This window comes from Cryptomeria japonica, chromosome 5 (assembly GCF_030272615.1).
Source record: "Cryptomeria japonica chromosome 5, Sugi_1.0, whole genome shotgun sequence".
NCBI classification, from domain to species: Eukaryota; Viridiplantae; Streptophyta; class Pinopsida; order Cupressales; family Cupressaceae; genus Cryptomeria; species Cryptomeria japonica.
Genome location: NC_081409.1, coordinates 238,109,502 through 238,253,680, shown reverse-complemented (window position 1 = coordinate 238,253,680; position 144,179 = coordinate 238,109,502). Strand labels below are relative to the sequence as shown.

The window sequence follows — 144,179 nt, the reverse complement described above, 5'->3', positions numbered from 1 at the left end:
TGTTTATCTGTGACTTTAATAATGCATAAGTAGCCACATAAGAAGCCATATTGTTTAGCTCTTTCACTGTACATATTATACTAAATCTGACTGCTTGTTTTTCTATTGCATGAATCCTCCCTAAAATTATAAGCAGTGAAATTTATGGGTTTCTCTATCATAGCATATGAACCATTTTTATGAAGTCCAACATGACCCAGATTTTGATTTCAAGAAACAATACAATTCTGTGTATTTATCTATGACTTTAATAGCAATTCAAATTCTTATTATTATTATAAGCAGTGAAATTTATGGGTTTCTCTATCATAGCAGATAAACCATTTTTCATGAAGTCAAACATGACCCAGATTTTGATTTCAAGAATGTTGCACATTGTTTCATACAGAATTAAAACCAGCCAGTGAGGAAAGCGAAAGTGCTATATTAAAAACCAAACCAAAAATAAACCCTGATTTTGATTTCAATGAGTTCAAATTGTAGATATTGTTATGCGCACCGCCGCTGAACTAAACCTTGGCAGAGCTGTTGTCGTTCTGCTTGATGACGAAACAATTGTTTCTCTTCACGATCTTCGCCTTGCAAAGAAAACCCAAAAACAACATAATTACTTCAAGGTGTGTGCCCAATAGATCTCTCACAATAAAAATGCCACAGAAACGTAAGAACGAGGGTAAAAACTTTAAATAAAAAAACCTGAAAACTTCAATGCGCTCAACTTGCAGATATTGTTGTGCTCGCCGTTGAAATAAACCTTGGCAGATATTGTTATCGTCACTGCTGAACTAAACCTTGGCAGATGCAGATATTGTTGTGCTCACCGTTGAAATAAACCTTGGCAGATATTGTTATCGTGGCTACTGAACTAAACCTTGGCAGATTGGTATTATCTCAAACATTAAAAGTACCAAACACGAACGTTAATGCTATTAAAGCACATTAACTATCCTCTACCTCCACCGTATGCCATCGCATGCAAGTTGCAACGCGTGTTTTCAACCGCCTTTTTTCCTGATTTAATGCTATTAAAGCATATGAAAGATTCGACACAAGGAGGTTCTGCTTTTTTGGTTTGCATCCTTGCTTGATCCTTGTCCTATTGCAGTCATTTTGGTCATTTTATGTCAAGTGTAGATCTGCCTTGCCCACTACTGCGTTCGCATATGCGTGTGTATGTAGTTGACATATACAGCCATCTACTTATTCGATAGAAGTTGCTATGTAGTTCATCATAGTTGCTCATATGCATATACATATGCCTACATATGTATATTATAGTTGCTCATATACATATGGTGGTATACATATATTTGTGTATGTATATGTATATGTATATGAATTTCCTTGATGTTTGCTATACAGTCATATGTATATTCAGTTGCCATATGCAGATATATACATTTGCACATACATTTACATAGTTGTGTGTGCTTGAAATTCAAACATTTATTTCATTCGATATAAAAAACTTCATAAATTAAAACAGCTTACCTTTGATTAAACGAGGAGGTGCTGCATTTTTATTTTGCACCCTTGCTTGTTAATGTCAATTTATTGCTAGCGTTGCATCAGACGAGGAGGTTCTGGTTTTTTCGTTTGCATCCTTTCTTGATCCTTGCCCTCTTGCAGTCATTTTGGTCATTTTATCTGAAGTGTAGATCTGCCTTGCCCACTACTGCGTACACATATGCGTGTGTATGTAGTTGACCTATACAGCCATCTACTTATTCGATCGAAGTTGCTATGTAGTTCATCATAGTTGCTCATATGCATATACATATGCCTGCATATGTATATTATTGTTGCTCATATACATATATGTATATTATAGTTGCTCATATACATATGGCGGTATACATATATCTATGTATGTATATGTATATGTATATGAAGTTCCTTGATGTTTGCTATATTGCCATATGTATATTCACTTGCCATATGCAGATATATACATTTACACATACATTTACATGGTTGTGTGTGCTTGAAATTCAAAACGCTGTAAAAAACTTGTCTCGAACTCAAGAATCTAGTAGCAAAGTGTCAACCATCTCGAAAAAAGAATCAGAAAGAAAAGCGGTTGAAAACTGGGCAATGGCGTTTGTTTCCCCGGCCATACATTTATTATTGCCAATTGGAAAGATTACTTCACATGTTGCAAATTCAAAGGGTGGAAATTCGAAGGGACATATGAATTGTAGTAAACTTAGCTCACATCTATTCAACATTTGTTTTCATTCAATGTAAAAAAACAAAAAATAATTAAAATAGCTTGCCTTTGATTGAACGCAGACGTACTGCTTTTTTTGTTTGCATCCTTGCTTTTTAATGTCAATTTATTGCTAGCATTACATTAAACGAGGAGGTGTTGCTTTCTTTGTTTGCGTCCTTGCTTGATCCTTGCCCTTTTCTAGCCATTTTGGTCATTTTATGTAATGTGTAGATCTACCTTGTCCACTATTGCGTTCATTTACTCTTGTTGGAGATTTCTTTGAAATTTGCAGGTGAATGAGGTGTTTTGCTTTGTGGGTTCTAATGTTGTTTATATATTCTGTTGTTCCCTTTAGTTTTCTGTTCTCAGTTAAGGCATGCTGACCTGTTCTCAATTTGGAGCCACTTTAGTAAGCGTCTTGGCAATTTAGTCAATAGTCATACACATTGTGTCAGCAACCAGTCAAAAAAATGCATACACAACCGTATACACTCAACAACAGTTCAGTCAACTTAGATGTATATGTATATGAATGTAGTTGACATATACAACCACATACATGTTCAATGGAATTCGCTATGTTGTTTGTTATAGTTGCTCAAAGACATATGGCGGTATACATATATGTGTGTATGTCTATGTATATGTATATGAAGTTCCTTGGTATTTTCTATACAACCATATGTATATTCAGTTGGCATATGTAGATATATACATATGCACATACATTTACATGGTTGTGTGTGTTTGGAATTTAAAACGCTGCAAAAAACTTTTCTCAACCTCAAGAATCTAGTAGCTCTTCAAACTGCACTGTTTTTACATCTGCCTTCCATTTTTTGTACAAGGATTGATCCACAAGCTTAGGGAGACTGGTTTTCGTTTGTCTCATTTTTAAGAAAATTCTGCTTTGGCGGGGTTCGATTGCATTTATCATGCAAATTGCGCCTGTTTTTCCTCATTGCCATTGTTGACAGCGTGGCACAATTTTGTGCAGCATGTTTAAATAAGTCATTCACCATGATTTTTGTGAATTCTTTTGGGAACCCGTGCATACCCAGATCACTTTTTGTTGTGTTTTATTTCATTCTAAAACAAATATGTTGTTATCTGTTAAATGAAAGCATTGGTTCTATGGGTTTATATGTTGTTGTTTTCATATATGTTGTTATTGCAATACTTAGTGTTAGATGCTTATTTGTTTCTTCACCACAAGATATTTTGAACTATGAAATGAATCTTATGCTCGTTGCTCTTGAGGTTATTTTTGTGACAATTCGCTTGACAGAAATATTTAGGATAGAATGTTTACCAACCCCCTTTGATGCAGATGCTTGCATCTACTTAATGGTATACTAACATATTTTGAATTTGAAGCCACTTTAGCAAGCGTCTTGGCAATTTAGTCAATAGTCATATGCATTGCATCAACACCCAACCAAAAAAACACATATACAACCATATACAATCAACAACAGTTCAGTCAACTTATATGTATATGCATATGGATGTAGCTGACATATACAACCATATTCATATTCAATAGAATACGCTATGGTGTTCATTATAGTTGCTCATCTTCATATGCAAATCGATGCATATGTATATTGCAATTGCTCATAAACATATGGTTGTATACATATATATCTATATGTTTACGCATATATGTATACGTATCTGCTAAATTTATAAAGACGCTCAGAGTTCAGAGCACACATTACCCCTTTATAACATAGCTTACAGGAACCGACTCTGCACATACCCACCCAGTTTAGCATCTAAACTAAGAACTGACAACTGAATCAGTATCACGAAGTGAAGCACAAGTTTCACATCAACCCCCAATGATTAGTGTGTCATTGGACCAAAAAAACCATATCATTAAATCATTGACTTTCCCCATTGCCATGTCTGCAGAGTTTCTAAATTTCACCGCGTAAACTACAAATTGTATTTGACCAATTATTTTGTTGTGGTGGAGATGATATTCTGCAATATTTGTTCAAATCGATCCCATCAAATGGCCCTGTCTCTCTTCTAATGCACTGCCTTATATTTCTTTTCCTGTTTTGCAATTGAGGGAATTATCTGATTTAACCCCTTCAAATCCTGCAATCTTTTTCACTTTAACCCTTGCAAAACTTGAACTATGTGAATGGTTGTCAGAAATATAGACAAATGCCAGATTTAATTTGTACAGTTTCCCGTGATTAGAAAATTACTTGACTATGGCAAGCATTTGTTGCATCTATGTGGTAATTGTTTATGGTCAATTACAGTAAGAGAGCCAAACCAGATTCATTGCTCCAATAGTTGTACCTGCATATTATATACAACTGAACGTAAATATTGAACATTTGTGCATATATAAGTAATTAGAAATTTACTTGAGTCTAAAAGGCATTTATTGTATCTATGCAACACTTGTTTTATCGTTGATTAGAGCGTTTTCTATTTTTCCTTTACTAAAACTCTTTGAATGCAAAGGAGGATATTCCAAGTGTTCTTGATAAGTGCTTGTCTTCTAACTATACATATACATTGTTGATTGTAACTTTCAGTTTTCATTGCGATCTCGTTGGACTGAAGATTTGCTCTTGATCCCAAGTGCAATATGAGTTGTGCTTACCGTTAAAATATATTCACTTATTTTAATTGTCGTGACATAGACTCACTATTTCACCATTCAAAACCCCATTCCTCATCTCTCAAGCACAGTGGCCACTATGTCATCTTTGATGGCCTCTCCTGCTGCCTCACAACAGCGTTCTACAGAAACTTCGGTGAGCTTGTTTATACATATGTTTTCTCTTATTCATGTTATTTACAAAGATTATATCTCTATTTGTTCTTTAGTTTTGCATAGAATTCTCATCCATCAATGCAAGTGCATATACCAACATATGTCACTGTTTCAAGTGTTTTTTTGCATTTGTTTATGTATTTATATATATAAATAAATTGATAGAGATGTTCTCTGCATTGTCCTTGTGCATTTGCATGCTTCAATACATCAATCTATAATCTATCCATGCACACAAAAATAACACCTGTAAACAAAAACACACATAGATAGTAATACAAATTGGAAGCTCCAAAAAAAAAAGGGTTGTCATGCCCATGCCTATGCATATGAATGTACATGACCTTGTGTGTCTATTTGGTTGTCTTCTATTATCCTTGTAGGAAGTAGAACCACACCTACAATTGACCCCACATGCACTCCTCTGCATCAACGTTGGGGATGATGTCCCCTCTCCAGTGCTTCAGCTTTTGTCTTTTGACAAATTGACAGATGATGAAAATGACAATGCCCGGTATAAGGTTGTTTTGTCTGATGCCACGCACATGCAATTGGCAATCCTCCCACCTAAGTATAGTGATTTGCTGCTTTCAAAGACATTAAAGATTGGCACTATCCTATCGTTGATAGCTTATGCTTGTAGAAATGTTTGGAACTCGAGGTATGGCCCTCTATATATTTTTGTTGGTTTGTTCTTGGCTTTTCAAATCTCCCTTTCCACACTATCCAGATTATTCAACCTCTTATTTTGTTCATTTTACAAGACTATAGTAATATTCAGCCTTGCTGTCAAATTTACCAATTCTCCATTGCTTGGGAAACCTAGATATCTGTTTAAAGAGCAAGAACAACAAATGTTGGGTCGAGACACACCTACCACAACTAAACGATCCCTTAAATTTGGAATTCACCTCCCACCTGTGCAGCATGAATCTTCTGTTAATATCAGCCTGATTAAAGCCTTGAACCCCTTTCAAAATAAATGGACGATAAAGGGGCATGTGACAAACAAGAGGAAGATGCATTAGTACAGTACACCAAAGTCCACTGGCCAAGTATTTAGCTTTGACATGATAGATGATGAAGGTACTGAAATTAGAATAACTTGCTTTGGCAATGTAGCAGAGATGCATTATCATAGGGTTGAACCAGGAACATATTATACTGTGTCAAAAGGTTGCGTTAAAGAAGCTAACACTAAATGGAATAAGCTTAACAGCCATCTTGAGATAACTTTGGACAATAATTCAATATTGAAGCGTTGTGATGTTGTTGTTGAAAGTGAAGCAAATAATTCTCAATTCACACCAATCAATGAAATTACATATTGCACCAATAACACTTTAGTTGATGTTATTGGTATTGTAGTTACTATTGGAAAACCCTCATTAATTCACAGGAAGGATGGAAGCGAAGTAACGAAGAGAACTGTAAAAATAAATGATGTCTCAACTTTTACTATCGATGTTAACTTATGGGGAGCGACATGGCAAGGGCTAGGTGAAGATTTGAAGAACATGCACACAACCCAAACAGTTGTTGTCCTTGCAGTCAGAAATGCTCGTGTTGGTTATTTCAATGGAAAGGTGATCAACACAACCACAGCAACAACTCTAAATATAAACCCTTCTATCCCTGAAACAGAGACACTTATGTCAAGAGGAAAGATTCCAGATGCCCTTTTACCGTTGTCATGTGTTGTTGGACAGCTTAACTCACAATACAGTAGGATGACAATCACAGCTGTTTTAGAGTGTACAAGTGTTCTCTCTGAAATAGTTGAAACTACTATTAGGGTTGTTGTGAGAATCATTAAAATTTATTCTTTTTGTTATCCAGCTTGCCCTTTGAAATTTAATGGAAAAGAGTGTAAAAAGAAATGCGTCCAGCAAAATGATAATCAATGGTTTTGTTCAAGATGTCAAACTCATGTGCCAGAATGCAATTACAAATACTTATTGCAGATGAAGCTCCAAGATCATACAGGCACTCTTTGGGCTACTGCCTTTGATGAGGTTGGCACAAATATACTGCAAATATCTGCCAAGGAGCTTTACATGCTGCAATACAATTTGACTACACAAAAAACACCTCAGTCCATTATCAAGCGTGTGCTTTTGTCTTCCTTTGTTTTCACACTCTCTATTACAATAGACATGTACAATTCAGAGCCCAGGCTCAAAGCAATGATTACCAAAGTTGCCAAAATTGATTACCAGGCTGAAAGTGCTCTTCTGCTTGCAGAGATTGCTCGGATGACTACAACTGCAGAGTTCCAGACCAATTAGATAGTGATGCTTTTCATGGGCCTTTTGATCTTCATACAATAGATATCTTGTTCCTAGTTTTTAGTGGTCATCGACAAACAGAACTAAATTATTGGCCGTTGTGTATATCAACACTATCTAAACTCATGTTTTTTTGGCTGTCTACGACTTTTGGTTTTTGACATTGCTTTTGTTCTGCCATGCTTCCATTCATCAAAAAAAAATCAAATGCAGTTTTGCTTCTTTGCAACTTGTTATCTTAGATCCTTTTGTGCCTTTTTATGTTATGTAATTATTGAACAACCATGTTTTCCAAAAATTCTTATTTTTTATATCTATATTTATACTATGTTGTACAAATATAATAAGAAACAAACCATACAGATTACACATTGACGCAAATATTAAAACAAGAACCAATAGCTTCAACCTATGTTGTTTTAACAAATTTCCTGACCTCAAAATCATGATTTCTATATTATACTATTCCACCACGCTTTCCCTGCCCATTTCAAATTATAATTTGCAATGTCAATATCTTGTACAATGTTCTTTATGTTTATTGTTATTAAATATTCAAAGCATTTTGTTGACCTGTCTCTTTCTTTTATTGTAATATTTTGAATCCTTTTAGATACGTTCTGATGCTTGGTCCAGACACACTTCTGCTTCTCATTAATGTTGAACTATAAATTGAAATGGAAGTTTTGAGCATCCAACAACTTTCATATTCTTCTTTGTATTCATTCAATTTATGTAAATGTAGGTTGCCTTATATGTTCTCTCTAGTATTTACCGCTATGCATAAAGATAAATATCTCCATTTATGTATCACAATATACAAATATACCTATAGATTTCTATGTGCATTTACATATATTTCCATACACGTACATGCATACATATGGTCCTCCATAGTTGCATACTCGCATACATACAACCATATATGCACCTCTATACATGTACATACAAAGGAAGGCATTCACAACAGATATATATACACATGAACAATCTTATATATCTTGAAAGTTGTGTGCCTGCATATGTAAGTAAATCCATGTGCAACATTTTTTTTATGTGCATGTATGTATGTGTTTGTGCTTCTGTATAGAAATGCGTACACATGTATGTGTATATCATGGAGATTGGTATATACATTTATAAAGAAAAACCATACACGTACATTTTAACATAGTTGCAAAGTACCGCGCACCTATAAACATGTTCACACAAAGGCAACCACTCATGGTGCATAAATATGAACATGCACAACATTGTGTCTCTTGAAAGTTGTGTCCCTACATATGTAAGTAACCTTATCTCTAGCCATATTCTTTTATGTGCATACATGTCTCAATGCATGTATAGTTATATGTATGGATATGTGCTTAATCTTTGTGCAAAAGTATTTAACATGTGCAATTCAAAGATTGCATCAAACAGAAGTTTCAAATGCAACTATATAGATTAGAACATAGACACTATCTTTACCAGTTGTTTCTTGCACACTCAACATCTTATATGCTCTGTTCATTTAAATTGTCTAAAATATTAATGCAAACCACACCACAAGAATGCAATCTTAGGAAAGCGAAAAAAAGAGAACAAAATTGTCGCTATTATGCACAACATAGAGAAGAAATCTCTAAAAAGCGTCGCCTGGAGCGAATGAAACACAAAATGCTCTTGCCTACGCCTGCACCATGCGACACCCCACAGATGATGGATTCAGATTCGCTTATTTTGAATCAGAGCCTTCCTTTCTCATGTGGCCAGAACAGTATTGTATCGCAACAAATACAACAACCTTCATTGCATAGTAGCAAACTACAACAGAAACATGCAGCACAAAACAGGCAACCTCTATACCATCAGACAATATTGCAGCCTACAACAACACAACAATGCACAACAAATTGTTTCTCTTCTGTATAGTACATTCAAACATTGCAAGCCTTCCGCCATCGCATTGATTCATTGTCCATGCTTCAAACATGTAGTATTTGTAAGGAAAGATATATTGGAATGCTGCTACACAGGAACCAACAGCATATTATCTGTTCAAGATGCTTTTCTGAAAATGGTGTTCATCGTTTCTCCTTAGCAAATAACTTAGACCCAGGCAAGCAACTTGTTGTGTTAAAAAAACTTACCCAAGTAGAGGAGATGCTTATAGCTAGGGTTGCTCCTGTTTTGCAAGTCAGACATGGAAGAGGTGGCCAATACAAATATTCTGGTCACACAATAAGTTCTCCCCAAGATATTTCAGAAATTGCAAAGCTTTTGCCACAAAAACTAAAAGACCTTGAAGTTCTTATTGTCCACCAAAGTAATATACAAGGCACAAAATATGATTGTTATGTGAATAAATTCCATGTTATGGATGCATTGAGCTATAAAATACAACATGACCAGTACTATAATGATGTTGTCATAGACTTTGATGCTGTCAACCTGCTTCCTAATACTACAACAGATATATCAAATATGTTGCGCTCTTTAGAAGAACTTACTGATGTAACAGGTATTCCACCAACAGAAGACCTTCTTCACAATTGCAATGAATATGATGTTGATATTACATCGTCTTTTATTCCAAAACTGCCTACTCCAACCCGTGAACTAGATACAGTTAAGAGAACCTTGCAGTTAGATGCTGATACTGATAATAATATGCCTTGGCCTGAAATAAACTTATCTCCGATAAATGAATATAATACAATAGGCTTGTTAAGAATGGTATTCCCAACCCTTTTCCCATCTGGAGTTGTACTTCCACTGCAACCACGTATCAAACATGTTCATTTGCATGAATATGCTCTCCACTTACTGAGATATGTTGATCAAAGATTTAGGTAGCATGTTAGATTCTGGTATTATATTTACAATCTAATTATGAGACATCGTTCGCAGCAATCTGCAGCTATCTTCATTAGAACTAATTTGGGAGAGTCTGTCCCAACCACTATGGAAGCGCTTCATGAACGATTGCAAAACACTCCTGATGATCAGCTGCCTAATCAATTATTGCGTTTTGGTGCAACACTTTGAGGCACCCATGCATATTGGTGTAAATCTAGAAAAGAGCTTACTGCAATGATCTTCCAATTGGGGACCCCAACATTGTTCTTTACGTTGAGCTCAGCTGATACCAAATGGCCTGATTTGCATAGGCTTTTCTCTGAAAATGATGGCCAAACCACACAGTTTACAAGAAAACAACTTATAGACCATGTGATCTGCAATCCACATATAACAGCATTATACCTTCACAACAGATTTACAATATTTCGTGAAGAAGTTATTCAAAAGTTGTTCCAAGCAAAGGATCATTGGTATAGGTATGAATGGCAACACCAAGGCTCAGAACATATCATGGCTTCTTATGGCTCCCTAGAGCACCAAATATGGAGACCATTGATTGGACAGACGATAATGAGGTCCAAATGGCAAAAACTTTCTTTGACCAATATGTTTCTTCTTGGAATCCTCACAATGTAGCAGACCGGATGAATGCAATGCACTACACTGCAATGGATGACCCTTGCCTAGCTGATACAAAAAAAATCTTCACCATGGACGTTGCATTGGATTATGAAGCATTGCTTAATACTTTACAGAGACACACAAAATGCACAGAACATACATGCCTCAAGAAAAAAGGTCCCACATTTGAATGTCGTTACAAAGCTCCATGGGTCCAACAAGAGATGTCTACATTGACAATTGACAATGACAACAACCCATGCTATAAACCTGCAAGGAATGATGATCGTTTGAATATTCATAATCCTTGGATGCTTTCACTATGGAGAGCTAATATTGATTCAACCAGTCACTTCAAAAAAAGTTGTCCTCCAATACATTTCAAAGTATGCTTCCAAATCAGAAAACAAATCGCAATCCTATATTGAAATGTTGAAAACAATACTAAATACAAGTAAATCTGAAGATAGCATCTTATTAACATATCAGAAATTTATGATGGGAATAGTAGCAGACCGTGATATCAGTGCACAAGAAACTTGCCATATGTTACAGAAATTGCCTCTTCTAAATTGTAGCCGACAATTTGTCTCTCTAAATGTTGGCAGAGAAATACTGCACCGTGTCATAAAATCAGATAATGGAGCTTACCTTTCCACAACTTATATCCATGCTTATATGCAGTGCCCTTTTGAATTAAATGCAACAAATTTGCTACAATCAGCACAAGGGTTTTCATATAATTCTCAATGCAAAAAAACAAAATGGCACATCAGGGATAAAAAAGCAATTGTGATTGTATATCCTCAGTTTAGAGAGCCTCCAGATGAAGATACCAATCAGTTTGAGATTTTTTGTTTGTCTGAACTGCTGCTATACAAACCGTTCCGTGACATCCCAACTGAAATAAGAGCTTCAAAGGAACAAATTATAGAAAATTGGAAAAACTTTAAAAAGACAAATTACAGCCGTTTGGGAAATCAACAAATTATAGATGATTGCAGCCTTCCAAATGAAGATGATAGTGACAATAATGGTTCCCAACATCAAGATGATACAAATCTATATGAGTGGGAGCTGCTCTCACAAATGGGAGCTACAAATAACTTTGTCCATAATGATCTGCAAATGCTAGGCCGTTGTGATTACGATATTAACCACTTTTGGGGAGCAACTGTTGTGGATGATCAACTAGACTGCACTGCCCTTCAGTTCATAACTGCAAGCAAGCTACAATTCCAACACGCTAGCATGCAAATCTCCACCCAAGACACAAAAAAAAACCAGCTATCGCCTAAGCAAAAAGTTGCGCTCAACATTATTCTACAGCATCATAATAATCAATCTACAACAACACGTCTACGAATGATTGTTCAAGGCACTACTGGCACTGGTAAATCATTTTTAATAGATTGTATTAGGAAAGAATTAAACATATATCCACCTGTGACGACAAACCCATTGCTTGTTTTAGCACCAACAGGTGTTGCTGCATTTAATATACAAGTGACAACAATCCATGCAGGGTTGCGCATACCTATAAGAGAAATGCATCCTTTGATAGGGCAGTCATTAATGACATTGCAAGAGCAATTGAAACATATCAAATATATTCTGATAGACGAAATGAGCTTTTTGGGCCCGAAACTACTACTTAAGATAGATAGCCGCTTACGCCAAGCATTCCCTAACAATCAACATGATAGCTTTGGTGGGGTGTCCATGATTCTTGTTGGTGATCTTGCTCAACTTCCCCCTGTAATGGATAAACCTATATATGCTTCGCACTCTACAGCCCTTAGTTTATGGCATTCTTTTACTATTGTCATAACATTGGACACTATTTTCCGCCAGCAAGGTGCATCTATAAGACAACAACAATTCAAAGCACTCCTTCACAACTTAAGAAATGCTCAAGCACTGCAACATGATTGGCAGTTTCTAATGTGCTAGACAAATGCAATATTAACTATTCAACAAAAGAAAGATTTTAACTCTTCGATCCACCTATTTGCAACAAATGAATCTGCACGATTGCATAACAGGAAAATGCTCAAAGAATTAAATTTGCCTGTCACTCTAAGTTTAGCTAAAATTGGTAAGCAAACAAATACTGAATATGACAACAATGAACAGCTACCATTGGAAGTATTACTTTCTATTAATCAGCAAGTGATGTTAATAGCTAACTTGTGGATCCAAGTTGGTATTGTCAATGGCGCTATTGGTCTCATAAAAATAATTGTATATGAAAACAATACAAAACCGCCAAACTTGCCAAAATATGTGGTCGTCCAATTCAAGGATTATAATGGACCTCCATGGGATATAGCGCATCCAAAAGACATACCCATTTTGCCAATAACGCGAGGCAGGCGTACGCAAGTGCCTTTAACAATGTCTTGGCCCATCACTATTCACAAATCCCAAGGTCTTACATTGGACAGAGCTACCATTGACATAGGTAATACTGAAAAGCAAGGGCTCACATTCACAGCTATTTCAAGAGTGAAGACAATTGATGGGATATGGATTGAACCACCATTCTCTTTTGAAAGGTTTTCCAAACTACAAAATAATGCTTATACAACCATTAGAAAGAAAGAAGAAACTCGTTTGCAGCTGCTCTCTGCCCAAACAGATATCTATTCACCTTAAAATATTTTACTTCAAAACCATCTTTGTTACATTCCTCTGCTTTCAACAAGGTAATTACAATTTTACATGCTCTTACCTCTTCACAACATGTACATTCTTAATCATCCCTGGTACTAACTCTTTTTCCCTCAATGTTCATTTTAGATTGCATTCATTCTAAGACATCCTCCATGTTGCATTGAACACCACACACAAGTCTTCCTATCTATACAGACTGCAATGATTGTCTAAAGATATATCAGGTATAACACGGCTGCAACGCATTGCGCATTCACATCGCTCACTACTCCAACATAAACAACTATCTCAGGTATGATATGTTACTTTTATTGCTTCAAATATACTCTGTTAACAAACTTTTATGCTCCAACATTGCTTGATGTCACTTTTATCTAACTTGCCTCTTTCTAATACAACTACAACACATTGCCTCTCCACTTCACTTATTATCAAACAACTATTCAATGTAGTTTTCTCCTGCACAATGCAGGTATACATACCTATCAAACATACAAAGTTTACATTCTCTTCTTTTTATGTGGCCATAGAATTCTTTGAAGAAATCACATATGGCCAGTTTGATGTTCCCATTCTCACTTTTCAAGTTAGCACTGGTTGTAGCTGAAATGTCTTGTCAATGTCAATTCTACAAAGTTATACACAAAAAAAACAGTGCTATGCTTACTCGGTTCTTTTTCTCAGCAAAACATTTGTTGCTCAACCCTCAATTAACTTTCTAACTCTTTTCACACTAAAATGACTATATTTCTAATCAGTTTTAAACTTTATACAAATCGAACATTTGTAATAGCTTTTATTAATCTCATTGTTAGAGGAACTGTGTATTATACCTCTGATAAGTTTTGTTACAAAAGTGTCTGTTGCATTCAACAGTCCCTGCTGCAACATAACCAACTCTTCCTGGTATGATATTTACTTTTTTGGCTTCGAACATACTCTGTTGACACTTTTTACTGCTCTAACTTTGCTTTCCCTCACTTTTAACTAACTTGCCTCTTTGTACGCCAACTACAATACATTGCCTCTCCAGTGCAAACCTTCTCAATCAACTGTTCAATCCAGTTTTCCAACTACAAATTGAAGGTATGCATACCTACCCAACATACATAGTTTACATTCTCTTCTTTTTATGTGGCCATGTAATTCTTTCAAGGCATATTCTAACAAATCTTCGAATAAAATCAATTAATAAACAAACTTCTCTTTGCCACGTCACTTCAGTTGTTTTAGCACATGAATTTTATATATGTTGAATTTAATAAACTAAACATATTTCTTCTTTTTGTTGTAGAGATACATATTAACACGGAACAACATACCCATGCTTGCACTCTTCTCACTTTTCAAGTTAGCACTGGTTGTAGCTGAAATCTCTTATCAATTTCAATTATACAAAGTTATACACAATAAAAACAATGCTATGCTTAGTCTGTTCTTTTTTACTGCAAAACATGTGTTGCTCACCCCACAATTAACTTTCTAACTCTTTTAACACTAAAATGAGTATATTTCTAATCAATTCAAAACTTTATACAACTCGAACATTTCTAACAGCTTTTATGAATCTCATTGTTAGAGGAACTGTGTATTATTCCTCTGAAAAGTTTTGTTACAAAAGTGTCTGTTGCATTCAAAAGTCACTGCTGCAACATAAACAACTCTCCCAGGTATGATATTTACTTTTTTTGCTTTGAACATACTCTATTGACACATTTTACTGCTCTAACATTGCTTTCCATCACTTTTAACTAACTTCCCTCTTTGTACGCCAGCTACAATACATTGCCTCTCCAGTGCAAACCTTCTCAATCAACCGTTTAGTTCAGTTTTCCTACTGCAAATTGAAGGTATGCATACCTACCCAACACATATAGTTTACATTCTCTTCTTTTTATGTGGCCATGTAATTCTTTCAAGGCATATTCTAACAAATCTTCGAATAAAATCAATTAATAAACAAACTTCTCTTTGCCACGCCACTTCAGTTGTTTTGGCACATGAATTGTATATATGTTGAATTTAAGAAACTAAACATATTTCTTCTTTTTGTTGTAGAGATACATATTAACAGAGAACAACATACCCATGCTTGCACTCTTCTCACTTTTCAAGTTAGCACTGGTTGTAGCTAAAAAGTCTTGTCAATGTCAATTATACAAAGTTATACACAAAAAAAACAATGCTATGCTTAGTCTGTTCTTTTTCTCTGTAAAACATGGGTTACTCAACCCACAATTAACTTTCTAACTCTTTTAACACTAAAATGAATATATTTCTAATCAGTTTTAAACTTTACACTACTCAAACATTTCTAACAACTTTTATTAATCTCATTGTTAGAGCATCTGTGTATTATCTTCTGATAACTTTTGTTACAAAAGTGTTTGTTCCATTCAAAAGTCACTACTGCAACATAAACAACTCACCCAGGTATGACATAACAATGCTATGCTTAGTCTGTTCTTTTTCTTTGTTTTTTATTTATATGCATAGATAGAAAATAGGGAAATAATAGTATCTAGGTTTCTGGATATGCTATGCAAAATTTGTTTCAATGTATACCAATATTAAGCTGCATCTCGCAGTATCTGAAATATTTATCTGTACAGTTTGACAGTTGAATAGAAGATGACATAAAACCTGTGGATGACTACATCTTTCCCTCTCATGTGAAAATTTTGTTTTACAAATACTTTCCAGGTGTGATTTCAAAGGAAGGATGCAAGGCCTGCAACACACCAGGCAACTTGAGCCAATCTCAAAGCCTCCAATTTCCATGTGCCGGTTTTGAGGATCGAGGCATGGGAGGTAAGGGCTTATAATATAAAACCATAGCCCAATTTTCTATTTGCAATGCAAATGCATTATTGTAACTTGTTAATTATTAAAAGCTTCTCGTACGTTATTTCATTAGAATTTATGTTTCATAGTGTACATTGGTACTTTTTGAGTGATAAAAGATTCTTTTCCTGCCAACGCATATCAAGATATGAAGTAATTATTAAAAGATTCTCATATGTTATTTTATTAGAATTTATGTTTCATAGTGTACATTGGTACTTTTTGAGTAATAAAAGATTATTTTTCTGCCAGCGCATATCAAGATATGAAGGTGACTTGGTAGCAAAATGCTACTTTGCAAAGCACAAGTTAGTATGGGATACATTGGATGGGGCCCTGAAGAGAAAGATAGAGATACAATTAACTTTCTAACTCTTTTAACACTAAAATGAATATATTTCTAATCAGTTTTAAACTTTACACTACTCAAACATTTCTAACAGCTTTTATTATTCTCATTGTTACAGCACCTGTGTATTATCCTCTGGTAACTTTTGTTACAAAAGTGTCTGTTCCATTCAAAAGTCACTGTTGCAACATAAACAACTCACCTAGGTATGACATTTACTTCCCTTTGCCACGCCACTTCAGTTGTTTTAGCACATGAATTGTATATATGTTGAATTTAAGAAACTAACCATATTTCTTCTTTTTGTTGTAGAGATACATATTAATAGACAACAACATACCCATGATTGTGCTCCGTGCCGATTACAAACAAACATTTTCAGGTCATTTCCAAATTCATACTTTATATCTACTTTCCAACTTTACCAAATTAATCCTTCTGATGTCGCTTCCTTCAATGCAGGCAAAACCTTTGACCAACCAAACTAAATCAGCTTTCCTATTTCACCAATATCAGTTCATTTTGTTCCACATATTTCTGGTCGTATTCCTTTTGCTTTCTTAAAATAATTTAAATTTGACCAGTATAGCTATTGGCCACTTTTACCATTCTTTATTCTAATGTTTTATCTCCCCATTACAAACAGATTTAAATTTTGTTTTCCTTCAACATTTTCTTTATTCTACAGTGTTCCTATTCCGCCCTCTACACTTTATTTTATCCCTTCCATTTACAGTATTCAATTCTTTATCAAATTCAAAAGCATTACATGCCGACACACAATTCTAAAAGTCTCCTATTCTCCAGCCCTCTACACCTCTAAGTATAAAACTATCTCAGCTATAACACAGTTAAAGAACATTACCTGTCCACTTCACTCTTATTTGCAACTATATTGCGTACACCTTTTCGTAAATCATTACATTTCTAAACTCTTTGCCTCCAACATGTACTTCATCCATCCATATCACAAATCTATGACTGTGTTGCCCTTGCAAACATTGCAAACAACAACAACAAAAAATTTAGGGTGTTTTGAAACTTCGCTGCATTCCAGATTTATGACACTAATTAGGTCAGTTACAAATTTCAATTAAATATTTTGCATTGCTCGATTTTTCTTTCTTGCTATTATTCAATTTCACTTGAATAATTCATTGCTTTCCAATACCTTTCTTCCATTTTAAATGCTATCATTTGTTTAATCTTGCTTCTCACTACAGGAACAATTATCCTTGCAAAATTTTGTTGATACGCCCTCCACGATAATCCTTTCCTACATTCAATACATTCTGCAAACTTTCTAAGGTTCATCTTTTCCTGTCTTTTGCACTTTTTTACTTGCCTTTTGCTCTTTTTCTACCGACTGATCTCTGCATTTAGCATTTCTTACAGCTCCATGTTTTTGGCACCTTCTCATCTTACATACTCCTCTCTACAGGATTGCACTTCATTCACATTGCAATAGTTACAAATTGCCAAATCTATGAAGGTTGATCTACTTGATAGGCATGACCTTCCTCGCCATGATCTGCAAAATGTATATTGCCTACTCCTCTTTCTTGTTAGATATTACTTGTTACTCTGATTTTCACATGCCAAATTTTTTTTGTATTTATTAAATTATTTAATAAATTATAGCATTATACTATTCGATAAAAGTAACACTTGAAAATATTTCAAGTTGCAAGCTTTAAAACTCTTTCTATAGTGCAGTTTTAATCTGTATTTATTCTACTTTAGCAGGTCATTTGCTCGCTCCATACTAGTGAACATGAGGTAAATAATACATTTAACTCTTCATTCATTTAAATATTTGTGCTGAATTTTGTTCATCCATATATTATGGATTTTGCACGATTCTACAATTTCAATGGCTGTCATTTCCCCACGTAACACTTTTCACAAACACCTCTATACATTTCACCAAATAAATAATTTGACTTGAACAAGTTTTATTTAATGTTCCCAGACGACAAAGAAATAGCCAAATTTAAAAAAGTGAATCTTTTGTGACATTCTATCAAGATACTACATACTTGACTTCTTTTTGTTATAAAGTTTTTGCCCACAATCGTTTTCCTGCACGTTGTGTTAGGTATGAATCCTATGTTGCTGATTTAAATCTCCATGTCAATTCTAAAGTTATTAAATTTCAGATTTGCAAGATATTCAGATTCCCATATTTCAGTACTTTATATTCATTTTCTGCCACTCAGAAACACAAAATTGCTATTTTTTCAATTAAGTACCACAAAGACATTCTATTCACGTAGAAGCCATACTTGATGTCATGTCCACTATACTTCACTTTTAAATGTACCTAACACTTTGATACACAACTTCAAAATTTACCGTATTCCAAAATTTGCAAGCTTTAAAACTCAGCAGGCGTTGTAATTTAAAATAAGTTGATCGCATTGCCTTCATGCTGTTGCTCATCAAGAAGTAAGTTGTTCTAATTTAGGTTTAAACCTTGCATATTTCGTTCACTATAACACTTTCTATTGCTGACAAATGTATTTGCTTGATTTCCTTGCAATGCAGGTCAATCCGTCATGAGCCATTACACATCTTATAGCTTTCAACAGCTTTCAAATTATTTGATTCTTTAAAAGCTACTTTTTTACATCTCAGAACCCTATGTTCTCAAATATGAACATGTTCAAAATGACCAGGCCGTTACCGTATCATTTTTTTTAGAGTCGTTAAGATCCAGACTCACACAACGACTGCTTACACTTATTAACGTTGTAACATTCACGTTTTCTTACTTCTGTTACTCTCTTCCATCATTGCTACATTTAATTCAATGTTCTCCTTTGCTGAACTCCACTATGTTTAACAACTGAATTCAATGAATGACCATAACTTGCTGCTTTCTCCTCACCCTTGCGCAAATTTCTCACTCAAATTTTAATATTTTGTATACATACTTTTTATTTCTACTACGATGCATTTTTTTTTGGCTATTTTGGTAAAATAGAGGTAAAATAAATTTGGAAAATTCACGCTGCCAAATGCTTATTAAATTTTAACAGCTCAATTTAATTGTCCATGCTTGAAAAATTACTACACATATTTCTGCTTTCTTAACCAAACTAGTTCACAGAACCATTTTGCCTATTGGCTTCCCGTTGTGCACATAATAGCGTGCAACTGCTAGTATATTTTAGTTTTATTTTTATTATTAACGAATAGGCTTAACCAAATTCTCATTACTTCCGTGTTGGAAAAATTTCGTCTTACTGTCAAGAGTGGAAACATTTGTTTGCCTCATGAATAGTTGCATTTCGAATGTGAGGATAATTTTTTTTAATTTAAATTTAGTTAGATTTTTTGTTGAAATGGTTTTAATATTATATCTTCATTACAATTAAATTTTAATTTCTTTAATGTTTAATTATTTTTAAAGAAATAATATAAATTTTTAAATTTCTATTTCAATTTTATTTGATTTTATAATTAATATGATTATTTTAAATTATTTTTAATATTTATATTTTTATTATAATTAATAAATAAAATTTATTTAATTTTATGTTTAATGAGTTTTAAATTTTAAATTATATTTTGAATGATATTTCTTTTTATAATTAATATCATTATTTTAAAAAATATGAATATTATATAAGCAAAATGGTTCTGCAAGCGAAAAACTGTTGTAATGTCTATGCGACATCTAATTTGCTATCGAGGTCTCTGTATGGCAACTTTCTGGGCTTCAGGAATAGATTTTTTGTTCTTGCTAGCAGCCATCGGGAAGATGGCCTTATCTCTGCAGCAACGAAAACTCAGGAACAACAGACCTTCTTCGCGAAAACCAAATATTCAATGATAGAGATGGGAAGGGCTCCCCCTCCTCCTCCATGCATTGACGACCAAAAGTGGCAGAAGGCTGGACGCAATCAACCCAAATGCCCAGCTAGTGGGCCGAATCGTTAGTCAATATGCCATGGTCGCCGTCCTCTGTATTATTCAGAGGAGGGTTTTTTAAAACCTACCCATAAAGACAGAACCTTTACCCGGGGAGGCACTCGCCAACGGAAATTCACAGCAAAGATTTTGAGGGGCATGGAAACCCATGCTAGTCATTCACTACAATATCATCAGAATTCAGTGGTGGACAAACATTTTAAGGGTGTCCAATCGAAGCATCCATCAGCCAGAGAGGATAGTTCTGTGTTAGAAATCAACAATCAAACCCTAACCAAGTATCACAATTTAAAGGAGGCTAAGCATCCTAAGCCGAATTCACCTTCAAATCCTCCAGCTAATCCTAATGGGTTGGTCATTGAAATTGATACCCATACTAAGATCAGGTATCAAATGCATTGCAATGACCGAATGCTCTTTGCTCGGTGGAAAGGTTGGGGGATCCCGTCTGATCAAATTACTAATTCGGTGTCGGCTTCTCTCAATAACCAAGTAAAAATTGACATCCTTCCTGATAATTTCTTAGCTATTGAATGTGGTAATCAGAATTTGAGAAACTCTTTGCTAAACGGGGACATATTAACATTCAAGGGTCTAGGGTTTGATTGTTGGGAATGGCAACCCCTCTTTCTTCCATCTCAATTCAACTCTTGCATGGTTAATAGAGAAATTTCACTTGAGAAATTTCTTGTAGAATTGCGAAATAATGATTTTTAAAGAATAATAGGCAACAAAATAGGTAAATTTGTAGAAGTTAGGAAATCAACCCTAAGCTTCTTTAACTAGCTTTTGATCGTTAACATGAATATTAACATTAAATCTTTAAATCCCATAACAATGATGTGCGATAATTCATGTTTAACCCTAGAATTACCCTTTTATAATGGTTCTTTCGAAGATACTATGCCAAGGAAGATCCCCTCTGAGAAACCTTCCCCTGAATCATTTCTCAAGTCTAATGGCGCCCCATTCAGATTTGTGGAAGGAGGGGTTTTTACCTTTGAGGGCTTTAAGAATAATATTAACACCAATCATCTCACCGTGGACCTATGTCCTCATAGCTCCCCTGTTCAGACCTCTCGCTTCCCTCTACCTCCATTACCAAACCTTCCCCTGAATCATTTCTCAAGTCTAATGGCGCCCCATTCAGATTTGTGGAAGGAGGGGGTTTTACCTTTGAGGGCTTTAAGAATAATATTAACACCAATCATCTCACTGCAGACCTATGTCCTCATAGCTCCCCTGTTCAGACCTCTTGCTCCCCTCTACCTCCATTACCAACTATTAATCCACCTATAGTTGACTCTTTTCTTAGGGATCGAGACCTGGAAGAGGGTGAAATCAGTGAGTGGCCCCCTCAGATAGAACAACTTGGACTGACACCATCATCTAGCTCTCTCATCCCACCAGAGAAGGTGAGTCCCTTGAGGTCTCCCCCTTTAATGGAACTAACCTCCTCTGTGCAATTAGCGGAGAAGGATAATCTTTCCCCGGATCCAGGAATGGCATCCTTGCAAGGTCAACCAATCTCTCAAGTCTCATGTATGGAGGCCGCTAAGGAGGCAGATGTTCGCCCTCCATCTCTGATGGTTGTTTATGATATAATTGAAGAATCTGAAAGTGACCATGTGGCCAGGGAAGTTAACATCATTGCCAATTTTGTAGGGGAAGAAGTAGTAAATGACCTTATGGATCAACTGGTTGATGAAATCTATGATGATGAGGAATTGGAAAGACAAAGGGATCTCCTTGTCAAAAATCTAGTAGATATTGCCAGAGTCGACTTAGAATCAGATGAACTCTTTATAGTTTTAGATAACTTAGAAAATGATAATCCAAACACCCTAGGCATTCTCAGCTCTGATAAAAGCAAAGGCTCTCCCGACTGTGCTAAACTCGATGAGAGAAGAGGTAGGAGATCCCTTGCTGAACTAAGATCTAAGGATGGAGAAGCAAGGGGTCAGTCTAAAATATCTACTCTTTTTAATGCAGGGGAGGGGAAGTTCCTCCCCACAGAGCCATGAAAATCATAACATGGAATGTTAGGGGTCTGAATACCCCTAACAAACAACGCATCTTAAAGCATTGCATCTTTGATTCTAAACCTGACATAATTTTAATCTAAGAAACTAAAATGAACACCTCTGAGATTGTCCTTTTTGAGAAAAAACTAGGCGTTAGACAGCTAAAACATTCCCCTGCCACAGGGGCCTCAAGGGGCTTAGCTATCATTTGGGACTCTAGATTCATCTCGTTTAAACCTTTAGAGATTAAACAAAATTGGATAGGAGGAGAAGTAGTAAGCTATAAAAATAACCTAAGATTCAAATTGATTAACATTTATGGCACTACCCAGAATAGGGATAAGGCTAGGGTGTGGATGGAACTTGAGTCTTTCCTTAGAAGTTTCCCAAATGATGTATGCATCATTGGTGGAGATTTCAACGCTATCACCAAGGTAGCTGACAAAAAAGGAGGTAGCAACAAACTCCCTCTAGCAGCTATAGAATTCAATCATTGGATCAATAGGAATTCCTTGTTGAAAATCCAGACGACAGAGAATGCCTTCACCTGGAACAATAAAAGGACTGGTTTCTGTAACATCGTTGAGAAACTTGATAGGTTCTTTATCCATGGGGGGCTCTCAGAGCTTAATTACTCCCTAAAGTCAGAGCCTCTCCCTTTATCAGGATCTGACCATTTCCCACTCTAATTAAACTTAATATCTGACCACCCCCTTAAAAAATGCCCCTTCAAATTTGAGAGCATGTGGTTTAGAGATGATAACTCTTTAAACCTTATTGATAACTGGTGGAGAAGCTTTGTCTTCTCTGGTTCGAAGATGTTTATTATCACAAGCAAGTTAAAGCTTATCAAAAGGAAGCTCTTAGAATGGAATAGGACTAATTTTGGAAATATTTTTGATAAAAAACTCCTAATAGAAAATGATCTTAAGAATGTTAACATTGAGGTTCTTGAGATGGGGATGGATGAACATCTCTTCCTCAAAGAAAAGGCTCTCCTCTCTGAATATGAAAAGACACTCTCAAATGAAGAGATCTTTTGGAAACAAAAATCGAGGGAGACTTGGTTGATTGATGGGGACAAAAATACTAAGTTTTTCCATAATAGTACTAAGTAGAGGCGATGGGTCAATCGAATTTCTAAAATTAAGAATTGCCAGGGTTCCATCCTGTCTGAACCAGATGATGTTGCCTCTTAGGCAGCAAGGTTTTTTGAGAAAATCTTAAACAATATTGAAGGCTCCAACCTCAGAGGCCAACTCAATATTATCAAGAATCTTTCAAAACTCATTAATGATGATCACAACAAAATCTTGTCAAAGAAATTCTCTGAGGAGGAGATTAAAACTGTCCTTATGAAGATGAATCTCAACAAGGCCCCGGGTCCGGATGGCTTCCCCACTAGCTTTTTCCAAAAATGTTGGGGTTTTATGGGGACAGAGATCATGGACACCTTAGAAGGTATTAGGAACTTTGGTAATATTCTCAAAGAAATCAACAATGCCTTCTTAGCTCTCATCCCCAAAAAAGAGAATCTTGAAAGCTTTAATGACTTCAGACCAATAGCCCTTTGCAACACTCTGTACAAACTCTTAACCAAAACCCTAGCAGCCAAACTCTAGAATCTTCTCCCCATTATTATTAGTGAAGAACAGACCGACTTCGTAGCAGATAGATCAATCTATTATGGGGTTATTATAGCCCAAGAGGCCATTCATTCGGTCCAGCTCAACCGGGCCCCAAGTATGCTATTCAAATTAGACATAAGCAAAGCTTACGATAAAGTTGATTGGCGCTTCCTATGCAAATGCTTGGAGGCCTTTGGATTTTCCAAATCCTGGATCAACCTAATCTTTGAATGTATATCCACCCCCAAATTCTCGTTCATGGTTAATGGTTCCTTGGAAGGTTTCTTCAGCAACTCAAGAGGGCTCAGGCAGGGAGATCCTATGTCCCCCTTCCTCTTCACCATCATGGTTGAAGCCCTAGGTAGGTCCATCTCTAAGGCCAAAGAGGAAGGTGGGATCCAAGGAATCCCCATTACCAGTGGCCTCCCTTCCTTTACCCACCAGCAATTTGTCGACAATACGATGCTTTTTGGGCAGGGAAATGTAAGGGAAGTGAGCACCTTCAAAGGCATCCTTAATTCCTATATGCTAGCCTCGAGTCAAGAGGTGAATCTGGCCAAGTCTGTAGTATTTATGTTCAACATAGACCCCTCCTTAGGAAAAGTGATCAGCAATATCTTGGAGATTAGTGAAGGAACTCTTCCTTGCAAATACCTAGGCATTCCCCTTGACAAGGGGAGAAGACCCTCAAAATTATGGGACAACTTGGTGGATAAAATCAAGTCCAGGATTAACACTTGGAAAGTAAAATGGCTCTTATCTACAGGTAGAGCAACCTTGGTTAGATCGGTCTTGTCAGCTATGCCCATTTACCAGCTCTCCTGTCAACATTTATCTTCTTCTAAACTTGCAGAGCTCAATAAGCATCTCAGGACTTTCTTTTGGCAAGGTGCTAATGACAATCATAAAATATCACTCATATCCTGGGACAAGATATGCAAACCTAAAGAAGAAGGAGGAGTTGGCATTAAAAACCTTTGTAATCAAGGCAAAGCCTTGGGTGCCAAGTTGGTCTGGAGGATGTTCAGAACCCCCCACCTCAAATGGGCTCGCTTGCTGCACTACAAATACCTTAATGGAGGGAATCCTATCCAAATCTTTAGAGAAACCAACCCTCTCAGAGGGTCCTACCTATGGAATTTTATGTTAGACTATAGGAGGATTATCTCTGACAGACTTACTTGGAACCTAGGGTCCGGGGATACAACTCTTTTCTAGTCGGATTCTTGGGGTGGATATAAGGCTATTGATAATATCCATGACTTTGGTACTACTCGTATCCTTCTTGAATCTCATAGAGGACCCCTATTAAACAACTATATCTCCCCCTCAGAAGATGGGGCCGATTGGCCGTGGATCGAGAAGGAAGATGAGGATATCCCGGTAAGGGATAAACAAAAACTTATGGCAATTCTTAAATCAAGGAATATTTCCTTAGGTCATAATGAGGACAATCTCATCTGGGATGGCTCCCTAAGAGGAGAATACAACTCCAAGGATGGGTACTCTCTCATCTCCAAATTGTTTATAAGACCTATGACGGAGCTTCCTTTGAAACTTTGCTGGGATAAATACTGTATTCCTAAGGCAAGTATCTTCTCTTGGCTTGCGGTTCAGAACAAGCTCTTAATTGCAAACAAATTTAGAAGAATGGGGTATGAGGGCCCTAGTAGATGTCCTCTTTGCAAGGCAGACAAGGAAGACACTAATCATATCCTCCTTAACTGCCCCTTTGCTCACAAATTTTGGATCTGGTTCACCAACAAACTTGAATGGTCTGCACCCTTCCCCCACACCATCTTTGGAATGCTCAAGGCATGGCTCCTCCTCAAACATGGTTGTCTCTTTGAAGATTTATGGACAACTCTTCCTTCTTCCATAATGTGAGAACTATGGAAGGAGAGAAATAGACGTCTCTTTAAGAATGAAAAGCTAGAGGCTCCCAAAATCATTAACAGGATAGAGTCAGCTATCACTGAGCTCATGAACAATCGACTGTCATTAGGCACATTAAAGAATGCATCTATCACTTATTGGGATGAAAAAATGAAAAAAATGATGGGAAGGCTTATCCTTTCCTCCCTATGTAGGAGTTGGTCCCATTGGAAGTCTTCGATCAAGGGATGCATGCAGATGGCAGCCCCCAGGCAAAGGTTGGATGAAGCTAAACTTTGATGGGGCATCCCGTGGCAACCCAGGGCAAGTAGGGATAGGATGTGTTGTTCATAATTGGGAAGGCAAGGAACTAGCAACCCTTGCCTCTCCGATTGGCATCAACACCAACAATTGGGCAGAACTTATGGCCCTGGTTGAGGGTCTACATTTATGCAGGAAACTAGGAGTTAAGAACTTGGAAATTGAAGGAGATTCGACTATAATTGTCAATGCTCTGAGGAAAGGTAGTATGCCTAATTGGAGACTAAATACTTTGTTGTCAAAAGCTCTTGACCTATGCAGAGATTTTGATAGGTTCACAATCAATCATATTTATAGGGAGGGCAATAAAAGAGCGGATGAGTTGGCCAACTTGGGAGCCTATGGCATAATCTCCTATCTGTGCCACCTCAAGGCAACCCCCTATTTTGTTTTCATGTCCTAAGTTATCATTAGCAGGTTCCTCCTTTCATCCCCTTATGTTTCTCTTGCCCAGACTCTGTTTTAACCCCCTTATTTATTCCTCTTCCTACCCCTTGTATTTTCGTATAGATACTCAGATAAACATTCAGTTTAAATATTGGCTTCTCAACATAAACTGTTAACTAACACCTTTGTTTTGAATATCACTTCGATCACGTATTTCCTTGATTCAACGATATACTATTTTCGGTCGTGAGGGCTATCTCCTCACCGCTTCCTATCTGATATCCATCGGGTTTTTTGTCGATGAAACCTTGGGCTTCAGTGACCTCCTTCCTTTTTCCACCGAAATACTTCTTCCATCGATATCAATGCCTCGTCGATGAACGGATCTATTGTCTCACCGAATACTTCTTCCACCAATAAAGTTGTATCGGCGAAACAACGCATATCGGAGACATGCCTTTTAGCCTCCTCGAAACATATTTCCTCATCGATATCTTTTATCGATGAAACTGCCTTTTGTCTGATCGACCTAATTCTTTTGTTGTGAACGTTTCTATCGGTGAGTCCCTTTGCACCGATGGTATTATCTCCTCAAATACCTTTTCCCATTGATGAAAACCATCTCCACTTTCCTCGATATATTTTATCGATGGAATTACTATCTCCGATGAGTCCTTTTTGAAGTTCATCAACGTTTCCTTTCTTTCAATACCCTTTTATACCAATGAGACATCATTGGGTCTCATGTCGAAGAAACCTTGGGCTTCGGTATTTCCTTTATCCTTCCATCGAAATACTATTTCTATCGACATCACTACACTTCGTCGATGAATGGGTCTATTGTTTCATCGAGACCATCTTTCTTTTGATGATTTGCTTCACTATCATCTTCCATCGATGAGCTCATTAGTAATCTTCCTTGATAAAGTTGCATCGGTAAAACCGCACTCATCAGTAACATGTTTTTTATCTTCCTCAAAAATCATATTCTTATCGATATCTTTTATCGATGTAGCCTCCTTTTGTTTGATCGTGATCATTCATTCGATAAGAACGCTTCATTCGGTAAGCTTCCTTCATATTGCGCCGATGGTTATTTCCTCGAAAGCCTTTTCCCGTCGATGGAAACAGTCTTTGCTTTCTTCAATATCCTCTTTCGTTGGAATCAATGCTTTCGATGAGTCCCTCTTAGGTTCATCAGTGTTCCCTTTCCTTTGCCACCCTCTTTATATCGATGAAACTCTATTATGTTTCATCGACCTTTTACCTTTCGATGAAAATGTCGCTATTGGCCAATAACTTTAGTATCTCTTCGACATCCTTCTTTTCTCGAATAGTCCTACTAATTCATCATTTCAGTAGAACTATCTTATTTGTTGTATTCATTATCGATACTGAATTTTATTCGGTAGCCCTGCTTCATCGATGGAACCTCCTCTGGTTTCATCGATATACCTTCTATCGATGAAAATAATGCTTTTGATAAGTCCCTTTTGAAGTTCATCGAGGCCCAAGTCTATTCGATAAATCATCTTATCGATGAAACATCGATAGGTTTCTTCGATACCCTTTTTATATCGATGAGACATCGCTGGGTCTTATGTTGAAGAATCCTTGGGCTTCGGTAACTTCCTTTATCCTTCCATCGAAACACTTTTTCTATCGACATCACTACACTCTGTCGATGAATGGGTCTATTGTTTCATTGAGGCCATCTGTCTTTTGTTGATTTGCATCCACTATCATCTTTCATCGATGAGCTCATTAGTAATCTTCCTCGATAAAGTTGCATCGGTAAAACCACACTCATTGGTAACACACCTTCTAGCCTCCTCAAAACTCATATTATTATTGATATCTTTTTGTTTGATTGTTATCACTCTTTCGATGAGAACGCTTCTTTCGGTAAGTTTCCTTCATGTTGAGCCAATGACATTATTTCCTTGGAAGCCTTTTCCCGTCGATGAAAACCGTCTCTGCTTTCTTCGATATCCTCTTTCGGTGGAATCTATGCTTTCGGTGAGTCCCTCTTAGGTTCATCAGTGTCCCCTTTCCTTCGATACCCTTTTCATATCGATGAAACTCTCTTATGTTGTATTGACCTTTTATCTTTCGATGAAACTATCTCTGTCGGCCAATAACTTTAGTATCTCTTCGACACCCTTCTTCTCGCGAATTGTCCTATCGATGAAACCTTCCCCAGTTTATTCGATCTCATCTTTTTGGAAGATCTATCTTCTTCGGTGAATTCATTACATGTCCTACTGATACTGCAGTTTCTTCGGTAGCCTTGCTTCATCGACCAAACCTCATTTGGTTTCTTCGATAACCTTCTATCGATGAAAAATAACACTTGCAATAAGTCCCTTTTGAAGTTCATTGATGCCCAAGTCTATTCGATAAATCATCTTATCGATGAAACATCGATAGGTTTCTTCGATTCAACAGGTGTACCATTTCGATAAAATTAAAGCCCTCATTTTCTGCATGCGTTGGCCTATAGGAACTAAGAAAATCATTTGTAACCCCCAAGTGCCCTGCCATATACTCATTTGATACTTGCTGTTGAGCTTTCTATAATTGATTGGTTACCTGACACTCTACAGATTGCGGGTAATATGTGGCTTGCATGCAAAATATTTTTAGTAAAGAACGTAGGTTAAATTTTGCCATAAAACGCATCTACCACTATTAACCTCAGCTGGACTTAGGCAAGACAGAAGTCCCATTTACCCCCTTTTGTTATTGTATCTTGGATATCATCCATTTTCAAGGATAGCATCCGGGTACATAAGCAAAAAGTGGCAAACAGGTGATTCATAACTATGGATGATCAGTTCTCAAAATGGAAATCATCTAGATACTTTGTTTAAGGATGTCAAATCTCGTTGGAACACTACATGTGACTAACAATCTGGGCATGTGTTTTGAAAACTAACCATGCAGGAGGTGCAGGGCCATCTTGAACAAATGATAGGATGTAAGCTACTAAAATGACAAAAGACTACATGCAATCAAGGCTCAAACTCTTAAACAACACAAGGAGAATAGTGAGAATTGAAAATTAGTAATATGGGCCTGTAAGGGAAAGGAAATATCTTCCCACTTGCTCACCCTAGCCCGGGGTGTTATTGTATTATTCTGGATCTATGCTTATTGTAATTAGATGTAGAAACTATCTAGACTACGGTCCCAGGTAAGGTTGGAGGTTTTCTCGCCTCCACTCTTTCCTATCGGCGCCCGCACGAGTGGAGTGATGTAAAAAATTAATTTTGATTAATTATTTTTTTTTTGGCTACGACCTCTTACCGATCAAAAAAAAATAAATATGAATATTATTTTTATATTAAATTTATTTTTAATTATTTTAAATTTATATTATATTTAATATTTAAAGAAAATGTATTTAATATTTAGTCTTTTCAATAAATTATAAATCTTTTTTTAATAATTTTTTCAATTTAGCAACAATTCTTTTTAACTTTTTTTTTTTTTTTTTAAAATTCCTAAAGTAAGGAATTAGTATGAGAATTGCTAATATAAATATGTTAAATATTTTATTTGAAATATAGATAATAAGTATTAATTATATAATTAATAATTTTATTTTAGTATGTAGTAGATATGTCATAATTGAATGAATTTTTCCAGTGTCATAAATTATAGTATTTGTACAAGTTTTTTCACATGTAAAGAAAAAATAAATAATAAATTGATAATTATTGACAAAGTAGTTGTTATTGTTTAACTTAACCCTAATCAGATTATCATATAAGTTTTGATTTTAAGGTTAGAGTTATTGAAATTCAAAGCAAATGAAATTATTTAATAATTCAATTCAAAATATAATAAAAAATTAATTTACTAGATCATAAAAGTGAGTGTAAGAGTTGTTTGGAAATTTTTATTATAAAAAAAAATCAAATTGATGTCTTTTTTGGAAAAATTATTTTAAATTTAGTCCCAATTTAATTAGATAATCGCTACTTTTACAATTGCAATGAATCTTATGTAAGTGTTATGGTTTAATTAATATACCAATTAAATTAGGGTTAGGGTTATACAAAAAAAAAAATTGAGTAGAGTAATGATTATGGTTGAATTGGAGTCTATTTTAGATTAGGGTGCAATTAGATATAAAAATAATATAATATTTAATATTATAATAATAATACTAAACTTTAAATATAATATATATGTACAATTATTTAAAAATATAACTTTCATCCCTTCCCAATTGGTTGTTTACTAGATAGTGGCCTCATAGGAAGACAATATTATCATATGCCTAAAAATGCAACTACAAGATGATAAATGGTATTTCATGGTCCCATTATTTATTTCTAGCTTTACTCTTAAAAGTTTGTTAGGATACTTTCATTGGTTTCTATCAAGCACAAAGTTAACAAGACATATAGGTAAATAAGATTATAGGTTGTCTATGTTACAAGCACGGGAAAATACCTTATCATATCAGTAGGGATCAACTAATTTTGAACCAATGATTTTTTTTTACAAATTAGGAGACAAACAACTTAGGTATTCTTACCCTTTTGCATCTTTGTATTTCTATGTGAATAGGTGAATTGCAACACAAAGTATTTTCTATCATCTCTACAACTAGGTGTTGTGCATGTTACTAAATGAAATTTCACCTTTATCTTTCAATAAATTTGTAACATTATGAAGAAGGTATATGTAATCGCATCCTAATTTTTCAATACATGGTGTTCAAGAGAAAACAAAAACATGCCATTGATCTTTAGTGTATCAAAGTTAATGAGGAATTTCTAGTCTTGAAGAGTGATCTACCTGAATTCCCATAGTCAATTTTTTCCTCCTTAAGGCAAAATGATTCATAATCAGTGGATTTATACATCAAACACAGATTCTACATGGTTACACCATTTTAAAGGCTAATTAACATATAATGAAATAAATATTTGAGTTACCAAATAACATAGAGCATCCAAAATACAAAACTTGAGATACATAATTTCAATTGGAGAAAACCGATGAGTGAAAAAATCTAGAAAGGGTACATGCAACCAGCATTACGTGACCAAAAAATAGTGTCAAAAAATGGTGGGAGAGAAAACAGTGACATGTCTTTTATCTTTAGTGTATCAAAGTTGATGAGTACTAACTAGTCATCAGAGAGTGATCTACCCCAAAACCTATAAAGGCTAATCAATATGTAGTTGCATTATTAAAGTAAGGTCAGATTTTGATTCAACTCCAATCCACAAAATGACTATTTCCCTACATAGCAATCAACTATTTTCCTATATTACTAAAATATTTTGAACATAGAATAAATATTCTATTTTTGGCAAAAGGCAGGGACTCTAGCTCTGCATCATAGCTCTTGTTAACTTAATGTATTTGTTAATTTTCCAAATTTGCGATTCACATTTATAATTGCATTGACAATGATTTGCGAGTTCCCTTTCAAATGCAAAATGGAGATCGATAATTTTCTCATAAATTTTATGGTGATTAATGCCACTTCGACCTCTAGTTCATTGTTATTTCCGTTCTCAAGCATCTAAGCTCCAATGGCCAAAATATTCCGCACATAATCTCAAGCCACACAGCTGAAGACCTCAAATTGTCTTTTGATGCTCCATCAAAATTAATCTTAGTCCATCCCTCCTCTGGTTGACTCAATTCTACATTCCTATCCTTATTGGAGGATGGATTAACCCATGTTAATAGGTGGAAGAGTTGGACAATATTATGAGCACATTTGAGAAGATGTTTTAGATCAAAAAGTTCACATAGTGCCTTCCATTTTTTAAGAGATTGGGAGGTTGGTGCATACAAATTATTTCAATGAATATTTAATTTTGTTGAGGTTGGATTTGGATAGTAATCTAAGCTATTTGTCATGATTTTCTACTGAAAGGGTTTCCACATAAAATCTTGTGTCTCTTACTTGTGTGGGTGCTTTCAATTATTTCATTATAGTTGCCAAAGTGTTAAAGAAGGGAAAAGTTGGTCTTATATTGATTTAACCCCCTCTTAATACAAGTGCGTGTGTATGTGTGTGTGTGTGTTTCTTCCATTTATGAATGCTAAACTTTCTTGATTTTTGTCTCTATCAATCTTGCTATTAATATTGATCTATTCAAGCAATTGTCTCTACCTTTGAGTGATGTGTGGAAGAATTTTGTGGAACCATGGTTGACATGTTATCAAGTGTTGATCCTAGTCTTTTATTTTGAATTAAAATTATTGAGTCAACTTAGGTAGCTCCATGCTAAATAATGTATCGTGTTTCTTAAAACATGTCTTTAGATAATGAGACCCACTTTTGTAAGATGTCAACAAAGGGGGTATGAGAATCATTCTACATAAAGTTGAATTCTTCAATCTCTATTTGTCACAAGGACACCAATATTTCAAAAGGTGGAAAAATAATCAATTTAAAACTAGATAAAATCTAATAATATATATTAAGTGTTCAAGATATTCTTGTTAATAGGACCAATGAGGAAATTATAAATCAATAGCGATTTCTCTTAAAGACCAAGATTAGCTAGCTTGTGTCTAAACTATCCACTTTCCTATTATGATAGCTTGGAATTTTTTCAAAGTATAGTGAAGAAATACATATCTTTTCTCTTTATCCCTTTTATTATTCAAGCACTGAGAATATATAAATGGTATAAACAAGTCAAGAGTTTCTATCCTTTTATCAAGTCAATCACAACTATAAGTTGTCTCGTCAATATTTTATACCCATGAATTCATGATTCTCTCTCTCTCTCTCTCTATTCATTTATTTTATTCTTATTATAATGATTAAGACCACCTCGAACAACTATCATGTAGATGTGTATAATAGTTAGTAGCTCCCAAGACCATGAATATGTAATCATGTATCCTCATGTCGGATAGCATGACTCAAACATTTATAGTCTCCTCTCAAGAGCTTGGATGTCGTTATTTGACCCAAAAAACACTTCGTTGGTGTTATAAGGAGGTTTTTAAGAAATACATCCACTCCTTGATGTCATTTGGGATTCAACACCTTAATGATGAGCCTCACACCCTTAGATAGATCAAGAAATAAGAATATAACAAAAAAATATCTCAAAGGGAAATGATTTTCATCAACCTGTCGTTGGCTACTTTATTGGTTTTCCCTTAGTGGGATTTGTCTTGTATCCTTGTTCCCTTCATGTAATATTTTGTGGTGCTTGTATTCACAAATTATTGCTTGCAAATATATCAAAATTCATCATATAGTCCATGACACCTCTCTGAACACAAGTTTGGAAAGATCAAAACTCACTCCTACTTGAAAGGACTACTTGGTGACAATCAATTTTCTTAAAAGGTGCCGAAATGGATAAGGATTTCTCATAAAAGTCTTTCACATGACCCTTATCTAGCTAGGTTCTTTAAATTGAGTTTCAAATTAAGAAGCAAAACATTGCAACATTTTTCTCATAAAAGTCTTTCACATACCCATAATTAACATAGTATCTGAACATGAATCACCAAAAACGTAGTGCTTTCTACACACTCCCTTTGTAGATTCCTTGGATACCTTCCAAAAAATCCCTTTTGGTTCTATAAGGTTTTCCTTATTTTATTCATTGCTCATTTCGTACAATCTTTCTCACTCGATGCTTGAGATATATGTGTCATGGTATCTATATAAGCTTTTTATTAGCTTTTGCTTCCTTGGTACCACCCATGACCCAATGTTTATAATTTTTTCTAAGTCCTTAGCCTCTTTGGGAAGGATCCCTATGAATGGTCATAGGGGAACAATGGAGGATCATGAAGTGCTTTCACAAATCTTTGCAAGGATAGTCTATAGCTCTTTGAGAGGTAGGGATACCTTTGCCTGGAGCTCCAATCCCAAGGGGTAATATTCAGTGTCCTCTAGATATCAAGAATTGCATAAGAGGAAGTATGAAGGGAAGAAGTCTTGTTGTGGAAAAATACATGAAACAAGTTTGCTTAGCCTAAATGTAATTTCTTTCTTCGGCTAGATACACATAATAGATGCCTCACTTGGGACAATTTGCATAAGCAAGGGTTTCAAGGACCATCAAGATATGTCCTTTGTGGTAACAATAAATAATGTTCTTCCCATTTATTTTTACAATGTTTTTATTCTAGAGACATTTGACACCTTTATTGGTGTGTCTAGAAGCATGCCCTTATATCTATGCTTCTTCTTTTATTGATTTCTAGAGAATTTTTTGGAGGACTCCAACTAAGGTTTTCTTTCTTCGGGTGGATTGGTCTATTGGTCCCTCATCTATCATTTGGCGTTTTTGGCTTGAGTAAAATCATAGGGTCTTTTAGGGTAGGAATTTGGAGGAGCAATAGCTATGGAGCAATATTTATGGTATGTTTCAAGAATTTATTCTTGCTAAGTGTGAGGAGTCTATCCCCTTAGAAACTGGAGAAGTTGAAATGATGTAGGTACTAGGATTATTAGGGAATGGTTTGGGGCCTTCTTGGATTCAACGAAGGGGTAGTCCCATAAAGAAATCCTAGAGACATGGAAAGTGGTATCCACCTCTTGACAAAGTTTTCAAGATTAATGTCAATGGGTCTTCTAGAGGAAATCCCAGACATGTTGGGATTGAAGGGGTTGGAAGAGATATTTCTAGTGCGACAATTTTTTTCTTCTCCATATATAAGGGGGAGCAAACCAATAATCTTATGGAGGCCATTGATTTCCTTTATACCTTGGAAAGGGGATGTCCGCTTGGCTAGTGTAACACAATTGTGAGCAAGAATCTTAGATTTTTTTTTTTTGTTGATCAGTAATTTTGTAGTATATTGATTCAGAAAAAAGTGTACAACCATCCAAGGCCACGCTAAAAGATGTAAACATCGGCCCAAAATATTCACAGTCCTAACCTACTCTTAAACCATTCCAATTTAAAACAAAGAAGGAAACCAGTTTTGTGCATCTATGCACCAAAACATTATAGACATTACTAAAAGTCTATTCAAAACAATATAGTGGAAGAAAGCATAAAAAACAATGGCCCCATGGCCACTCACTTACTCTCGCTCTGTTTCACCTTCTCCTCGTCCGCAATATCTACCAAAGCTTTGCCCTTTGCAACTTCACTCTTCATCTTCGGGATGCATTCCAAGCATCCAAAATCAGGGTCTCCTTCCAGACTTGCTAGCAATTGGACCGCCCGCCCTTCCTCGAATCTATCTCCCAGATCTCTCCCGACCTCCATTCATGCCACCACCTTTAGAACCTTCAATACTTCATCAATCCTAATGAGTTTTACACAGAGCTTCATGGCTTCCCAACCAATGTGAGCTCGTTCATGACATTGTTCCTTAATGCGATTTTCCGAACCTCGAATAAAAGGCAGCAACTCCTCCTTCTCGTCTCCCTCCCTAATGCAAAATCCTGTCTAAGGCACTACCCACTCCAGAATGGAGTCAAGGTTGATTAGGTACTCCCCATCTATCAATTTTGTCAGAGTGAGTATGATTTTCTCCACCTCCGGCTCAAACTCGCATGCCCATGCCAAAATCGAGGAATACACCTCCATGTTCGTCCGGTAGCAAAAATAGATGTGCGACACCTCCTCTCCCAGCATCAGGCGCGTTGCACTCCACAATTTCTCCTCTTTCTATCTGAAAAGTCCCTGCATTCTCTTCTCCGATACTATCCCCAGGAATGGCACCAACTTCTTCTCAGTTTGCAAAGTGAAGTTTGCTTCCATTAGACCTGCACAAATTATTAACTCCAGCCTCTACAATGCAAATGACATAATACCATTTATTAATCAAACTAAATACAAACTCAGTAACCAACTCACAAACCAAAGGAATTAAATTCCTCCTCCATCGTTTGAGACATGCCATAAATGCAAGCGCAATGACATAAAGTGAATGAAATTTCACAACAGATTTGCTGCACTTCGCCATCATCTCTAAAAGGTACTATCTGCCCTTGGCAATTGCCACTTTAATTGCAAAGTTTGTGAATAAGGCATACTTGTCATTTCGGGCTTCCTTGTGTGCATGTTGTTTACTCATGTTTCTAGGACCGCATTTAAGACCACTTCCATAAATTGCCATCTCCCTTCCACCACTTGGCCATTTGGCTAGTCATGTCACATCCAATGTTGGAGAGTAGATCAGCCACTGCATTTGCACCTCTCCTGACATGGGATACCTGAAAAACCTCAAAATATTTGAGTTTCTCTCGGATGATCGCCACCCAACGAGATAATTTCCAGGATGGGGTGTTGCCTTTAGTGATTGCATTGATGACCACCTGGAAGTCTCCTTCCAAATGCAACCGTTGGACTTTCATGTTTAAGGCCAAATCAGTTGCCAGAAGTGCCGCCTGAGCCTCTTCTTTGTTGTTCGTTCCATCCTGTAGACGACGTGCTCCTTTGAAGAGGATATAGCCTTTGTCATTTCTCGCCACTACCCCCACACCTGAGGTTCTCGGGTTTCCTCTAGATGCCCCATCGAAATTTATTTTTATCCATTCCTTGCTAGGTGGCTCCCATGTGACCTCCTCTTTTTCTAATGTGGGATTAGCCCTCAAGAACCCATTAATAGGTGTCTTAGATTTTATTTAATCTGTTGAACAAGAAGAATTTTGATAGTGTTATTTGGCAGTTGGCTTCAATGGCTTGAAAAATTCTTAGGCTAGGTAATTCTTTGGACTTTATTTCTTTCATCCATATCTCATGGGAGTGGAATGGTATGGTCGATTGATTGGCTAGATGAATTTTAAGTAGTTAGGGCATTGACACATTAGTGGTTGGGATAATCTTCCTGTGGAGTGCTCTACTAAGTTACCAAAGTTGATTGGCAAGGACAATCATGGATAATGGGGTTGTTTTTTCAAGATATCCTTTGAGGTCTTATTTCTTAGTCATGCCAGTGATCGTGGGTGGTTTGTTGAGGCCCTAGATTCATTGGGATTTTATCCTTTAGATATATTGGTGTTTTTTTTTCATTTGAATATATTTTTATCCCTTTGATTTTATATATATATATATATATATATATATATATATATATATATATATATATATATATATATATATATATAGTAATTATGCATAAATAAAGACAAATAGACATGGATGAAAGAAAGATCATGCATTAACAATCTAAACTCTAATTAGCTAAATCAATATTAAAAAAAGGTGGATTCAAATCTAAATTAATTATGAAAGAAAGATGTAGTAGTTAGAAATATCTAATTTGAAACCCTAAATAAAAGAAAGACAAACTCTATGACAAAGTCTTAAAGGGTATAGGAGATGTTATGTTTCTAATCCAAATAATAATATACTCTCATTTTTAATATATAATTGTATGGGAATGCCTCTACTTATAAGACATCCACTTTATATTTATTGGATATTATATAATATTGAAATGAATGGTCATATGGTAGTTTCATGAAGAAAATTTATAAAGGCCTTTTGAAAAAGAGTGTGATTATCATTCCAACATAATATAATTGTGTTGTTTGTAATGCATTTTTAATCCAAATAATAATATACTCTCATTTTTAATATATAATTGTATGGGAATGCCTCTACTTATAAGACATCCACTTTATATTTATTGGATATTATATAATATTGAAATGAGTGGTCATATGGTAGTTTCATGAAGAAAATTTATAAAGGCCTTTTGAAAAACAGTGTGATTATCATTCCAACATAATATAATTGTGTTGTTTGTAATGCATTTTCAATCTAATGTACTAGTATCAAATATAAATATTTGGTTGCTTCAATAATGAGAAGAAAAAATTGAATAGGTAGAAGAATGACATCTTATGAAGGATAAGAAGTGAATATGAGAGGTAACCAAACTTTGTTAATTATAAATGCTTGCTATTTGTTTTTAATTTTTGTTTATCTACACTCACAATCATGTAAATTATAAATAATTGATCCATAGTCAAGAAGTGCATTGATAAAAGTCTCAATGATCCTACTCTTTTAAGGGATTCAACACATTATTAACTTCACAAATTGATCCTCAATTTCAGGTGTGAGTTCTAGTGACAATGTATGTATGAAAGAAAGATTTTATTTTATTTTATTTTTGAAGGGGAGAGAATTAACTATTGTATAGAATGGTGGAATGCATTTTGAAAGTGGTTGGAATCTGTAGAGGGATGTTAAACCAAATAGAAACAAATGTGATTTTGGTAAAAATATTATAATTTTACTAGTTATTTTATATGAGATGATATACATTTAATTCTATTTTTTTTTTAATGAATTTAAATTTTAAATAGCTAGAAATTTTGAAAGTTGTTAGGATGGTAGTTTGTACATCATGAGGGAGTAGGGCAATGTCGTGTCTTGTGTCATAAATTTTTATTGGTATATTATTTGTTTTTTTCTACGTGTTTCTACTAAAAATTGTAGAAGATTGCTGAAAATTATCTTAAAAAAAATTGTTATGTCATCACAAAACAAGGCTTTCTCTTTTCTATTCTATTATTAACTCGCATATCACATGCAAATGAATTGCAACATTTAGACATGCTAGATTGAGTAATTAGAGAGAATTGTAGAGGTAATACTCGATTTGAAAAATTATATCATATGATATTGTATACCTTTGTTAATAGAAAATAAATAAGATATTATATTTTAAAATATTAACCAAGTGTTTAATTCTAATTAATGATAGCATATAGATAGCTTAGGTTTATATTGTTTTTTGAGAGGATGCTTGATTAATGAGTTAAGAATTGGTCTTGATAAGAAAGTTAAATGCTAAAAGATAGGTGTAGATCATTTTGTTTTGAAACTCGAAGCACATAGTTTCAATTTGTTAGTGTGAATGAGATTATTTCCTAACCAGTCATTAGTAGAGTCTATTACATGTTAAGTTTACTTATATCCTAGGTGTCATTTCTAAAAGTTAGTTATATTGGGGACATGTTCACCTCATTTACTTTTAGCCACTTATGCATTTAATATTTTCTTTCAGCATTTAATATTTGCATCATGCATTTAATCTTTTCAACAAGGGTATTTTTAATGCCCCATCACACCTTGCATATATAAGCAAGGTCTCTCATTGTACATTTCATATTCAACCATATTCAATTAATGCATTATAATGCAAGTTATCTTGTCATTCTCTTTTGTGGAAGCTATTTTCGTCTAATAAGGATTCTAAGGGTGTTGAGGAGTCACCTATCCACTCCTACACAATTTAATGATTAGTGGTAATAAGAGTGTCTTGTGAAATAGTGTGTATGAACGTGCAAGATGTTTATAATACATAACAAGTGCAATTAAAAATAGAAAATGTTTATGAGAACATGATGAATGAAACATTGCAATTGCATTCTCCACTGCAATACCATAAGTAAAAAACTTACATCACTATGATCTAACAATAATGTGTCCCACTTTTAAGTGGAACAATTGAAATCAACTTTTCAAAATTTCACCTTTTATCACCCATAGTAATTAAACTATTAAGAATTTGAAGATAAAGTAAACTAGTTATTTTTTATATTTTGTGTGTAGATTATAAATATATTTTTTAAAATTTGAAAAAATGAGGTGAAATTTTTCATACAAGTTTTAACATTTTTAACATAGTTTATAATTGTTTTAAAATGTGACATTTATTCCATATTGCACAATTTTTTAACAAAAAACGTAAAATTATAATTTTTTAAAAAATTATAAATTCTAAAACATAGATTGATAACATCAATATTTAGTGCATAAATTTTTGTTACATATTTTAATTTTTATTAATTTTCAAAGTGATATTAATTAATTTATATAGGTTTATTTCATATTGCATGACATTTTTGTATACACTCTTGAAATTAACTTTTTCTAATGAATTGAGGACATAAATTTTCATAGTGAACATATATTTTTTTATTTTTAATTATATAATTTTTATTTTTTCTATGTGTGTCAGATAAAGACCTTGATATTTGATAAAACCTATATTCATTGGAAAATAGAAAATAAAATAATAATTAAATTAAATATATTAATCTAGTTTTTGTATAGTATGATGGTTATATTGTGGTCTTGTGGTTCTTGCCAACAAGTTTCAAATTCCATTGTGATATTATTGTTGACAGTTTATATTAGAGATCAAGTCTATACTTTTTAGAAAGCTTACTTTGAGTATTACGATCCTGTAAAAACCTCATATCATGTTAATTCTATTTTCTAGTCCAACCCAAGGTTTGAAAATAATTTTGTTGAGGAAAATATAAGAACCAAGGTAAAAAGCTAATTCAAAAGCTTTTAATAAAGGTTCCCTACATGTTTAATTTTTTTTTTTAAATAAAAAAAATCCACATGACCTTTAAATGAAGGTGTTTATCACCTTTTTGTCTTCAACCATACAAAATTCTAGTGTCCCACTAGTGGGAAACACTATTGTGGGTATATCTAATATATTGTGGCCTATAGGTCCACACGGTGAACCTAACTGATAGAATATAAGGGTCAAAATACAGGTTGGAGGACATATCAAGAGGATAAAAAATAATTCCCTTCTCTAGTTAGCTATTTGCTCAGAGTTTGAGTAAAACCATTTGAACAACACTTTTGGTTGAAGTAGCATGCTTCTCAATTATAATTTGGTGTTTAGCGTGTCGTTTTAAATTGTTCAATTTTGGTTTCATTTTGTTAAGCATTGATGAGGAGAAAACCAAATTGTTTGAATTTGTTATCCTACAAGGGCTTCTCATCTCTCACTTGATAGATTTAGAAGCAATTGCATTGGCACTTGACCATTCATCAATGATTAAATGAGTGAACAAGGGTTACTAACATTGAGAATGTTGAGCAAAGTGAGGTCTACAATGTTGGGAATTAGGTTGGATGCATAAGACTTAGTATTAAATAGTCATTAATATGGTTCTATGAGGTGCTTAATGAGCTGATGTATTTCAATAAATTATGATTGTGCTTGCATTGTAGTACATGTACATGTTGGTTGAAAGGGGTGAATATGCCAATAGATTATTCATCATTCATGTCACAACTCATTAGGTGTTGGGATTTTTACAAAGCAAAAAATATAGCTATTAGAACATTTTTGTGTAAAACTTAATGGGTTGAAGTAGTTGAGAAAACCATGATTATGATTATACTATAGTACATGTACAAAATAGTTGTAGGGATTCAAGCATGCCATTCGTATGTTTATTGTTTGTGTCACAAATTGAGGGGTAGTAGGATTTTGTGTGAAGCAACATTAAATGATTAGTATTGGGATGTAAATTATGCCAACTTATAGGTGAGATAAATACTATTGTTGAATTCATGATCATATGCTCTAGATTATCATCTAGACCCATTTGGATCAATAGGGATTGTTTGTTGGGTTTGTGATCAAAACAATAAGAGTATTTTTTTTTACTTAATAATTGTATACATACATCTCCTTGAGAGACACCCCCTTCAAAGTTAATAAATATTTGTTTATTAATATGCTAATTAATATTACTATATATTGTTGGGTAGTTTAATGATAAATTTCCTATATGATAGTTTTATGGAGAGCCTTTATAGAGGCCTTTTAGAAAATAATGTGATTATCATTCTCATCATAATATAATTTTGTGTATTCATTTTATATTGTTTGTAATGTAGTTTTCAATCCATTTGGATTTCTAATATGAAAGTTGGATTCACAAAAATGTAAATAAATTTTACATAACCTTTATATAAATTACCATAACACAATTAATTAAATTACAATGAATATGAATTTTAGAGCAAAGAGATGGATTGATAATTGAAATCACTAAAATTAAATGTGTTACTTAGCTCAAAATTGCCATTGAGAATGTGCTACAACAAAGGTTGAAAATCAATTCACTAAGGTGTTATAATTTTAGGGCTTGCATAAATGAAGATCTTAGATTTTGTAAGTTGACATTTTCTCTCTCAAGTTCACCTATGTGAGTGTAGACTTGATCTCCATGAGTTTAGACATGAACCTATGTGTAGACGTAAATCATGACTCATTGATTTATATTGATAAAAGGTAGACCACTGAAATTTACTCACCATGACTTTGAATTTCTAGATGTGCATAAAGACAAACAATGTTGAAAAACAACTTTGATGAATTTGCTAAATTGCAAGGGGCAAGTTCTTCTTAGTTAGACCCTTAATATACCAGCCTTACAACTTTGAGAGTAAGATTGTAAATCATCAAACAAGTGCACAATTGACTTAGGATTAAGTGTGTTGATATATTCCTTTGATATTTTATTATAATGCTCTCAATAAATGCTCTATGACAAGTACTTGCATAGCTCTTAGATGATCTCTAACATGATCTCATAATGAATACGTGGAAATTCTTGAATACAACATAAACCTTAAATTAATACAAAGCATGTGTTAGGTCGACTCACAATAGCAAATAAGAAAGAATTAGTGAGATTCATTTTTACAAGTTTAAGGTTTTGTTTTGCGACTACAAAAGTGATATGAGTTAATTCTACACCTCTATATTTGATCTAAAATGATGATAAATAAATCTATAGATAAAAAAATAAGATTTTAGAAATCAATAATAATGAAATCAAAATTAATCACTTTGTTGCTTTTGGATTTAACTGTGTCTCTTTTTTTCATCAATGTTTCGGTTCACACTTTGTGATCCATCATCAAGATGAAAAAAATATTTGAAAATGAGGTTTTAGGAAGAAACACAAAAAACCAGAAGGATAATAAATATATGCATCCAATTTATAAATGATATCATTTATAAAACAATTATCATATTAAAACACATAAATAAATTATTAAAAAAGAGAAAGGGCAAAAACACAAGTGAAAAGGGTATACGTTATCTCAATTAGTTTAAACATGAGGCCTGCTTTTTGCTTTGTAGACACCCCGGAAAAGCGTATCCTCCTTACAATTAGAATATCTTAAATCCCAAATGCACATTAATTTCTAGGCCAATTTGGCTGAGCGGAAGATCACAAAATGGAGTGTCTGCAGAAAAGCCATATACTGTCATGGGCTAATAATTACTGTGCAACTACAGTTCTTTTGATGGCCACAAGCAGGTTAAATTATAGAAGCTGTCAAGCCAAGCTTCACACCTTTAGAACAATTCCTCAAGCATTTCCAGGCTAGTTAATTTTTTTCTCTTCATGGTTTTGACTGCAACAATTTTAAGCTTTCGAGAACAAAATATATTATGGGGAAACCCCAGCTTTCATGATAAAATTTCCCATTAAATAATAGCAATACGCTATTCAGATGTACATACATACAATACTTTTTCTTGCTTGAATCATGTCTATTCTGTAGAAGAAATAGATTACTCAGAAACTTTGATGTCGTGATTTTTTTAATGAAAATGACAAATTTCATGGAAGTAATGACAATAGGACGTTCAGATACATACGCAGACTGTAATTTTCATTCGATATTCGCTTCGAATGAATTTCAAACTTATCCTAGACTTGGTGAAAAATTAAATTAAACTAATGAAACTTTCAATATCTACTTTAAACGAAGTAGAAGCTTACTCTAAAAATTTCGTTAAAATAATGACAATGTATTTAAGACGCACATGGACACAAGATTTTTCCGACAAATATTCGCTTGCAAGAAATTTAAAGCTTCACAGTACAGACAAATTATTCAGAAACCCTAGTTCACATGAAAACCTGTAAACGTCATCAACTAATGTCAATGCATGGCTTAGATTGCACGCACAGACAAAAAAATTTCCTTTGAAATTTTCACACAACAAATTTCCTTTGAAATTTTCACACAACAAATTTCAGTATTTCAAAGTAAATAAATTACATAGAAACGGTAGGCATCATCAAAAATGCCATCAAACAAATGGCGACGAGCTGTTTAGAATATTCAGATAATTGCTTACTACACACTTAAGCTTTTCATACCAAGTCAATCATGCAAAACCCTAATTGATGTGATAAATTTCGTTTATGTCATTGCAGCTTTGCATATTTAATTAATCTTGCAAAAACCCTAGTTGATGTTATCAATTTGCGTATTGGAAACAGGCCATTCAGATGCATGCAAGGACAATGATTTTCCTTAGTATTTTGTTGCAACAAATTTTTTTTGTAGAAGAAATAAGTAATGCAGAAACCTTGATAACATGAAAAATTTCTTCTCAATAATGGCAATGGGCCAGCCGTTCAGAGCATATACAGACAATAATTTTCCTCTTTCTATTTTCTTGAATCAAATTTCTTGATAGAAGAAACAAATCAATGAATTTTGCAGAGACCTTGGGAACATTAAAACTTTTATCTAAAATGTAATGTCCCCTTGTTGGAATTAAACCAAAATAATGTGCATTGAGTGAGAAAACTCTTTTCATCGTTGACCTCCACCACACATGACCGAATTGTGGAATCAACCAATGCTGTTGGGATTAGTTTGTTTTAAGAAATAGAGAGAGATGGGCAGATAATGCAGTGAATGAGAATGGCAATGGAAACAGCCTGAAGGAGAATTTGTTGGAACGTAGTAAATGGTATTGCTACTAGACATAGGCATGGTGCAAGAATTATTTCTAATTTCCGTGCTGGGAATCTACAGAAGCTTCCTTGTAGATCTGAGTTCAAGTCTATTAAAGAGGATGGGCAGCGATGGGAATGGAGGGATAGACAATTGCTTAATGGTGGATGTCATGCTATTTTTGATTGCATGCTCCTCCTCCTTGCCAGGTCATGATGAGTATAGTGAAGAACAAGATAACATGGATTATTTCATTCAGACAGCAAATGCAATCATCAATACAAGGAAAGATGTGATGTCTAGTCTTAAGGAAGGATTATTAATATTGTAAAATTAAATTATAAGTAAAGTTTATAATATCAATCAAGGGGTTTTTGAAGACTTATGATTGTTGGAGGAGGACTCTATTTAAGAGAGGCCAAGCAAGGAGAAATCACCATTGTACAGATTTGATTAAATTTCAGTTTGTAATTAAAGAAATATTTCTTTGGGGATATTACATAAAAAAGGTCAAGGGGCTGTTCAAGTACATATACATACAATAATTTTCCTTAAAATATTTTTTTGAAACAAATTTGTTTTGCAGAGGAATAAATTATGCAGAAAGCCTAGATGTTGTGGAAATTTCATTTAAATTATGGTGATAGACAAGTTGGATTCGCTTACAGACTAAATTTTTTGTTAGAATAGTTGATTGATTTGTGTTTCGGGTTTGTTCAACAAATCTATTGGACAAAAATCCTTGATGAGATGAACTTTTCCATCTAAACCATGCCAAAAGACAATTGAGATTTATTCATTGACAAGAATTTTCCCTTAAATATTTGTTTGAAATAAATATCAGGTGTTGCTGAATAAACAAATTATGCAGTCAGTCAATAAGTAATGAGGAGAGCACAACTTCCTAGAAGATGTTAACCCTAATTTATTGCGTGGGACTTGGCCTGTTCGCTCTTGCCACATCCCTTGTGTGATTGTCCCTATATGTTGACTCAACAATCATATCTGACATGTGTTACTTCTTGCACATCGTCATCATTGTGGTGTGCCATGTCAGCACTATGCATGCAAGTGCCATGCCAGCACTTGCTCAACCCCGCTGGACTTCTTTGTGCGTGAAGGTGTAAAACATTGAAGGCTCATAACTTTCAAACTGTAGTTGGATTTGAGTGCCTTTTTTTTTGAAAGCGTGAAAATTTTCACACAAAACCCATTAGTTCAATCAGATTTTAGCTAAGATCTACAAGAAATCATTTTAGTCCTATAAGGGGACAGTTGAGTTCGTTTTAAATGCATGTACATGTTGGGGGGTTCTTTCATGAAGTAATAATGAGAGGTGTACTTGTGTGGTTGCTTGCCTTTTGCGTTCTATTTTTTCACTTCTGCATTATGGAACAACAAATACCAACCTTAACAATATACAACTACTTAGAACGGAAAAATAGGATGACAATGTTGCTAAGGGCTAAAGAATTGTTCATAATAACACAAGGAACTGGAAAAGATCTCAATATAGAGGCTAATAAGGTAAAATAGCTAAATGAGTGTGATGAAGCTTATTGTTTCCTTTATCTTGTTGTGTCTCCTAAGTCTTTATTTGCCATTTCATGTTTAAACACCAGAAACCCCTAAGGACATATGAGATACATTACAAAAGTTGTTTGGCTAGACATGGGGGTTATTAGCTAGAGAATGAAGTAATCAATCTTAACCCATGCAACTTTCATAATATCTGGGACTTTATGACACAGTTCAAATCTCTAAGATCACAACTAGAAGTTATAAAATTGAGGACTCATAGTTACTGTTAAGTGTGTGATCTAAGCTTGAACCCAATTACCTAGTGTTTGTTTCTATCTTTCATGATACCAAGGCTGCCATAGGAGCAGAGCTCACAATGCCCTTTTTTGATGCATTTGTTGAGGCACTTGCTAGACAATAGGATAAACTAATCTAGATTGGCACCTTGAAGCCTTCAAAGATTCACGCTTTAGTTGCCAACCAAAACACCAAACACGAGAAGGCTCCTTGTAGCAAAGAAAAGAACAAAAAATAAGTTGAACAACATAAAAACAACACTGAGAAACAATAGAAGTCCTCCATTACAATAGTAAGTAAAATCATAGACCTCTTCAAAGAGTGATACTCAGAAGAAAGAGGAGGTCAAACATGCCCACTAGAAGAAAGTGGGATTGGCCAACCAACATTGTTTAGAAGAATAACATCAACATTGTAGATTCCTTCTCCAAGGGTTCATCTTCATCCATGTCTTTTAAGTTAGAGTAAGGTAAGAGCAAGGCCCTAGTGGTAATTGCATGTTTGTCCTCTAGGAGACGGATATAGGAATTTGATGCTTTGCACCACATGGTATCATCACAAGATGAGCTCTCATCTTTGTAGCCATGCTTGATGCCTCAAATTTTGATGGGTAATGACTCTTTAGTTGTTGCATGTTGAGGAGGGCATATTGACACTAGCGAGGGAATATTTCATAATGGTATATATATGCTCTCTTTGTTAATTATTTTTCGCTTCATATATCATATCACCCACATTGGTATATGTAAGAGGGTTTTGTTGTCTCCAAATTTAGTGGTGATATGGGAATTGCATATTGATGCCTCAGTGGAAATTGGGAAGGTAGATGATCGACATAGACTTTATGCCTTCTTCATTTTGCATGCAATAGCCTATCTGGAACACTTCTTACTCACATAAACGATGTGAGCAGATAATGGCATGAGTAGTTTTGTCACCTTAACTACCACAGTTACCACTACCTATGACAATTGAGTCAACATGGCATGGTCATATGTTTGCTTGAGATTTGTTTTTGTGATGAAGTTCGTTAAGGTTATATTGTGGGCAATTATCTTGAGGATGAGTTTGACAAAGGCAAAGTATGATGGCCCGCCCATACCATCATGCCATATTTTTCATCATTTTTGTACATGAAACCACATCGAATCATGCCTCTACGTACTCATAAGGCATGGGGAACCATCCTTCTTTTGTCTATATCACACTTGGCAATTAATGGCACTTAGGAATGGAGAGAGAGTAGGTGGATGAGAAGATATGGGTAGTTGGGTGAGTAAAAGCACATCACCATTTCATTTGGAACTTAAATGCCTTCTAAAAATCTTTAAAATATGATATATGTGTCCTTTTGCACATGTCTTGCCTGCACACTTAAATGCATTGAGTGCCTATGGACAGGATGGACAAGGATCAAAACTCAAACTAGCTCCTCAATGGATGCTACAAGCTTCCCTTGTGGTGCCTTGGCTTTTCTTTGTATGTTGACACCTGGGCAAGGGTTTTGAACTTACCCATAGTGTTACATGCACTATACCTTTTCCTTTTTCCACTATTTTGGACCTTTGGTAAGAAAAAAATACCTTGTTTGCATTTGGGAATGGTTATAAAACCACCCCAAACCTTTGACAACCAAAACATGACCCTTCGTCCCCAGCTTGTCAATGCTCGGTGTCGATGACCAAAGTTGAATCGACAACCTGGGTGGTTCTAGAAGCACCCTAATTGTCGCCAAAACACTTCCTCACTTTCTCTTTTACATGTTTTCTGAATCGACAACCTGGGTGGTTCTAGAAGCACCCTAATTGTCGCCAAAACACTTCTTCACTTTCTCGTTTACTTGTTTTCTCCATCACACATCCCTTCTCTTTACATGTTAGCAAAATCATTAGAAAACAAACCTGTTTCAAGAACTTCTGGTGGTTCTGGAACCACCACAAAGTTCTGACAAACACTATGCTTATAGCTTTCTTCAAAAGTTATAAAAAACTCATTGGGCTTCGACAAGGTTAAGGAAACCTTGTTGAAAGCCGATAGAGGTTTCAAAACCTCCTCGCTTTATCGATGCCCACTTTGTAAATCACATTTCTTCATTATAAAAAAGGCACTAAAAACATTGTGGTCTTTGGAAAAGTTAGAAAAACCTTGTTGACAGCTGACATAGGTTTTAGAACCTGCTCCAATTGCTGATACACAAAGACTTATCATTTTTCTATACAATTGCTCTCAGTGAAATCCGTTGGAATTCAAACTTGTTTCAACAACTATAGATGATTATAAAACCATCTCAATCCTTTATCAAACTAAGAGAACACATGCCTCCCTTTTCATTTCAAAAGTTACAAAACAGTTCATGCAAACTAAGCTGTAACAAAGGGTGCTTAAATAGTGGACAAAATGCAGATGTACAAAGGCATTTGCCCAAGAGAACAACATAAGCCATAGCCAAACATGGGATGCTAGAATGAAAAGGAAGAACTCATGGAGTAGAGCAAAGCAAAGCGGGACACAACAATATTAGGTTGCCAACACAACCTTCCCTATTTTTCTGTACATTTGGCTTTGATTTGGACTTAGCATATGGAGTCGACTAGTGACCATATAGCCTGAGCTAGCAACTTACAATGAATGAATTTTTTAGCCCCCTCGTTACCATTCACTCTTCTCTCTTCTATTGTACGGTTTGGTAATTTCCACTACCTTATTGCTATTGCATGGCTTGCTCATTCATCTCTTGTTGAACAGTTTAGTGATATTGCTGTTGAAGCCAGAGGTGATTCTTCTATTATGTCTATATAGCCTTTTGTAATTAACTTTAGACTATGAATTTCACGAAAACAGGGAATCCTTTCTACAAGTTGGTGAATTGGGTGAAGGTACATCTCAGGCCTTTGGGGGAACCGCAAAGGATTTTCATGATCAGAATATTTTCGAAGAGCTTTAAGTACTGTTTGGGTTCAGTGATCAACTTGATGAAACCTTTTCATAGTGGAGTGCACATTCCAACTTGACTACTTGTTTGTTTGGTCCTTCTCCCTTCTTCATTAAATTGTATGGCCCTTGTGAATGCATTCTTTGTACTCTGGCCTATGTTCTAGATATCCTGGTTCTTTTGATGCTCTGCATGTATGTCAATCTTTTGATGATCAAAGTTTCCTTAGTCAAATTTCCTTTCTACTTGTAGTTGAAACAATCACTATAGATCTTCATCCATATTTTGTTATGGAATTTTCATTGGTTGTGGAACATTAAGGTTATGATCAAGTTATCTTGGTTGCTGGCAGGAAGCATTGACATGAAGGTCTTTCTTGATAGTACGATCTCGCTTATGGAAAACTTTACTTGATAGTGCTTCATTTATTGTTTTGTTTTAATTGTCGTCTGGAAGCTGATTTTTTGTTTTGTAAGGGATGATGTAGTTAGAATAATACACCTTTGTTATGTTTTGTCTAATTGTGTATTATTTATGTGTCAGCTTTAGGTAGTTAGTTATTTGTTGATGGTTGTGGTTCCGACCCACCAGAAACAAAGAGCTAATACACCCGGGGCAAATATGGTCGGTGGGGTCCGGTTTTGTTTGGCAATTGTTAGGTGCTTTATATTGACTTTGCAGGGTCACGGAAAGCAGTCTGATCCTTGGATAATTTCTCTGCTCTACTAATATAAGAACTTCATGTGAATAAAGATATATTTTCTATTACTCTATTTGGTACTATGCATTATTATTTCTGTTCATCATTTCAAGTACTACTTTAATCAGGTCAAAGAGTAAACAGCAGAAAGTTAAAATATCTTTTGAAAAGTCTGTTTTTTAAAAATCCAAAATTGTTGATACTTCCTTGCCATTATTTTTGGATCTTATCCAGCTTTACTCTTTCTTGCATTTTGAAATGATAATTGATTGAATTAATTACAAAGGAGACTAAAGATCCTTAAAAGCAATTACAGAGGATCTTTCCATTACGGAAATGATTGAGAACTAAAGACATAAATGAAATTTACTAAAACTGATTGATTGACTATAAAATAGAAAGTTACTAAGTACTTAAATGACCATTATAAGCTAAATATTACAATATTACTTTAATACCCTCCCTTAATTGTCATTCTACTAACTACCCTACAAAAGACTTGACATAATCTGTAGGCTACCCAAAGACACGGAAACCAAGATCAACTTCTCAAAAAACTTTTTTTTTGTTTATAAAAAGTCGACAAATATTGAAACCTACGATTTTGTCCAAAAATTGTCAAAAAAAGTTGCTGTAAGATAGCACCATGATATTTCGTGGCAAAATCGTCAAACCCTTGATGCAATGCTAAAATTACAAACGATTTTGTGAAAAGATCGGCAAAAACCTTCATTTAGTGGAAAATGGTAAAAAAATTTCATCTAGTGAAAAAAGGGTAAAAACCTTCGTTTTGTGGAAAAACAGTAAAATAAGAAAACCTGCTATGATTTTCGGGAAAAAATCATGCATAAAACCCTCCCTGATTTTTTTGGAAAAAAATCATGCAAGCACAGAACCCTTCGTTTTTGTAAAATCCCTAGGTTGATAGGAAAATGCAGAAAACTGACGATTTTAATTGAAAACCTTGGGTGCACAACAAACACAGTCATGTCTAGAAACTTGACCTAGAAACCTTAGTCGCAGTTGAAGAACAAACCAATCACGATAAAAAATACTCTAGCCGTGGGCAGAAAAACCAACCTGCGCGATCTGGAATTTACACGGCGCGAACTCGAAACCCTTGGTGTAACCAGCCCTAGATGCGGCCACTGCACATCAGGAAACCCCACGCGTGAAAAAACCTTCATGTGGCCTGCACATAAAAAAAACTTGAAAAAGAAACATTATTTCTTCGTTGTGGGAAAAAAGAGCCGCAGCGGACAAAGACAACATGAGACCAAAGACCCATATCTGCTGTTGAAAGACTTGTCTTGAATTGTAGAGACCTGCGACTTGCAGAGAGGTCGTGCCTGCGTGGGAGGAAGAAAAAATACCTAGATCTCATAGGTAGAAAACCCACGAAATGATGACCGCGAAAATGATAAAAAAAATCTGCAATTTTGCTCCCAAAATAGACCCACAATTTCAAGAAAACCCTTATGCAATTTCTCAAAAAAAGATCCCTCAATTTTTATTAAAAAGTTGAACAAAAAAATCTTCTGAAAAAATCTTCACAAATTTTTTCAGGAAAACCACAATTTTTCATAAAAAATTGTTTAAAAAAACTTCGGAAAATAAATTCCAGGAAATGAAACCACAAATTAAAAATTCGTCAAACAGTTGCCTCTGCTTTGATACCATGAAATTATAATTGATTGAATTAACTACAAAGGAGATGAATTAAATAAGCAATTACAGAGTATCTTTTCATAACGGAAACAATTGAGAACTAAGGACATAAATGAAAGTTACTAAAACAGTTACTAAAACTGACTTGACTGACATACATAATGGAAAGTTACTATGTAAACTGCTTAAATGACTTAAATGACCATTATAAGTTAAATGTACAATATTACTTTAATACATTTTGATTCAATTCTATTGCTTTGTTTAATATTGAGGAATTGCCACTTTTATTTGATTACTGATTTAACAAATGCAAAAACACATATATGGCAATTTACACCATTCTAGTTGTTTTGATCACTACAAATATTGCATAACTGACTGCAGGTAGCAAGTTGAGTGTGTGTTCACGCCAAGGAGGCTTTTTCTTCTTAATTTCTCAAAACTATTCAAAGAGTAGAAATGCTAATTCAAAAGCTCCAGAGAAAATCAAGCTGTCAGTCAGAAATAGTTCAGGTTCATTGGTTATGTTTCCTTACATTTTGTTAAAATTTGGGTACTTGTCTTGCAAATTAGTCATTAAAGCATCTTTTTGGTGGTTTACTTTCATGTGGCATTATAGTTCACAACTGATTCTGTCATTTGTTTCTATCAGCACTGACAGAAACTAACAGAGAAGAACACACTGAAAAGGCATTGTATAAGGATCACTCAGTGAGTGGGGATGCCATTCGCCGTAGATTTCTTGAGTTCTATGCATCACGTGGCCATAAGATTCTGCCTGGTTCCTCTCTTGTGCCAGATGATCCTACGGTTCTGCTTACAATTGCAGGCATGCTTCAGTTTAAGCCTATTTTTCTTGGTCAGGTCAGTTTCCCCAACTTACAGAGTTCTTGCAATCAAATCTATTATGAATAGCTTTTTATGACTCGACTTTACAGAAAAGTACCATGATTTAAGCTGTTCCAAATAATCTTTTTATCTGATTAAAGAGATGAATTATGTTTAATAAATCCTATAGTCAAACCCAGATCTCAATGTTGTTTTTAGTAGAAACGTATTTAAATAGAAGCAGATTAAAATCTTCCTATAGATATTTTATATAATGTACAATTAATCATATTAGTTTTGAAGCTAAAATAGTAATAAACTTGTGATGGATCATAACAGTCACAGTTTACCAAAATCATAAAAGAAGTTCCATAATTACATTAGAGTTATGGTTTTAGGCTTTTAGCATATGATAGTCAAAATGGACTTTTTGCTTGATCTTGAAGTGCGGAGTCCATATATGCTATAAGTACAAATAAAAAACCCAAATTATAGCTATAACAATAAATAAAAACAAAGTAGAATCATATCTATGATAAGGATGAAAATAAATTGTGATTAGAGATTCCTGAAGAGTCTTTGTCTGGATCTTCTTCAAGGAATATTTGGAGATCAAATCCAAGTTGTTATCAGATGCAGACTAGGCGAGGCATCTTACCTCATTCATCTTTAAAATGGAATGATGAAAGGGATTTGTGGTAACAACTACAACTACTTATAATACAAAGTTTCAAGTAACTTCTCTATTTAATGTTCATGTCTATAATTCTATAATCATATGCAGCTTATATTCAAGAGCATTTTGTTCGGAGTGTATCAAATAGTAATGTTCTTGTGGGGTCAATTGCATAATTTTATTAGAGCCTAATACAACTACATGGTTGATCCCTGAATAACATTTATGCAGTTTATTGATATTCTTATATGCATCACTATAATTCGATTATGCAACATCCATAAACTCCTGAAATGCAGTTTAAACTTTTATTGATTCTGGAGAACAGAGAATCACTACTTCAGATGATAAATTGTTATGTTCTAATCTACTTTCCCAAAATTGTGTTACCTAATCTGTACTGGGAATGGAGATGAGGGAACACATAGGAAATGTACTCCAACACTTCCAGTCAACAATTTGTGAACGAATTTGAAGTCTGTGTTGTTACTTGTTTAAATGCTTTATTGTACTGCAAACGTGGATAAACCTGTTTAGTTGCAAGAGTTACTGATTTGTGGTTGCATGTTTTTATTGTTTCTTTTATAAAGATCTCACTGGTTGGAGCATCATTACTTTGGTGTTTGTTGTGCTATAAAGTTTCAGTGGGTGGACAAAATGACCATTGTCAGTTTAGTTCTGTCTTTAATGGCTGGTTTACCATTTTTAGTTGGATTAGCTTATTTCTCCTAATTTGATTGCTTGTGACTGGAACAATTTATTTCTTTAAGTGTCCTATTTAATTGTAACTTAAGTTATGGTAAAGTCCATGGTAGCTAACTCCCATCTTCTGGTATTTAGCATTTCACATGCATGGTGAATTATGGAAATTCTTTTTTATTTGAGATTGAAATAATGATCTGTATGACATAACTATAAAAATATAATTTATTGCAATACGTTCTCTATAATAGAATGATAAAATTGTGCTTCAAGTCCTAAGTATTCTGATTCCAAAACTTGAGGGATTTAGGGATGGTGAATGGTTGACGATATTGCATTTTGGAATATATAACAGTTGTGAAAATAGAAGGAAGCTGGTAGTAATACATTACATAGTTAGGAATCCTATAATATCTGGCATATATTCCTGCATGGATTCGTCTTGGATCAAGATTCTTCCTACACACCAAGTCAGTCTCTATACAACGTGGAGATTTCAAATTTACTTTTTCCATCTTAAAAATTGATTTTATTCCTCTACAAATCAACACCTGAGCAAACATGTTCTCCTTAGCCCAACAATTAGAATTCACATATGTTTATGTCATACGAGATTTCTACACACAAACACACAAAAATATTCTTTCTGTTGAACCAGAGTCCAGACTCTCCCAAGTTTTTCTGGAAATCTAAATTTTTGTAAATCTTTCCCTCCTTTATGGATTCTGATTTTGAAGTTTGGTAAACTACATTTCCTTTCCCAAACCTGTCAATAGTAGACCCTGTTGAGACTATTTTTATCCATCACTTAAATTGCTCTTTGGGAGATTGCATTGACTAGGATGTTGCCAGCATTGCATAGATATATGAGCAGGTAAGACATTATAGTGTTTGAAGCACAGCCTTAGTGCATTGTTTATGCATGGAAAGAAAGAAAGTAATTTTTTGTCCACAAATGACCTAAGTAGCTCAATTGGATGCAAAATTATGGAAAGCTACAGCAACTAATCAGGACATAAAATGGGCCTTAAGCAGCCTATGATGAAGCATCTAATCTAAATTAGAAAGGAATAAAACCAAATTCTGGGTGTGGGTGCATCCTTGAGAAGACAATAGTTACAAAAATCAATAAGAGGACAACTAATGATAAGAATATGATTGAGCATAAAGCATAGGATTGACTCAGATAGGATGTAAAGCAACATAAATGGATAGGGACCATGATACCAATGCCACGTACAATGCTGATAACAGAACATGAGGCCAGAAAAAGGCAAGGTGCAGAATGATGGGTTTGCAAATTAGCTGGAGACAACGGGAGATGTAAAGTTGATGCCACGAGGGTTGTGAAGAGAGAAGCCTTTTATGAAATTACCATGCCAATCTCCAATAACACCACCAGCCCCTGCTATTAACTGGATTACTCTTGAATGCCCTGTGAAAATTTACTTTCTAATCTTCAGGAGTAGGTAGCATACATCTAAATGTATATCTATCAGTCTTAATCTTAACAACCCCTTTAACAGTAGATAAAATATGGTATCGAAACTGTTGCAAAATATTTTGGAAGTTTTACTATGTAAACATTGTTTTTGTTGTTTTATATCTGGCTGTTGTGATCCTAAACCCTCTCTCTGACTAGGACCAGAAACATTCTAGAATGGATCTCTTATCACTAGATTGGTTACTATTTTCCATGGGAAAGAAAGGGTGAAATTAGAAGAAAAGAGAGATATCTTTTTCTTTTGTGTCGCTTCTATTTAAGATATATTTTAACAACCCTATGATCACATTTCACCTGTTCCTTGCTTCCTTTCACACCTACCTTCCTCGCCCCGCTGCACCTCACTAAAAAGTGATAAATCCAAATATTAGGAAGAGAGAGTGAGGATAAATCCTTGTCAATATCTACAAAAATCAATATAAAATGACAAATAGTGACAAGAAAACAGCCAATTGGAAGGCATGGGATCAACTCAGATAACAGACATAGCAATATAAGTTTATAAGGGTTATTATAGTAAGCTTTACTCACAACCATGCACAATGTACACTGGGCTCAAAAAAGGTGGGGTTCAGAGATATGGATTTGCAAAGGAGAGGAGACGACAAATAAATGGGATGTAAATTGTTGCCGTGGGGAAAAATGGAAGGATAAACCTTAATGGAATTAGTATGCCAATCTCTCACAGCACTACTAGCCTTTGCTATTAGCTGGGTTGCCCTTGGATTCTTTGTCAAAATAGATTTCCAGTGTTCTGGAGTAGGTATTGTAAATCTAAGTGAGGTCCTATTAGTCATATTCTTGACAACATCATTAACAGGGATAAGATATGGCATTTACAGTATTTTAAATGTCAAATTTATGGAAGTCTTAATATGGAAGCTTTTTTCTTGTTTTATATCTGGCTGTTGGATTCTAAATGATTCAGAATCTCTGGATTAGGAATAGATGTATCCTAGAATAGAGCTCCATTCACTATGTATTGTTTGCTATTTGCCATGTGAATGAGAGGTTGAAATTAGAAGAAAAGAGACTCATCTTTATCTTTTTGTTTCCATTTATGTTGGATATTATCACATTTCATCTCCCTTTACCTCTTCCCTTCCCTCTCCCTCCTAATCCTCCTCGCCACCATGCCCCACTCTCTCTATGCATAGAAATACGGTGCATATAATTAATTGGGATGCAATACATTTCCAGCTTGTTTAAAAAGAAATAAATTTCTTTAGCATACATTCTTTTGATTGCTTGAATATCAATGACACATTTTTGCATTTTTTTTTCCCAAATTCATGGGCCCCTTTATAGCCAAAACTTCCAATATGCAATTATATAATTTTCATTTTGTCCAAAAAAAGTGTCCAAATTTGAGGAAATTAGCTTTCATTATGATGGGATGGTACAAGCTTGTTCCTTTTTAGGGCTGTGAAAGTCGTTATATATTATGTGTCTAATGCTGTATACCTTTTTTGTTATAGGCACCTAGGCAGGTACCACGTGCTACCACTGCTCAAAAATGTATTCGAACTAATGATGTGGAGAATGTGGGCCGAACTGCCAGACATCAAACATTTTTTGAAATGCTTGGTAATTTCAGTTTTGGAGACTACTTCAAACACGAGGCTATTATATGGGCATGGGAGCTTGCCACTAAGGAGTATGTATGACACTAACTGTTTTTGTATTCTTTTGTGAGTTGCATATGCAAGAGATTGTATGATTGAGTTACAAACAAAAGGCAGATCATACACAGGATACAATTCAAAGAAGAAACTCTAGAGTCTAGAACTTATACTTGTTCTTGAGTTAAAAATATGGAGTCAAGACAGGTATGAATGATTAGAGCCCTGTGTGTGAAGTAGTGGTTATTAGTATCTTTATTATAATATATGTAGATTGTGCTTCCAAGATTTGTTTGTGGTTTTCTACGGTTGGATGTTAAATTGTTAGTTTCTATATCTTTTATTATTCTGAGGAATCTGCTTCTTTTCTAATCCGATTGATGCACATGATTAAACAAACTCTATTCTCAATATAAATATGTTTCTCTGCCTCACATGAACTTATCTTTTCAATAACTTAGCTGTGCTGGATCTATTTTGTCAAAAGTGATGGCATGCCTTACAAGGAAGTATGTTGAAATTATAGATTCATTGTTATTCAGAAAATGCAGTTTGCAATACTGTTTCTGTTATGTTCCTAGCATAGATCTGTTTTATAGATAAACTCTGCAGCTAAAATTTGAAATACTGAAATCTGGTCAGAATACCTGAATTTGAATGCTAAAATCTGCTTCTGATAGAGCAATTTTCTACTATACTTTCTGCTATTAAAGCTGGAATCTGAACTGAACAATTAGAGCTTAGAATGTCAATGCTGAAATTTGTTTTTTTTCTTTTTGAACTGATTTGGGGTATATTAAACTTACCTAAACTATTTGAACAAGAAGTTAGAAGAAATATAGACTAACTGAAACCACACTAATAAATTATAGTATCATTAAAAACAACAATTTGATCAATGGATAAGGTAATAAGAAAATCTTGTAAAAAGGCACAAGCAGCAATTCAGCTCTAATGTGTGTGTGTTGAATTTAGGCAAGGTTAGTGATCATAGGGTCTCGGCCTAAAACCATAGATCTTTACAAGATCAAGTTCTTTCTAATAGCTTGTTTCTTTCAATGTTTGATGAAGTTTCAGGTATATATATACAGAAGAAATTAAGTGAAGTACCCCGGATAAAGTTTCAGGTGAGGGGATGACAAAAAGGCAGAGGAATAGGTTTCCAATGTGGATTTTTTTATCCCTGGATATACATATATATACACAGAAGAAATTAAGTGAAGTATCCTGGATACAAAATAGGGAAAAGTGTCCACGATTTGCCTACCAAGATCGACTCCCTATCCTAGAGTAGTAAGATGGGGAAGTAAAATCAATCCTTGTTCATACATAGGTTTTTCCCATACAAAATGAGCCACTTCAAATAGATTCATTGTTCCAGCCCATATATATAGGTTGGGCACTTAGGAGATGCAGACAAGAGTGTATCGGATTCTAGTAGCATGTAGCTCTTGAGATCCATCTCAATTGTATAGATTAAAGTGCCATCCTTCCTTATTAAGCAAAAACTGGCCTTTCATATTCACTATCCGATCGCATTACATCAAAAAGCAGGGAATATCAACCTTGTCATTGTTACATAGGGCTAATTGCTTGTCTATATTTTATCACAATTATAGCTCTACTTAATTAACCTGTAGGCTATTAATTCTGACACATCAATTACTAGTTGGTTTGGCATAGTTGATGGAGCATTGGAATGTTCCAAAGAAGTATTGGGTAGAAGTTGTTTAACTTTACACTGCTGTCTATCTTTTGAACCGGTCTCCCACAAAGGCCGTTAAGAAGAAGACTCCAAAAGAAGGTTGGTCTGGTAGGAAGCCCAAAATCAGTTACCTGAAAGTATTTGGCTCTTTTGCATGTGTTTGGATCCCAGATGCCAAGCACACAAAGCTAGATTCCAAGAGTCAAAAAATCATGTTCACCGGGTACAATGATAAGCACAAAGCTTATTGGCTGATTGATGTAGACACTAATCATCTCATATTCAATCGAGATGTTTTTGATGAAGAACGAGGGCCTTTTCAGCTCTCTTCTCCTGTCTTGAGCCTTGAGGATCAGCCTTTGAAGGCTAGTGATTTGGGTGTTCGTCTTTCGTTAGGTCCACCTGATGGGAGGGATACAGATTTTCCAGGCTCTACACCTGTCACTTCTCCTGTAGGGTCTCCTAGACAAGCAGTTGCACCACCCAACTTTCCTTAGGAGAATCTTGAGTAGCATCTTGATGACTTTGTTATTGACATTCCTGGTGATGTTGAACCGCCTGTTTTAGATGTTGGTACTTCTACTCTCTGGCCTAAGTGGTGGGCCAAGACTATTGGTGATCTTCATGATGATAATCAGTATAACAACAATCTTTTACCCTTTAAACTTTTTCAACTTAAATCACAAATATATAATTCATCTCATTAACATATTCATTGCATACCAACATTCATATGTGATCTAACTAATATGAACACAAGTAGAACACAAGATATATACGTGGAAACCCTTACGGGAGAAAACCACGGTGAATCAATGCTTTTATATATTTCTTCTTTTACAATATTTGTAGGCACCAACCTACTAGAGGCAACAACCCCTAACACTGTTTGTGAGCACCAACCCACTGGAAGCACCAACTCCCAAATCTGATTTGTGAGCACCTACCCACTGGAAGCACCAACTCCTAAATTTGATTTGTGAGCACCTACCCACTGGAAGCACCAACTCCCACTTCCGAATTTGTGAGCACCAACCCACTGGAAGCACCAACTCCCACTTCAGAATTTGTGAGCACCAACCCACTGGAAGCACCAACTCCCACTTCAGAATTCGTGAGCACCAACCCACTTCGTATAAATCTGAAATTCCACTTTGACAATGTTGCCGTACTGTTGTGACGTTTTCACACATCGCCCCATTAAAATGGGGACCCCCTCTTTTTTGCTTTTGTTTTGCCTGTTCTTCTCTCTGCTTTTAGGGTTTTGAGTGAGTGAGTTGTCTGGGCTAGGGCTAAGCCTTAGGGGTTTCTTTTGGATATTTTTCAAGCTGAGTCCAGTCAAATTTTGAAAGTTATTAAGCGTCCTTCCGAAGGTTGATTATTGAAGTAAGATAAGTCTGTCAGGAAGTCAGATATGTCTCAGGTTAGGTCTAGTCAGGGTTTTTTGAGGGAAAATTCAAATTTTGTCTAAGTGTTAGCATTTTGAGGATGGAATTGTATATTCTTGCCTAGGTAAATTTTGATCAAATTTCGGAGGCAAGATGATGCCTGAAACAGAGAAAGTGCTCCTGTCCCTCTCCAAGGGACCAGGGCGAATTTCATTCTAAGTGCAATTTCTTATTTTGCAAGGGCTTGCTAATTGATTCCTGGCCTTGAAGATGACCTAACTCTGCCTTGTGAAATGATTGGAGACCTAAATTTTGAATATTTTAGCCAGAAAGGACAAAAGTGCTCCCGTCCCTCACCAAGGGACCGGAGCACAAATGTTATTTTATGCATATTTGTCACTGACTTCTCTATTTTGTTTTGTGCAGGGTCTTCCAGAATGATAATTGGACATGACTTGATACTTTTGAAGATTTTGAGGGCACAAAAATGGTGAATTTTGAAGGTTAAAGGAAAAAGTGCTCTTGTCCCTCACCAAGGGACCAAGGCAAAGTGCTCCCGTCCCTCACTGAAGGACCAGAGCGAAAAGACTTATTTGAGCCATTCCTGGCCTTGTTTGGTCAAATCGAAACATCAAAGGCATAGTGGAGGACTAAATGAACATGATAAAGCATCCAGACTTGATTGAAAACAATAAAATGATGAAGTTTTTGCCTAGAAGGTAAAAAGTGCTCCCGTCCCTCACCGAAGGACCAGAGCGCTTTTCTTTATATGCACAATTTTAGACCTCTTTTGGACATTAACTTCTATTCATAGCATGAAGTAAGATGAAATCTTCCCTAGCAAAGGAATTTCGAGACGAAAAGTGAGACAATTTGGCTTGGAGGGCAAAAAGTGCTCCCATCCCTAACTGAAGGACCGGAGCACTGAATTTCAAATTCGCACTATCTTTGCAAGGTTAAGGTGATTTTACGATTTGAAGAGGTCAAGGGAAGCATGTTTTGTCCATTGATTATAATTTAAGCAGTCTACAAAGGAGTAAATCAACCCAAATGACAAAAAGTGCTCTCGTCCTTCACTGAAGGACCATGCCACTTTTTCAAGTTTCTCCTCTTTGTTTGATATTTTATGGCAAAACTTGACTTGGATGGGAAGGACGAATGATGTTTTATGCCTTAGACGCAATTGAGGGTTTTAAAGAACAAAGAAATACACCAAGATGCAAAAAGTGCTCCCGTCCCTCTCCAAGGGACCAGAGCAATTTTCCAAAAAGTGCTCTCGTCCCTCTCCAAGGGTCCAGAGCGAATTTCTAAAAAGTGTAAATTTCTTGCAAGGCCAAGACAAGTTTGTGATTGAAATGAATGGAATAAGACATGATTAGCCCATTGAAGATAATTTGGAAGGCTAGCAAAGGACGGATAAGCTTGAAGTTGAAAAAGTGCTCCTGTCCCTCACTGAAGGACCAAAGCGCTTAACATGTTATCTAGCCTTTCTCACCAATTTTGGACAAATTGAGGCCAAGGCGCAAGTTTGAAAAAGTGTTTAAAATGCCTTGAAGTGGAATTGAGATGCGAGAGTTGCAAATTTTGACGACAACTGGCAAAAGTGCTCCTGTCCCTCACCAAGGGACTAGGGCGCAATTTCCAAATATGACCATTTACCTTGCATTTTGAAATGATATTTTTATTACCAAGGCTCAAGATGGAGTGAAATGTGATATTCTACGCCTGGAGGATAATTCGAAGTTGATATGATCAAGAATTCATGCAATGGACTCAAAAGTGCTCTCGTCCCTCACTGAAGGACCAGGGCACTTTTTATGAAACAACAAATTCCCTCCGAGATTATGCTAAGGCAAAGTTGTGTGAGATGGGAAAGATCTTCTAAAGCATGGTGAACAAAGGTTTGACTTCAAAAAATTGAGAATCCTAGCCTAAAAATGAAAAAGTGCTCCTGTCCCTCTCCAAGGGACCAGAGCGAAGTTAATGGCATTCATTATTTTTTACCATATTTGGGCGTTAATATCCTCCAAATCGCATTAGATGCCAAATTGCTAACTTTGGAATATTTGAAAAAATTAATTAAATTGGCATTTAATAAATTAATTTTGGGCCTCAAAAAATCGAATTTCTATTATAAAGGCATTTAAAATTAATTTTTGTGAAATAAAAAATTAAAAGTTGAGCGCACAAGGCATTATTTTGTCTTTATTTGACAAGTCGGCCTACTCCTTTTGAGGTTTTATTTATTATTTCACCTTTTATTTGCTAAGTCGGCCTCATGGGTAAGTGGAAGGTGAGCGCTCTATATATTGGAGGTGTTGTTTCACAATTCAAATCATTCAATCATCCTTTCAAGTGCGAATGTGGAGAAGCTAGTGGAGGGCGAAATTCATCTTGAAAGCTATTGGAGAGGAGAATTTCTTGCTAGATTGGAGGATAAATTCCAGATGTTTTAAAGGTATTTGAAGACGAATTTCTAGATTTTTGAAGAGGAAGGTGGAGTTCTTTTCCAAGCTAAAGGAGGTGCATTTTATCCAAGGGAGAGCTTTGATCTACACTTTGCCTAGCAAAATTCATCTATTTTTACATCATTTCTTAGAGTTAATTCTCAAGAGGAGGTATGGCAAAATCATCTTGACACCCTTATTCAAGGTTTGGTTTTTTTAGACATTTTTTAGAAAAGTCTATTGCATGGTTAATTAGGAAATGATAACTCAAGATTTATCATGAAGTTTCCTAATTAAAATCTTGAATCTTCCTTTTAAAGTTTAATTTTTAGATTTCAAGATATATTACTAATTTTGAAATGTTGTGTAGGTATCAAGATGGCGACTCCAAAGCCCGGAGGATCTACAAGTCGACAGATTCTCATCAAGGACGATCAAGCAAGGACAAGGGCGACCTCCTTCAGTCTAGCATTGACAAGGACGGCCTTCTTCAGTCAAGCGTCATCAAGGGCGACTTCTCCAATCCAGCATTCTAGGGCGAGGTACATCAACATCCTGCACATCAGAGACAAAAGAAGTCGGAGCAAAGGGTTCGTTGAAGAAGCAGATAGTTCTAGATGAATCAATTAAAGCTAGCTTCTCAACAATATCAAATTGAATATCTACCAAGCTACAAGTGTCAGACGAGTTGGCATCCTAGTCATCACTCCTCCAATCGGATTGGTCCACCTCAACAATGTCTAGATTCAATGTACCTAACTCATAGAAGGTAACACAAACTTCGATGTACCTACCCCGGCTATTCATTGGTGGAATTTTCCAGAGAGGACATGTGTCCAAGCAATACAATTATTTCATTGGTCGAGCATTAAATGTTATGTAATGGTTGTAACAAACCCTAATTAGGGTTTTCATTGTAAAATCTTGGCCATTGATCTCGAATTGATCTAAGCCATCGAATTGTATTGAGGGCACTATATAAGCCCTGACATTTCATTTGTAAAGGCAATAGATAGAAAATAGATAGAAAGCATTAGATAGAGATAGTTGGAAGCAGTTAGAAGACAGATAGAGAGTAGTTAGAAGGTGATTAGCTAGTTGATAGAATAGCAATTAGAGTAGAGTAGAGAGAGAAGGCAAAGATTGTTGCCAAGATGTTGTTGTAAAAGACTTGTAACTTCATTGAAGAAATGGTGAAATTTATGGGTCGATTCGACAATTTGCATGGTCTCTATATTTCTCGTATTTGATTTCATGTTATTAGATGAGTGGAAGAAATGTGCTTGATTGATGGTGGAATTCATATATCCATACTACTAGCAGTTTGTTGATTGCAGACTTGCCTTGTGTAGTCAACTGGAATCATTCAGCTTAAGCTTAATTTCAATTGTCGCTTCTTCATTGATATGCATCAACCTGATGGTGTCTATGCCTGCAGTGATGATTTGAACATCATAATCATAAAGCTTTCCTTCGAAGATCGCACTAACCTTGTGGAGATGGTCCTGGGATGTCAAAACAAGACTTAGTTAGAATTTCATCAAAGATCAATCATTGCTCCTACATTCCTTAGTATTAGGATTAGATTCTTTCCTCGCCCTCATCTTTTTTCCTTTTTTCAAGTCAAAAGCTAGTAAGAGCCTGTGTTCCAGCAATATTCAAAGTAGATCAGACGTTCAATCATCAAATGTAAGGCCCCTTGATGAAACAGCATTCACAACGACCACTGGTGCTTATCCACACGTAGAGACCCTACATCGAAGAACCTTGAAGTCATCCTGATTGATCCTTTTCCGCGATATCTTCAGCAATCAGAGGCTTTATTCAAGAGAGGATAAGGTACCCTTGGGTATTTTATTCTGTGTTTGATAGTGTACAAAATACACGTCAACATGTACCAACAGATGATGGACACTATAATCTCTTTCTTTATTTTCCTCTTTCTTCTTTAAATCTGCATATACTTTTTCAAATCTGCACATACATATATAATCTTCTACTCAAATCCCCTATAATCTGATCATAGAACTGTCATAATAATATCTACAATCTCCTTATTATAACTCTGCCATAGACTGCTCTTATGGTGACAATAATTTGTCACAATGCTGATCATAATCTTCTTATAAAAGTTCTTCAATATGATTCATAGTTCTGCTTTAAGATCTTTGTTATCTTTCCATCAAAACCTCTTCACAACTCTCCTAAAGTCTTTATATTTATGCTTATAGAACCTTCATAAATCTGATTATCAAACCTGTATATTCTCCCTTTTCAAACCTGTTTATGCTAAGTTCATATATCTGCTATTATATTTCAGATATATGCTCTTCTTCACATTTTTCATTCACCAACTTTTACATTCAATCTCTCTCTCTCTCTCTATATATTTTAGAGACACACCACGTACTTTTTCTATTTTATATCTATCTCTAATAGACGAAGAGATACCATCTATTATTCTTTTACAATTTTTTCCTGCAGATCTTCAGATGATATATCTCAGTATTTCACACAATTATTCCTTCAGCACTATTAATCTCTGTCACAGTCACTGCAAATCAATGTCTTGCACACATTATTTAATCAGAATCTTGATTACTAACCCCTGTATTAATCATTGTGTCTTGTCATCAGTGTGTGTATTATCTATACAATCAATTGCTTGACCACAACATTTGTAGTTAGCACGAAGTCAAGCATATCAATCATGATTTCCTGCCATGATATTGATTATAATTTGAAGGTACTCTTGAACCTGGATGTTCATTGTTCAAGGTATATCGGAAGTCTTCTAGATCTGCAGTAGGTCTGACCTCTTTAAAAGTTTGTTTAGACATTAATGACAATATGTTCAATGATCTCCACTGAGCTCCTTTGACATCAATGACAACTTCCAGATGGCTCTATACACTTGACATCAATGACAACAATTTCAACAGTTTTAACTCCTCATGGCTGCAACTTGAACTTTTGGGTATCAGTTCTTTCCTAAGAACTTAATTAGCGGATGTCCAATTGTCAATTCCTTGGATTTCAATCACATAGTACATATTTTGAGTTTGAACATTATTTCTCCACTGAGTATCTTAGCTTATTCGAAATTAAGATTCAGCCTTACTGTTTTTAAAGGTATTCTTGTTCCCCTCTGGATTTACTATTTCATGGTCTGAGTCTGAAAAATATTACCTACTGTGAAAAAGGTAAGGTAGGCAACAGGGTATCTAACCCTCATGTTTTAAACCAAATTTCTACATTCAGCATGAATTATGAATTAGAGCTGTCACTGTACCATTCCGGAAAGCTTAATATTAATCATTTGTATTTTTAAGGAACACCACCGAGTTCCTTTATGTCTAACTAACCCTTTTCATACGAAGGATTGATTAAGCATTATCCATAAGTGAGGGTTGCTTACTAGTTAACTCTGGTTCGGTGAGCTTCAGAATTGATATAAATTTTCAATAATCTAACAGTAGAATTAATTTTAGAGATGTCACTAGTGATATGTCTCTCTCTTTGCATTTCTGTGGATTTGACTTACATGTCAGTCATATTCCACGAACTTCACTTATTTCTGAGTTTGGCTTCTACTATATGCATCTACCAAAATATTTCCTAGGTTACAATTAGTAATACGAATGAACCTCAGCCAACAGGGTGGATACATGTTAAGCTAGTTTTGTTGTGTAAAGATTTCATGCTTAGCTGGTAATTACGGTTAATAACCCTTTTTTATAGCTATTCAAAGCTCAACAAGCTACGTCTTATCAAGAGTTGAATTTATGTCAACACTTTAGCTGCAAAAGATTAGACAGGCTAGAGAGTCGCCAGCTCTCATGTATACCTTAGGTTTTAATTTGTATCTCATGCATGACATGACTCTGCTTTCACTGCATTATCTGAGTTTTTTTTAAATGATTGATAAGCTATTTGCATTATTGAGTACTGCTGTTATACCCTTCCCGTCTTTCTTTTCCCAAGCTAAGGTTTAGTTCAAACCTCATGCTAATGAAGGTTAATCTCTAACGTGGGAGCAGCTTCACTGCTGATTGATAATTCCCACTTCTTGTAATACATAATGGCTGTGTCAAAGGAGCAATCTCTTAAGCTCATCTATTACCGTGTTGAGTATACCTAAGGTAGATATGTACCCCAAAATTAAGAGGGTTTTGTTTTATTCTCATGCATTCAATGGTTAATCTCAGTTCTAGAGCAGCTTCCCAGCTGAAGAATAGTACCCATTTCTTGTATTTCATAATGTCAGAGTTAAAAAGGCAATCTAAACAGCTCATTCATTTCCTTCTTGGATAAATTTAAGTATTATGTACCTCAATGGTTATAAGTGTTTGATTGAGAACCCAACCGGGGTTTCTTAATGTTGGTGTTGGAAATAAGCCACACCCGGACCAACGATGGACTGGTCCAAGAGGGGCCAGTAGCTCAGTGGTAGAGCACTCCAGCAGCGTTGGAAGGTCCTAGGTTCAAGTCCTACCTGGTCCATGTCTCAACATGGTATCAGAGCCAGGTCCAGGCTAGAAGCCCCAAGCACACGAGAGGTGTGGCTTAAGTGGGGGTGTTGGTGTTGGAAATAAGCCACACCCGGACCGACGATGGACTGGTCCAAGAGGGGCCAGTAGCTCAGTGGTAGAGCACTCCAGCAGCGTTGGAAGGTCCTAGGTTCGAGTCCTAGCTGGTCCATGTCTCAACACTTAATACTAGACTACAAAGACCAGTTTAACAATTTAGGCAAATATCTTTCCTATTCCATTTAAGAACTAAATTTTGCCATACTGTAAATGCACAACCATACTGTGTATGCACAACCATACTGTAAATGCACAGCCATACTGTAAAATTATACGGTGTGAACATTTTCCTACTGTCCATGGAATCATACACAGCCATACTGCATAATGAACAGTGTAGTATATTCTTCAACTCCAAAAGAATGTATATTTCCACCAGTCATTATCCAGTATGCTGTGGTTAATTTCTTTATCAAATTGCCATTAGTAATTGCTTACTACATAATACATCAAAGTGCATGCATTTCTTGCCTTTAAAATTAAACTTATAGCCGTACTTAGTATAGCTTTAGAAATATACATCTATCATACTACCATTTGCTTAATACACAGTCTTACTGAATTTTAATTACTTTCTTACAACCCTTTTCCTCCATAATTTGAAATTTAGAGAAAAAGACTAATTGCACAAAGCTGTCTAGGCTTGGAAAGAGTAGCATGACCTGGTAAATAGAAAGTAATACGAGTTGCTGTGCCTTTCCTTGCAGATTGAGCAGCCCCACGTATTCTCCAATGGATGCCACAAACAGGTTTGAACAAGGTACCACTTTCCAGAACAGTCCCCCTTATTCTCCCAAATGAAGACCGATAAACTATTCTGCAGAGCTGTATTTTCAAAACCAAACAAGGCTGAAGAAGTGCTTCTCATTGTTTCCCAAAATAAATTATATATCTCTCATGATATGAGACGATTAAATTAATTCTAACCTCATTTCACTTGCATTACAACAAATTTCATTACAAAAGATCATGCCAAACTCCTGCCCCTTTTCTTCCCGGAGAAGATAATACTCACACCAAAATTTCTTCTTCCCTTTAGAAGCTTCTGGAAGAATCGCTTCATCACATTTTGGCTTAATTTCTTATTAATTTCGATGCATTTGCCAAAACACATGAAAGGCATGTTGAGTTTTAGTCTTGCCCTTACGATGGTTTCCAACACAAAACGTTTTCCTTATTTTATGCTCGATGGAGATATATAATGAAATTTCCCTTTCAAAGAAATCGATACTTCCACATAAGACTTTATGCCGTTGCTTTCAATATAAGGTCTTCATAAATTAAAATAAGATAATCTTTCAAAGGAAGCTTTTATCCATATAAATAAAAGTATATATATACGGTGTTAATGATAAATCACATTAGACTTGCTCAAGACTCATGGCTCCCGATAATGCATTTTATTAAAAAGACCATATCAAAGATTGGTCAAAATATTTAATACAATATATTACGATAAAAAGGGGGTGAGAATTAATATTTATATTTATATACATATATATTATATGCACATCTCTCTCTCTATACAAGCACTTATATGTATGTATTCATTGATGTCTTGGATACATACATATACGTACTTATATACGAGAGTATATATATATATATTATTATTAACGCATGCATGATAAAAACGATTAAATTCCATAATAAAATTATAATAAATTAACTTGGAATCCAATCTACGACTTAGAGTCGTGAAACCCTAAAAATTCCTATTTAGACGAAATTAGAGTTACCTGACACAACAGGTTGACAAAAGACATGGTTAACATAAGACAACCTGACTCAACTTACAGTTAGGGTTTTCAGATGGCATGAGCTCTCTTTCATTACCTCACGACCTGATAATACTTCCCCTCTCTTCTTGGAGAACGACGAACTTCCGCACACACTTGGCCAATTCAATAGTTAGCTTGAAATTTTGTCATAACTCTGACATTTTAAAAATATTATCAGCAAAAGTAAAACATCTTAAATGCCATCATGTTAAATATCAAAACATCAATTTAAAAGTAGTGAGTCATCATTTCATTGTATTGAGCACAAATAACATCTTTCAATTATAACATGAAACATCTAGGGCATCATCACTCAATTATAACATGAAACACCTAGGGAATGATTATCATCGTGTAAAATAGCATAAAACAACTAGGGCACAAACAACATGGCGTAAATGTAGCATCAAAACAACTAGGGCACAAATGGGATGTAACAATGAGAATATCTGCAATAAATTGGCCATCCTTTACTTGGCCCTCACAATCCACAACTTTCAAAAACATTGCCCCTTTTGGGGACACTGCTATGACATTGATCAAGGGACGATTTTTAGAATCTTTACACCCATTTGAAATAATTGATACACTTGTCTCAACCTATGAATCTCCTATGGGTTCAATGCATCTTCAACCCCCTTTACCTCTCTTTCCAATAAGGTTCCACGTACCTTGTCATACCCTGGGCCTTTATACCCTCTTGGAGCTTCATCAACACTTTTCAACATTTTCTTCCAATAGGGGGAGCAAACAACATGGAAAGCCAACTCATTTGCATATATGCACCTTGCTACATTTTCATCGGCAATGTCTCGACTCTCATTTCGAAATGCGGTTTCTAAAGGCCCCTTTGTTCTTTTGTGTGTAATGGGTGCTACACTTTGAGGTTCAGCTGTGGAAATTGAAGGGGTGGTTTCTTACTACAACATTGGGATTAGATGTGGGTTGCATTTCCTTTTTTTTTGGAGCAATTTGATTCAATCTACCCACTTCTCTCTCTTCTGCTGCTTCATACTCCCTATTATATTTCAACACGGTCTCATCTGGTATAGGTGCACCATCTTTTCCAAGGCATTTTTTTATGCCTCTTCCTGGTATTCCACACAAATGGCCCACCACCCGATAATATGAGCTATTACGTTCTTTACCACATCCTTGGCATCTCCAATGAAATCCCCCACCTCCTGGAAGCGGTCTTATAATGTCAACATACTTCCATAGGGGAGAATTTGGATCATTTCTTTGTTTTGATTATTCATTTGTGCCTATGAAGGAAGAGGTAGATGCCATTCTAGTTCCTATGGCAAGAAATAATATGAACAAATTAAAAAACAAAACAAAATAATGAAAAACAAATAATGTTTCATGTTTTGATAATTTGTGAAACAAAAATAATTGAAAAAAATGTTCAAAAACCTATCTTTTTCAGCCAATGGGAGCTTGCAAATGTGTGGACATGCTGCAACAGTTGTTGAAGCTTCAAAAATTAGTCCTCAACTCCTATTTGATTTTGGAAGCCAAACTTTCTTCACCTTTCTTCAACCTGCTAGCAAAAAACTATTGTTTGCAACACAAATGAGGAGAAAGGAGCCAAGTTTATGTTTTAAAACTCACTTTTAGGGTTTCATTTTAATTTTTTAAGTGGCGGATTTGAATTTTTTATTTTATTTTTGCAAAAAAGAACATGATTTTTGGGCCACCAGACGCTCAGGTTCGACCTGGGTCTGCTCGAGTTTGAACTGGGTCCACCCGGGTTCGACCCGGTCCGGACCAAGCCTCCCAATTAGGGACCCTGCCCAGACCCACAGGTGGACTGGACCAGTACCCGAACTAGGACCGGACCGGACTAGGCCCAGGGGGAAACCCTGCAACTTAGACTATAGCTTTAGAAGATTTTTCAATTTTTTTGATTCCCCGGTGGCAAGTTATTGGCTGCCTCCAACAACCTATGTCTTGCTCTCTTTACCTATCATCTAAATTGATAATATTTCTTTTTCATCTCCTTGACACGACATCTTTTTCAGGCTTAGGGGAATTAATTCCTTTTCTAGTGATGCTCTTTAGATAGTTTTTTTAGATTTTGCTTATTCCTCTCCTCTTGTTCTTCTGCGGAATGAAGATATTGGAGAATATTATAGTGCTTTGCCAACAACTCCTTTGGAGATTGCACATCAGTTCTTCAACTTGTTTGCTAATGGGCATGCTGTGCTAGGATGAAGTGATCCACCTCGGATCTCAAAATGCAAGTTCTGATTCTTTTGGAAATTTTCCTATTTTCTGATTTTTTTTGAAAGTTTTCCAAATTTCTGATTTTTTGGTTTTTGCTGGGATTTGCAAATTATATGAAAAGCACAAGAAATAATTGCTGGAAATGAAAAAGACAGCAAATACAAATAATTAATGGAGGGAATTTTAACTTTATTGTGGTTCAAAGGACAATTACAAACCCGATATAGGCATGTGCAGGTCTGGTTATGACGGATACATGACAAATTATGGATTGATCTGATATTTCAGAGGTCTGATCTACACTTTCAGTTCTGATACAAATTCTTATCTGCTAAAAGTGATGCCTGAAAAACCCACGTTCTGAGTGTAAGATACTGCAAATGGTCCTCCAGGAGTGTATGGCTGTCTTGGAAGTCAATGATGCTGATGTATAGTGTACCAATTGGTTCAGATCTGCTCCTACAGTCAGAATTAACAAAGAATCGCCGCCCCTTTCACTGCTGCAAACTGAAAATGACTCCTGTTGATTTCTTCAATGTAGCATCTTGCATGAATGCTCTTGGGTTATCTTTCACACTTGTAAGTACTCTATCCTGAGAGTTTTCGTTCTCAAAGTTTGATTTGTTTGCTGAAACCCTTGTTCTATTAGCTCCAAATCCAATGCTGGAAAATAACCTGTAAAAGTGATCTCCAGAATGCCAAAATGGAGGCTCCAAATGTTACTTTATTGTCCTCAAACCCTAATCGAACTCCTTTGGGATGGCATCTTGAACCTTTTTGGAATATTCTTTCTTTTATTTCATCTCCCTTCCTTAACTTAGGCTAACTTCTTCATGACCCCTTTATTATATTTTATTTCACTTTCCCCCTTTTAAAAACAACTTAACTCTACTAGGGAGGCGTGCCATGGGGGGTTCTCCTTTTAATTTATTGGATATTATATAATGCTTAATAATAACCTCCTTTATTTTATTCGATTAAAAACATTAAAGTAAATACTTTGTTATTCCTTATTTTTAAATCATTATTGGACCACCTCCAACTGAGAATTGATGATGCACCCGATCTTGGGGTGATGTCTATGGTTTGCAGACTAACTCTCAGTCTCCCCCTGAAAATTAGGAAATCTCCTAAAAAATAGGAGTCTGTCTCAGAACATCATAAATGGCTCACAAACCCCCCTGCAAGGCTCCACAAACTCTCTTTGAGCTCCAAAAATGCCACAGAGACCTCTTGTAAAGGCTACAAGACCCCGGATGGGTTTCTTGTCCATTGTATTAGCCTACGGAAACCCTGCTAATAGGCTAACCTTTGTGAAAGATACTGACCTAAGAAATGGGGACATTACACAGGAAGCATCTTGAGATGCCTGTATCTGCCAACAGTCCTTTTGTATTTGCCCTTTGATTGAGAGGTCCCAAATGAAGTGAAGTTTTGTGTTAATTAAGCTTTTCTTTCTTGGCCAGTTTCTTTTGGTTCAACTGGTTGCCCCATTCACACAAAATTATTTCTCCTCTTTGGTGCACCGTCCATGATTATTGTTGGCTATATGTTTTATGTGACCCAACTTCATATAGTTAATGATGCCAAAAATGTATTAGATTAGTATAAGACCAGATAATACACATAACACTCAAATTGATAGATAGATACAATTTTATCTATATAATGTGTGCATCAATAACAATTGTACAGACAAGTATGACAATGTGAGGTCTCTTTCCCTTGACTGTCAACAGTCTACATGGAAAGTCAACTGAGAGGCATGTTAGTTAGACCATAACTATCTTGGTACTGAACCATACGAAAAAAGACACAAACCATACCATTACGTAGACTACTCTTATCAACACGTGCATTAAGATAAAATCATTATAAAGTCTGATTACATATTATAAACATTACAAATGATTACAACTATGCCGTCTATTCATAGTACTAAACTTGCTTATAATTCTGTGTAACAGTCATAAGACTAAGTAAATTCATGCTAATAAATTAGATGCCATCTAACTGGATTACTACAGATCAGTGTGTGTTGGTTGGTTCATCTGTAAACTCTGTGTGCGTGTGTGTGTGAGCATGCCTATAAGCGCTGTGTCTTTATGCGTCTCTGTGTGCCCCTTTCTCTATGTTTGAATGCATATGTGCATGTACTTGTGTGTGTGTGTGTGTGTTTGTGTCTGTTTTAAAGCTTTTGTGTATACATATCTGCCTTTGTGCGTGTGAGTGAGTAAACACACATATGTGCATGAATGTGTAAGTGAGTCAGTAAGTGGGTGGGTGAGTGAGTGGGTAAGTGAGCGAGTAAGTATGTGAGCGAGTAAGGGAATGAATAAGTGATTGAGTAAGCGAGCAAGTATACACTTAGTAAGTGATTAACTAAGTATGTCAGTAATGAGTGAGTGAGTATGTCAGTGAGTCAGTGAGCGAGTCAGCAAGCAAGCACACGAGTGAGAGAGTTAGAAAGCAAGGAAGCAGGCAAGCAAGGAGGCAGGCAAGTAGGCATGCATGCAAGCAAGCACACGAGTGAGGGAGTTAGAAAGCAAGGAAGCAGGCAAGCAAGGAGGCAGGCAAGTGGGCATGCATGCAAGCAAGCAAGCAAGCAGGTAAGTAAGCAAGTAAAAGTAGGGAAGTAGGTAAGTATGTAAGTGTTAAGTGCAAAGTCATTTAATCATCAAAATTTCAGAAAATGAGTGAAATAAGCAAGTAAAAGTAGGGAAGTAGGTAAGTATGTAAGTGTTAAGTGCAAAGTCATTTAATCATCAAAATTTCAGAAAATGAGTGAAATATTAAGACATGTTGTGGATACCACTGGAAAATAGTTTAACCTCTATATAAGTGTCAGGCTATAAGTCTATGATGCTGTCATGCATTGTGCAAAACTATGGGTCATGCCAAATTTTTGCACTGGAAAATAGTTCAACCTTTGTATAAGTGTCAGGCTATAAGTCTATGACGCCGTCATGCATTGTGCAAAACTATGGGTCATGTCAAATTTTATTTCTTTTTTTATTGTATGATGATAGGTTGACCTTGTGAAATGTTAAATTTTCCAAAGTAGTTCCAATAACTCAAATATATAAATGAAATAGTGGGCACTTATACTAACTTCTTGAAAGCATCTTTCTGACTCTTTAACATAAATTTTGTTTCCCAGGTTCAAGCTTCCTGCCGAGAGGTTGTGGATCAGCATTTTTAAGGATGATGATGAGGCCTTTAGAATTTGGAATGACAAGGTAAGTTTTTTAAGCTGGAGTAATTTTTTTAGCTAGTGCAAAAGTTTTATCTTCTCACTTCTTTTCCCTTCTATCATTCTTTGGTATAAAAGGAAATAATAGAACAATCTCTTGCACTATGGGAATGGGTTGATATGATTTTAAATAATTTCTGTGCAGTTTGCTAGATAGATCATAATTATATCCTTCTTTCTGATCAAGTTCTTTGAGGAAGGGAAGATATAATGCATGCATGTTCAGTTGAAATAGTTGTCTTGCAGTGTGGTTATTGTGACAATATTTGCTCTATGCAACAGAGACAGAGACAGAGATGTCAACTTAATGCCATTGGAAATTGTGGAAACTAGTTTTTCTCCCCAAACGTTGTATCTTAAATTCTTTCATTAAATACAATAAAGTTACATTAGAGCAATCAACAATCCCGTTACAGGGAAACAATCAACATCTTTTTTAATCACATCCAATCTAGATATGACATGCTTAACTAAATCTTTTCTAAAGTTATCTTTATTCATTGGAATCAAAAGGGAGAGTGATCTCCCTGACAGATTGGACACATAATTGCCCATAATTCTCTCCTCTAGGCTTTGATCATTCATGTGTTTCATAGAAGTATTCTGTTCCAATCTAAGACACTGCGTTTGAGTTTGAATTCGCCAACAATAAAATTCGGATGAAATTCAGCAAGTGGAAAAAAATTGTCATTAAATTTGCTTTATATAAATTTGATTTTTTAGAAAATATAAATAATATATCTAAAAAATATCAGAATAAACAATTTTAAATTTTTTTAATTTAATTTATATATTTTAATTTAAATTTGTCAATTTTTTTAAAATTTCAATTAAAATTTTCTAAAAAATTTAATTTTTAATATATTAAATGTTAAATCTTTATAAAGTCTATATATCCGTAACTTTTATATCCCGATAAAGTATGGTTGATTATCATGCAACTTTATAAAGTATGGTTTACACAGTCTTTTGGAGAAGAAGCGCGATAAAGTATTTATATTGGGCAACTTTTATATCCCTTGTTTCCCGATGTGGCCATCTACAAACCCTGCCGGCGGCATGGCATTGCATTGACCTGTGGCCCTTCTGCAGCCCTCGTACCTCCCGACAGCAACTTTGAACTGGTCATCTGCCGATGGATAAAACCTCTGCCTGTTATCCTGCGAATTTTAGATGAATTTTTGCAAACTTCATACTGATTTTATGAGTTCGCCGAATTTTGAACCTGAAGCTGAAAATTCGGCGAATGCGGTGACTAAGGTCCCAATAGAAGGAACCTACGAAACCCTTGTTTTCATTTTCAATGGACTACAAAAGAATAAGACTGTTTGCATTGTGAAAGAGATGTAACACTGTTATTTCTTAATGGTGCAAAACAGAAGAATGTAAAGCCTGAATTTGATCCTTCTTTCTTGCCTGGTGAGCTTTGTTGGAGAAGTAGCCACTTTAATGCTTTCTTCTTAAAAGCAGTTTTAGATATTTTAACTGTTTAACAAACTATCCTTGAGGATAATGGCTATGCTATTTTTTGTTTAGATGAGAGGAAACAGGAGATTTTTGTCTCTCATAAATATTCTTAGTTGCAAAAAAATTTGGCTTCTATCACTCCACTGCTAATCCCTCCAAACGTGCACATGGGCCTTTGGTTGCAATTTAAAAAGGCAGATTGGACAGATAACAACATAGAGTTGTAAGTAAAGGTTTCACTCATTTTCTTTCATTTTACCTCTTTGAGTCAATATAAATTTTCCATTTATTTGTTGTGCTCTCCCTAAATATCCCTAGTTGCATAAAAAAATGGCTTCCGTAACTCTGTTGCTAGTTTACTGAAACAGGCACCTGGGCCTTAAGATTGAAATTAAAAAGATATAACTGACAGATATCAATGCACAAGAGTAAGTAAAGGGTTTAGTCATTTATTTTCATTTTAACTCTATAAATCATTACAAGACTTATAGTTATTTGTTCGTAAAACCATAAATCTTTTTACTAGAGTATCTCCTTGCAGGCGAAGTGCTTTCCTGCTGAACTAGGGAGTCAAATGACAGACTGTTTACTATCTATCTTGATTCTTGGTACAAATTTAGAAAGTGAGTTATAAGCATTTCTAACTAAGTTTATTCAAATTAAGAACTTTGCAATGGATGGGCATCTAGAAATGCCCTTCATCAAAGTTAGAAAATATAATTTAGAAATAAAATCATAAAATGTACAAAATAAAATACTATTCTTTTGAAAAAATAGCACTGTATCATGTTCTTATAATTATATTAACAATTAATTATTGTTTCTATGAGTTTCAGGCATGGTAAAGGGATGACAAATGAAAAGAAAAATGTAAAAAATAATATTTGAAATTTTGAAATACATATAAATTAAAAATACCTAAACATAACTTGAACAAACTAAAAGAAGTTGAATTTAAAAAATTGGAACATTTCAGTATATCTACTAGAAATATAGAGTCAAACAGCAGTCCGTACAAAGTATGGGATTCTTGAAAAGTTATCCACAATTGAAAGAGATGGACCATGTAGGTATCTTAGTCAAAGTCAGTCTGAAAAGGATTCAATTATGATGATAATTTAATTCACCTGGTTCAAGTTTGAATGGTTCAAGTCCAAAGAAACGGGACTCAGACTCAGCTCGGACTCGGCAAGGCCGAATCGGACTTGGACTCGGGACTCGGAGTCAGACTCGGCTGGACTCGGGAAAGTGAAAAACTCAAGAAATTTAGAGATTTTTAAAGGTTTAAAACTTGTTTCAGGCACCCTTTATTGAATACACCTTAAAGACACAATAACATCATCAAACTCAGCTCATTTAATTACATACACAAGTATACATCAATCACATAAGCATAAACGCAAATTGTAGCTGAAGGAAATAACAAACATAGATATATAAATATTGTCAAATGTATACAATATTACAAAACTCGTGGAATAAAAAATCCATGTCATCATCAAATGTTTCATACAAATACCAAAGGTAAATACAAATACAAGCCTATGGCTCAGAGGAGCCAGCATGGCTGCACCCTCCGGCCCCAATCCCCTGCGAAGGCGTCTAATGTAGGTCCTGGATGATTCGACAGCCATTGCCGCTCCCCGTGACACCATGCCATGCTCACCAACATTAGGAACATCCGTGTCACTATCTGCCTCTGAATCTCCTATCTGTGCTCGTGCTCTTCGCTCCTCCTCTGCCATGGCTACAGTCTTAGGTTCTATATCTACCTGGTCGATCCAATCAGTGTCAGACTCGGAGGTTAAATATTCCCTACTTCTATCGACACAGTTTCCCCCCATATTTTTCGACGGGGGTTTGGGGGCAGCGCCCCCAAGGTGGGGTCAAGGGGCAGCGAGGCCAAAAGAACTTATTATTTAATAAAGGCGTTGGGTGTTATTTTCTATTGGCTGACATGTTGTAACTCTAATTTTTCTCATTCTTAGGCAGAGGTTGTAGTGAACAAAGACGAGACCATTCATTTTAAAAAAACTTTTTAAAATGTTTTTTTTTTGTAATTTTACGTAACCCAGCCAGTAATCGAGTTTCAGACATTGGACTCGCCGAGTTTGGCAAGTTTTTGCCAAACTAGCCAACTCGGCGAGTCTGGCGAGCATACTCGCCAGACTCGGCGAGCATGTCTTGGACTTGGACTCGCCGAGTCTGGCGATTTTCGTTTCAGAATCAACTTATTTTCTCCTGAAATTAAAGGTATTTGTGGATGGCTTCCCGTGCTTTAGTAGTGGGGTTCTCTTCTAGAACAAGGCTCTCAGCTGGCATTTTAGTATCATTAATAAACCTTTGACTACCATTAATGATTGTGTGTTTCATTGCTTGCTTCTAACCAGCAATGGCCTCCTGTTTACATTCTTACTTTTGTCAAGCAAGATGGGTGCCGGGGAGTTGATGTCTATTATTTTTTTTGGTGAATGCGTTTTGGTTCAACTCGATTTTATCATAGAAGGTCAAGCATTGATGCTGTTCAAGAGTGACTTTAGCAAAGAATCACATAATTTGCTTGCTTTGTGAAACAAGTCTTCCCAGTTCCTGTGTGAATGGACTGGAATCACACTAGTGATGAGAACACTTCGAGCAGATGAGCACTATCGGTTCAGATTTGCTAGATTTGGAAGGCTACCTAAATTCTATTAGATGTAATATAATGTTCAGACTAATATCTACACAGACATTTGTTGCTTATGATGGTGATGTCATAGCACACATTAATTATATCTAATAAATTAAATTACACAATGTAAGTTTAAACTACCAAAATGACTCCAAACATTTGTTACCAATATGTCTGTGTCAAGTTTTACATGATCTCCAGCTTCTTCAAATTACAACTCCACTATTCTATGACAATCAGGATATTTTGAAGTTGGTGAAGAATCTAGTTTATCACACTCACACCAAACACATTGAGGTTCATCATCATTACATTCAATAGGTGTCTGATCATTTCTCCTTTCTACTGCACATCTCAGGAGCAGCCTATTGCTCTAATGTCCGATCTCTTGGTTCTATTCTATTTCTAGATTTTTTGTAGAAACTATTGGTTGTCTTCAGTTTAGTCATCAAGTGGGGCTATTATATACAATATAAGGTTTAAACTAATCTGCATCTATTACTTGTAGTGATTGTCATAATACACATTTATCATGTCTAATAGGTTAGCTTGCTAAAGGCAAGTTATAACTACCAATGCAACATCCTTATACAATAATAAATGCAGCATACATACATTGGTGTGTGTGCCACTGAGTTCTTTTGCAATCTCCATGATTTCATTCTTCAACAGATTCTATATTCCCCTTTCTACTCCATTTGAGAAGGCTTGATTTCAGTCACAACAAGCTCATTGGAAGCCTTTCATGTTTCTTTTTGCTTTCCAAAATTTGCAGGTGTGGTGGGGGGGGCTTCCCAGTTCGGTAGAGAGAAAAGGGAGATTAGTGTTGATTAGCTTTTAGGATATCATATTGATATTTTAGCCATGTGAATAATCCTTTAGAGGCATATGCGAGCAACTCTACATGCATGGTTAGATACCAGAAACATAAATCAATTCAAAGGAAATTGTTAACATAACTAAAATCCATGGTTTCCATATTTTCTTTTCTATTCACAGTTTTGGGTGCTTAATCTTGTACATTTTGGACTAATTGCCAAACTAATAAATGGAAAAACTTGTTGCTCCAGATAATTTTGCCAATCTTCAATTAGATACCTATTTATAACACTCCGTGGATTATCTTAAATGGCAATGATATAATAGTATCTGGATAAGATTGTTGCTGGGGTGTTTTATATTTTCTGGATGTCTTACATGTAAGGGGCAACTTATTTTTGATATATATTATATTGAAATCAAATATTTATTGATTCCTGCTCACAACTGATGTATAGTATAAGTGATCACAGATTCACAACTAGTAATGAACTTTTAAAAAGAGAACAAATTTTTAATTCCAATAGAGAATTAAATAAAATAAAGAAAAAAGTCAATAGAAGAACTTCATTTATTCTTTAAGCTCACAAACAACCAAAAGAACCACCAAAGAAGAAAGGTAAATCTTATGGTTGTCATGGAGCATGCCATAGCACCGCTGCTTACATTTTTCAGATTTGTGAATGGTCATTTGTACGATTTTGACAGAGGTATTAACCTAAAGTATCTATTTATTTATTTTTCAAATACAAAGGATGAATGCTATTGGAAGTTGGTCATCTGGAGTTAAGACTTAAACTATGAAATTCTTGATCTTCTAAAGTGTCATAACCATGTCGACAGCAATGATCAGTTTCAATCAAGTATTTATGTATTGGGGTTAGAATTTAGAATCGAGGTTTGTATAGATTGAAATCTGAATTTTGTTGGGTCCTCACAATTCCAGGGGAAGGATATCAATTTTTATTTGAAATTTTAATGATGTCTATTATTATTTCAAACATGTTATGGCAGAGCATCATAGAAATTTTATAATCAATGTATCACTTAATGTGCAAGTTTTGCAGGTAGGGGTTCCCGAAGAGAGGATTAAGCGTATGGGAGAGGAAGACAACTTCTGGTCCAGTGGTCCAACAGGTCCATGTGGCCCCTGCTCTGAAATATATTACGATTTCTATCCTGATAGAGGCTATGCAGGCACAGTATGTTTTATTTTTGTGTTTGATAGGTTTGGCTTTTTAGATTTGTTTGGTTGATAATTATCTTTGTAAATTTACTGTTGTTGCATAATGAAATTATTGTGACATTGCATTGTGGCTTTAGCTATTCCTAACTTTCTGATTTTGGTTGAGTGTTGCTGATTTTGTGACAGGATCTGGGAGATGGTACAAGATTTATAGAATTTTACAATCTGGTATTCATGCAATATAACCGAAATGATGATGGAAGTCTAGAGAATTTAGAAAGTAGGAATATTGATACAGGAATGGGTCTTGAACGCATGGCTCAGATACTTCAAAAGGTTATGAAATCTCCATGTCCTTTGAACTCCAGTTTTCATGCTGCTCATCTTTGATTTAAGGTACTGGGAAGAAAGAAATCAAAATTCTTATTTTTCTTTATATGATATAATCCCATATGGAGGCAATTGAATAATTCTTTAAGCTTTTCGAGAGGAATAAATTTGATCATCTTTTGCATTTGAAGAATACAATTTTGGTTGGTTCTTTTGAGGCATAATTCTGTAAACTCCAATTAAATTTGATCTTCTCTCTTCATTAGGAGCAGCAGATTTATTTTTCACTGTATTGCCCTTATTTGGTGGAGAGCAATAAATACGTATCATTGGTTTCCCAGAAATATTGCAAGCCTAGTTGAATGCATTCAAAATTGAACTCTCATTATGATCTAGGAGGGTAAATTCTAAATTCTCTATTATATATGAATCTGGCCGAAAACTGAGCTACATACCACCTTATCAGCTGTACTGAGGGCCTATTACTGGGCAAAAATGTATATGCGTTACAGCAGCTAAAAGTATCATCTAATTATAAATTTAGAGAATGAGACCATGGTTTTTGACAAGAATATTCTGTAGCAAACCTTAAGCTTTTTGATTGACCCTCTTTCTTTTGTTTACCCTAGTTATGAACAAAAACTTTATTTGCCACTGCCAAAAAGTGATTACTCTCAGTGAGTTAGAATTCCCCACTGTTCTGTTTTAGATTGTAAAATAGATTTCCTTAAATCTTTGGGTGATCCTGATTCCAGGAGCAATTTGGGGGACAACACACTGGATTTTGAAACAACAGACAGAATGCATAGATAAACAAAAAATGATCATCCACAAGAAGAAAAGGATCATTTATAAAAAAGACAAATACAACTGTAATTCAGAATTTTATTATTTTATTGTTTTGTACAGAAATCTGTGAGAACAGACGTAAAATTATTAACAATATATGCTGCTTTCAACTGATGAAGAAATTGACCCATTGAAAAGGACTTGACCTCTAGTTTGAGGAGGGAGAGGGTCACTTGTATCAAAAGTTTTAAAGCCTTTATGTTGGACTCTGAAACTGAAGAAGGTGGATGAGACAGTTCTATTTGATTTTCATTTTCTTCTACCACCAAATATTTGATGACTCTTTTTGCTTCATTAATTGTCTAAAAGGCTAGAAGGCTACATTGAAGCCTATCATGTAAAACTTCATAGAATAGGAGGTTGAATCCCTCATGCCTTGAACTATATGTATGTTTATAAATTCTGATGAAGGAGATGGAGAACAACAATTATGGAAGAGAAAACTGTTCGTCTCTAGTCATTTTAGATTCTTGGTGTCCGTTTGAGTTTTAGCATGAGACTTTTTGGCATTGACACTAGCACTGGCACTGACACATTGATGGGACTTAGAGACTCTTCTTAATGCGAGCTTCTACCACAGTTCTCAATCTGATTAGATTAGTCATCCATCCTTAAGAAGCAACAGTGTCTCTATTGTGCCAACTTGAGTAACTAGTGGAAGAAACTAATCATCCTGAATGTTGATCAATCATTTCCCACATTGGGTGGTTTGACCCACTTTGACAGTTTTATAGATAGGTATAACTTGATCTTTTGTTTTTTTGATGTTTAAATCCATAATCTGAAGTTAAACTACTTTTACATGTACACTACAAATAGGATTGAAGTCCTTTTTGGGTGGATTTGATCTGCTATGGTTGGTGCATCTAATAAAGGTGGAAAATGTAGACATAGATGCCTAACAATCAAAACAAGGTAGGATGGAAGATCAAGATCAAATGTGTTATCTCCATCCTACTTGGTGATGGTATATGAGTGCATAGTGGAGTGGTTTGACCTTCTTGTGAGGATCTATGAATCTTTCCTTCTTCAAGTGTGGTAGCTGAACTCTATTACCGATCTTGTATTTGGTGTGGCACTTGATGCTGGTCATATTTTTCATATATTTGGTGTAGTTTTAATTTAGATTTAAATTTGACAATTATTGTGCATATAATAATAGATTTTTAATAACTTAGAAAACTGTGTTAAATTTGTGTATGTGTTTTCTATGAATGCTGTATCCTGCTGTATCCAAATGAGAGGTCTCGAAAAATAGCCGTAGCCATATCCAATACCGTACCCATATCCATATCCGTATCTGTATACGTATTAGTATCTGTGTGTGTGCAACTTTTCAAACAATGAACAGTTATTCCATGCGAAGACCTTAGTTTACTCCATTGTTTATTTGATATTTGCTTGAATGTTTGATTTGTGGATGCTCTTCAAAATAACATACCATGGTAGCACAATGATGGTATGATAGCTTGATCTTTTGATGATAATGCTAAAAAGTAATGGATATATAAGATAGCTAGATGATAGTAGATATGAGATAGTGCTTGTAGATAATGACACTCTCCTGTTAATGATGTCTCTTGATAATGATCTTCTTTTGCTTGGTAATGATCTTCTTGTGCTTGATAATGATCTCTCTTGATAACGTTCTTTCCCTTGTTTAATAGATAGTCTTCTAGGATATGCGCTCTAAGGAAAACGAGTTGATGGAGGGTTTGATTTATATGCTTCACTTGATATTTGATCAATGGTGGAGATAAATTAGAAAAATAATGGATGAGGAAAATTGAGATAGACTAGGAGCTAAAATTAGTATATTAAAAAAACAAAGGCTGACATAGACCATGGATTTTCTGATTTGAAGATACCTTGTTTCAGACATTACATGATGCTCATGAAATACTGAAACAGAATTTTGCTGCAACAGAATATATTTGGCTTTAAAACTCTTTGAATGACAGCTCCAAGAACTCAGAAAATACAAAATAATAATCAGAAAATAGAGATGCAGCAGTCCTTACACATCAAGCAGCAACTATTATGCATTAAATCGGTAAATATTATTCTGATTAATTCACAGCAAGTTCCAGTCGAAGATGAATATTACAACACTCAGAATGCATATATCAGTCTTCAAAGGCAATAGCAGCACTCAGAAATGCTGATCATTAACTCATAGCAAACTCAGTAAGCTGGAAATGTATTGAGTCTTGTCCAGTAGATGGCTGTTTTTAAGGAATCAAGAATTCCACACAAACTCTATATTCAGGACTCAGCCCCTCAAAATGACCACCGGAAGCTACTCAAACTTGGCATCCCAAAAGCAAAGGCACAAAGTGAAACTCAGTCTGAAAATGAAGAGTCCAAGCCAGTGAATGGAAGACGATATGTATTTTCTGGAATCCTCTGCTGAATCTGGATATGATTGAAGTCTGAAATATCACTTCCCAAGTCATCTTCTGCTCCGTGCAAGATATCTGCCTCCAAATGTACAACTCACTGCTACTGGGAGTTCCCACACATTGAAGAAAGGAGACAAGTGTCTAAGGATTGAAAGCCAGGCACTTTTTTTAAACACGTCTTGCTAGAAAGGTAGTACGGCTGGCATAGATATGAGAAATAAATATAGATATGAGAAATAAATATTAATCGACACATGAGGGTGTCAGCTCTTTAAGTAATGCATAAACTTCCCTTAACACAAAGATATATGCTGCCCTAGTTCTCGCAACGCCAGCAAATGAATCACAATTTTCCCAATGCCTAAGTCCATAAAACGCTTGAAAATGGCCTCATCTAAGTGCTTGACCAACTGGAGAACATATGCAAATACATCCTTGGGTTGTCTTAAGCAAATCAACCTCTCCTATAAAGTTACACACATTAATCTTTTAATTTTTAGCTTTTGATTCAATTCCAAAATGATACACATAAGTCACTCAGAAGCAAATGAAGTAATATTCAGTTTATACCCATACATAGCAAAGAAATTAAATTGCTCGGAATATTCTTTTGATTTCCATGACGTCCAAATAGAATATCCAACAAAATGGCATCCCAGGAATGTAACAAAATAATATTAAATTTCCAAACTCCTTGCAAATTTGTGATTGGTAGCAACTTCACAAATTTGATACTTATCTTGTAAAATCCTTCTTCAGAATAGTTTGAACAATCTAGTGCAACTATGAATTCTGGAATGAATCCACCTCTGAAATGTGTGAGATTTTGCCAAGATCAAGAGCTCAATGAAAAGTACAAAATACAGAGACAAAATATAGGACAAGAATAAACTGTATTCTCATCAATAGATAGATCATCAAAAGTTACATACGATGAATATGAGCTTGCTTATATAGGCAAGACTATATGGATATGTGAGCACACAATCATGACATGTGGCTCAATGAGAAACAAGGGTAGGTAGGAAATAGGTGTGGTAGGTAGGAGAAACAATAAAATATTCCACATGAGGTGGATCACCCACCGAAGGTGGAATTATCATCCCACAATAAGTGGATTTGATAAAGTAATAACAAGATCACACCATAAAAGGTGGAAATCTCCTACAACACACTATCCCAATGTGGCACAAACACCCAAGTGTCTCATATGCAAACTACTATGATATGCATGTACCTAAGTAAACTTAAGTAAGGTGTAATAATATCCAACATGAATAAATAATTACACCAACAGCCTCCCTTAAGTGCAACTTAGGGGAATGCACTTAAGTCTACAATGCAACTAAGCAATGCAAGATGGGTCCCGACTACGAGGCCATGTTAGGTACCCATGTGCAAATGCAAATGCACGCAAACCAATGCAATCTCTCATAAAGCGGGGAAAGAGAGAAAAAATCCAATGGGAAAAAAACCCTCCCCCCAAAAGAGAGATGAAAACTATATACAAAGAAATGAGAAGGACAAAACCCCATGTGAGGAAAAAGTCCCCCTTATATGAGAAGAAGAAGAAGAAGAAGAAGAGAGACTAGGTAGCTCCCCCTCAATGTAGAACCTGCACCAATGGTAGAAGCTCGAAGATGAATGAAGAAACTGCTCCATGAATGTTGACCAACATTCCTCCCCTTGGGAAGAAACAAAACCAAAGGTGTATCCATGAAGTCTCCCCAATCATGAAGGGAAGATGTAGGAAAAAAACTCATGATGAATGAAGTCTCTGAAAACTGCTCAAGTGTCCCCATGTCGATGCTAAAAATTACCTCCTCCAAAGGTGGTGAACTGCTCCACACTGATGAAAAAGGTACTCCAAGATCTAGTGGAGAAGAATGTAGAACAATATCCAAAGACTCACATGTCTCCTCTAAAGATAAAGTGACCTCCTCCAACTGTTGTACAAAAGTATCCACAATCATGTCAACCTCAAAAGAATGATCATGTAGAGAATGCACGAGAGGGTCAGAGTGTTCCCTCGCAACAATTGAAGAAGGATCATCTTCATCAAAGAGAAGATGAATGTCATCAATGATGTCTCCCAAATCTGCAATGTAGGACTCCACAAACAAACTTGCAATGTTTGTCAAGTAGTCGTCCCAATCAACTGAAGCTGGAAGACAAAGAATATCTTGCTGCACTGAATCACAAGAAGGCAAAACTGTCGCACTAGCTGCATCATCAAGTGCAATAGGTGGTGTGATATCAATAGGGGATGAAATGGAAGGCTCAAGAACGGGGTCACATGTGAGAATCCCCAAGTTCAAGTACCCAAAGTTCTCAAAATCTGAATCACCAACATAGGAAGAATCAACCTCATCAATACGACCAAAATGTGAAAAGGAGTACAACTGAGATGCATGATCAACCACCCCAGTCGCAATGATAGCTCTAGTCTCCAAGTCTCTAATGATAACTAAATCAGGTGTGAATTTCACAGTTTTCCTAGTTGCCCCATGTGTGATTTGATAGATGGAAAGAAGATTGTTTGTCAAGTGGGGTACACACAACACATCATTGAAGGAGTTATCCCCAATGGCAATAGATCCTTTCCCAATCACATCCATGTGTGTATGATTGCCCATCAAAATCTGCGGCATGTGGCAAGGCTCAAATGAAGACAACATAGACTGCGAAGATGCCATATGATGAGAAGCCCCTGAATCTCGAAGCCAACTCCTTGAATCATGACTTGTAGTAGCACAAAGAGCTTGTCCCTTTCCTTTATCTGTCCCAAAAGAGTGATCCTTTTCCTTTGAAGAAGAAGCTGATGTAGACAGTCTAGAAGGCAAACTGATTTTGTTCTTCTCAAGAAGATTCTTCCACTCATCAATATCCTTCTTGTAACAACGATGTTCATCATGTCCCGACTTCTTGCAATATGCACAAAAAAGATTATCCTTAGATTTCTTCTTAGGTGAGGATGTGGAATCACCTTGTTGTGGAAAGGAGGATTGTGCTCCATCTTGTTGTGGTTTAGACTTAGGTTGCTTTTGGTTCTTGCCTTTTCCTTGATTGCTTTGATTCCCTTTATTAGCCACCAATGCTTGTGACTTTGAAGATTTGAGAATCCCTATCTCGGTCAACTTAGATTGCTCATATCAACATCTCCGTGAATGCATCAAATGAGGGAGAAGTATAAGAGGAACCTTGAGCTAACCTATGGGTGTGAAAGCTAGATACAAAGGCTGCATACTCTGATGGAAGCTTGTCCAACAAGCTATAAACCAATTGAACATCCTTTTTGTCAATTCCACAATCCTTTAGCTTTGCTCTTAGCTCATTTGCTTTTGTGACAAAATCTTGGATTGTATCAAAATCCTTGGGATCTAAAGTTGTGAGTTCACTATCAAGCTTGTAGCCCTTAATCTCATCAACTTGGCCATACAATTTGTCATAAATATCCCAAGCCTCTTTGTAGTACACTTATCAATGTGAAAAATGAGGTCATCTGATACATACTTTCTTAATGTTCCAAGTGCCATAGCATTCTTAGTGAGCCATTCAATTTGAGCATTAGGATCAGCCTTAGGATGAGGTGGTGCTGTTATTGTTCCATTTACATAATGAATGAGTCCTTTTTCCATTAGTTTACTCCATACCTTTATCTTCCATGATGCATAATTATGAGTTAAAAATGGAAATTTAGGAGAACCCATAGCACCAAAAAGAAAAAACACAAGATAGAGAGAGGCACAATCACACAAGACACCCCCCCAAATTACTCAATCAAGAAACCCCCCCAAAAATGATGATTTGACACTTTATACTTAGTGCATGTATAGTGGGCCACTTGCAAAACAAGGCAAGGTGGACTTCTGATTTCAACTGTACAACTGCCTCAAATAGGCAATAAGAGACTTCAATAAATACTTTGAAGTGATCTAAATTGAAATCCAAGCAAAATACAAGTACCAAATAGTTTAAAAATTGACCAATTACTGAAAGTACAATTTCTTCTCAAAATCATTGCAAACTAATGGCAGATTATGAAAGTAGACGAAAAATTATGCACTTAAAAAAAAAAGGGCACCTGAAAAGGAGGTCGTATGACCCCAAATGAAGCCTTTGAAGTTGCAAAATTGAGGATTAGATAGGTACAGTCATCAAAAACTGCAAATTGTGAAAAATCCGTCCATCAAAATCAGAAAATTCCTCCACCACTACGAAGAGCACAAAAAATTAGCCCCCCCCCCAAAAAAAATTGCACCAAAAAAAGAGCAAATATGAGCAAGTTACGGCCTCCTAAAGTCAAACTGCGAAATCAAAAATCTCAATGAGAGGGGGGTAAAATATTTCAAAATACTGCTGACGTAGCGCTGATGTCAGCAAATGAGGGGATTAAATTTGACGCTCGTGTGGTCGTAAAAAAAACTTCACCTCCACCCTCTTGGCATCTGTTCAGTACGGACTTGACATGTGGTGAAATTTGATTGCCTGGTTCAACTGACGTGTCGTACGGATGGGATGACGTGGCGACGCTAGTGGCAGGTGACGTGGTTGAACACGTGTTTGTACAACATGATGATGTGGCGTCACTGCGGACGTGGCAGAACACGTGGCAGGTGACAGGGTGCTGATTGTGCACTAACTAGAGTACTGTTTACCGCGGCCAATGGCCACCTGCCACATGGCGGATGCTGTTACCATAAAACTTGGAAATCGGTAGTGGTGTTGTTTGGAGAACCCGGTTATCGGCAGGTCCGGAGAACCCGATAGTCTGCTGCGGCCGGAAGAAGGGAGGTCGCCGCTGGAGGAAGATCGTCGACGCGATGGACGGCGGTCGGTGGCGGGTAGAAAGTTGGTAGAAAGTTGCTGGTGGATAGTGGGAGGTCAGTAGCAGTACAGGTGGTACCGAGGAGTACGGTTGGACGACGAAGATGCCGACGGGTGCAGGTTCTGGTCATCGCGGGAGAAACGACGCTGGAATGAAACCGGCGGGAGCCGCCAAGAAGGTGGAAGCCGTTGGGCAGCGAAGGAGCAGACCACGGGTGCCGGAGGATGGGCGGCTGGGAGTTTTGGAGCGCCGGAAAACGTAGGGTACGACCCTGCACAAACTGAGGTAGGGTATGGATACGATCGGAGGGTGGGGTCAACTTCCCTTGAAACAACAATTTCGTTTATTTTTTTTAACAAAGACTTTATACGATATGCCCCAAAAAATATTTTCTACGATAAATGAAAAATATTTATAAAATTTTTCGCAGAAAATAAAATAATATATATATATTTTTTTAAATTGTATCGTACGTCCAAATTGGACAAAAAATCCCTCCAAGCTTGAAATCTGATTTTCATCAAAATAGGTCGAGTTTATACTCATTTTTCATGGAAACGGCCTTCTGGACTCAACCGTGATGTCGAAATTGCTCTAGGACACCTCCAAAAATAGCAGCACCTCAGATCCGTAAATAGAAGCCTTCCAAAATGTCTCCAAAAGACTAATCAAAGAATCCCTTTAGGCTCTGATACCATGTGAGATTTTGCCAAGATCAAGAGCTCAATGAAAAGTACAAAATAGAGAGACAAAATATAGGACACGAATAAACTGTATTCTCATCAGAAATATAGGACAAGAATAAACTGTACAATCATGACATGTAGATCCTGTCCCAATCACATCCATATATGTATGATTGCCCATCAAAATCTGCGGCATGGTGCAAGGCTCAAATGTAGAAAACATAGACTGCGAAGATGCCATATGATGAGAAGCCCTTGAATCTAGAAGCCATCTCCTTGAATCATGACTTGTAGTAGCACAAAGAGCTTTTCCTTTTCTTGTCCCAAAAGAGTGAGTCTTCCCACTTGTTGAAGCCATGAATGCTTGCCCTTTCCCTTTTGAATGTGAGGAAGTGGAAGTTGATGAGTCCTCCTTCTTGTAGGCATGAGGCAAATCAATGTTGTGCTTTTTGAGGATGTGTGTGAGCTCATCAATCTTCTTAGAATGGCAACGATGCTCTTCATGACCAACCTTTTTACAATAGGCACAAGTAGGTCTCTCCTTTGGTGAATTGTCCTTCTTGGAAGAGGATGAATCTCCTTGGTGTGGAGAAGGCGGTGCTTTGTCCTTAGGCTTTGATTGCCATTTCTTCTTGTTTGAGTTGTCCTTTCCTTGATTTCCTTTGTTCCCTTGATTTGCCACTAATGCTTGAGACTTAGAAGTCTTAAGAATGTCCATTCTTATCAACTTAGTTTGTTCCATCATCAACATTTCGGCGAAAGCATCAAATGGCATCTTCGCAGTCTATGTTTTCTACATTTAAGCCTTGCACCATGCCGTAGATTTTGATGGGCAATCATACATATATGGATGTGATTGGGAAAGGATCTATTGCCATTGGGGATAACTCCTTCAATGATGTGTTGTGTGTACCCCATTTGACAAACAATCTCCATTCCATCTATCAAATCACACATGGGGCAACAAAGAGAATTGTGGAGTTCACACCTGAGTTAGTTTTCATTAGAGACTTGGAGAGTAGAGCTATCGTTGCGAGTGGGGTGGTGGATCATGCATCTCGGTTATACTCCTTTTCAGATTTTGTTGATGAGGATGATTTCACATGTGACGATTCTTCACATGATGATTCAGATTTTGAGAAGAACTTTGGGTACTTAAACTTGGGGATTCTCACATGTGACCCCGTTCTTGAGCCTTGTGTTTCATCTCCTCCTATTGATATCACATCACCTATTGCACCTGATGATGCGGATAGTGCGACAGTTTTGCCTTCTTGTGATTCAGTGCAACAGGATATACCTTGTCTTCCAACTTCAGTTTCTTGGGATGATTACTTGACCGACATTGCAGGTTTGTTTGTGGAGTCCTACATTGCAGATTTGGGAGACATCATTGATGATATTCATCTTCTCTTTGATGAAGATGATCCTTCTTTGATTGTTGCGACGGAAGACTCTGACCCTCTTGTTCATTCTCTACATGATCATTCTTTCGAGGTTGACATGATTGTGGATTCTTATGTACAACAGTTGGAGGAGGTCTCTTTATCCTTAGAGGAGACATGTGAGTCTTTGGGACTTGTTCTACATTGCTCTCCACTAGATCTTGGAGTGCCTTTTTCAGCAGTGTGGAGTCGTTCACCACCTTTGGAGGGGGTAACTTTCAGTATCGACATGGGGACACTTGAGCAGTTTTCAGAGATTCCTTTCATCATGAGTTTTTTTCCTACATCTTCCCTTCATGATTGGGGAGACTTCATGGATACACCTTTGGTTTTGTTTCTTCCCAAGGGGAGGAACATTGTTCGACTTTCATGGAGCAGTTTCTTCATTCATCTTCGAGCTTCTACCAGTGGTGCAGATTCTACATTGAGGGGGGGCTACCTAGTCTCTCTTCTTCTCTCTTATTCATAATTGAGAGCATTGTGTGCTTTCATCATCTCTCTTTTGGGGGGGAGTTTTTTCCCATGCGGTTTTTCTCTCTTTCCCTGCTTTGTGAGATATTTCATTGCATTGGTTTGCTTGCATTTGCATTTGTACATGGGTACCTAATATGGCCTCGTAGTCGGGAGCCATCTTGCATTGCTTAGTTGCATTGTAGACTTAAGTGCATTCCCCTAAGTTGCACTTAAGGGGGGGTGTTGCTGTAATTAATTATTCATCTTGGATATCATTACACTTTACTTAAGTTTACTTAGGATAATGCATTTCATGGTAGTTTGGGTATGAGACACTTGGGTGTTTGTGCCACATTGGGATAGTGTGTTGTAGGATATTTCCACCTTTTATGGTGTGATCTTGTTATTACTCTATCATATCCAGTTATTGTGGAGTGATAATTCCACCTTCGGTGGGTGATCCACCTCATGTGGAATATTATATTGTTTCTCCTACCTACCCCTCCTTATCCCTACCTACCCTTGTTTCTTATTGAGCCACATGTTATGTTTGTGTGCTCACATATCCATATAGCCTTGCCTATATAAGCAGGCTCATATTCATTGTATGTAACAATTGATCATTTATTTATTGATGAAAATACAGTTTATTCTTGTCCTATGATTTGTACTTTTCATTGAGCTCTTGATCTTGGCAAAATCTCACACTTTCTATTCAATATTAGGAAAATCTGTAGTTCGTATAATAATGTAATCTAGCTTTTGAATAGGGAAGAAAATTAGTTAACTGTATCTTACAAGAAAAAGACATGGTTGATGTGTGGGCATTGAAAATGTATTAGTGTATCTTTAAGTTCAGTCCTTGAAAGTAAGGCATCGTGTGGATTGGGTATAATGACTAAATTACTATTGATCATCTGAAATATATGTTTGGATATGAACATCAGTTGAAAATCTCTAGCATGTTTGTTGATTTTTAATCTGGAGTGAAATTTTACAGGTTCCAAATAACTACGAAACAGATTTAATCTACCCCATCGTAGAGTGTGCTGCAGAATTGGCAGGGGTGAAATATGGGGGTGCTGATAATCGTATACAAACCCATTTGAAGGTACGTAATACCTTTGTACTGAAGTTTCATTGTTTGTAAATTATAATCTTTTCCAGAAATTAACATGACTTTTGAGCCTGTCTTGGTGGATATTTTCATGTAAATCTCCACAGATTACTAGGAATTATGCTCATGTTTTATATAATTCAAATTACCATGAATTAAGCTCTGAAAGGATTTATGATAATGCAGTTATGGTTGCTTTTGCCCATCCCTCAACTCTACATGTGTTTATGATACTGGTTTGGTACAACATACAGAAGTGTTTATTGTATATTTTAGAAGACAACATAGGTCAGAAAAAGTTGCCTTTTTTTTTACAGGTCATTGGAGATCACATGCGTGCCATTGTTTATCTCATTTCTGATGGTGTGACTCCATCAAACATAGGTAGAGGCTATGTTGTTCGAAGGCTGATAAGGAGAGTTGTTCGTACTGGCCGTCTGCTTGGGATCAAAGGGGATGGTAGAGGTGATGTTGAAGGGGCTTTCTTACCAATTGTTGCAAGAACAGTAATTGACCTGAGCAAAAATATAGACCCAGATGTAAAGGCTAGTTCAGATCGCATACTTGAGGAGTTGCGAAGAGAGGAGCTAAGGTTTGTTCAGACATTAGAAAGAGGAGAAAAATTGCTGGACCAATTGCTATGTGAAGCTTTAGAGAGTGCGAAGGGCAAAGATAATTGCAGGCCATGTCTATCAGGAAAGGATGTGTTTATCCTCTATGACACTTATGGTTTTCCCATAGAGATTACAAATGAAGTTGCTGAAGAGAAAGGTGTTAGTGTAGATTTGCAGGGGTTTGAAGCTGAAATGGACATTCAGAGGAGGCAGTCTCAAGCTGCTCACAATGTTGTTAAGCTTTCAGTTGGGAGTGCTATTTCGGAGCTTACAAATAGAATTTCTGAAACTAGCTTCTTAGGATATGATACCCTCCAATGTTCTGCATCAATTGTGGGCCTTCTTGTGAATGGAATCCCTGTAGCAGAAGCTTCAAAGGGAGATGAAGTGGAGATTGTTCTCAACAAGACACCATTTTATGCTGAATCAGGTGGGCAAATAGGAGACCATGGATTTCTCTCTTTGCAAGGAAGTGGGGAAAATATTAGCCAAAGTATTGTTGAGATTATTGATGTGCAAAAGTCAGGAGGAAGCCTTTTTGTTCACAGAGGCTTGGTTAAAGAGGGGAAAATAAGTGTTGGTACTGAAGTAAATGCTGCAGTGGATGCTATATTAAGGCAAAGAGCAAAGGTAGGACATTCTTGTTTGTACAAACTGGGACTTGATTATTAATTTATTTCCTTTCTGTAATTTAAGTTACTTTGCATTTTTGTTGAATTATTATAGATTGCATTGTTGTATTTTGTGCATATATAATCAGGTCTAAGTCGCTACTTCAAAGAATAAAATTAACTGCATTGGATTCTTTTCAACGTATCTAAATGCTATTAATTCGACTTTAATAGCATTTCATCAGATTATTATAAAGTCACAAACTTTTTTAGTCATTAGAAGCATTGCCCAGTCAAGGCAGAGTAGAAGAGACCAGCAGCTTAATCAATGATATCTGTTTGTTAATGGCTTCCAGTGTCCATTATTTTATTTTTTCTGATTGTTTTCAAAATGCATGAGTTCTTGGTTATGAAAGATAAAATAGCCATGATAACTCCTTTTTAAAAATTGAGTTTGTAGCTTATTCTCATCTTGTTTGTGCAGGTTCATCATACAGCAACACATTTGTTGCAGTCTGCCCTTAAGAAAGTTGTTGGGAATGAAACGTCACAAGCAGGTTCCTTGGTTGCTTTTGATCGTCTTAGATTTGACTTTAATTTGCACAGGCCAATGTCAGAGCATGAAATAACCAAAGTAGAGTCACTGGTTAATACTTGGATTGGTAATGCTGTACCTTTACAATCACAAATCATGCCACTCAGTGATGCAAAACAGGCAGGGGCCATTGCAATGTTTGGCGAAAAATATGGAGATGAGGTTCTTTTTCTTCTCTTTGCTCAAGCTATGTTATTAGAATTTCAGTGAAACTCTCTTTTAGAAGGAAATTAGCGTATTTTGAGAAAATGCATTTTTATTCCACAGAGTACATGAAAAGCTGTCAAAGTCCTTCAAGTTGTTCTTCCTGAACATAGGCATGAAAGGGGCTAATATCAACCTTTTACGAGAGTCATATTTTGTGTGACAAGAAATGATGATCATAGGAAGCCTGTGTGTCAAATTACTAAACAACACACTAATTTGTAAACTAGCAGTGATATTCCATAGCTTAGTTTATTAGAATCAGATCGTCACTTTTTCAGTGCAGTTCGGCTAATTAAACAACACAAATATTTGAATGTTGATGTTTCTACAACCTTTTTAATGGCTGTCATCTGCTTCATTCACACACTGCACAATCCTTCAATGAGTAAAACATGCCTCCCTGTAAACTTTCTAATCATGCCACATATATGCTGTTCTTTGATTATTAGGAGTTAACTGAATGCCACTATTTAATCCTTGATTGGAATTAAGAAACTTTTCCTAAATCTTTCATGAATCACTTGTATTCTTTGTTGTGGATTAATTTATGAACTTGTAAGAATTGAATAACAAGTAATTGAACACTCAGACGCACTCACAAATAAGAGAGAACACAATATTTACTGTACAATTGCATGCCAGAGAAGAATCAAATAGAAACCAAGTACCCACAAATTCCTTTTAAGATGACTTGGCTGTAACCAAAGGAGTTGACAGATTTTTGGATAATTTTCCTAGACCTTTAGCAAGGCAGTATAATAGGTGAGCATTGAAACAAGATGACCACAGCTTTACATCCTTACCATTTGCTTTGTTGCCAAAATATTATAGCAAATAGATAATTTCTTTGTTGAGGAGGGTGCTACCATGTAGGGATGAAGAGTTAGCTACTGGCTACAAGACTACATTTAGAAGGATATTGTTAGATGAAGATATCTGAAGTGTTGTCTTGAGTGAGTTTGGCCACTTCATATCTTCAAGGAATCATGATGTTCCCTCTCTTCGAGATAAATACATGAAAGGAGCTCATGAATGGTGGTACATACATGGTTAAGGCTCTATTTTCTTGTAGCCTCTTGCAATTAAAATTCTCTCTCAAGTATGTATCTTTTTAATTTTTGTTTTTCTCATTTTTTATTCTCGACTATTATGTTATATATTATTTTATAATAATATAATATTATAATTTATGTTTTTGAATTTATAAAATTAAATACTATGTTGTATGCAAATTCAATAGGTTGCAAGTTCTTCAGCTGAGTGGAATTGGAGTACATACTCCATCCATTTGGTTAAGTGCAACCATTTTAGTGCAAAAAAAGTTGAGAATTTGGTCTAGGTACACTCAACCTTCATCTCGTCACATAAGACACCTGAATACAATGAGGGTGTGACAAAGAATTGGGATTTAAGTTGTGAGTGTGCTGATTTAGATGCTACAGTTGCACAACTTGCCGAAGTCTCTATAGATGAGGCAACTTCTGCATGTGACACAGTGTTGTGACGTTTTCACACATCGCCCCATTGCAAATGGGGACCCATGTTTTTTTGCTCGTTTTGCTCGTTTTTGCTTTGCTTTTTCTAGGGTTTTGTTAGTTTGTTAGTTGTCTGGATTTAGGGTCAAGCCTTAGGGTTCTAATTACCGTCTTTTCGGACCAAAATCCAGTCAGTTTTGGGAGCTTTTTGATTTTCCTTTTCTGGAATGCAAATTTTGAATGCAATGAATTCGCCAGAATGGTCTAATTTTCAATTGGAATGTTGATGCAGAGCTTAAATTTGTCTAAGTGTTGAAGATGAAATGTGAATTTTTGTCCAATTGAATATTTTTGACCAAATTTTGACATTTTTGATTTTTGATCCTAGGCATCTCAAATGATTTGTTTTCGCCTTGTGAAGTGTTAAAATGTGTAAAATCATGTTATTTTGGCCTGTAGGAGCAAAATCGCTCCTGTCCCTTAGTGAAGGACGGGAGCTCGTTTTCAAATATTTTACTATTCCTGCAGGGTCAAGATGAATTACGAATTGGAAGTGATGGAGAAAGGCGAGATCTTTCCATTGAATATAAATTGAAGATTTTCATGAGCACAGAAATGCCTCCAGGGGAAAAATCGCTCCTGTCCCTCAGTGAAGGACCGGAGCTACAAATCCAATTTTGCTTTGTCCTTGCAAGATTTTAACGTCTTGACGATGTGAAAAGGTCCAAAGAGGTGCATTTTATCAAATGAATATAACTTGAAGCGTCGCCCAGGGGATCACATAGGATAGCAAGTCCGGCTTGAGTGAAGTCCTGATCCTGAAATTTGGCTAAGTCTGGAATGCCCTGATCCTGAAATTTGACTAAGTCTGGAAACTGAAAAAACCTCCAAAAACTAGATTTTGCAATATAACTCCTGGAGGTCTGAAACCACTCTCAAACATCCTGAAAGTATATATGGAATATAACTTAAAGTATCTCACTTATACTTAAATGTTATATTCCATTAAAATTATCCTGATAAAGAGTGCGAAAAGTCAAATTTTGCTCGTGTCCTTCTCCAAGGGTCCAGAGCGAAATGCGCTCCTGTCCCTCTCCAAGGGACCAAGGCGAATCGCTCGTGTCCCTCACCAAGGGTCCAGAGCGAAAATGCTTAGTTGAGCCATTCCTGACCTTGTTTGGACGAATCGAGACATCAAAGGCATGGTGAAGGACGAAATGAGCATGATAGAACATCCAGACTTGATCAAAAACAATGAAATGATGAAGTTTTGCCTAGAGGGTCAAATTCGCTCCTGTCCCTCACTGAAGGACCAGAGCGAAGTTCTTCATAAGGTACGTCCTGAACAAAGACCAAGCAAATTTTATGTTCGAAGGCAAGAAAGGAGGCGAGATGAACGCGTTTAAGACAAATTGAAGATTACCAAATGCCATCAAAGGACCAAAATGCTTAAGTTCGCTCCTGTCCCTCTCCAAGGGACCAGAGCGATTTTTGTTGTAGATGATTTTCTCACCAAATTTCAACCGATCTCAAGGCATGAATGAATGAAAGGAGGCATTGCGAATCCGTTGAATATAATTTTCGAAGGTGATGAAGTGAAATGAGGCCCACAAGAGCAAAATCGCTCCTGTCCCTCTCCAAGGGACCAGGGCGATATGATAAGTATGATGCCGTTCCTTTAAGTTCAAGACACTCCAAGTTCGAATACAAGGTGGTGAAGACATTTTAAGGCGTCCTAATCAAGCGCAAAGTATCAAAGGTTGCTAACATTGAAGAATTTACACCAAGATTCCCAGTTCGCTCCTGTCCCTCAGGGAGGGACCAGAGCGAAATTTGCATAAAGGCTCTAAATCTTGAAAATTGATCACGTTCCAAGTGTCCAAGGGAATCAAAAGGACATTCAATCGCAAGGATAAGTCAATCAAGTTCGAAGATCCCAAGGAAAATGGCAAATTCAATGTAGAAATGAACACCTTGGACGTAAAATATGCAAGGATCATGACCAAGGTAATGGATCGCTCCTATCCCTCAGTCAGGGACCAGGGCGATGAGGTACGTATCCTTCATCTTCAAAATTTGGCGCTCAAACACATTTTTTGAATTTATTTAAATGCTAGAAAAAATCGATATTTAATTAAAAGCATTTAAATAGCGCATGGTATGTATTTATTAATTATTTTTGCCTTTGTAAAAAATCGAAATTTATTAATTAAAAATAAAGGCATTTAATAATTAATTATTAATTTAATAAAAATCAAAAGGGAGCGCTTGGTATTTTAGAGGTCGGCCTTTATTATTTATTTAAAAATCGTTTTAATTGCTATATTTTGCAAAAAGTCGGCCTAAGGTCAATATGAAGGTGAGCGCCTATAAAGGAAGGTGTTTATTTCATTTTCACATCATCATTTATCATCTCTCATATGCAACTTGGAGAAGGCAAAAGAGGAGCGAATTTCATACAAAGGAAGGGCGAAATTATCATTCAAGAAGAGGAGCGAATTCAATCAAAGGTGGTGCGAAACTACTATCCAAAGGAGAGGCGAACTTGAAGTTTCAAGTTAGGCGAACTTGCCAAGGACATTGAAGAACACATCAAAGATTCCAAGGGTGGCAAATTAATAAAGAGGACGTTCATTATCCTTCAAGATCAAGTCAAAGGCTTTAAATTTTGATTTTTGCCTAGGCAAATTCCTCATTTTGCATTCTAGAGTTAGCTCTCTCCTGAGGTATGGCGATATTGGTTTTATTGTCTTGATTTTGAATTGTTCATCGTCATTTCCTTAATTTTGAATTTTGGAATTTTGTTTTGCCTTAGCTCAAGAGTCATTTTTAGGAAATGATTAATAAAGGACTTATCATTAAGTTTCCTAAAATTTGCTCTCTAATTTATGTTATGTATTGCAAAATCATGGTACTAATTTTGAAATGTTGTGTAGGCATCAAATGTAGGTCTCTTCAAGGAAAATCAAGGACGGTCTTCGCCAGGACGATCAAGCCAGGACATGGGCGACCTCTTTCAATCCAGCGTTCCAAGGCGAGGTACATCATCTTCCTGCACATCAAGGACACAAGGAGTTAGAACAAAGGGCTCGTTGAAGAAGTAAATAGTTCCAGATGGATTATTTAAAGCAAGCTTCTCAACAACATCAAGTTGAATATCTACCAAGTTACAAGTGTCAAATGAGGTGGCGTCCTAGTCATCACTTCTCCAATCAGTGAAGTCCATCTCAGCATGTCCAGATTCAATGTACTTAACTCATGGAAGGTGGCACAAACTCCGATGTACCTACCCTGGCTATCCATTGGTCAATTTTTCTAAAAGGGACATGTGTCCAAGCAATACAATTTTATCATTGGTCAAACATTAAATGTTATGTAATGGTTGTAACAAACCCTAATTAGGGTTTTCATTGTAAAATCTTGGCCATTGATCTTGAATTGATCTAAGCCATCAAATTGTATTGTGGGCACTATATAAGCCCAAACATTTCATTTGTAAAGAGCTAATTAGCAATAAGTTAGAGATAGCATGTAAATAGTTGGAAGAGTTAGAATATAGTTGATAGAATAGCAATTAGAGTAGAATAGGAGGACAAGGCAAGAAATTGTTGCCATTGATTGTAAACAAACTCCATTTTCATTGAAGTAATGGTGAAATATGTCGTTTTTCTTGCAATTTGCATGGTTTCTTGTTGAGTCTTCAATCCTAGATGGTAAATGATTAGATGAATGGAGGAAATGCGATTGATTAATGGTGGAATTCGTACATCCATACTACTAGCAGTTTGTTGATTGCAGACTTGCCTTGCGTAGTCAACTGGATCATTCAGCCTAAGCTCAATTTCAATTTGTTGCCTCTTCATTGATATGCATCAACTTGGATGGTATCTATGCCTGCGGTGATGATTTGAACATCATAAAGCTCCCTTAGAAGATCGCACTAGTCTTGTGTAGATGTTCCATTGATGTCAAAACAAGATCTAGTTAGAGTTTCATCAGAAAATCAAGTCATTGCTCCTACATTCTTAGTATTAGGATTAGATCCTCTCTTCACCCCCATCCTTTTTCCATTTTTTAATCCAAGTTAGTCAGAGCCTGTGTCCAGCAAAGCAGATCGGAAGTTCAATCATCACATGTAAGTCCCCTTGTGATCCCAGCAAATCACATCATACCATTGGAGCTTGTCCACACGTGGAGACCCCACTAAAAGAACCTTGGAGTCCATCTAACTGATCCTTTTTGCAGATCTTCAGCAGTTAGAGACTATTTTCTCAAGAGAGGATAAGATACCCTTAGGTATTTTATTCTGTGTATGATGGTGTACAAAATACACGTCAACACACAGCTAGTGGGAGCGGCACTCCAATTGATTTGGTTCAATTGACTTTGATGCTTTTGATGAAGAACAATATGAAGACTATTAAATATTTATTGTAATTCTGAATTTTCGTTGTGTAATGACATTTTAATTTGACAAATTATGTATATGAATATATGAGTATTTTCTTTTTTGCAAATTATTAATATGAGGTATTTAAATATTATATTTATCGACAGTTATAAGCATCACTTTTTTTATATTTTATAATTTATAATTTGAACATACATATATATAGTTGAACCCGTACCTGTACCCAAATTGTTTTTTTGCTGTACCACCATACCCAGTACCCATACCAAAACCGGTAACTTAGACAAATTTCAAGCAATATCTTTTGATTGTATGCATTGGTTTAATCTCCAATTAATTGTTCCCAACCTTTCTTTTACCTGTTAATTATGTGTCAATCACAGTAAACAGAAACACTATGACCATTTGAAATTTGTGTGGTTGTGTCATTTCTTCTAACACAATTATTTTGGCAGTGTAAAACACATTAAGATGGATGAAAATTGGAAACACAAAGATTGAAATTACATCTTCAATTGGATAAAACAGTAATTATACAATAATTGTCTTAGAAGATCTGATGATCGCATAGCACCTTAAGTCTTCTACTATCTGGATGGTCTGATCCTGGACATTTCTTTTTTATGGGTGGTTCTGAAGGTCTGATTAGTGCTTTACAAATATTTAATGTTATATTCTCCTTGACTGTTATTAAAGGAGGTGCTTACACTTACTATTGAATCATTAATTAACACAGCACACCAACAATTTTCAGTGGATGAAATGCTAAATGGGACTATGCCCTTTTGTACCATTTGTCAAAAGTGGCTTGTTTTAGTAATTCTACTATTTAATGTTTGCTGTCAATTACTTTAACAGTATGTTTTCTTTGATTTGCTTCTTCTACCAGGTTAGAGTTGTTGAGGTTCCTGGGGTGTCCAAGGAATTATGTGGTGGTACTCATGTTAGTAATACTGCTGAGATTCGTGGCTTCAAGATAATTTCAGAACAGGGTATTGCATCAGGAATTAGGCGTATTGAGGCTGTTGCTGGGGAAGCTTTTATCGAGTATGTAAACTCCCAAGATGGTGTTGTGAAGCAGCTATGCTCTACTTTCAAGGTATCAATATTATGAATGAAATCTATTATTGCATAGAGTTAGCATATTGGGTGATTAAGCACCCTTCTTCCACTTCCAATGTGCCCTAACCATAAGCTTATGTAAGTAGTTCTATGGATTGTAATTTGATTTTTGGCTGTCTCCAGAATGAATTCCATAGCAGTAGTATGTACATGGAATGATGAAAAATAATTATTAGTCTGTATAATTTAGAAATAAGAATCAGGGATGGCTTTAAACAATGTGACACTAATATTTACAAGTTTCAGAATTGACATATGTTTACCATAGTTTAATATAATTTAAGTTGTTCTTCCTGCTTGTCCTGCAACATAAAGGAGTACTACATGAACTTATTGCAATCTCACTATTACATCATGCATCATAAATTTTAGTGAAGTGAGCTTTCCAATGCTTCTTTTAACTCTTGCTGCTACTAGTCTTAGAGACATGGGAATCACAAAAATGAATGTACTTAATAGAAAGAAAAAATTTAAAAAATGTGTGTGCATGTGTGAGTGAGTGCACCAAAAAGAGCCCTCCTGAGTAGTAAATACCATTCTGTTTATGTGTATTGCAGACTTGAATATTGTAAAAAAATACATTCCCCTGTTAGTTTTAGAATCAATGAAAGATGGACTGGAAAATGAGAATAAATTTCATATCATTGTAGCAAGATCCTTAAGGGGAATTGACTAGACATAAATCCAACCAATGAGAAGCAGCCAGTTGTACAAAGATCTAATCAACAAACTGCCATACACAAAAAACAGAAACAAATTTGAGGATTGGATAAATGAGGATCATGTATAGATTCAGAGGTTCATTACAGCTCCTGTACAGAAGCAACACAGCACAAAACGACAGATTCACAAAAGCAACACAGCACAAAACGACAGATTCACAAAAGCAACACAGTAGCTTCAAATAAACATTGACTGAAATGGCAAACCAGTAACTTTGAACACAGCATAAAACCCACAGAATGATACGAAAATGTAGATGGCTGTAGTCTGTAGATACAACTCTCCCACAGCAAATCTTCACAGGACCTCATAACAAATGTTGATGGAAAGCAATGGCAGTCACAAGTGAAAAAACACAGAGGAGAAACCCTAATGGATGTCGGCATTTTATATTTTCATTAACAATCAAAACTCTAACAATCTCTAAGACTTTTGGGCCATAGTGTTTTTGAGGCAATTTTAAATGAAATTTATATTTAACCTTTTTATCAAGTTAGCTGGTTTTTTGAATTTTAATGATAAAATTTGGCAAACAATGTGAAACTGCGTTAAAATATGGATAGAAACATTCATTACTAGTTGTATTGAATTGCATGCAATCATGTAACCGCTATAGGCTTTGTGTAGAAGCATAACGATTACCTTGTACATGTAACCTGTCTAACACGATTTGTTAATTTCTTTATTATATCAAGCTATTTAAAATGGGATTTACTCTATTAGACACTTACAATTTCCAAGAATACTTTTGTAATTAGATTAGTTATTTACATGTATTAAATGTTTTCTCACAAAATAGCACTCAGCATATCGATTTCATCCTCAAAATGTCAAGTGTAAGCTGCAGTTTTTGAATGTAATCATATACATTGAAAAGATTCATTTTTTATAGGTAAAGGTAGAAGATATTCCAAGGAGGGTGGACAATCTTCTTGAAGAGCTAAGAACGGTGAGAAATGAGACATCAACACTACGAGCAAAAATGGCCACTATGAAAGCTTCAATGATTGTACACACAGCTTCTGTGATTGGAACTGCTGAAGCTAGGTACTAATTCCATTACCAATGTGCATACACATATAGACATTATTTTTATCATCTGTATGATCTTGTTGATGCATTTGGGGTTATTCTTTTGTTTAAAGTCAGTTCATGTGATGTGTCCATTGCACCATGCAGTTGTGCCAAATGGCATCTTCCAATGTTAATATGCTGTAAGTGTTACATCACTTACATGCATTGCATCTTAAAGACTTAAATGCATCAATTGCTGCTAAATAAGAATTCTTTGTTGATTGCAATTTGATTACTTCATGGAATTCATTGACTTATAGTTTCTTTAAGCATGCATTGCAGGGTTCTTGTTGCAAATATGGACGATCTTGATGCAGAATCTCTCAAAGCAGCAGCTGAACATCTTCTGAGTTTGTTGAATGATCCTGCTGCCATAGTTTTAGGTTCTTCTACAGATGGGAAGGTAAACCTTGTTGCAGCTTTTAGTCCAAAAATCGTGAAGTGTGGACTACAGGCGGGGAAGTTTGTAGGAAACATTGCTAGACTATGTGGTGGAGGTGGTGGTGGAAGACAGAACTTTGCACAGGCAGGAGGAAGAAATCCTGAAAAACTAATAGATGCTTTAGAGAAGGCAAGAACGGATTTGGAATTGGCTTTGTCGACAAGCAGTTAATTTCAAGATTTTTCCTGAAAGCAGTCCCTTTGTCTTATATAATTTATATCTTCCCATTCTTATATGTCTATGCTGAATGCCACAGTCAAGTGAATACCAAACTCCCACTCTTTTATTCTGTAAATTTAATCTCTATTCATCTGGAATATGTAAGCGTCACTAAGAATTTGTTTGTTCTATGGACAATATGTTTTTGGCTTGGTAAATTTTGGGTGAGGCTAGGGGCTACCTCCAATGTAAGTAAGTTTGGACTGCATTGTTAAGATCTGTAAACATAGGTTACACTCAAATGCACTGAATTATCTTTAAATCACGACCTTGTGACGTTGACACTAGAATTATGTGCTGCCTTATTGTAGTGAGGGGGATCTGTACCAGGGTCATGCTCCTCCGAGTTCCCCGCATGATCTAACCACAAATCCTAGGAACACTCTATGGACATGTAGATTACAGATTACACGTTCCTTTTTATTGGAAAGGCAAAATTCTCTTGGGAAGAATTCAGAGTTTTATTGACTGTAAAGGCAATTAATTACTCAACCTTTCGAATTGAAGGCACCCATCACCTCAGCTTCTCTTCCTTTCATTTAGCACATAATTCTCATCCTTAAAAAAAGTTTTTAAAAGATCTTATGTTCTATGGTATAATGTTATAGAACTGTCCTAAGAAACTTGCTTGAAAGTTCTTGCTGCACAGATTCTATTGCTCTGGGCTGCTTCTGCCTGTTGTTGTTGCCTTGAAACTGCAATTGATTGGCAGTTGAAGTAAACAAAGCACTTTTATAGTTCTTTTGCCAAATATGTTAGAACTTAGAAACCTTGCAATGTTTATGAACAAACTAACTATGAGTCCAGAAATTAAATTACTGGTTAGATTTTCTCATAGTTACCAGGAGACCTGTCTCCTATCCCTGGAGACGCATACACGTCTCCAGTACCAGAGATGTCTCCAGAAACTTCTTGACACATAGGATGCTTTTGGCTGCTGTCTCCAAAGTCTCCAAAGTGTCCCAACCAAAATTGACATCTCCTCCTCGAAAACTTAGGGCAAAATGCAGTAAAAAAGGCGAAAAAAATAAAGAAAATAAATAAGATAAGCTTGCAGCAAATTAAAGTCGTAGGGAAATGATTAATAAGGAAACTGTTTCGCAGGAAGGCAAAAATCCATGCAAAGTTAGTGATTAGATCTATTGACAGTGTAGACTTTTTGAGAGGACTGATTTCTTATCATTGTAATAGTCTAAAGAGAAATTGCCTTTACTATTTAGCCGACAATATTGAGTGTGCTCAACATCTATATTACCTTACTTTCACTAAACAATTTAGATTGGCTATGGTATCAGCATTATAAGCAATTTTAATTTCAATGGTTTTTCAATTTTAAAGTTAATGTTAAATTTTACCACTGTTCTTGTTTTCAAAGTTTTCTATAATGATATGTTTTGGAAATTATTAAATTAGATATTTTTTTTAAATAGTGTCTTCAAGTATGCCCGTCTCCTATTTTTGAAAATTAGTCATACCAGTACAAGTACCAGTTCCCGAAGTCTCCAAGTACTCCCGTCTCCTGGTAACCTTGGATTTTCTTGAGAATGGAATATTGGTTGGAGGTAGGAATCCAAATTTTTCTCCCCTTTTCCGTGGGAGATTCTGGGCAACAGTAGTAACAGATCGTTATATAGGCATATGTGCTCAGTCTAGGCCCCACCCTATCATGGTATTTTGAAGAAAACCTAAATTCTTTGATCAAGTAATATACTTGTATCCTTGTTACTAGAAGTAGCTTGAAGATCACAAAGATGTACATTCTATGCACATTTTTTCTTTTGTTTTTAATTGCCCTTACTTTTCACACATCAAAAAATGAAGCATAACGTGAGAAAATGCAAAGGCATGGAATGGTTTCATTCCCCTTGATCAGTGTGTCTTCATGCATGCATTCACGAGTTTCACTTGGTGTTTGTTGTGTTAGGCTTTCTTTGCCTGTGGTGGATTTGGCCTCACTTCGTTTATCATGGGTTTAACCTCACTGTGCTTGGTTGTTTCCTGGAGTCAGTGCCTGAGCAGAGGAGAGAGTTTGTGCAATCTAACTTAGGGTGTTCTTTAGTAAACTTTAATTTAAAATTTTCCTCCAAATTTCTTGTTAGAACTCTAATAATATTTTCTTCATTTGTGATGAATCCTAGTGCTTGCTTGCAATTTGTTATTTTCAAACTCAAATCATTCCTACACGAGTAAAATTTGCATGGTTGCTCTAGCCAGTATACACAAGCAGGTTGCGCCTAATGAGATGATGATTGTTGTGTTGGGCACTCTTTCTCACGGTCTTGCCAATTTTACTGTGCAGGTATTTTGGCCTGTAGCATACATTTTACGTAATTCATATTAGCATAAAACTATAGGAACCGAGTGCACTGTTTAATGTACTTATAATTTCTCACTTGGCATTGCATATCCCACATGAGTTTTCTACGATTTTAATAAAGGACTAAGATATGTACATTACGAAACAGAACCAATGATTAAAAAGTGCATTCCTTATATTGATTATTATTTGGGAACTAGCACATACTATTTCTTAGATGCAACAAGAACAAGAAGATTTTTGTTGATTAAAAAGCTGTCTTTTAAAGTGTCATCAAAATATGAACACAGTGGGATGGGCTCAAGTGCTTAAACTAGCAGGGCTTTCATAATTTATAATACTGGGTGCAAGTCCATGGTGAATTTGACTGAAAAATGTTAACGCATAATAGCTTCAGTAAGATAAACGATTGAATGAGAGATAAATGAAGTCTCTCATTCAATCATTTATCATATCGACAACTATGATAAAACCTTCAAGCAATTAATTTTTCTTTGATAGCTGTTCTGCTCTTGCATATAAACAACCGATCCATTTATCTTGTTCATGTTCATCGATTAGTAAATATCATATTTAATGTATATCGATTAACATATATGATGATAAATAAATGACTGAAGGAAAACTCCGATTAAAGTATCGGGTTGTATTATAAAGACCACCGACAGTTATCGGTGTGCTAAGCCTACACTGATAATTATCGGGTGTTAAGGCTAACACACCGATAACTATCGGTTGTTAGTCACTAGCAGTTAGCACATGCCATCGGTTGCAATACACTGATCCGTATTAACGTGAAAGCATAGTGTTAGTTAGCATAAACAAAGAGGCACGACCAAGTGGTGTCTTGATCGGTCATGACCGATCAAGGCATCACTTGACCGTGCCCCATTTGTTTTATACTTATATTGAGTGGCATCCATGAGAAAGGACATAGAAATCATAAAATGCTCCTCTCACCTGTCATACAAAAGTAGACAATCAAATTCGTCATATAAGTAGACAATACATAGATCAATAAAATATAACTAGAATATATCTTGCATATTGAATTGAGAATTGAACAACATTTACATGGTATCAGAGCCAGGTTAAATCAAACCAGAGGTTGTTCAATTTTGTGGAAAATTCAAGCAAGGGATTTATCTTACTTTCTTATTAGTAACCGTTACAGGGTCTTCAATGGGAATCGATATTAAGAAGGGAAGAGGAAATTATTATCAGCAAGAGAACATTGGTATTTTCTTCTACTTTACCAAGGATAGGTAAGGAGTTACGTTCTTCGCCTAGCCAAGAACACAATAAATTGCTTCAATCAGGATATAAATTATTGCCTTAGGAAACAGTATTAAAATATTAAATATGAAATATTTATATATGTATTTATTAATATGATGGTTCTGATATATACTATCTGTGTTTATTTATGTATGTATGTATTTATTTATATGTTGTCTGTATATGACTGGGACAACATGATTGATATATTTTACCGTTTATATATGATTGGAACAACACGACTGATACATATTGCTATGACCGAGACAACATGACTGTTATATGTACTGTAAATTCCAATTAAAATTATTTTTGTATATCAATTAGTAATTAGAATATTGTTGCATGTAATTGGGTGAATATATGTGATAACTCATTTAGGTTACTCCTGCACATCAATTACTAGTTAGAGTAATGTTTTCAACTCTATCTTGGAGAGAGCACTGGAGATGGTAATCAGTGGCAACGAGGGGCTACTATGCGGTCAGAGACCCATGAAGTCAAGATGCCAGTTGCTATCTCCCTGCCAGTCTTTTCAAGATAGAGAGGTTATTTGTGTGACTAATAGTATCATGGTTTAGAAGGAAAGCATAAGGAGAGTACCCATCTAGCAAGGGGGTTAGAAGCAACCAGCCCTTGGATTTGGTAGACAAGTAGTCCCTTGCTCTCCTCTTTAACCTGTGATACTTTCTTGCTATCTGCATGTTAGTGCTGATGGTTTGGGCTAATCAAGTAATATATATATGTATGTAGGTATTGTGTGTCTATCCTTGTGATTGTAGGGATATCCATAATCAAGCAACCGAGTGCAGGCTTAAGGCACTGTACTGGTAGGGGACATTACACATTGCATTTGGTAAAATAGTGTGACTACCACACAAGGATGCAATCTTATGAAGGCTACAATAACTATATCCCGTGAAACGTTATCTCATTCCTTCCTATGTTAAAACACTTATTGTAAAGAGATAGTAATCAATTTTATGGGAGATTTATGATCAACATAAATCCATTGTCAAAACAAGAAATCTATCAAGATAAGTTCCATCTATTGAATTGGGCATTAAGGTTTATCTTTAAATGTTGTTTGGCGCTAGCGCCACAACATTGGAAACAATACTCATATATTTGCTAGTCAAAGAGCGACATGAGAAGCAATGGTCTTATTGTAGACAAAACCAATTCGATGCTCTCTTTCATAGCATGTGCAAATTTGCAAAGAAGGGTCTTCATTTGAATGCATGGCTGGGAAGATTATTGAGGAAGATCGATGTCACATTGATACTGCTAAGTGTCCTGTGAATATGGGCTCAACATCTCACAGATCCTGGTTATGTCAGATGAACACAACAACTAAAAGCATGTGTATCAAAGAGCAACCATCAGATGAGATCTAAATCTTCAAGTGCAAATGAACAATTGTTGGATTGCGAGGAAGACTAATAAACAAAGAGATAAGTAATCCAGGTTTGATTAATGGTCATGAATTTCATATGTAGTTATTAATTCATGCAATTACATTATGCGTGTTATTTGTGAATCAACATTGTCAGTAGGTGTTCGCACACGACAAGCTGCATTTGAATATCTTGTTTCAATTTCTTCAAAGTACTATGAGAAACTTGCTCCTTATATGCAGGACATCTTTAGAATCACAACAAAAGCAGTTAAAAGTGATGAAGAGCTTGTTTCTCTTTAGGCTATAGAGTTTTGAAGTACTATTTGTGATGAGAAATTCAGGAAGAATATGGAGGGGACTTTAGTGGAGATTCTAAGATTTCACATTTCCATTCTATAAACAAGTATTTGCCTGCAGAAATGCAACAGTCCATGAGGAAGCAATGTTGACCATAGGGGCTCTTGTTTATGCTACTGGTGGTGAATTTGCTAAGTACATACCAGAGTTCTATAAGTCATGTTTTGTAGGTGATCTTTCGAGATAAAGAAAGGACATACCAAGAAGCATAAGAGATTTCATTCAAGGGAGAAAGAACTCAATGTCTGCAGTCATAGGATTGAGTTAATGGCGGTAAGTATTTATCAAAGAAGAAGGACCCATATAGTTTGTCCTTGCGATCTGGTTCTTCGAAGAGGAGGTCAGATGGTTGATATCAGATTCAGAGGGAGTCTAACATTTCATCAGAAGTAGCCTTAGACAAGGAGGTCAGAAGGTTGATATCAGATTCAGAGGGAGCCACACCATCATGAAGATATGCTTAATGCATTCTTCTCTATGAGAGAGAAGTTTGAGGAGCAAGCCTTTGTTAAATACACTCTTCTCTGTGAGGGAGAAGTTTCAGGAGAAGGCCCTTGTTCCACCCTCTGAGAGTAGTCATGGTGAACGTCATGATGAGATGAAAACATCATGTTGAGCAACTCCGTGATGGGCACTTGTGTTCATATGCATTCTCATACATGGGAGTAGCCATGATTAATGTCATCATGTTGAGTACCGTGATGAATCATGTTCCACCCCTCTAGGAGTAGCCATGGTGGATATCATTTCATGACTATATTATTAACAAGGATTCTTGCCTAAGCTAAGAGGGAGTGTTGATGTTGTAGTGGCCACCTTTGTGAAAAGACATATGGTGAAAGGGTGCCTCCCTCATATATATAGAAGATGCAAACTCATTCTCTGATCCATTCAATTTATGTGAAGAGCAGTTTATATCTTAGTTAGAGCAGATCGATCCTATGAAGAAGGCCAATCAGATTTGTTCTTGTGAAATTTGCTTCAAGGAAGTGAAGCAACATATATTGAGCCTGTATCTTGCATTATTGCTAGACATATTTGATATATAAAGAAGACATTTTATGCTGGGTATTTCTCCCTCGAGTAGGAGGGTTTTCCCTTGGAGATCAAACTGCAGATATTCTGACCAAACTTCTTTCAGAGTGAAGGTTGATCACTTCAGAAAAGGTTTATGTATGATAGAAAGGTAATTTGCTTTGCAATCTGTATTTGCATGTTTAATGTGTAAACTTCTTTGTCATGTTAGGACAATTTTTGGATTTTATCCCCTGGGTTCATATCTAAGAGGTGACGATCTCTCAAGATAGTGAATACTTGTATGGGGACATTATAAGGTGACGATCTTATGATGTCCAGACGAGTTATCATGTTGGATCTCTGGTGTGTCATGGATGTGCCATGATTATGTTGTGATGAAACATTTGTATAAAATGTTGGTGCACATATCACAACTTGGATAAAGTGAGAAATTGATCTTTCTCATATGATTATCCTTAAGTATTGCGTGTAGGCAATACTGATATCACGTGTTTAGGTGATATCCTGTCAATCACTAGATTGATGTGATAAACTTCAATATCACATGTTTAGGTGATACTTCATATCATATGACTAGGTGATATGATTTACTAAGAATGTCTAAAATGCTAACCATCAACTGAATTGTGATACTTGAATACATTGCCTACATTCATCTTACCTAGCTAAGAGGAAGTGTTAACGCATAATAGCTTCGGTAAGATAAACGATTGAATGAGAGATAAATGAAGTCTCTCATTCAATCATTTATCATATCGATAACTATGATAAAACCTTCAAGCAATTAATTCTTCTTTGATAGTTGTTCTTCTCTTGCATATAAACAACCGATCCATTTATCTTGTTCATGTTCATCAATTAGTAAATATCGTATTCAATGTATATCGATTAACATATATGATGATAAATAAATGATTGAAGGAAAACTCCGATTAAAGTATCGGATTGCATATAATATTGGGTTGTATTATAAAGACCACCAATAGTTATCGGTGTGCTAAGCCTACACCGATAATTATCAGGTGTTAAGGCTAACACACCGATAACTATCGGTTGTTAGTCCCTAGCAGTTAGCACATGCCATCGGTTGCAATACACTGATCCGTATTAACGTGAAAGCATAGTGTTAGTTAGCATAAACAAAGAGGCACGACCAAGTGGTGTCTTGATCAGTCATGACCGATCAAGGCATCACTTGACCGTGCCCCATTTGTTTTATACTTATATTGAGTGGCATCCGTGAGAAAGGACATAGAAATCATAAAATGCTCCTCTCACCTGTCATACAAAAGTAGACAATCAGATTCGTCATATAAGTAGACAATACATAGATCAATAAAATATAACTAGAATATATCTTGCATATTGAATTGAGAATTGAACAACATTTACAAAAAATAAATACCCCTTGGTCATGGCAATTGATCAGAAGGTTTTTTTAGCACTGTTACTTCAATTCATTTAACAAGCTTTCCATTGACAGGGGTTTTGTAAAGTGTTTTTCAGCATTTCATGCTTTTCCCACTCGTTAGATATTGAGGGGTGGAAACACTAGCATTTGAAGGTGGGTTTGCCCTAAATATCACTAGAGTTTCTATGAAATTAGTTGTTTTTACGTAGTTTGGAGGCAATGTTGGCTTTGGGAATGCAATCTTCCTTATGTGAATTTAAGGATTTTTGTGTGAGAACACGAGCCTTTGGATCATTTTGATTATTCCTTTGGTCTTTCTTTGGATGGTGCAAGGTTCCATTAAGGACAAACAAAAACAATTAATATACCTTTTTTCCTTATTATCAGTCTAATTGATATTCATTTATACATTTCATCAGCGGTATCCTCTTTGATTGATGTCATGCAAATTTGCTTAAGTTATCTATGCTGTCAGCTTGAGTCTTTTACACACGTCAAGTAAGCAAACACAACATTATATTTTAATTCAATCTGAGGGATGATTGCAATACCACAATAGATTAGATATTGACATATTGTTTATTTATATTGATAAACCATTCTAGGAATCATTGTATCGCTCAATACTGTTGGAAGTATCTAGTAATTTCTACTACTATCAGCATTAAATTTGCTATCTAGAAATGTCGGAGAAATAGATGAGTCTAGAAAGTCATCAATCGGTGAAAGATGAACCCACAAATTTCTTTGTCCTTCCAAAGACCTCTATAAAATGTGGCGAATGTAAGCTATTTCATTGAAGTCAATAAAGTTTATCTGTGCAGCAGCACAGTTGTGTAAGAAGTTCTGTATGTGTATTTTTATGTATTGTTGATTCATGCACATCCACTACCACCAAGCGGTATCAGAGCAGGCTACATCATGGGTTTGCAGAGAGAAGATAAAGGAAATATTGCAAGTGTAGTCATGGTCACCAAAGCTCCTTTTAAGCTAGGAGGTTGTTGATTTGTACTCAGCCATCAAAGACAAAAGTAATCGAAGTGGAGATAAGTTCAGGGTTGAAGGTGATCGCTGGTGAAAAAGATGCCACTGAGAACTGATGAAGTTGATGCTGCCTCCCTGCAAGGAGATTACTGTTTCCTAGATTGCCTATATTCCCTGGTGAAGTTGCCACAGCTGCAGAAAATGTTGGTGCTTGAAAGCTAGGAGTATCAAGGGAGCCACAGAAATTGTTGTTCTTTAATTGGATTATTTTTACAATAACATTGCAGATCGCTGAGATTAAAGAAAATTGGAGGATCGCGTTTTGTGACAAAGTCGCCAAGGTTCCCCCATTGCAGTTGGAAGACGATTGCAAAAGTAGAAGTTGCTAGTTAAGTAGTTAGAACTCAAGTATTTGAGGTTAAAGGAGATCGATGTATAGTCCAAAGAAATCATTGAAGATAGTTTGAATCTATCATGTTTGAAAGGTGAATGCAAGGTTGATTGCAGTTTGCAGTGTCTTATAAGCGGGTCAAGGGAAAAGGTGATCATTGGGTTTTTAAGAATGTTACAATTTATTGAACTGCAGAGAGGTAAGTTCCTTATTTTTGTAAACTGCCACTAAGCCAAGAACAAATCATTGTTAAAAAGGTGGATTGCTAATTTTGGTTTTGTTCAAGTTGCCAAAAGGACTGAGGTCCGCAAGCTTTTATAAAATTTTGAAGACAACAAAGGATTTTTTATCTAAAGATAGAGAAGTGAAGAAAGTGAAAAATTGAAGATTCTGGATGTCAGAAGAAAAGTAATCAGCCATTAAAGGTAAAAGAATGCATAATCTTTTAAATTTGTGATTTGTTGTTTGAATAGATTGGAGAAAGAACATACAGCCACAGCTGTTCAAGGACTGGTCACAGCAGTGAAAGAAATCTAAATAAGGTTGAAAGAAGCTACTAAATAACATAATCATAACAAGTGAACAAGGTGAGTTAACTCGTTTGTTTCAAGGGGAAAGATAGGCAAGAAGGTGAAGAAAGAGAATGGAAATTTATCTTCTGAAATATATCTTTAAAAAGAGGAATTAATGAAAGTAAAGAAATCCAAATTATAAATGATAACAATTATAAAAGAGGCAAGCAGAAAAATGCTAACTTCTAGATGAAAATTGTGATCTTTGGAAAGAATTGAACAAAGTTAAAGATGAAAATGAAGAGTTAAAAGAAAAAGTAAATTTTTTTAAGAAAAGAATTAGAGATTTAGAAGAAAAGCTGAAGAGATTAGAAGAAGAAAATAATTCATAGAAGATCGATAAGTTGAAAGAAAAATCACTTGCAAAAAACAATGAATGTTTGAAGTCAAAGCAGTTAGTATGTGATGTTTCATGTGACAGGATATTTGTGTTTGTCATTTGGTAAGTGTAATTTTGTTGAAGTTGGTTTTGAAGATGTTAATAAATTTACAAATCTTGATAAAAGTTATAACGAAAAGAATGGGTTCAAGAAAAGGATGACCAAGGAATGATAAAGGTTATTGAGCCAACAATGAGGCCAAAGCATAAAGGCCTTGGGTATAACAGAGGCAAAGGAAATAAAGATATAGGTGCTCCAAGTACAAGCAAATCAGTTATAAGAATGCAAAGTATGTAGTGTTCACATTGTAACAAGAAACTACATATAAAGGACAAGTGTTGGGATTTGCATCCTCGCAGTATCTGTGGTTTGAAAAATCATTGTGAAAAGACATGTTGGAACAAATAGTCCAATAATAAACCTATTATAGGTTGCATGAAAATGGATTGTGGATGTACTTGGCAAATGATTATTGATATAATCATATGTAAAAAATGATAGAAATCATGGGAGGTTTGAATAAAACAAATGTTTTAGTCAAAGGAGATTATTGTCTTGCAAGACGTTTATAGATAGGGAGTTTGCAATAAGTTTCGGAGAAGAGTTTTGAAGAATTGAAAACCAAATATTTGAGAGATTATTGCAACAATGGACAAAGCCAAGAGAAATATATCATCATTGAGAAAAGATTTGAAGATCTTAGACATGGTTGAAGATATTATGCAAAGGAAAAGGTTTGAATAAGTCTAAAGACCTGGTTGCAACCACTAGAAATGAGACAAAGGAAAGATAGTAGTCAAGAGCATTGTAGATCTGAAGATCAATTGGTAGATATATTCACAAAGGCATTAGCTAAAGAGAAATTTGAATATTCAAGAGACAATTTGGGCATTATAAATATTGATGTAATTAGAGGTAGAAATTAAGTGGGAGTGTAGGAAGTATCTAGTAATTTCTACCACCATCAACATTAATGTGTCATCTAGACATGTAATGGAATAGACGAGTCTAGAAAGTCATCGGTCGATGAAAGATGAACCCATAATTTCCTTCATCCTTCCAAACACCTCTATAAAAGGAGGCAAATGTAAGTCATTTCATTGTAGTCAATAAAGTTTTTCTATGCAACATCATAGTTGCGTAAAATGTTATATGTGTATTTTTATGTATTGTTAATTAATGCCCATCCACTGTCAACAAATACTAGTGTAAGGTCACTCCAAGGACATACTTGTCAAGACTTAGAGAACAAGCATGTAAGGAGCATAAAATACCCAAACAACATAAATTAATAATAAGCTCATTTTTAGTGAAATATAGTTAGGTGTTTCACATGCCTTGATTATAATAATTAGATTGCTAATAACTTTAACCATACATTTACATAAAACACATTAACCATTTCTAGATATACTAAATTTGATGTTTTAAGAAGCTAAACACATGCAATTAACTTCAAAGGAATCATTAGAGATGAACCCATCAATACATTTAGCTTGGGAATAGGCTGTCTTGTGTGAACCATTTTATCATGTTATATAAAATGCTTTTGAATGTAAAGTGTTTCATCTTCGTTTTCCTTTGTTCATATAACAGCATGGAACTATTTTATTTCACCACCAAAATTAATATATTGATAGTTTAAGGGTAATTTGTGAGCTGATGAATTTTTAAGTGGTTGCGAATCATTTTGAATGCCCATATTGCTTACAAAACATTTTGGAACATCAAACTTGCCTATAGCTAAGTTTTGCATCATTGGACCAAAAAACTCTGGGGTGATCATCACCCCCTTCAACAACTTAGGTACTTTTTGTTTTACCTCTTAACAAAGTTATTAACACTCAAACTTTTGCCCGAAATACATCTGCCCATTTACATCTTTGTTTTACTTCTTTCCTTGGATTCTTCTTCTGTGCGGCAATCTCAACAATGCTCTGACAATTTTGACAAATTTAGAACAGTTATGAACACCTTCAATATTTTACAATCTCTTTGACTTGAACTACAACTTGGAATTACTCAACTTCTACAAATACTCACACCTGCAATCCAAACATTTCGAGCTTAATACTAATCTTCATTTGGGCTTCCTTCACTGGCGATTCCTCCGTCCCGCAGCTTCAACAAATATCCTTTAAAATCGCCTTGGACGACGACCTTCTCTAATCTCTCTGATCAGTGCTTCTACTCTCCTGTCTCAAAATTTTGCAACTCATCTCACCTCTTTTAGCTGGGCAGCAATCTTTTTCAAAATTACGATCTGACTTCTTTTCAACAGTTTTATTTCACCTAGCCTATATTGGCTAGCTACGGTGGCCTCATGAGGAGCCTCGAATCTTCTTTTTACAACGATCTTCTCTCTATTCTTCTACAACATTTTTATTATCATCGATTCTACTCTTAACACAAATTATGTTTTCCCTCAACAGGTGACTTCAATGATCAACTACGAACCTTCTTTGCTTGATAACTACAACCAGCTTGTGATCTCTTGATTAGCACGTGACCTCTTTACAATAATCTCTCTTTTATCTCTTCACAACTATGACCTTTCTTTTGGTTGCGCTATGTAGCATAACCTTCTCATACAGACAGGCAGTTCTCTTTATCGAGCAACCTCCTTGCTAGACGCTTTTTCAAATGCCACGACCTCTCTATGCATCGAATTTTATTAGCAGCTCCCTCAATCTGGTGTTGGTATCTTTTTGCATAGATATGTAGTCTTCTTCTACCAATATACCTTTGTCGGCTTCCTGCAACCTTTTCAGGTGTGATGGATGTTAGATAATATGTCATTGATGTCAATATGAAACAATCAGATCAACTCATATTCCATCACAGAACAAACAAACATTTTCAGTTTTGCCTGAACTTGTGCATGTTGAGTACAGACTTGTTATCCACGATTTGCATTTTATTTGGGGTATTCAATCATAAAAACAAGGATGTATTAAAGTAATATTTTTGTATCAATAAGTTGGCGATATTGATTGCATGAGTCATGGGTTTTGAAAGGCCAACACTGTATTTAATCAATATGTATTTGGTATTCGGTTGAGTAAAGCTATAACTAAGTATAACTCGGCTACAATTAACTACTGTCACCCATGTATAACTTCTAACTGAAGTTGTCACCCACATTTTGCAAATTGAAATTCCTCTATCATTACCACAAATTAAATAAACTATATAGTACTTCAGGCTTGAGAGGAAAAAGTCAGTTCTTGGTTCAGTTTTTAGTTACAACTGTCTTGGGTAGTTCTTCAACTATTCTTTTAATTGTTCAACCGTTAGGAGCACTTATTAATAGAAGTTTAAAGTCCGATGGTGTGGAGATTTTTTGAGATTTGTCTGTAATGATAAGAATGTTGAAAGAGATACGTCACATTTGTTTCAATTGATTTAAGTGAGAGTTTGAGTATATGGAAGTTCTATGCACATCTGAGTGGATGAGATAAGCCAGTGGTATGAGTATTGCAGAGTTATTAGAAGTGAATCGTGAATGATTGGCAGACTTTACCCGTGTGAGTACATTATCAAATTGTGATGAATAAGTTTCTTGTTATTGTCATTCAAGTATGATTAGATTCAGTTATAATAGTATGTTATGCTATCTTTGATGAATTTCTCTGAGTTGTGGATAGGGTTTCAGAATAATGCTACCAGCATTCAGATTTATAATAGTTTGTCTGCAAATTAATTAGTTTCTCGAAGTTGTGACATAAAGCTATTAACACTTAGCTTTTAACAGTCTGTTTGCAGATTATCAGTTTTGACAAGTGAAAGATCATATATCAATATCTAAAGAATGTTCTATACAACTTGTAATAACTTGCTTATAGACATCCAATGTTGTAAATTGTAACACTACAGTTTTGAAGTTAGTAATAAGTTAATTTCTTGTAACATCCTCATGGTTGGTGGTTCAAAGATGTTGAGTTGGTGCTTAGATTGAGAAAAATGAGTTTGTAAGAGTTGGTGCTTAACAAGGAAGTTGGAAGTTGGTGTCAGTTGGTGCTCCCACATCCTGTACATGTTAATACTTAATGAGGCTGAATTAGGACAGTAGATCTTAGTAGCTCTTCTCACTGTGGTTTTTACCACTTTGGGTTTTCCACATATCTTCTTGTGTGTTGGATTCATTGCATGGTTGCATTCATTTCGATTTTAGTTTCAAGTTTCAGTTGTGGTTTTTAAATTTTGCTAAACAATGTATCAAAATTCTAATTGTTTAAGGATCTAAAAATTGATCTATTATTGATCTACACCACTCTTAGTATTAGAATTGTGTTTTACAATTGGTATCAGAGTTTGTTGCTTGAAAAGGATTAATCATCATAAGTAGATCTTGATTGAAGAACACATAGCTTATTCAGAAGGATCTTCCTCAACAAAGCCCCCTTATTTGATGGTACTAATTATGCGTTCTAGAGTATTAGAATGGAAATCTATGTCTTCTTTGGGGTTTGATGTATGGATGTTTGTCCTACTGATAAAAGAGAGTATGAAAATAATGCTAAGGCTAAAAATGCAATTCTTTGTGGTTTGTCCAACACTGATTTTGTTAAAGTGATGCATTGTCAAACAACAAAAGTTATCTAGGATAAACTGAAGAGTAACTATGAAGGTGATGTCAAAGTGAAGCAAACAAAATTATAGACATATAAGACAAAGTTTGAAGGATTAAAGATGAAAGAAGAAGAGTAGATTGTTGACTATCTCCTTCGGGTTGATGGGATAGTGAATGCAATTAAAGACCTTGGAGAAGACATGAAAGACTATGTAGTTGTTCAAAAGGTTTTGAAGTATTTACCCTCAAGATATAATGCTAAAATCTCAACAATTGAAAAAGCCAAAGATATTAGTAGAATTACAATTGATGATCTACATGGTATTCTCACAATGCATTAAATGAGAATGGATGGTGAAGATATTAAAAAAAGAGAAGCTACATTATAGCAATAAAAGGGCAAAAGAAATAAGTTCTGAGTCAAATTATGACAATGATGAAGAACTTGCAAATATGATAGAAAACTCAAAAGGAGTTTTGGCAAATATAAGGGGAAACATCCTTTTAAATGCTTCAACTGTGAGAAGATTGGACACTTTGTTGCTAAGTATCCTTATGGCAAGAATGAAAATTATGAAGGCTTTAAGAAGAAAAACAAAGACCAATTTTGTTACAAGCAAAGAAATGTTTCAAAAATAAGACAAGCTTGTACATCAAAGAGAAAAATAGTACAAATTCATAAGATAACAATGAGTCTGATACTGGAAATTGTGAGGCATTGTTCATGGCAATTGGCTCACTCACTATAGATCAGATTGATGAAGTATTACATGATGTTGAAAAAGAGATAGACCTTTAAGGTGAATTATTATGTGCCTTAAATGAAATAAGAAGACTAAAGAAGGAGAGCAACAAGAAAATGATTTTTGCATTGAAGGACATTGAATCATTGAAGGAACTTGAAGCAGGACATCAAATAATCATCAATCTGAAAATTGAAGTTGAGGAGGCCAAATAAAGAGAAGAGGTAATAAATTTTTATTTTTTTTAAATGTGAAGAATTCTTGAAGTTAGAAAGTGAAGTAGTAACCTTGAGAAATGAACTTGAACAATTGAAAAGTAGTTATGAAAGAAGAGTATTTGGAAAGAGTTATAATATGGTGAATGAAATGTAGCTTCTCAAAGACTAGACAAAAACAAAACAGGTTTGGGTTTGGACAAGGGTCAAAATTTAGGTGCAAGTAATTCTTTCAATTCAAAATATAATGATGCTGGTTTTGTTAAAGTTCAAAGACGAAAAAAGCTATCCACAATGGTATCCTTCTCCAAGAAGAGTGATAGTAAACAAGTTTTATCCCTTTTTTATGGTTATTGTAACTTCTACAATTATTTTGGTCATAGAGCAATTGATTGTAGAAGAAGAACTAACTTTCTCAATAGAAATTCTTTTGATTCTTTGAAAGATATTAGTGTGATTGTTATAAGTGTCAAAATATCTGTCACATTATAAGACAATGTAACATGATTTTTGTAGAATAGAGAAGGAATGTAAGCAAGTTATTGAATGGTCCTGAAAAGTTTAATAAAGAAAAAGAAAAAGTGTAGAAGAAGAAAGAAGGGAATTCCATGGTTGCTCAAATCACATGATTGGCGTTAAGAGAAAGTTCATCACTTTTATTCAGTGGAATGGTGGTGCCGTGAAATTTGGTGATAGATCATTAGTTCATATTCATGGTAAAGGTTCTTTGAGCATTAATGGTACTTTAGAAACAAATAATGTTTGGTATGTTGAAGGACTAAAATATAATTTTTTGAGTGTTAGTCAAATGTGTGGCAATGGATATTTTGTAATCTTTAATGCTCAAGGATGTGAAATAAGGAAAGCTAAATCAAGAAAATTAATTGTTGAAGGGAAAAGAATAGAAATTAATGTTTATGATCTTAGAAAGGTAAAAGGTAAAAAATGTTTGTTGGGGAAAGTTGATGAAAGGTGGTTTTGGCATAGACGATTAGGACATGTTAATTTTGATAATCTTGTCAAGATTAGTTCTATGAATTTAGTAAGACATATGCCTAAGATCGTGAAGCCTAAAAAATTTATTTGTTAAAAATGCCAACAAGGAAAACAAACAAGAGTAAGTTTCAAATATAAATAATACTCAAAACCATATCCCTTAGAATTAGTTCATACTAACATTTGTGGTCTCACCAGAACTAAGGGTTTAAAAAATGAAAGATATCTTATTTTATTTGTGGATGGTTTTTCTAGAATGACATGGGTAACATTTTTAGAAGAAAAATCTAAGGCATTTGAGAGATTCAAAATTTTTAGAGTCATGGTTGAAAAAGAAAGTGGTTTACAACTTAAATGTCTTAGATTAGATCTAGAGGTGGTACGTTTATCTCTAACATATTTGATGAGTATTGTAAAAAGCATGGTATCAAAAGACATTATTTTGTAGCAAGAACACTGCATAAAAATGGCATAGTTGAGAGAAGAAACTGAACAATCAAAGAAATGGCAAGAACCTTACTTAATAAAGCCAAGATATCTGACAGTTTTTGGGTGGAAGCATTTCATACAATGGCATAAACTCTTAATAGAGTACAATTAATGTCAAACAATAAGAAAACTCCTTATGAATTATGGTACAACATACCTACTTTTGTTAAATACTTCAAAGTTTTTAGTAGATGTTTTATTTAAAACATGATGAAGATAATTTGGCAATTTTGATTCTAGGTGTGATGATGGTATATTTATTGGTCATTCCACTCATAGTAAGGCTTATAAATGGTATAACAATAGATTGGAAAAAGTTGTTGAAAGTATTTATGTAAAGGTTGATGAAGTTGTGTAGAAAAATGACAGGAGAACCTAAATCAGATTTTGTTGATGAGGAAAAACCTGAAAAAGTTGTTGAACAAGGATTTGAAACAGGTAATGAAAAGGTCCTTGAACAAGTTATTGAAATAAAATTTGAAAATGATGATGAAAAGATTGTTGAAAAGACTCCTATGTTTGTGAAAAAGAAATCCTAAACAATAAATTATAGGACATAATGATGATGGAGTTCAAACATGAAGAAGAGTTGCAAAATTTAATGATGAAGACATGTATCTTTCCTTACTATCTGAAATGGAACCTGAGTCCTACAATGAAGCCAACAATGATATGATATTGGTTCAACACAATGGAAGAGGAGTTGAACTAAATTGAGAAAAACAAAACCCAAGAGTTAGTTCCTAGACCTACCAATAAAAATGTAATGGTGCTAAATGGGTGTTTAGGAACAAACCTTAATGAGGATGGAAAAATTGTTAGAAATAAGGCAAGACTTGTTTGCAAAGGGTATGAATTAATTGAGGGAATTGATTTTGAAGAGACATTTTCTCCTATAGCCTAGTTGGAAGCCATTTTAATGTTGTTAGCATTCTCAATTTATAAGAATTTCAAAGTTTGGCAGATGGATGTAAAATCAACATTTCTAAATGGAAAATTGGAAGAGGAAGTGTATACAGAGTAGCCAGAAGGTTTTCAATCTCTAGGAAAAGAAGACTATGTTTGCAAGTTGAAGAAAGCCTTACATGGTCTAAAACAAGCCCTTAGGGCTTGGTATTTCAGACTAGAGATTAGTATCTTCTAAAGCAAGGGCTCAATAGAGGTAACACTAGTAGCAATTTATATTTCAAATAAACTGATTCACATATGTTTAATTGAGTTATTTATGTTGATGATATTATTTTTGGCAGTTATGATGACAACGTGCAAAAAATTTGCTACTCAAATACAAACAAATTTTGAAATGTCTATGATTGGAGAATTTTTGTTATTTCTTGGTTTGCAACTTTCTCAATTTGATATAGGCATCTTCCTATCTCATACAAAGTATGCAAAATAAATTCTTAAGAAGTTTCAAATGGAGGATTGTAAGCATGTGAGTACATCAATGATAATTGGCTACAAATTGAGCAAGAATGATGAGTCACCTAATACAAATCACACAAAGTATAGGTCCATGCTAGACAATTTATTGTATCTTACTACATCTAGACTAGATTTAATGCAAGCTATTATGGTTTCTAGATTCCAATTTGCTCCTAATATTTCTCATCTTAATGCTTTAAAAATGATTTCTTGATATCTAAAGGGCACTATGAATTATGGTGTATGGTATCGAAGGACTATTGATTTTAATTTGATAACCTATACCTATGCAAATTGGTTGGGATGTATGGATGATAAACGCAACACTATTGGTGGAGCATTCTTTTTAGAAGATAGATTGGTTTCTTGGTTAAGCAAGAAACAAGAATCATTGTCCTTGTCCATTGTTGAGGTAGAATATGTTGTTGCAGTTTCGTGTTGTACACAGGTCTTATGGATGAAGTAGATTCTTCAAGATATAGAGGTGACTTATAATCAACCCATTTCAATTTTTTGTGGCAATAATAGTGTCGTTAATATCTCTAAGAATCTAGTTCTTCATCCTTGCACTAAACATATATCTATAAGATATCATTTTTAAGAGAAAAAGTTGCAGATCATGAGGTAAAACTTGAAGATGTTGCAACTAAGGATTGGTTGGTAGATATATTTACCAAACCACTTCCTAAGGAAAATTTTGGAACTTTTCATTAAAATTTTGGGGTTGTGGCCTCTCCTCTCTGGTTCTTTTCATGAGCAAGCATCTACTTAGGGGGAGTATCTTATTGTCTTACTTAATGTCCTTGATGCTTTGTTATTGATGTCAAAGGGGAGAAATTGATGAAGATATGCTACATATTTTGTTTTGTAGATAGTTTATTAATGGTTGAGGGGGGATTTTGCATATTATTTTAGATTGATTTACATCTCAATTATTCTTGCAAAATGAATATGTTTTGTTGCAGGTTTCAAATCAATGCAACTTTATTATTTCATTTATTGTTGATATTTAGATACCATTTAATTTGTTGGTTCTCAAGTTGGAGTTTCGTCATCAATGACAAAGGGGGAGATTGTTAGATAATTTGTCATTGATGTCAATATGAAACAATTAGATCAACTCATGTTGCATTACATAACACACAAACACTTACGGTTTTTCTTGAACTTGTGCATGTTGAGTACAAACTTGTTATCCACGATTTGCATTTTATTTGGGGTATTCAATCATAAAAATATGGATGTATCAAAATAATATTTTGTATCAATAATTTGGCGATATTGATTGCTTGTCATAGGTTTCAAAAGGCCAACACTCTACATAATATCAATATTTATGTATTTGGTATTCGATTGAGTACATCTATAACTAAGTATAATAATATGATTAATTGTGACTTGGTTACAACTAACTATTTTCACCCATTTATAACTTCTAATTGAAAGTTATCACCCAAATACATTTTGCAAACTAAAATTCCTCTATCATTACCACAAATAAAAAAAGTATATACTTCTTTAGGCATGAGAGGAAAAAGTTAGTTCTTGGTTCAGTTTTTTGTTACAACTATCTCAGATAGTTCTTCAACTATCCTCTAATTGTTCAATTGATGGGAGCATTATTAATAGAAGTTTAAAACTTGATGGTGTGTGGAGATTTTTTGAGATTTTTGTCTCTAATGAGAAGAATATTGAAAAAGATACATCACATTTCCTTCGATTAATTTAGGTGAGAATATGAGTATATGGATGTTCTATAAAAATCTAAGTGGATGAGATAAGTCAGTGCTATGAGTTTTGTAGTGTTTTTAGAAGTGAATCTTGAATGATTGGAAGACTTTACCTATGTGAGTACATTAGCAAACTGTGATGCCTAAGTTTCTTGTTATTATGATTCAAGTATGATCAAATTTAGTTATAATAGTATGGTATGTTATCTTTGATGTATTTATCTGAGTTGTGGACAAGGTTTCAAAATAATGCTACTAGCATTCATATTTATAATAGTTTGTCTACAGATTAATGAGTTTCTCTAAGTTGTGACCAAGGTTTCAAGATAATGCTATCAACACTTAGCTTTTATCAATTTGTTTGCAGTTTGTCAATTTTGACAAGTGAAAAATCATGTTCTATACAACTTGTAATAACTTGTTATAGACATCTAACATTGTAAATTGTAACACTTCAGCTTTGAAGTTAGTAATAAGTTAATTTCTTGTAGCATCCTTATGGTTGGTGCCTCAAGGATGTTGAGTTGGTGCTTAGATTGAGAAAAGTGATTTTGTAAGAGTTGGTTCTCTCAAACACAGTAGTTGGTGTGGGTTGGTGCCCTCAAGTCCTATACATGTTCATACTTCATGAGGCTAGATTAGGATAGTAGATCCTAGCAACTCTTCTCACCATGGTTTTCCCACTTTGGGTTTTCCACGTATCTTCTTGTGTGTTGGATTCATTTCATGGTTGCATTCATTTTAGTTTCAAGGTTCAATTACGGTTTTCAAGTTGTGCTTTAAAACATATCAAAATTCTAGTTGTTTAATGATTTGAAAATTGATCTAGTATTGATTCACTCCCCCTCTTGGTAGTAGAATTGTGTTCTACAATGGTTTTCTCTAACATTGGTGATTCTTTTCTTCTTACCATTACTTCTCTTAATTGTGCACATTTTATCTTTAGTGGTCTAGAACTTCAAACAACCCCTACAAGCTTGTAGTGGTTTCTTTCCTCCCTAACAACTCTCACAAATACAGTGGTTGCAATTTCTAGAAATATTCTTAACTTTGTTAGTAAACTTCACATGTGAACATGTATAAAGAGGTTTAAATTGAACTATCTAGAAAATATTCTTTGTTCATTCTACCAAAAGGGGAAATAAGATATCAAAAGCCTTCATTCACACCAACACCCCTTGCTTAGTGCAAAAATGGGAGAATGCAAACAAATGCATGAATGCAAAGATGATAATGATGATGATTGTGTTGGGAACAACTACTAGGCCATGTTAGGTACACATTTACAAGTACAATCTCTCATAAATGGAGAAAAGATAAAAACCTAGTGGGACAAAATTCCTCTCCAAAAGAGAGAAAATATGCAAACAAACATGAACAAGTGATGGATTCAGAACTCAAGAATACATGCCAAGGATGAGATCCATACAAAAATTACAACCAATTACCACTAATAAGAAGGAAATAGAGAGACTATACAACCATCCACAATGTGTATTCTCTTATAGAAATGGTGAATGCTTGAAGACAAAACATGATCCAATAACGATAAATAGTATGTCTTCTTTTGGGAAGAAACAAGATCAAATATAAATATGTGAATACTTCCCATTTTATATAGGAATTGGTATGAGGTGCTCACTCTAATCCTATGTCACCCTTATCAATAATGTCTTGCATGCAGTTTTTAAGCTTCTTGCATATATTTGTGGAATGATCTTTGATCCTATTATAATCACATTATTTGTTATCTTTATACCGGGAAATTTTTTATTTTGATTCATCGAATGGTTGTGTCATACAAAATGTCATCATATTGTCTTGCACAAGTTTCTTCCACACCACAACTAGGGGTTCTCCAAGGGTGGTAAAGTTTCTCTTAGCATTTTTTTGAGGATTTTAATTAGGCTTCCCTTGGGGAATGTAAATGTTATTGGTGTCACATGATGCAGTTATGGTTTGATGTAGATTCGAAGTATGTGTAACTTGTACATGTTTTGTACTAATGACACCGTTAGTAACAACATTTTTGTTCTTAGCCCAAAATTTAGGATTACTATTAATATTATTTATCATTTTTTACTTTATATATCTTGACCAAATCTTTCACAATGAGATATTTATCAATGGTAACCTCATTTCTATGATATGGTAACACAAATATTGATGAATTGTTTCTCTGACATAGGCCAAGGAAGGTGGCTAGAAAACCCTCTCCATCATTCTAGATAAGCTACAAAATTTCTTCATTATATTGTTTGGCAGTCAAACATAGTAATCTCATGCTCTATATTTTCAGAGAAATGTGCAACATTTTTTTTCATGGATGAGTGAAGGTAGATATGGAACCATTGAGTAGGCGCATAAAGCACTGCAAGGCTTTTCCACCCAAGCTATGAGTGTATAAACATAAAATATATTGATCATTGTAAGAAACTTCCTAAAAAGCCATGAATAATTCTTCGACATGGTCATGAGGTCTTCTTATCATTTATTTTTGTCAAATTTAGGAATTTCAAAGTGTTGAGGGAAAGGTACCATCTAAATGGAATGATCAAATAGATATAAACATGTCTTTAAACCTGAATTGTTTTTTGGGGGTTCTTGCTTGCCAGTTCTTGAGGGCCAATTTCATGTATTCTCACTCTTGATTAAGAGATAATTTTATTGGGAGAGCTACTTGATTAACACGTGATGGCACAATGTATTGGCTATGATGGTGAGAATTAAGGTATGATAGATGGATTAAGGATGAAGATATGTTAGATTGGGTTGTGGATTGAAGGAGAATTAACCAAGGCAAGAAGAGGGTTATGGTTGGGTAGTGTGGTATGAAGACGGAGGAGACATAAGGCATTTGTGAGATGTCGATGGAAAGATTTGTGATTTCTAGGAAGATTGAAGGATGCACGAAGGAGGTGGTTGAGGGAGATAAGATAAGGATGGTTGTGGAATATACAAAGTGGGAGGTTGGGTGACATATGCAGAGGATGAGTGAGGGATGGAGAATGCAACAAGAACATGTTGTGATAAAGATATTAGGAAAGTTATTTAGAGATTGGAGGATGTGATGGAAGAAGGGATAGATTATTGGATGAATGCAGAGATAGGTGATAGAGATCCAAAAACACAAACCATGGTTCATGGTGTGGATCGCTACATGGGAGAGGAAGATATACTGAGTGGGAAAAATATTATAATCATGATTGTGGGGGATTTAATCGGTAATGAGGGGGAATAATTATGAGTGGTTTGAGATTTGAGCCAATATCCCATTTCCAAGGAATTTGTAGGATTTTGCCAAGATCAAGGGCACAATGAGAAGCATGAAAGAGACAATAGAATGACAAGAACAAACTGTATTCTCATCAATATACAAAATGATCAACTGGATTAACTAATACAATGAATAGAGGCCTGCTTATATAGGCAAGGCCATATGGATGTATGAGCACACAAATATGACATGTGGCTCAATGAGAAACAAGGGTAGGTAAGAAATACTAAGGGTAGGTAGGAGAAATAATATAATATTCCACAAGAGGTGGATGACCCACCGAATGAGGAGTCTAACAGCAAAATAAGACCACAAAAGGTGGAATTTCTCCTACGAGCTCTATCCCTATGTGCACACTTCCCTAAGTGTCTCAAATCCAAACTATGAAGAGATGCATTATCCTAAGTTAACTTAAGTAAGTGTAATAATATCCAAATTGAATTTTTATTTACACCAACACCCCCCCTTAAGTGCAACTTAGGGGATGAAGACTCAAGTCAACAATGCAAGATGGGTCCCGGCTACAAGGCCATGATAGGTACCCATGTACAATATGCAAATGCAAGCAAAACTATGCAATGCAATCTCTCACAAATGGAGAAAGGGAGAAAACCCAGTGGGAAAAAACTCCCCCCCAAAAGAGAGATGAATGTACAAAAGACTCTCAAAGAAGAAGGACAAAACCTCAAAGAGGAAAAAGTCCCCCCCATAAGAGAGGAAGGAGAAGTCAGCTGACCCCCCCTAATGACACATCCCGCACCCCCAAGAGAGCTCGCAACTGTTGGAACTTACTCTCGGTGAAAGGTTTGGTGAATATGTCAGCAACCTACTCTACTGTAGGACAATACTGCAAATCAATGACCTGCTCCTGGATGAGCTCTCAGATATAGTGCATATGAATCTCGATGTGCTTGGTCCGCTGGTGCTGGACTGGGTTCTTCGAGATCGCAATAGCACTCTGATTGTCGCAATGTAGAACTGTCGACCGTGGAGTGGTGAATCCAAACTCTGTGAGAATCTGCTGGAGCCAAAGGGTCTCAATCGCTGCGTTAACAATGCCTCGATACTCAGCCTCAGTCGAAGAGAGAGCAATAGCATGTTGCTTCTTGCTCTGCCAACAAATGGGGCCCGAACCAAGGTGAAAACTGTAACCAGAAGTAGACTTACGATCAACTAGATCGCCAACCCAATCGGAGTCTATGTAACCAACCAAGCGAAGTCCTGTGCCTGCTGCATAGTGAATCCCATAGTGATGTGTACCCTGGATGTAATGAAGGATGTGTTTGGCGGCTTTCCAATGAAGCTCATGTGGTTCCTGCATGAAGTGGGAAACCATGCCAACTGCAAATGAAATATCAGCGCGTGTATGAGTCAAGTAGATGAGACTACCCACAAGCTGACGATACAAAGTGGCATCAACTGGTGGAGAAGAACAATGAGCCTCAAGCTTGACTCCTGAAAGAAAGGGAGTCGGGGCAAGCTTACAATCAGCCATATGAAAGCGTGCAAGTAGATCAAGAGCATACTTGGGCTGCGATAGAGTAATCCCGGAAGGTGACTGTGAAATCTCTATCCCGAGAAAGTAGTGCAAAAGACCCAAGTCAGTCATAGCAAATCTGTCATGCAAAGCAGATTTGACCCTGCTAATGATGGATGAAGTACTCCTTGTAATGATCAAGTCATCAACATAGAGCACAAGTATCAAGTGAGAGTCATCCTGTCGCAAAATGTATACATTTGGATCGGAATGACACCTGGTGAAACCTGCAAAGAGAAGAAAGGAATCCATCTTGGCATACCAAGCCCTGGGGGCCTGCTTAAGGCCATAGAGAGATTTCCTTAGTTTGCAAACCAAGGAAGTATCCTGGATGAAACCCTGTGGCTGCTCCATATAAATCTTCTCATCAAGATCACCATGAAGAAAAGCACTCTTCACATCCATCTGATGTACATCCCAACCATGAGTTGCAGCAATAGCAAGTGTCAAACGAATGGAGTTCATCTTGGCAACGGGTGCAAAGGTCTCAGTATAGTCAACACCTGCAACCTGCGAGAAACCTTTCGCAACAAGCCGAGCCTTATACTTATCCACACTACCATCCGCTGCAAACTTGGTCCGATAGATCCACTTACATCGAACCATCTTTCTCTCCTTAGGAAGATGGACTAAATCCCATGTGTTATTCCTCATCAAGGAACTATACTCTTCCTCCATAGCTTGGTCCCACTCAGGAACCCCTGATGCTTCCCTAAATGTCTGTGGATCGGAAGTGGTAGCAATGAATGCATGTGGAAGATCCTGATGTTGTGAGCGAGTTCTCCGTGTATCTGAAGGATCCCCAACAAGAGAACCAGTGGACTCAAGTGTCTGTCGAGGCCAACGAGGTCTAGGTGGAGGTGGAGAACGAGGCTCCTCAACTGCAAGCAGACCCTGTGGAGGTGTAACCTTGCGAGTCGGAGTTGAGGGAGTCTCATCATCTGAATCACTAACATCACTATCCACAATGGAGGAAGGTGGAGGAGGTAGAGAGGCTAAGCTAGGAAAGCTTTCCTCAAAGTGAACACTCCTCTCAATGAATACCTCATGTGTCTCTGGATCCATCAATCTGTATGCCTTAACACCCTCAAGATATCCAACAAATATGCAAGGTCGACTCTAAGGTTCCAATGCCTTGCGTTTCTGTGAAGGTATGCGAGCCCATGCTGGAGACCCAAAGACTCTGAAATGTCTCACAATCGGTTTCCTACCAACCCAAGCTTCAAAAGGAGTTACACCTTGCAAAGCTTTGTGAAGAACCCGATTCTGGATGTGTGTGGCACAACTAATAGCCTCTGCCCAAAAAGCAGGATCAAGAGAACGTGCATGTATCATACAGTTAGCCATTTCTTTGAGAGTTCTATTCTTGCGTTCTTCAACCCCGTTCTGTTGTGGAGTGTATGCAACAGAATGCTGAAGATCAATCCCCTCAAATGTACAAAAATCCTCAAGTCTTTTGTTCACATATTCCCTTCCATTATCTGTGCGAAGAATCTTGACCACTTTCCCTGATTGCTTCTCCACACGAGTCGTGAAGTCCTGAAATCTATCAAATACTTCACTCTTATGAATGAGAAAGTAGACCCAAGTGAAGCGGGAGTAGTCATCAATGAAGGTAAGAACATAGCGGGCTTTACTGAATGAAGGTGTTGGAAATGGACCTGCTACATCGCTGTGAACAAGTTGAAGAACTTCCAAAGCTCTCCAAGTTTTCCCTTTATCAAACTTCTCTTCGGGATGCTTGCCCATGGAACAACCTGAACATACACCCTCTGAAAAATTGATTCGAGGTAGACCTGTGACCATGTCTTTAGTGCTTAGTTGCTGAAGATAGCGGTAGTTGAGGTGACCAAACCGCTCATGCCATAGCTTACTTTCTGAATTTGAATGAGTAAGCAAGGCCCTAGAAGGTGAACTTGGCACAAAGTGGGAGAATGAATAAAGCCTTGAGTTGTCATTGACTTGTCCCACTGCTACCAAGGCATCATCATCAAGTTCCTTTACCACAACGGAATCTGGTGTAAACTCAACCTTTTTCCCATTCCCATAGTGAGTGATTTGGTAGATGGAGAGAAGGTTGGTAGACAATTTAGGAACATAGAGAACATTTTCAAATGTTCCATTATCATACGGATTTCGAAATTTAAAAAAAAAAAAAAAAATTTCAATTTTTTTTTTTTGAAAAATCAAAAAATCAAAAAAAAAAAAGGGTTTTTTGTTTGGGGGTCTGCAGACCCCCCCGTACCTCATACCTGCGTGTCGCAGGTGTTGTAGGTGCCACCCGTACCTGTCGAGTTCTCCGAACACCGTGCCACCGCTGCAGATCCACGTACCTAGGTTGTACCCGTCGTCGTTGTGCTCGCTCCCGCCGGCCATTGCTGTGTCTCCTCCGGCGATCGCAGCTCCCTCTCGCCAGCCGCCTCGATTCCCGACCCGTCGCGCCCGTCTACTTAGCGCCGCCGTCGGCCAAAGACCTCCGACGCCGCCCAGTCGACCCTGACCGCCACGCAGGAGCCCAGTTGGCTTCCAGGACCCCGCCACGTGGCTCTCAAACAGTCGTCCGTACGACAAGTCACCGTGCCATGCAGTCTGTTCGTGCAGTGCCACATCATCATCTGTACTACATAGTCATCTGCACAGTCAACAGTCTGTACAATACGGACGCCCAGTCAGCAGGGAGGCAAAGTTTTTGCGACGGTCATACGGCCGTCAAATTTAACATAGTGACTTGCTGATGTCAGCACCACATCAACACTTTTTTGAAAAAATTTTGACCCCTCTCCATTGGGCTTTTCAGTTTTGCAGTCCAACTTTGAAAGGCCATATCTTGCTCATTTTTGCTCCTTTTTTGGTGTAATTTTTTTTGAAATGGGCTAAAATTTCGTGATCTTCGCAGTGGTGTGGTTATTTTCTGATTTTGGTGCATAGGTTTTTCGGAATTTTCGGATTCTCTCAGCTGTACCTGTCCAATCCTCAATTCTGCAACTTCAAAGGCCTCGTTTGAGCTCATACAACTTCCTTTTCAGGTGCCGTTTTTTTTTAAAGTGCTTATTTTTTCGTCTACTTTCATAATCTATGATCAGATTTCAGAGATTTTGAGTGGAAATTGTACTTTCAGATATTGGTCTTATTTGGCCTATTAGGTACTTGTAAATTGCTTGGATCTTAGTTAGATCTCTTGCATTATTAGTTTGAGACTCTTTTGGCCTTATTGAGACAGTTGTAAAATTGTAAATCAGAAGTCCACTTTGCCATTTTTTGCAAGTGGCCCATTGTATACGCACTACTTATAAAGTGCCAAAATCATCACATTTGGGGGGGGTTCTTTGATTGAGTGAATTTGGGGGGGTGTCTTATGTGATTGTGCCTCTCTTTGTGCTCTTTCCATTTTTGTTGCAATGAGTCCTAATAAATTTCCACCTTTAACTCCACATAATTATGCATCATGGAAAATTAAAGTATGGAGTAAACTAATGGAAAAGGGTCTCACACACTACATAGATGGAACAATAACAACACCACCTAATCCTAAGGCTGATCCAATTGCTCAATTAGAATGGCTCACAAAGAATTGCATGGCTCTTGGAACCTTACGCAAGTATGTATCAGATGACCTCATTTTTCACATTGAGAAGTGTAAAACAATCAAGGAGGCTTGGGATATGTTTCAGAAATTGTATGGACTAGTTGATGAAATCAGAGGCTATCAGATTGACAATGAGCTCACCAACTTATATCCCAAGAGTTTTGATACAATCCAAGATTATGTCACCAAAGCAAATGAGCTAAGAGCAAAGCTTAAGGATTGTGGAATTGACAAAAAGGATGCTCAATTGATATTCAACTTGTTGGATAAGCTTGCACCAGAATATGCAGCATTTGTATCTAGCTTCCAAACTCATCGTTTGACAGTGGGGAGTTCTTATGTTATGCCTTCATTTGATGCTTTCACAGAAATGTTGATATTGGAACAATCTAAGTTGTTGAACATGGGGTTTCTCAAGTCTTCAAAGTCCAAGGCTTCGGTGGCTAATCAAGGGAATCAAGGAAGTCAAGGCAAAGATTCCAACAAGAAGAAGAAGAAATCTAAGTCTAAGCCACACCAGGAAAAAGGACAATCATCCTCTCCATCACAAGGCGATTTTTCATCCTCTTCCAAGAAGGGGACACCACCTAAGAAGGATAAACCAACTTGTGCATATTGCAAGAAGTATGGTCATGATGAGCATTGATGCCACGCAAAGCAAGTTGATGAGTTAACCAATCTTCTCAAGAAAAACAACATCAACTTGCCATCCGCCTACACAAAGAAGGATTCATCTCCTTCCACTTCCTCACAGTCTAAGGGAAAAGGGCAAGCATTTGTTGATCCAAGTTTGGAAGTGGAGTGGAAATGGAATGAGTGGATGAAATGGTAAAGCTATGTGAGTTCTCAAGAGGGATTCCAATACGCTCAATAGATTCTTTGTTGGAACCACTCTTAGGACTATTGATATCAAGAGATGCTTGAACCTGTAAAAATAGATTACCTGTGAGTTTCAAACACAAGATCCAAAGACTTTTGTCTTGCAGTGCCTCCTAATTTAGACATATATCAAAGTTAGAAGGTAGTTTGACACCTAGATTAATGGGTTCTTATAGAATGACATCTTTCCTATATTATATAACTCCATTAATAAGGCTATTATTCTTGGTATTATTCATGAAATATTGAAACTAAGGGGAGAACTTAAGTTGTGTCATGATTATTAATTAGTGGATTATTTTTGAGGAGTTATTTTTGTGGATGTCTCCCCTAGATTAGGGTAATAATAATTATTGTATCTTGACATTATTGTCGTCTAAGTTGTGTGTTTCTCCATTTCCTTCTTTGTATGTGAACAAGTGACAAAGATGGGTGTGACTTTTGTAGATATGATCAATTGGATAAAATTAGTTTGATTGGATGTCCCCTAAACACAAGGACACAACTAAGTTAATGGTATGATTGTCAAATGGGTAGTTGATTGTATCGTCTTAATCATGGTCAAGATCAAATATTTACGTTCATTAGGATGTATTTACCCTCTTTAGATAGGAAAATTTCTCAGACACTATGAGATGTTGATGCAAACTATACCTTCAGCTCAACTGAAATTGTTTGAATAATGGATTATAAACTTGAGATAGGAAAAGTTCTCAATAATTCATTATGATAGGTGATTTGATTAGGATTTACAATCTCAATTAAATTTTCGAGGTTGAATTCTAAATGGTTTGAGTGTGGATTTGATGCATTTAATTGTGCACTTTTCTAACAGAGTGGTGCTTTGGCTAGGTTTATGGTTAATAGTGATAAAAATTAGGCATTTTGGTTGGAAATGATGCAAACAAATATTTGTTTGTTGCTTTAGACTTAGGGGAACAGTATCTTTCATTTGCACCTAGAAATCATCTCTTTACTTTTTGTACATGGAGAATAGATTTGTTGATCATAGGTTGGATTTATCGAAATTGCTGATACTATTATTAAAATAGAGTTAGACAAATTTTGTTCAAAAAAATATAAAGGAAAACACATCCACGAAAAGATAGTGTATTCATTGAATTGAGATTCTATTCTTTGAATTAGGGATAGTACTATTGGTGGTAGATAGCGACTGAAATTGAATAAAATGTACTTGTCTAATGATAATATGGAATCACCAATTTGGTTATGAAACTACTAAAACAAAGCTAAATAATTTTGGACAATTGAGAGCTGAAAATATGGAAAAGGTAGATCCACTAAAAGACAAAATGGATTGACCAAAAGGTTGAAAAATATATACATTGATTTGTGGTAGTTGATTTTGAAATTTGAATATATATGTGGGATACAATCTATCATTTCATACTTGCATCTGCAATTTATGTCAGATTTCTATGATGACTTCAATTAATTCAATTTTACAACTACATATATGTGGGAAATGATTGATAATTTCATAATGTGATTCCCACTTATGTTTGATTTCTACAATGCCTTGAATGAATTCAACTTTATATTTATTTTTTAATTTTTTGGGGAGCCTTACATAATTTATTGTTTGTGAAGGTAGCAATAGTAGACATAGTTCATGCATAAATAGTATAACCAACATTACATGTCATTGAAGCATAAACATGTTTGTTAATAACCAGTATAACATGTTTGTCAATAACAAAAACACAACATGCATGGTCTAGAAGGCTTAGGACTACAATGTAACATACAATGTATCATGAGTATATGTATACATATATGTATATATACAACAATATATGTATACATATATGTATATATACATACATGTATACATATATGTATATATACATACATGTATATATATATATGTATATATACATACATACATACATATATATATATATACATATATATATATATACATATATGTATATATATATATGTATAGATATATATATGTATATATATATATATGTATACACACACACACACACACACACACATATATATACATACATATATATATATATATATGTATGTATATATATATATATACATACACATATATATATATATGTATGTATATATATATATATACATACATATATATATATATATATACATACATATATATGTATATATGTATATATATATATATGTATATATATATATATGTATATATATATATATGTATATGTATATATATATATGTATATATATATGTGTGTGTATATATATATATATATGTATATATATATAACACCTAATTCTAAGTGTTTATTCATATGAGCCCACTCACATTTTTCACTTTAATATTAGGAGTGTGTGGCCATTTAATTTTCTGACCGCCCTTTTATGTCCACAATTGACCATGTACATAGCTTGGTGAGCACATTGTTGGGTGTAATTGATCCCTAAAAACATCTCTTTTTGCTAGTTTTGAGGATTATATATATATCTTCACAATGTAAGACAAATATATACAAATCAATTAAAGTAAGCTTGGGTTTTACTTCACAGTATAATGAAGCCCTACATGACATCTATACAGTGATGTAAAATTGACAAGATAAGTGGAGAGAATGCATGATGTGTAATGGTGAAACTGGTCAAAATATTGTGACAATAACTTATACATATCATGTCATTGAAGTATACATGTTTGACATTGTGACAATTTACTGTTTATGCAAGTAGCAATAGTTGATGGAGTTGATGCATAACTAGCATTACATGTCATTGAAGCATAAACATGTTTATCAATAACATAAACATAAACATAAACATGAATGGTGTGAAAGACTCATTACTGCAATATAACATACAACGGGTCATGAGTATACACCTAAGTGTATGCATATGTACACATATGTATGCATATGTATATGTACACATTTATACATATACATATACATATACATGTACATGTACATATACACATATACATACATACATACATACATACATACATACATACATACATACATACTGTAGTCTCATAAAATTGCAACCCTGGCAATTTTAACCACATTTAAAGTCCTCACCTTGGCGACGACATCTTCCTTCTTAACCAAGACCCTTTTTCCTACATTTTCACCATTGAAACCCTCCTTTTCTAGGCTTTGTTTCAGCCTTAAACCCTTTATGTTCCCTAAAATAGGGCATGAAAGGGGCGTGCCACCCCTGTCAGCACCTCTTAGGGTGGCCCTATGTCAGGTTTGCCTGGTTCCCAATGCATAATTTGACCTTTGGGGTTTGCACTCCTCTTTGTCGGGCTTCAGTGAATGAAAATTAATCCTCTAGGCCTATATAAAAGGGAGATGGTTTTCTCATTTGCACATAAGGAGGATATACATAAAATACACAACAAGTGAAATTCAAGAGGAGGCCTTCACTATTGCCATTGAGCAATCAAGCATTCAAGTCTTTTTCATTCATACATTGGAGCAACATTACAACTTTTACTTGAAAGTATGTGTGTGTGTTAGGGTTTTGTCATGTTACACGCAATTTCATATGACACTTATGATTACATTCAAGAAACAAAGCAATCATCATCAACAAATTGCAGATCTACAAGGTATACAATTCCATTATTTGCATTCCAACATTTGCAATTACTTTCTTTCAAGGTTGATTCCTCCACCGGGGTTTGACTAAGGAAAACCCCTATCCACAACCCTTCTTCCCTTCTTTTCTGTGTGTAGGTTGCAGGTGCGCAACTGTATTTTCAGATTTGAACTCCATTTACAGAGGCGAAAAAACCCTTTTCGTTTCGCGGATTTTTTGGAGGACCATGTACACTTTCGCCATGGTCCCAACGAATTTTCTCCAAATTAGCAGGGTAGATCCGTATCAGTCTAATTAGCTCATATCTGAAGTTACAAAGCGATCTTGAACCGGAAGATCCTTGTTTCACTCATTTTCTCTATCTTTTCCACATACTCAACAAGTCGACTTACCTATTTACAAAAGAGGGAAAATCACACTTCAACCCCTTGCGATCCACTTGGAATTCGCATCCTTGTGTCTCTTTTATTTGGATCTAGTGGATTCAAGCCCCTCTTTTGAATGTAAAATTCCTCCAAGTGAAAAACCATCATGGTGACTTCTTTTCTCCCTCCTAGGTGGGGAGTCACTAGGGTTCAATTTTTCCACTTTACACACACACACACACACATACTGTGAGAATTTGTTGAAAATATCCAATATCTAGGGCACACTGAATAGCACAATAGAGAGACAAAATAGATTGATAAGAATAAATTGTATTCTAATCAAGATGAAAACAGTGATCAACTGGATCATCAAAAATTACATACAATATAGATGAGCCTACTTATAAAGGCAAGGATAAGCGACAAGAGAGCACACAATGATGGCATGTGGCTCAATGAGATGCAAGGGTAGGTATGAGAAATAGTAAAATATTCCACATGAAGTGGATCACCCACTGAAGGTGGAATTATCACTCCACAATAAGTGGATATGATAAAGTAACAAGAAAATCACACCATAAAAGGTAGAAATTCTCCTACATACACACTCCCAATGTATGCACATCTCCCTAAGTGTCTCATATGCAAACTACTATGTTATGCATGTACCTAAGTAAACTTAAGTAAAGTGTAATTATATCCAACATGAATAAATAATTACACCAACTCCCCCCCTTAAGTGGAACTTATGGGAATGAACTTAAGTCTACAATGCAACTAAGAAAAACAAGATGGGTCTCGTCTATGAGTCCATGTTAGGTACCCATGTACAAATGCAAATGCAATCTCCCATAAAGCGAGGAAAGAGAGAAAAACCCAATGGGAAAAAAACCCTCCCCCAAAAGAGAGATGGAAACTATATACAAAGGAACTCTCAAAGAAGTATGAGAAGGACAAAACCCCATGTGAGGAAAAAGTCCCCCTCATATGAGAGAAGAAGAGAGACCAAGTAGCCCCCCTCAATGCAAAATCTGCACCAATGGTAGAAGCTCAAAGTTGAATGAAGAAACCGCTCCATGAATGTCGAACAATCTTCTTCCCCTTGGGAAGAAACAAAACCAAAGGTGTACCCATGAAGTCTCCCCAATCATGAAGGGAAGAGGTAGGAAAAAAACTCATGATGAATAGAGTCTCTAAAAATTGCCCAAGTGCCCCCATGTTGATGTTGAAAGATACCCCCTCCAAAGGTGGTGAACGGCTCCACACTGTTGAAAAAGGAACTTCAATATCTAGTGGAGATGAATGGTGAACAATATCCAAAGACTCACATGTCTCCTCTAAGCATAAAGAGACCTCCTCCAAGTGTTGTACATAAGAATCCACAATCATGTCAACCACTAAAGAATGATCATGTAGAGAATGCACAAGAGGGTCAGAGTGTTCCCTCGCAACAATCGAAGAAGGATCATCTTCATCAAAGAGAAGATGAATATCATCAATAATGTCTCCCAAATCTGCAATGTAGGACTCCACAAACAAACCTGCAATGTCTGTCAAGTAGTCATCTCAATGAACTGAAGCTGAAAGACAAGGAATATCCTGCTGCACTAAATAACAAGAAGGCAAAATTGTCACAAAATATGCATCGTAAGGTGCAATAGGTGATGTGATATCAATAGGAGGAGATGATATGCGAGGCTCAAGAATGGGGTCACATGTGAGAACACCCAAGTTCAAGTACCCAAAGTTCTCCTCAATATCTGAATCATAATGTGAAGAATCAACCTCATCAATAGGACTAAAATGTGAAAAAGAGTATAACCAAGATGCAGGATGAACCACCCCAGTCCCAATGATAGCTCTAGTCTCCAAGTCTCTAATGAGAACTGAATCAAGTGTGAAATCCACAGTTTTCCTTGTTGCCCCATGTGTGATTTGATAGATGAAAAGAAGATTGTTTGTCAAGTGGGGTACACACAACACATCATTGAAGGAGTTATCCCCAACGACAATAGATTATTTCACAATCACATCCATGTATGTATGATTGCCCATCAAAATTTGTGGCATGTGGCAAGTCTCAAATGAAGATAACATAGACTGCGAAGATGCCATATGATGAGAAGCCCTTGAATCTAGAAGTCATATCCCTGAATCATATCTTGTAATAGCACAAAGAGCTTGTCCCTTTCCTTTTGACTCAAAAGAGTGATCCTTTCCTTTATCATTTTCTTTGGAAGAAGAAGCTGAAGCAGACATTCTAGAAGGCAAACTGATTTTGTTCTTCTCAAGAAGATGTTTCAATTCATCAATATCCTTCTTATAACAACGTTGTTCATCATGTCCTGACTTCTTGCAATATGCACAAAAAAGATTGTCCTTATATGATTTCCTCATAGGCGAGGATGTAGAATCACCTTGTTGTGGAGAGGAGGATTGTGCTCCATCTTTCTTAGGCTTAGGTTGCTTTTGGTTCTTGCATTTTCCTTGATTTCTTTGATTCCCTTTATTAGCCACCAATGCTTGTGACTTTAAAGATTTAAGAATCCCCATGTTGGTCAACTTAGATTTCTCAAGAATCAACATCTTCATGAATGCATCAAAGGATGGTGGAGTGTAGGAGGCACCTTGAGCCAACCGATGGGTGTGAAAGCTAGAGACAAAGGCTGCATACTCTGATGGAAGCTTGTTCAACAAGTTGTAAACCAATTGAGAATCCTTTTTGTCAACGCCACAATCCTTAAGTTTTTCTCTTAGCTCTTTTTCTTTTGTGACATAATCTTGGATTGTATCAAAATCCTTGGGATCCAATGTTGTGAGTTCACTATCAAGCTTGTAGCCCTTAATCTCATCAATTTGACCATACAACTTCTTATAAATATCCCAAGCCTCTTTAACTGTAGTACACTTATCAATGTAAAAAATGAGGTCATCTGATACATACTTTCTCAATGTTCCAAGTGCCATACAATTTTTAGCGAGCCATTCAAGTTGAGCATTAGGATCAGCCTTAGGATTAGGTAGTGATGTTATCGTTTCATTTACATAATGAATGAGTCCTTTTTCCATTAGTTTACTCCATGCCTTAATCTTTCATGATGCCTAATTATGTGGAGTTAAAAGTGGAAATTTAAGAGAACCCATAACACCAAAATAAAAAAAACACAAGATAGAGAGAGACACAATCACACGAGACACCCCCCCGCCTCCCAAATCTCTCAATCAAGAAACCTCCCCCCCCCCAAAAAAATTGATGATTTGCTTAGTGCATGTACAATGGGCCACTTGCAAAACAAGGCAAGGTGGACTTCTGATTTCAACCTTACAACTGCCTCAAATAGGCTACAAGAGACCCCAAAAAATACTGCAAGTGATCTAAACTGAGATCCAAGCAAAATACAAGTACCAAATAGGCCAAAAATGACCAAATAGTGAAGGTACAATTTCTACTCAAAATCGCTACAAACTGATGGTAGATTATGAAAGTAGATAAAAAATTATGCACTTTCAAAAAGAACGACACTTGAAAAGGAGGCCGTATGACCCAAAACGAAGCCTTTGAAGTTGCAAAATTGAGAATTAGACATGTAAAGTCATAAAAAACTGCAAATTGTGAAAAATCTGTCTATCAAAATCATAAAATTCTTCCACCACTATGAAGAGTACAAATAATTGCACCAAAAAAGGAACTAAAATGAGCAAGATATGGCCTCTTGAACTCATACTGCAAAATCAAAAAGCCAAATGAGAGGGGCTGCAAATTTTCAAAAAATGTTGATGTAGTGTTGATGTCATCATTTAACGGGCTTAAATTTGATGCCCGTCTGGCGGACACAAAAACTTCACCTCCCCTGCTGACATGACGTTCATACCATACAGACTATGACACATGACAAACAATGGTTGGGTCCGTATAGTATGAAAATGTTGATTTGGGCTACCACTCAGTGTACGAACTTGATGATGTGTCAGGTGACGTGTCCGTACAAGCTGAATGTGTCAGTGAATGGATGATGACATGTGATTTTGTATGTCAATGTGGCAGCCCACATATCTATTGAGTTGGTTGCTTAATGGTTAGTGATTGTACAGGCTACGTTAGGGTTGACTGTGTGTACCTTGTTCAGCATGGCCAAATCACACATTGCCACATGGTTGCTTGTGTGGCACAAAGGTGACGCTCTCGGCGAATAAGTAAATGTTGCGTGGCAACTGTTTCTTCCCAGGTCCGACGAATAGACAAAGGCCGACGGAAGGAGATGCAGGCGACGTGGAGCCGACATTGGTGAAGGCGTCGATAGGCGAAGATTGGCCGGAACAATTGCCGGCGAGGGCCTGGGTTCGCAGCGGAGCTGGAGAACAATTGTTGGCGGGGCCCGGAAACAAAAATGCGATTGGGGATGGGAGGCAGAGTTCTGGAAGCGGCAGGTGATGGACGGTGAGGAGCTATGGGCAATGACTGTCAGGAATGAGAGGCACCAGAGCTAGGGCCGAAATAGTTGTGGCCGAGAGATACAAACCGAGACCTGGGAGGTAAACGACATCGTTGGGGAGTAAATCAATGGGTGGCTGATTTGATGCAGGTACGACCTTGTGATCCTGTAGACGTAGGGTACGAGTGTACGGGGATGGGGGTGAATAAACCCCCCTCGTATATATATATATATATATATATATATATATATATATATATATATATATATATATATATATATATATATATATATATATATATATATATATATATATATATATATATATATATATATATATATATATATATATATATATATATATATATATATATATAATAATTTGATTTTTACAATAAACTTTTGATACTAAAAAAAACTGCGAAATACAATATATTAAAATTGAAAATAAATTTCACATTTTTTTAAAAATCCGGACCACTAGCTAAATTGGCTAAATTTTTCCTCCAAAGCTTGAAAATGCACCTTCCCCATAATAGGTTGAATTTATACTTAAAATTCTTGTAAACGGTCTCCCAAACGCAATGGTGAGGTTGAAATAGCCATATGACGCCTCCAAAATGAGTAACTCCCCATATCCAAAAATAGAAAGCCCCAAAATATCTCCAAAAAACACTAATCAATGAATCCCCAATGACTTTGATACCATGTGAGAATTTGTTGAAAATGGCCAAGATCTAGGGCATAATGAATAACACAATAAAGAGACAAAATAGATTGATAAGAGTAAACTGTTTCTAATCAAGATGAAAATAGTGATCAACTAGATCATCAAAAATTACATACAATGTAGATGAGTCTGCTTATAAAGGCAGGGCTAAGAGACAAGAGAGCACACAATGATGACATGTGGCTCAATGAGATGCAAGGGTAGGTAAGGGTAGGTATGAGAAATAGTAAAATATTCCACATGAGGTGGATCACCCACCGAAGGTGGAATTATCACTCCACAATAAGTGGATATGATAAAGTAACAACAAGTTCAAACCATAAAAGGTGGAAATTCTCCTACATACACACTCCCAATGTATGCACATCTCCCTAAGTGTCTCATATGCAAACTACTATGTTATGCATGTACCTAAGTAAACTTAAGTAAAGTGTAATTATATCCAACATGAATAAATAATTACACCAACATATACATACATGTGTATACATATGTATATATCTCTATATATAATGAAATCAGTAAATTAATCATTTAAATGAAACCCTTAATGCCATACAAATAATTAT

At 35.7% G+C, this 144,179-nt stretch overlaps 3 protein-coding genes across 7 annotated transcripts; all 3 read left to right on the top strand.

Moving 5' to 3' along the window:
- Positions 1 to 6,085: 6,085 nt before the first annotated feature.
- LOC131028822 (replication protein A 70 kDa DNA-binding subunit A-like) lies at positions 6,086 to 7,303 on the top strand. The gene has a single exon (XM_057959170.2). The coding sequence runs from the start codon at positions 6,086 to 6,088 to the stop codon at positions 7,301 to 7,303; it is 1,218 nt and encodes a 405-aa protein (XP_057815153.2).
- A 3,326-nt stretch (positions 7,304 to 10,629) lies between these two features.
- LOC131028823 (uncharacterized) lies at positions 10,630 to 13,426 on the top strand. The gene is made up of 3 exons (XM_057959171.2): positions 10,630 to 11,154; positions 11,258 to 12,714; positions 12,814 to 13,426. The coding sequence occupies exons 1-3, from the start codon at positions 10,630 to 10,632 to the stop codon at positions 13,424 to 13,426; spliced, it is 2,595 nt and encodes an 864-aa protein (XP_057815154.2).
- A 30,274-nt stretch (positions 13,427 to 43,700) lies between these two features.
- On the top strand, positions 43,701 to 105,363 carry LOC131028807 (alanine--tRNA ligase, chloroplastic/mitochondrial). Of its 5 annotated transcripts, none has more exons than XM_059221375.1 (13): positions 43,701 to 43,947; positions 52,826 to 52,954; positions 53,094 to 53,305; positions 57,630 to 57,808; positions 75,073 to 75,151; positions 81,190 to 81,324; positions 81,495 to 81,644; positions 93,302 to 93,412; positions 93,736 to 94,662; positions 95,128 to 95,400; positions 102,221 to 102,430; positions 104,069 to 104,223; positions 104,521 to 105,363. In XM_059221375.1, exons 1-13 carry the CDS (start codon positions 43,800 to 43,802, stop codon positions 104,861 to 104,863), a joined length of 3,051 nt encoding a protein of 1,016 aa, XP_059077358.1. In that variant the 5' UTR covers positions 43,701 to 43,799; the 3' UTR covers positions 104,864 to 105,363. The 5 variants fall into 5 exon arrangements, with proteins under 5 accessions (XP_059077358.1, XP_059077360.1, XP_059077359.1 ...); XM_059221376.1 differs by having other exon boundaries at positions 43,703 to 43,947; positions 104,533 to 105,363; XM_059221377.1 differs by lacking the exon at positions 52,826 to 52,954.
- The last annotated feature ends 38,816 nt before the right edge of the window (positions 105,364 to 144,179 follow it).

What these genes read in the sequence shown, in the direction of transcription:
- LOC131028822 (XM_057959170.2), top strand. Translation starts at nt 6,086, where the DNA reads ATGATAGATGATGAAGGTACTGAAATTAGAATAACTTGCTTTGGCAAT.
- LOC131028823 (XM_057959171.2), top strand. Translation starts at nt 10,630, where the DNA reads ATGGCAACACCAAGGCTCAGAACATATCATGGCTTCTTATGGCTCCCT. An exon ending in GTCCTCCAATACATTTCAAA is followed by an intron (nt 11,155 to 11,257) that starts GTATGCTTCCAA and finishes TTAACATATCAG; the next exon opens with AAATTTATGATGGGAATAGT. An exon ending in CATGATTGGCAGTTTCTAAT is followed by an intron (nt 12,715 to 12,813) that starts GTGCTAGACAAA and finishes ATTGCATAACAG; the next exon opens with GAAAATGCTCAAAGAATTAA.
- LOC131028807 (XM_059221375.1), top strand. Translation starts at nt 43,800, where the DNA reads ATGGAGTGTCTGCAGAAAAGCCATATACTGTCATGGGCTAATAATTAC. An exon ending in ATAGAGGCTATGCAGGCACA is followed by an intron (nt 81,325 to 81,494) that starts GTATGTTTTATT and finishes ATTTTGTGACAG; the next exon opens with GATCTGGGAGATGGTACAAG. An exon ending in GCGAAAAATATGGAGATGAG is followed by an intron (nt 95,401 to 102,220) that starts GTTCTTTTTCTT and finishes TTCTTCTACCAG; the next exon opens with GTTAGAGTTGTTGAGGTTCC.